General features: G+C 41.3%; 2 protein-coding genes and 1 long non-coding RNA gene across 3 annotated transcripts; 1 reads left to right on the top strand and 2 right to left on the bottom strand.

Annotated features, from left to right (window-relative positions):
* Window positions 1-52,722: 52,722 nt before the first annotated feature.
* On the bottom strand, window positions 52,723-75,559 carry LOC122689597 (heat shock transcription factor, Y-linked-like). The gene is made up of 2 exons (XM_043896185.1): window positions 75,047-75,559; window positions 52,723-53,409 (listed from the first exon to the last, which is right to left on the bottom strand). The coding sequence occupies exons 1-2, from the start codon at window positions 75,557-75,559 to the stop codon at window positions 52,723-52,725; spliced, it is 1,200 nt and encodes a 399-aa protein (XP_043752120.1).
* A 3,960-nt stretch (window positions 75,560-79,519) lies between these two features.
* Window positions 79,520-86,066, bottom strand: LOC122689598. Its single transcript, XR_006339858.1, has 3 exons — window positions 85,789-86,066; window positions 84,976-85,065; window positions 79,520-81,059 (listed from the first exon to the last, which is right to left on the bottom strand). It is a non-coding gene; the product is annotated as an uncharacterized LOC122689598 (long non-coding RNA).
* Window positions 86,067-92,119: 6,053 nt separating this feature from the next.
* On the top strand, window positions 92,120-104,001 carry LOC122690361 (PAX-interacting protein 1-like). The gene is given in 15 exon segments (XM_043897395.1): window positions 92,120-92,176; window positions 92,528-92,614; window positions 93,376-93,517; window positions 94,191-94,308; window positions 94,844-94,988; window positions 94,990-95,029; window positions 96,205-96,248; window positions 97,387-97,457; window positions 98,781-98,883; window positions 99,906-100,074; window positions 100,164-100,168; window positions 102,521-102,616; window positions 103,518-103,652; window positions 103,736-103,810; window positions 103,876-104,001. Coding segments are annotated over 15 exon segments (1,413 nt in total).
* The last annotated feature ends 40,178 nt before the right edge of the window (window positions 104,002-144,179 follow it).

Here is a 144,179-nt window from a genome sequence, read left to right as displayed (position 1 = left end):
TGCTTTCAGGGGAAGGATTTAACGACAGAGTCAGGGTAGGCCATGGGGTGTGTGATCAGTTTTAGGACATTCTACTATGGACTGTTACTGAGGATATTGGGAGACAACATCATTGACCGGCTAGTTCCATCTACTATGTGGTCTATGTACTTAAATTTCAGCCTGGTTAGGGCTTTAGCATCTCTAAAACTGTGCACAGGATATTGCTCAGAATATTATCTGTGGCCCTTGAGGAGGAACTAAAGATCCTTGACTTTGCTTAATGGATAAATCCTTATTATTTTATATTGCTTCATTATTTTCCATTGTTTCTGCCTTTTCTAACTTCTCTGATTAAAATTACTCTTGGAACATGAGGACGTCGACAATCCCCTATGTCTCTCTCTTTCTTTCATACTTTTCAATCTAAAGAAGAGACTGCTTAGAATAAGAAAAGAAATACAGTGTTGGACTTAGAGGTCGAATTTAAATGTGACAGAAAATCTCAGTTGCAGGTTCAATTTCTGTTTTCAGTGTCCTGCCCCTCACCACCAAATCACTGAGCAAGTGAAAATGAATAAGAGGCTCCCACACCCGTGTTCATGTTGAAAACCAGACATGGGAGAGGCTTTCAAATAGAAGAAGAAAATATTAGCAAAGAAGTGTAAACCAACCCAGAGGTGACAGGTTCAATGGAATAACAGTCTGTAGCTAATGCCGAGACTGTTCACTTGAGGGGCAACAGTAGCCTTTCACATATACAAGCTTCCAGAGACTATCTGACAATGTACTGACACCATAAAGCACAAAACGATCTATTTCTATAATTATGATTTCTTTAAATTTTAAAACTTTTAGTTCTTTGTTATTCCCTAAACTTTTATTTCTATTGACTATTATTACCTTTCTAAAAAATAAACATAAATCTAATTTTTAAACATTTTGTATATATATGAGAATGATTTTGACCTATTTTTTTACACTACTTAAACGAGTCTAAATTTTATTCTTGGTTATTTATTTCTGCTTTCTTAAAATGGCTATCAACTTTGTAACTTTAGAAACAACATCTTTAGGATCTGCTTTCACTTAGGGATTTGTTTCCTGAGTTGATTGCTCTCTCCCCTTTTGACTCTCCCTTTTCTCCCTCTAGGCACCTCTATCTTCCTCCTCCTTTTTCTCTGCTCTATGTAACTCTGTGAATCCTTTTGACTGTTTCTGGATGAGGAGAGTTGTGTCACCATTAACCTAGGGATTTTAACTTCTGTATTGTGTGGATGTGGATTTTTGATGCTACTGTAACTTGGGGACAGAAACCAGAGGCCAGGACGTTGATTCCAGAACTTTAGGTCACCATAGAACCCTTGACCTCAGGGAACATTAAAGGACAGGCATACACCCCAGAGTTTCCATGCCTACATGGAAAGCAAGCTCCAGGCTTGAGGCAGCAAGTCCAGTACAAGAGACCCCACACCTATTCTTCAGCAAAACAGAAACACAACAGTGAATATTATGAAAGTGGCTGCCTGAAACCATGCCAAACCCACAAACACCCTAAAGCACAATCCTGGAAAATTCACTGCACTCCAGAGAGAAGAGATCCAGATCCGCCTGGCAGTGCACACACACAAATTCCCCTAAGCCTTAAACCTTGACAAGTCACTGGTCCAATCCCACCCACAAAGGTCAGGTTCCACAATGAAGTGGAACCATAACACTTTATAAGCCTTCAGAAAGGGGACCCAAACCACGCAATCTAAAGAAACTGAAAAGGGAGAGAAACATTCAGCTGGTGAAGGTACATGATAAAAACCCACCAAAACAAACAAAAGAGGAGGAGATAGGAAGTCTTCCTGAAACGAATTCAGAATAATGAGAATAAAGATGACCAAAATCTTCAAAGCTAAGAGGAGTCACCAGTAAATACACTGGAGGCCCGGACTGAGAAGAAATAAACATATTTACCAGGGATGTAGAAGAAATAAAGAAGAGTCAAGCAGTAATAATCAACGCAGTAACTGAGATTAACAGCACTCTGGAAGGAACCAACAGTAGAGTAAATGAGACAGAGAAAGAATTAATTAGCTGGAGGTAGAAACGAGGAAATAGATGAAACACAGTGGAGTGTGCAGAAATAAAGAAAGAAAGAAAGACACACATAAAGCTCTGAGACATCTGGGGCAATGATCAATGCCCCACGATGAAAAACCAGATGGAGAAAATCAAATGGAGAAACCAGATGGGGAAACCAGACATCCTGAAGGAAAAAACTAAACAAAAAGGGGGGGGGGGGGGTACATGGAAAATTCTTGAGGAGGTAAAAGTTGAAACCACTCTTACATGAGTCAAGATGCAAGAAATGGAACCAGACATGGAACAATTAACCATTTCATAACTGGGAAAGGAGAGTGAAAAACCAGTTCATAACTCTGCTCATGTGAAACATATGTGGAGAATACTGTGAAAATACCAGGTGAGTGAATCACAAGCTCACATCAAGGTTGTTGGGAGAAACATCAACAACCTCAGATATACAGATGGTAAAACAGAAAAAAAAAAAATAGAAAGTGGAGAGGAAGTAAAGAGCCTCATGATGAGGGTGAAAGAGAAAAGTGAAAAATCTTGCTGAAAACTCAACGTTCATAAAAACAGAGATCAGGGCATCTGGTAACATCATTACTCAGCAAATAGAATGGGTAAATGTGTGGAAACAGTGACAAGCTTAATTTGCTTTGGCTCCAAAATCACTAAGAATGGTGACTGCAGTCATCAAATTAAATGTCACTTGCTTCTTGATGTGTGTGATCTATGACACACCTAGACATTGCATTAACAAGAAGAGACATCACTTTACTAAATTCTCAGTAAATAAGAAAGGTCAATTATGGTAATAGTGGAGGCTATGGGATGTTGTTGAGTAATGCATATAGCTTTTGATTGGTTATTACATCTCTTTATTGCTAATTCAGTAAGTATGTAAAATACATCATTTGGCAGGCACTAAGTCTTAACTGACGTGCAAGATACATAAGGAAACTTGGGTAGACACGAAACATAGAAGAATCTGATACATGTGAATAACTTGGTAGGTAGGCAAACAGGTTCTTTCCAATTCCATACGAGAGTTTAGGAAACATTGTGAAATGTGGCTTAGCATGACTGAAAATATTTAGCCTGATTGTAGCTCTAGAAGTTCAGTGAAACAGATAGATAATGAAGCTACTAAGGGAAACAGATGTCATGTCTTCCAAGAACTGGTTAACCATGATGAGATGCTGCATTCACCACAAGGATTTAAGTCTTTCTTTTAGGGACAGGAAAGCAACATCAAAATATACATTAGGAAATATAGGGTGGTGTCTTGGTGGGCTGAAATGAAGACATTATATAAGGAGAGCAGAACAAAAATGACCCTTTATAATCTCGCTGGTAAAATACCTATCTTTTGCTGACTGTGGTGCAATCTTTGACTATGTCATGTTATTGTTGGTATTCCAGTGATGGTATGATGGTGGTCATGGTTACTGAATATATCTCAGTATTTTCAAGTACGAAACAAATTTTTGTTTAATGAAGACAACCTGCTGTCTAACCTCTTAGCTTTCCTCCTGATAACTGACATGATATAATAAAACTGAGGAAGCAACAAAGTACATACTCTTCATTTGCCTTTTCTAAATTTGATTTGTATCTGTTCCTTCTCCCATACCATCCTAACTTAGACACCCAGTCAATTCAGCCTGGATGATTTCAAAATCATTTTATTTACATTTCATCTTTTCACTTTGTTCTAATTTTATATTTTTTAAACAATTCATTAGGTGTAATTTACATAGGATGCATATTGAATGATTCCGTGAATAGAAGAGTTTATATTAAAGCACAGTAAGATAGCCAGGTGCTGAAATAATACTCTCATTTTACTCTCAATTATTTCAAAATAGAAATTGACACTATGAAGATGAACATGTCACTTTAGTCTTCAAATAAGAGAATTGTAGGAATTTGTTGATCTCTCCCAACATTAATTCTAATCTTCATTATCCTGCATAATCTGACACCTGTTTGGTAGATCAGTTGTATTAGGATGATTTTCAAATAATGAAGATGGTTGATGAGTTGACCTTGAAAGAGAGGTAGCAGATGTATCAGGGATCTGTGGCACTGGGAAACATGAATTGCCTGCGTGTTGTAGTTTGGGAAAAGCACTGTCATGGGCTGCCATATTACCGTACAAATCTGGAAAGTGAGAAGTCTCCACCCTCAGTCCAAAATTACTGTTCTGTAATGGAGATAAGATGTGGTACTGAGAAACAGATGTAGACATAGCTGCAAAATTCTCATTTGGGCCATTTGATTTAGTGTAGCTGCTATGTGAAGTCCCATGAAAAATGCTCAACCTAGAGTGTGGGATAGGGAGGGAGATGGGAGGGAGTTTCAAAGGGGAGGAAATATATGTGTATCTATGGTTGATTCATTTTGAGGTCTGACAGAATACAGCAAAATTCTGTAAAGCAATCATCCTTCAATTAAAAACAACAACAACAGTTTCAGGTTGATGTATCACAATATGCTTCTGTGGTCTAACTGATTTTGATGATGGAGAAGAGAAAATATTTTGAGTTGGAGCAATTGTATCAGCAACTATCTGGATGGTAGAAGGCTTTCGTAGGAATGGTGTAGTTAAACTTGTGCAGGCTGAAAATACGTCCTCTCCTCTAGTTTCAAGACGAAAGTCAGAGTTATGATCATCCACATTACCTCTTGCTTAAAATGCTTCTTATAATCTTGAAATAATGAAGATAGTGTAGAGACATTTTTATTCCCAACTCTTCTTTCATTTTTGCCAAATTCGGGGATAAACTTGTTCAAAATTTGGATTATCATAGAGCTGCAACTGAAACCAAAGGAGAAAATTATTTAGTAACTTTTTAAACCCAGGTAAATCAGAAAAACAAAGCTAAACTATAAAAATTGATTCCTTTAACTCTTGGGGTCCTTTAATGGACCAGAACCTTGTGGTATGGAGTCGAGGATAAGAAAGTGAAAGAGAGAAAGAGGCTGATATCCCTTGGTTTATGCAGAGGACCAATAAAGTCCTTGACACAGGACTTACATCGCTCACGAAGGCACCAGGCGCCCTCTCGAAGGGGTGTTAGATGCCCGGACAGAAAAGTGAGCCCGACGGGTCTCCACGCTCCAGAGAGTCAGCCAGAAAAAGAGAGAGAGAGAAAGAGAGAGAGAGAGAGAGACAAAAACGGCCCAGGGACCTAAGCTCTGATGGAGCAAAGGTACTTTAATGATTTTTCTATGAGTATATATAGGCTTCAGTATAAGAAACTTCTTTCGGGAATGATAGAGATCAGAAAACCAAATGTACAGCAACCGTTACCAAGGGAACAAGGGGTAATGTTAGTCACAAGGTCAGGAGACAATCCATATCTCAAGAAAGGGGAAGGAGATTAAGCTGTTTTGTCCTAAGGAGAATGTTTACTAAAGGAGATTCATGCTTGCCTCACACAATGACCTCAGTCCCTGGGAGCAGCATGCTGTTCCGCTTGAAGAGGGACAAAGGACTCATGAGAGACAGCATGTAGGAATCCTCCCGTCAAACATTCCCTGACAATTCCCCCTTATTTATTTATAATATTTGTAAGAAGAGTTCTGACCATCAGAGTTTGTTTAGTTTTGACAATCTTTGCATGAAGGCAACGGTAGACAACAAATATAATTGTTAAGACAATCACCAAAATTATGGTTTCAGATCCAATGCTATGAGTAAGACTTTGAAACCATCTACGTGGGTCTAGCCCAGATAATTGATCAGCTAATTGTTTAGCTAAAGTTTCCATATCAATGGAAGAGGGCAGATTATTAGAAAGGGTGTCAAATATTTCTTTTTTGTAATAACTGTACATTCAGAAAGGCATTATCATATATGTTTTAAAAATGAAACTTGATTTGTTTCCAGTTGTAGCCACTATTATAGAAATGAACAGGAGTAACAGGAAATTGAGTAGAATTTCAATCACATTTTAGCATCATCTGTTTTTGGACATTTGTTCATTGATCTCCAACCCATTTGATGGCTGTTCTCAGTTCCTGTATTTCTTTTTGAATATCCTCATCTATTTGAGCCTGAGTGGCCCACATAATATGAGCATCTTTAGTCCAATTTTGGATAAAATTATGTGTTTGAATTGAGGTTTGTAAAGTAGCACTAGTGATGGCAGCAATGGTGCAAATAGTTATTAACCCTATAATGCCAAGAATCAGCCATCCAATGAATCGTTTACATTGCTAGAGCAATTTAGTAAATAACTGGGAAGCAAGTCGAGCCTTGGGACCTTCTTCCCAGGGCCATTGGGGATTTATTGGTAACCACAGATTATGTCGAGATCGAAGAATCAAAAGGGAGTCATTTTTTAAGGAAATAGAGGAGTTAAGACAAGTATATAATTTACAATTTATGCAAGTTACAGAATGTAAAGTCTTATTGAATTGTAAATTTCCTATAGCTACAACAAAAGGAAGTGGAACATAGGCTTGTATAAAATATGATTGATTATAGTGAAAGAAATAATTGCTATAGCTATGATTGGTCCCTGTGGAATGTCTGGTCCAAGTCCCAAGTCCTTTGGTGTTTGCAGCAAGTTTTCAGATGTCCCATTGTTTAGATGTCCCATCCTGTTTATCAAGGATGATTCGAGGACGAGGTGGGGGCCATTCCATCATCAAGCTAGCCAAGAAGTCCTCTGTCATGGTAATGTTCCATTGTAGTATTAGTAACCTTCCATGTTACTTGAGTAATATGATCATACATAGTATTGTTAATATCATCTGAGCAGTTCAATAACCACATACTATGGGGTCCCCAATTGACAATTGTATGACTAGCTATAAACATTAATTTTCCTGGTTTGGCCTGACATTTGTCCCAATGAACAAGTATATATTTAAAGTTCTTATTAGTAAACCCTTTGCATAGTGTTCTTTGTTTTTTCTTTAATTCTTTTCCTAAAGTTTTAGTAGTATAAACATGATTCATGGACAAAGAAAGGGCAATAAGTAATCCAAGAAGCATCAGAAAGTCCTCTTTTGGAGGCAGGGGAAGGCCTAAGTTTGTCGGCTAACGTTTATGCATAATTTTGTTGTGCCCATACACAAAGAAAGGATTTCATAACCTAGAAAGATATTAATTAGTTTTTCTTTTTCTTCAGGATGAGAGGGCCCCTCCAAGTTCTAAGGAGGAGGCATATGTGTTGACTCATTAGTGGATATGATTGGTCTTATATCTGTCCATTTTACAACCTACAATAAAAAAAGGGGGTTTAGGTATATAAGCCCAGTAAGTGTGATCAATCAAGTCAGCCTGAGCGGGGGAAGCAAAAGCAAGCAAAGCAAGCATAGCGAAGAAAAATATTTTTAGGATTCCGAGGCATTCCCTGTTGAAAAATCAGGTTTTCAGTTTGATTAGTAAGGGTTTTTATCTGTCCCCAAGTAGGGAGATCATAAGGTCGATGACGTCGAGTGCAGCGTTTTTTGGAAATTTTTAATGTCGCCATGGCTTATATTGGAATTCTTTCTTCCTGGGTTTTTTGCTGTTTCATCTCTAGTCTGAATGCTGGGGGCCCCCTTAGGTTGAATCTTCTGAAGAGGAAGTCATGTGAGCTCGTTGGATCCATCTGGAGAAATAGAAGCATATCCTTTCCCTGTAAGATTAGTTTTTTAGATTTCCATTGATTAGTTAACCTGTCTTGATATCAAATGGGCAAAGGAAAGGAGGTGTCCTATAATGTTTCAAAACTTCTTTTTTTGTGTGTTTGTTTTTTTGTTTTTTGCTTTTGTCAAAACATCTTTTGGTGGTAAGTTTAAAAACTTTAAAACAAATAAGGCTATATTAACAATAGTTATAAAAAGAGAGGAAAGCGATAATGATGAAAACATTCTTAGGAAATGTTTCAGTCCAAAAGAAAAAAATCATTCAGAAATCTGTTTGGGACTGGTATTTGGCTGTGGTTTGTGTTATTTGGGGCAAAGGATTAGGAGTAAGCATTCAAATATTTTTTCCTAAGTGAAATTATTGAAAAGGTCCAACAAGTTGCAGAACAACTTGACAAATGAAATGTTGCTCACATCCAAATATATTTGACCTTGTCCTTGAAAAAGAAATGCAGCTTAGCAACTGTTGAATCTCACTGTTTAGTGTGTTAAAGAGGATGACTACACTTCCAAGACAGACCTGAAAAGAAGGCAAACATTCCACATTTCTGATATTCTTAGGAACAAATAATCCATTCGGGAAATGGTGTCTTTTTTTTTTTTTTTTTTTTATGCAGTTTTTGCCCTGCTTTAAGAATCCTACAGATTGGGAACAGAAATAAAGTCACACCAACAATAGTTATAGGCTTAAAGACTATACTACACCAGAATCTAGTAAAGTTTGCTCTGGACAAGGAAGACAAAAGTGTTCCTGTGTATTTTCTCTTATTTAATTTTTTATTTGCAGTTACAGTGTGTAATGTGTTTGTCCAATCATGTCTTGTGTTTGTGGACTATAAGGAATGTCTGCAATCTGTTTAATAGAGAATGAATGTAAAAATTGTTTGAACTGCTTAGAAATATAGGCAGAGTCATTGTCTGTTTTTATAGAATTAGGTGTTCTCATTATCGTGAAGTAAGTTGATAGGTGGGTTATTACATATTGTGTAGTCTTACCTTAGAGAGGTGTTGCCCCTAGAAAAGAAGAATTTGTATTGATCGAGACATGTAAGAAGGAAGAGGAAGAAAGTTCAGGACAATGAGTTACATCAATTTGCCATAAAATTTTCCTTCATTTGTCACAAGCCTTTTTAAAATTCCAGCACTAAATATCTTTAAAAGTTAAAAGGCCAAAACAAAGTATGATAGCACAATAAACAAATGCAATGTTTATTTCAAATAAACATATCATACTTTGTGGTTTTCATTGTGATCCACCCAAGCATTTCAACTGCATTTTCTAATATATTTGCAGTCTGAATGTATCTGCTGAACAAAGTTAATTCTGTTAAATATTGTTTTCCCAGAATTTTTCTCTTGTTTCCAATTTGGTTTAATTTGGAGAAAGAACATTTGCTGTAGCTAGAACGACAATGAAAAACTAGTCTAGTAAAGCTTATGTAAATACCACTTTATTCTATAATAAATGTTTTAACAAAAAAAATATTTTTGTATTCATCATTTTATTTGCCATTTCTTATATCTTTCTATTAAAAGCATATATTTTACTTTTCTATAGCAACCATGAAATGTCTTGTATGTTAGCACTTTATAGACTGTTGAACATATTTCTCAAATCATATTATATATATATCCATTCCTATATAAATATATATTTATATTCTTTAACAGCTCAAAATCTCTTCAGCTCTTCTGCAAGAGAAACCCCTTTTAAGAGTAAGCCAATGTTCAGCAATTTTAACACTTCAAAATCCTACTTCATTTGGAAATGACCCAGCCATTCAACAAACTTCTACTACTTAGTTCAGCACAACTCCAGAAACCTAAGTCACTCCAATCCAAAGAGACGGCTCCAGATTAAAGATAATAGATCATTCTATCAAAAATACAATTATTTCTAATAGAGCTTATCTAAAAGTTTTCATCTCATCTATATATTTGTGTGTGTGTGTATATATATATATATATATAGAGAGAGAGAGAGAAAGAGAGAGAGTTACCTTTTTGTTGACAAACTTAGTTTACCTTAAACCAAGGCATAATAAAAGTATTATATAATGTTGATGACTCAAGACATGTCCCAACTAGATTAACAAATAATTATATTTAAGTCACATTCACATTTAAATAAACATTATACCCAACATTGAACACCCTTCAGTTCATGTAAAGCTGAATCCAAATAGAGCTCATTAACTCCACACTATCTAAAAACAAAGACGTACATTGAGACATAGATAATTTTAGATACATAGGCATAGTTCTCCGTTTGAAATTTAAAATATCCTTTTGTTTTATTTATTTATTTTGAGCTCCACCAATTTGTTAATGGCTGGAGTCCTAGATAGAGTGGGCTGTGTATCCCAAGGACATGATAAGAGTTAACTTAAGGTTTTTTCTTAGGCCTATTTTTGTTTCCCAGGCAGAACTGGAGCTCCAAAAAAAAAAAAAAAAAAAATATTTTAACAAGTTAACCTTTTCCTAACTGCATGTGCAAGAACCGGTTTCACAATTTCAAAAAAGATTTTATTTTCATCAGTTTTCTCTGGAGTCTAAAGAATATCATAGCCATTCAGTGTCAAAAATATAATTTCTCCTTTTTGTAGCTATGGTATATTATTAATGATATATGCATGAGGGAGTTGCTGTCACATAGGAAGTAAAGCCTTGGCTACAAAATTTTGACAAATACTAGGACTGTTATGGATACGGCATTGGCACCCTGTTTTAGTACTCTTGCCTGGAGAATCCCAGGGACGGGGGAGCCTGGCAGGCTGACATCCATGGGGTCGCATGGAGTAGGACACGACCAAAGTGACTTAGCAGCAGTAGTAGCAGGACTTTTACACATACCTTGAGGTAACATAGTCTATTGAAATCTTTTATGAGGCCTGATATGATTAGGATAAGGGAGAGAGAAAGTGAATCTCTCCCAGTCTAAAAGGTGTAAAGGTATATTTAAAAAGCAATCTTGTGAATCAGTAATAATAATGTGCCAATTTTGAGGAATAGTAATAGGTGATGGGATCTCTGGTTGCAATGTGCCCATAGGTTTCATAAAAGAATTAACTTTTCTAAACTCTGTTAAGAGACACCATTTGTTACGTTTCCTTTTTATAACAAAAATAGGAGAGTTCCAAAAAGAGCAAGATTCCTCAATATGTTTCAATTTTAATTGTGTGATTATATGTTCTTTAGTAGCTTGTAATTTTTCTTTCATAAGGGGCCATTGCTTTGTCCAAATAGGCTCATAATTTTTCTCAGTTATTTTAATAATTGTTTTGCTTGTTAAATGAGCAGTGGCCCCTAGGAAAAATGTGGAATGTATATCTGAGTTTGCCATTGCATAAGTAAGTCCCTTCCTATTAGATTAAAGGGTACATTTATCACATAAGATATTTTTAATGTTGCAGGTTGGCCTTCTGGTCCCTCACATGAGTATATTTGAACACTTTGATAAACTTCTTGTACTTTAGTTTGAGAAATTCTTGCGATTTGGCAAGAGACCTTTTGTACAGGCCAGGATTTGGGCCATAAATGTTTGGAAATAATAGTAATATCAGATCCAGTGTCGAGGAGACCAGAAGATCTTTTACAATTAATTTTGATATTTATATTTGGTCGGGCATACTCAGATACTAATGATGTCCACAAAGATTGTTTTTGATCTGTACTGCCAAACCCACCTGTCCGTACATTATTAGAGGAATTAATAGAAAAGTAAGGTAAAAGAAGTAATTGAGCAATTTTGTCCCCCTTATTGAACTGCAATAGAATCTGAGATGACATCAGAATTTGAATCTCTCCTTTATAATCTGAATCAATTATTCCAGGGTGAACAGTAATTCCTTTAGAAGTCAGACTAGATCGGCCAAGCAAAAGACCAAAAGTTTGTGGGGGCAGGGGTCCAAAAAGTCCGGTAGGCACTCTAGTAGGGACTGCTTGAGGGTAAAGGAAAAAATCATTTAGGGCTGGTATATCGACGGCAGCACTGCCAGATGTTGAGGGTTTGAGGGAAAAGATAGAATTTGCCCCTGGTTTTTGTTGTAGGGGACCTGGGGGGTCCCCTGTTTGGAGTTTCCTGGAATAGGTTTTCCATCAGTATCAAATTTAAATTTACAACTTTTGGCCCAGTGCATTCCTCTATGGCAGCGAGGGCAAATTTTTGGTATTTTATTAGCCTTCTTAGGGCAGTCCCTTTTTAAATGATTTTCATCTCCACAATTAAAGCATCCTTCATTTCCCTTTCTAAAGGTAGCAGCCATTGCTTCAACTAGCATTTGCATCTTTTGAGTTTCTGATCCTAGATTGCGACAAGCTTTCAAATAATCAATAATAATCTTAGTCTCACAAATTGCAGCTATAGCTCTTTGACATTTCTGATTTGCATTCTCATAAGCAAGTAATTTCTCTAGCTGTTTTTTGGTTTCTTCTCCGATTATAGTACAGGAAATAGCAGCTTCTAATCTAGTTTAAAAATTAGCAGAACTTTTCATTAGGTTCCAACAAATGAAAGACTTTTGGAGTTGCGACTGTTGGCAGAGGAGAAGCATTTGGAGCAGCCGGGGCAGGGCTAGTAAGAAAATTTTGAGATATGTTGTATTGTTTCAATTGGGCCTTTTGTAAAGTTTAATCATTTAATTTATATTTATGTAATAAGTGTTCTGTCTGTTGCTGAATATTGGAAGGGCTAGAATATACCTTGAAATGGCAGAATTACAGCTTTAATAAGAGCCCATAGGGGCTAGAGATCAATTGGAATATTTTTTCCTTGTTTGGCTGCTCATTTAGCATTTTCTTTGACCTGGAGCCAAGTTTCTAAATCAAAAGCGCATTTGTCAGGAAACTAAGGATTATGTTCAACTACTGTTTGAAGGCAAGCCTCTATTCATTGCTGTGAAGCCAGAAGTCCCTGAAATTTAAACAAAAGGTGAAGTAAAGTAGAAAAATAATGGGGCTGGCCAGCCATTTAACCCATGCCTTAGTACTTACCGACCTCAATAGGTCCCTGAGTCACTCTGCCCGATTGCCACGTATACCAGTGTCCCTGTTCCTTGGCGCCATTTGTTGGGGTCCTTTAATGGACCAGAACCTTGTGGTATGGAGTCGAGGATAAGAAAGTGAAAGAGAGAAAGAGGCTGATATCCCTTGGTTTACGCAGAGGACCAATAAAGTCCTCGACACAGGACCTACATCGCTCACGAAGGCACCAGGCGCCCTCTCGAGGGGGTCTTAGAAGCCCGGGCAGAAAAGTGAGCCCGACGGGTCTCCACACTCCAGAGAGTCAGCCAGAAAAAGAGAGAGAGAGAGAGACAAAAACGGCCCAGGGACCTAAGCTCTGATGGAGCAAAGGTACTTTAATGATTTTTCTATGAGTATATATAGGCTGCAGTACAAGAAACTTCTTTCGGGAATGATAGAGATCAGAAAACCAAATGTATAGCAACCGTTACCAAGGGAACAAGGGGTAATGTTAGTCACAAGGTCAGGAGACAATCCATATCTCAAGAAAGGGGAAGGAGATTAAGCTGTTTTGTCCTAAGGAGAATGTTTACTAAAGGAGATTCATGCTTGCCTCACACAATGACCTCAGTCCCTGGGAGCAGCATGCTGTTCCGCTTGAAGAGGGACAAAGGACTCATGAGAGACAGCATGTAGGAATCCTCCTGTCAAACATTCCCTGACATTTAATCATACAGTTAATATCATCAAATAAGCCCCCTCCATTCATAGTTTTAAAAACTTACATATTAGTAGGAATTATGCTCCTCAAATAAAATATTTTATAAATCTACAGTAAATGCCACGTTAAATGGCTTCAGGACTTGCATCTTGTTTCACGTTTTTTGTTTTTGTTTCTGTTTTAGTTTTTTGTCAAAATAATATTTACAGCATCTTCATTAAAGTGGCCAAACAATGGGCACTCCCAAGAGAGTAAATGAACTATTTGGGCAACCCAAGATTTGTTAATCACTTTCTGGCTGAACAATTTAGGTTCTTTTGCTGAAAGGCTATGCCATAATCTGGCTCATCTTGTGTTATTCTTTCTGTAATAAGAGACAATTCAGTTCAGTTCAGTTCAATCAATCAGTCGTGTCTGACTCTTTGTGACCCCATGTATCACAGCACGCCAGGCATCCCTGTCCGTCACCAACTCCCGGAGTTGACCCAAACTCATGCCCATCGAGTCCGTAATGCCATTCAACCATCTCATCCTCTGTTGGCCCCTTCTCCTCCTGCCCCCAACCACTCCCTGCATCAGGGTCCCAAATATTCATTGCAAGGACTTATGTTGAAGTGGAAACTCCAATACTTTGGCCACCTGATGTGAAGAACTGACACGTTGGAAAATACCCTGATGCTGGGAAAGATTGAAGGCGGGAGGAGAAGGGGATGGCAGAGGATGAGATGATTGGATGGCATCACCGACTCAATGGACATGAGTTTAAGTAAACTCCGGGAGTTGGTGAAGGACAGGGAAGCCTGGTGTGTTGTGGTCCATGGGAGGACAACTCAGCCACAGTTGTGAAACCTGACGATGCCTGACCCACGACCAGAGGGTCCCACCACTGTTCCCCGTCTCAGAGTGGACCCTGTGCATGAACACATGGAGGCATGGAGACTGCTCTTTACCACCACGTCATCTCAGCAACAGCTGCTAGGCTAGCCGTGGGGAGGGGAGGGACGCTGTGAACACAATCTATCCACCCAGTGGAAGACCGCAGTGTTCATGAGATGTGTAGGGGACACCTGTGCACACAGGCAAGTATGGAAAATGCCGTAAGCCCCTACATATGAACAAGTTACACTCTGAGAGCATGTCCATAAGTTCAGTTTGTTTGTAGGTCCAACAAAGTTAGCCGACACAGTTGGCTACATAATACTGTGTTGTAGTAGATTTATAATTCTTTTCACACAAACAATACATTAAAAAACAAAAAATAAAGAAAATACCTTTATTCTCACAGGACAGTACCATGAAGAGCACAGTAGTCCAGCACAACAGCTGGCACACAGGGGCTGGCATCCGTGAACAGGCAAGAATGACTGACTTGAGGAGAGAGGGGAGCAGTGGGAGATAGTGGATCTGAAGGCTGGTGAGCAATGGGAGATGGAGGACGAGCTGCAGGGTCACTCACACCTGACGCTGATGGAACACACATGTGCATCTTTGAAAGCTTGCAACTTGAAGGTTCATATGTAGGGGACTTACGGTACCGTGTTACATGAAAACATCAAGCTGCAGAATGGTAGATGCTGCAATACCACGATGATGGAAATAATTTCCCCAAGTGGTAAACCTTCAGTTTAAACAGATGTGTAGTATTCTGTTATGTGGACACCTCATATGCCTTTGGTCCACTCCCTACTGATGGATATTCACACTGATTCCTTCTGTTTCTGTTGTTGTTGCTAAAAACGCTGTCACAGAAATCCTCTAACATGTACCTTCACACACAGGTAAGGCTGTGCTGGTTAAGCTCATTAATGGCATTGCAATTGCTGTGTTAAAAAGGTGGTATAGCCAGCTTTTCACTACATAAGCTCGTGGTTTCAAACGCAAAACCCCCAAAGCTCGGTGCTTTAATACAACAGGAGTTCATCCCTTGCGGCTGTTACATCCTGGGGAACTGGTCAGCTATAGCCATGCTGGTCCTCCTCCGGGACCCAGGCTGAGAGGGCAGCCTTCACCTGGAAGGTACACACTCATGGCCACGAGAAACCAGAAGGGCACTGCAGAAAAAGGTCCAGAACCATCGTTCACACGCACTCTGGTGCCCTCGACAATGGAATTGGAAAACCTCTCCAGAGAAGGGGCCATGAATCACATGTGATGGGAGGGTGGTCCGGGGAGGGCAGACACTGGGACCAGGGCATTACCACACTGAGTGGAGACTGGGATGCCAGTGCATATCGTCTCATCAGCCTAGGACTAAAGGCGGATGGAGGTATATGCTATAACTTTAAAAAGGTATATGTGGGGTTTTTTGTTTGTTTGTTTGTTTTGCTTGCTTTTATGATCTGTACAGGCACGTATTTCTCTTGGTGTTGCTTTGATCTACCTTCTTCAATCTTGAATGGGTTGATGCTAGGCAACTGCCTGTGCAGTTCATGTGTGTGGACTGCAAACTGCCTGTCTCGTGCATGGTCCACTTCAATCACATTGTTGCTTGGGTTCACATTATTTATTAATTAGCTCTATTTTATAGGAATATCTGTAGCAACTTTATTTGTTACAGATATACACGATAAACAATACAGGTGAATGTAACTGTGAATGAACGTAACAGGTGAATGAACTGGTACGACGTTACCGAGCAGTGACGCCCAGATGCAAACAAAGGACCTCGCTCTTCACTGAGTGGCTGCAGATTCTCCTCCTGTGTCCTTTCCGATTTGTGCCTCAAAATGTGCCCTCGGTACCAACAGCAGCAACTGTCACGATGAATTCCACTTTCAAAAAACGTAACTGCTTCGATCAAGTTTCCATTAATATACATGCGCACACACACACAAACATAATTTCTCCTAGCAAGTTTCCACTACTCCCCAGACACACACACAGACAAACATACAGACAGACAGAGAGACAGACAGACAGACACACACACACACACACACACACACACACACACACAAATCTTCAGGCCGGGGATCTGAGTCATCCCAGAGCCTGTTCTGAATCTGGGAGTCAGTGTCATGAACAAAACATTTGCTGAGTGGATTAGCAGCTCGTGAAGGATGACTTCTTAAGCATATACTTGGCTTAATGTATCAAGGCAGCAAATTTAAAGTCAGCTAATGAAGGATCGCCTAAGACCACCCTCTGGGTCCTGTGTTTTATTCAGGTCATGGTTTCCTTCCTGATACTCAGCAACCCCTCTGCACCCAACCCTTTTCTCTAAGCACTGAGGGTAGCTATCCTTACTTACAGGATCTGAATTTTACTCTCTTTTATCTGAGAGCCACAACACAACCATGTCTTCTTTCCTGTCATTTTAATATAGATTTTTTTTAGAATGAGCTTCCCATGTAGCACAGTCATAAAGAATCTGCCTGTCAATGCAGGAGATGCAAGAGACCTGAGTTTAACCCCTGGATTGGAAGATCCCCTAGAGGAGGAAATGGCAACCCACTCCAGGTTTCTTGCCTGGAGAATCTCATGGACAGCAGAACCTGCTACAGCCAAAAGTTGGACATGACCAAGTACATGTCATGTCACATTCTTTAGAATAGCCAAACAGAAACAATACAAATAAAAACTACATCTAAACTGAAAGTTGCTCAGTCACGTCCAACTCTTTGAGGCCCCTTGAAACTACAGAGTCTACGAAATTCTCCAGGCCATAACACTGGAGTGGGTAGCTTTCCTTTCTCCAGGGGATCTTCCCAACTCAGGGATCGAACCCAGGTCTCCAGCATTGCAGGCGCGTTCTTTAGCAACTGAGCCACAGGGGAAGCCCAAGAGTATTGCAGTGTGTAGCCTATCCCTTCTCCAGCAGATCTTCCTAACCCAGGAATCAAACCTGGGTCTTCTGCATTGTGAGTGGACACCAAAGTTAAAAAGCAGCCTGTATGTATAATTTTAATGGATTGATTATAGCCTAATCTTATCCAACTACCCAGACCTCTTCTGGGAGGCCCTGCCCCCTGGATCCCTGGGTGTCCTGGTTGAAGTGCTGGGTCCTCCTCCTCTCATGCCATCACACACCCTCCTCTGGCTCAGGTGGCCTCAACCCACTGCTCTGTGTGAATTTTAAGATCACTCATTGTTTAGATTTCTATGATGAAATCTCTAAAATTTCTCCTGAAAATTGGCATATAATTTAGGAAGACACGTAACTCAAAACAAACTCACAAGAAATGGAGAAAAAGCAGGAGATTCCCAATTCAGAGTAAGATATTTGGGCTTTGTGATCCTTTGTCCACACCTGGGTTAGTGTTGCCAAGGATTTCTGTAAGAAGAGAAGAAACACCCTAATCCTAGGAGGCCCACACAAATGACTTTAGGGAGCTTGCAACACCTAAAGTGGAGCCCACTAAACTCATTTTAAACAATTAAGGACACTTTTACTAAAGAGCTTTCAGAGGTCTTCACCAGTGAAACTTTAAGTTGGTTTTCCTTACTTTTCTTCCTCTTCTTCCAAATGATCTCACTTGTATCCAGCCAAGAGCTACCTGATTAAATGCATTGTTTTGAAGAAGACATACAGATGGCTAACAAACACATGAAAAGATCCTCAACATCACTCATTATCAGAGAAATGCAAATCAAAACCACAATGAGGTACCATCACACGCCAGTCAGGATGGCTGCTATCCAAAAGTCTACAAGCAATAAATGCTGGAGAGGGTGTGGAGAAAAGGGAACCCTCTTATACTGTTGGTGGGAATGCAAACTAGTACAGCCGCTATGGAGAACAGTGTGGAGATTTCTTAAAAAACTGGAAATAGAACTGCCATTTGACGCAGCAATCCCACTTCTGGGCATACACACCGAGGAAACCAAATCTGAAAGAGACACGTGTACCCCTATGTTCATCGCAGCACTGTTTATAATAGCCAGGACATGGAAGCAACCGAGATGCCCATCAGCAGACGAATGGATAAGGAAGCTGTGGTACATATACACAATGGAATATTACTCAGCCATTAAAAAGAATTCATTTGAATCAGTTCTAATGAGATGGATGAAACTGGAGCCCATTTTACAGAGTGAAGTAAGCCAGAAAGATAAAGACCAATACAGTATACTAACGCATATATATTGAATTTAGAAAGATGGTAACAATAACCCTATATACAAAACAGAAAACAAGACACAGATGTACAGAACAGACTTTTGGACTCTGTGCGAGAAGGCGAAGGTGGGATGTTTTGAGAGAACAGCATCGAAACACGTATATTATCTATAGTGAAACAGATCACCAGCCCAGGTTGGATGCATGAGACAAGTGCTTGGGCCTGGTGCACTGGGAAGACCCAGAGGGATCAGCTAGAGAGGGAGGTGGGAGTGGGGATCGTGATGGGGAATACATGTAAATCCATGGCTGATTCATGTCAATGCTTGACAAAAACCACTACAATATTGTAATTAGCCTCCAACTAATAAAAATAAATGGAAAAAAAAGAAAAAAAAAAAGAACAGTAAGAAGCTTTCTTGTGTTCCTCACTGCTGCTTGCAATCCTTCCCTTCCACCTGTCCCTGCACAGACTACTGTGGCCCAAATCTCTCTAGATGGTCAGAATCTGACACCACTCTGTTTAACTGCTATCCTTCCAACAGCTCCTATTTTCAGTTTCTTCTAACTTTCCATGTGTTTCAACCTGACAAACATATACTGAGACTCTACCATGTTCAGGGAGCAGGGCCAGGTTCTGGGGGTACGGCCAGAAGAAGACAGAAGTATTTGCCACCAGGGAGCTCAGAAGCTGGTGGAGGAAGGCAGCTAGGCACAGAAACAGTCCCCAGAAGAAGGTGTACCATTCCGAGGTCTGCACACGGACCCAGGAGTTAGGATGTGGTCCCCAGCCCTGTCTGGGTCAGCTCAGCCACCAGCTACTTGTGGTTCCAACCAAGGGGTGTTTCTCACCTGGGCCCCGACTGTGAAATACAGGGTGGCTAAGGTCTAATCTTAATAAGAGGAGCAGCAAAAATGATGACACCACCACTCTGGGTGCCTGTCAGGTGCATGGCTGGGTGCTGCATAGATGCTGCCTCACCTCACTGGCTCCGGGAGTCGGAGGAAGCCTGTCTGCACAAACATTAGGATGCTGTGATCGACTGCAGCCTCCCCATAAGATACAAACATGGACCCTGGGGAAGGGAGTTGCTCCACACCTCGGCCCAGAAGGCGGCGCTGTTCTCAGCCTGACGTGGAAGGCGGGGAAGGGCAGGAAGGGGACGATGGAGAAGCAGGACCACCTGTCTGCTCCCTCTTAGCATCCCTTCCCTGTCATCCATTTTCTGTTAATCCTAGGACACAGGGCTTTTTCCACTGTAAATGCCTCTGTCAATCAGGTCATTCATTAAACACTGATTTTCCATGTGTTCACCTATGGACACACTCATGCACACATGCCTAGACTCAAGTGAGCAGCAGCTTGTGAACACACAGGTCCAGTCACAAATGTATTTATTAATATTTTGAGTCTCCTTGCCCCTCCCAGAGATTTCTTATGTCCTTGATAGGTTAAGTGTGTCTCAACTGTTGCCCCTTTGCTCAAACTGAAATTTCACAAAACCGGTTCTGTTTGCTCAGCCTTTGTTCACAAAGACACAACTGCCATAAAAACATTTGGTCTTTTAAAAACTCCGGGTAGCTGACAGAGACTATTTGGGCTCAAGTTAAAAAAATAGCTGAGTTCCAAGTTTATATTGTTTCTGAGTGTGAAAATAACCACACTGAAGCTAGCAAATTCACAACCAACCCATAAGGTAGTTCTGGTCAATAAAGATCCTGCTGCCAGATGGGCAGAAATTCAAATTCTAAACAGAAAAGCTTTGAAGTACATCACAGACTTGCAAACAGAAAATACTTATTTTTTTTTTCGGTCTCTGATTTTCAGTTCCATTCATTTTAGAGCGTGAGTTTATACCTTCTTGACTGGATGGAGAGATGCGACAATTACAGATGAGTATAAAGTGATGAAAAATGACACAGACTGGAAAGGAAAAAAGTCATCAGACTAAAAGGAAACCATAGAGACAGTGCTTGTCCTCATTGCTCTCATCTGTGTCCTCAGAGGAATTTGTGTGACATATAATTCCGACCAAGAGCTAAACTCATGGTATATAAACAACAGAGACTCAGGCAGTCTGAGTACCACTGCCCAAATATCTCTTGAACACGGATGAATGGTCCAAAGGCCAGCAGCCTGCTGGGTGAGGGGAGGAAGGCTCTGGCCAGCACAGAAGATGGGCCACGACCCTGCTGGGTGCAGCAGCCGGATCTCTTTATTTGCCAGTTCATAAATTATGTATGATTGATGCACAAGCTTCATATGTTGAGGTGATATTAAGCAGGGTGGTAGCCAAGCTTCACAGAACTACTGCAGAGAATGAAAATATTTGTTTCCAAAAATGTGACTTCCTTGTCAACACTGCAGATGGATATTGTTGTGTTTGACTTTGAAACCTTGTTAAAGCTGGTGTTGAGTGTGGGATTTGGGGGTTCCCCTGCCATGCTTCGCAGCACTGAGTTTTACTTCAATTCAGGTTCATGGGGTCACTTGAAAGCGACCAGATGCCCCATGCAGCTGGATAAGGAGCATCACTAAGAGGGCTTCAGAGAAATCAGTGGTGGTTTCACCTGCTCACAAACGGTGGTGAAAAGTGTCACATTAAACTTTCACAGTCACATGTAACCTCTTGCTTGAAAAATTACATGTCACACTTCAGGCACATGACAGGCTATTTAGTAGGAGAAACCATCACAATAATAAAGTGGGAGGGGCCTCTGTATGTTCCCCAAGTCAGCTAGGATCTTTGGGAAATTGATCCATAGAAGTGTTAGGTTTTAGGAACTATCTGCCTTTGGTGCTGTTCAGTTGCTCAGTCATGCCCAACTATTTGCAACCCCATGGACTGCAGCAAACCAGGGTTCCCTAACCTTCACCAACTCTTGGAGATTACTCAAACTCATGTCCATTGAATCGGTGATGCCATCCAAACATCTCACCTTGTGTCGACCCCTTTTCCTCCCGCTTTCTATCTTTCACAGCACCGGAGTCTTTTCTAATGTGTCGGCTCTTCACATCAGGTGGCCAAAGTTTAGGAGCTTCAGCATTGTCCTTCCAATGAATATTCAGGACTGATTTCCTTTAGGATGGACTGGTTTGATCTCCATGCTGGCCAAGGGACTCTCAAGGGTCTTCTCCAACACCACAGTTCAAAAACATCAGCTCTTTGGCGTGTAACCTTCTTTGTGGTCCAACTTTCACATCCATATATGACTATTGGAAAAATCAAAGTTTTGACTATGTGCAACTTTGTCGGCAAAGTAATGTCTCTGCTTTCTAATGCGCTGTCTAAGTTGGTCATAGCTTTCTTTCCAAGGAGCAAGCGTCTTTTAAATTCATGTCTGCATTCACCATCCACAGTGATTTGGAAGCCCAAGAAAATGAAGTCTGTCACTGCTTCCATTGTTTCCCCATCTATTTACCATGAAATGATGCGGCCAGATGCCATGATCTTCATTTTTTGAAAGCTGCGTTTTAAGCCAGCCTTTTCACTCTGCTCTTTTAGGGTCATCAAGAGGCTCTTTAGTTTCTCTTCGCTTTCTGCCAAAAGGGTGTTGTTATCTGCATATCTGAGGTTATTGGTATCTCTTCTGGCAATCTTGATTCCAGCTTGTGCTTCATCCAGCCCAGCATTTCTCATGATGCACTCTACATATAAGTCAAATAAACAAGGTGACAATATACAGCCTTGACGTACTCCTTTCCCAATTTGGAACCAGTCCATTGTTCCGTGCCTGGTTCTAACTGTTGGTTTTTGACCTGCATTCAGATTTCTCAGGAGGCAGGTCAGGTGGTCTGGTATCCCCATCTCTTGAAGAATTTTCCACAGTTTGTTGTAATCCACACAGTCAAAGGCTTGAGCATAGTCAATAAAACAGAAGTAGATATTTTTTCTGGAATTCTCTTGCTTTTTCGATGATCCAATGGATGTTGGCAATTTGATCTCTGATTCCCCTGCCTTTTCTAAATCCAGCTTGAATATCTGGACATTCTCAGTCCGGGTGCTGTTAAAGCCTAGCTTGGAGGATTTTGAGCATGACCTTGCTAGCATGTGAAATGCATGCAATTGTGTAGTAGTTTGAACATTCTTTTGTATTGCCTTGGGATTGGAGTGAAAACTGACCTTTTCCAGTCCTGTGGCCACTGCTGAGTTTTCCAAATTTGCTGGCATATTGAGTGCAGCACTTTTATAGCATCATCTTTTAGGATTTGACATAGCTCAGCTGGAATTCCATCACCTCCACTAGCGTAGTTCCTAGTGATGCTTCCTAAGGCCCACTGGACTTCACATTCCAGGATGTCTGGCTATAGGTGAGTGATCACACCATCGTGGTTATCTGGGTCATGAAGATCTTTTTTGTATAGTTCTTCTGTGTATTCTTGCCACCTCTTCTTAATGTTTTCTGCCTCTTTTATGTCCATAACATTTCTTTCCTTTATTGTGGCTATATTTGCATGAATTGTTCCCTTGGTAGCTCTAATTTTCATGCAAAGATCTCTGGTCTTTCCCATTCTATTATTTTCCTCTATTTCTTTGCATTGTTCTCCTAGGAATGTTTTCTTACATCTCCTTACTAGTTTTTGGAACTCTGCACTCAGATGACTACGTCTTTCCTTTTCTCCTTTGCCTTTCGCTTCTCTTCTGCCTTTGAGCTATAGCAAAATGTTTATGCCCCATATGTATCACCCTGGGTGAAGTTTTTAGTTGTTTAGCATAATCACAGAATACAAAGTATGAATGTGAAGGAAGGAGCTTAGTTTTATCAGTTTTGTGAGGTTAGGCAAACTACAAGGAAATAGTGAAACATACACTGGCTATTGCATTCATCACTGTGGGTGTTCAAGCTGGATCTGGATCAGGGTGGGGTCATGGCTCTTATGAGGACAACTCCCACAGTTCATGCATTATCCTGTCTCTCGCACTTGTGATAATACTTCTTATTATCTGCTGGTATTGTGATCTGATAGTTCTGTGATGGATTTTAACCAATGTGATTAAGTTCTGATTGGAGTTCTAATGATAAAATCATGTCTTATCTTTCCAACTATATGTGGAGCTTAGGAACCCATTTTATAGAACTGTGTATTCCTTAAAGGAAAATGTACAGTGTCTTATTCACATTAAGTGGTCAGTGGATATTTGCTGAATAAATGAAGGACAAAGTATTCATGGACAGGATGTATGCCTTGGGAAATTGTTTGGTTCAGATACTGCGGCCTGTTCTCTTGAATAACCTCAAAGTTGCCAATTACCTTTTTTAGATGTTAGCTCGGATTTTTAAAAAGTGCAAAAGATCACTTAGAGCTGCATTTTGTAACAAAGTTATGGTAAGTTTGGTGACTACAATAGCTGTCAACAATCAAGTCTATTATTAAGGGAAGAACTACAGATTCCTTGGGAGCCAGGTCCAAGAAAGTCATACTGCAAGGAATATCCTAAATTCTTCTGAGCAATGTCCTCTCATCAGAACAAGCTGTGCAGCTTCCTGAGAAGGATATTTATTTGGATGTACACATTACAGAATGCAAAGAAATGAGACTTTTATTATAATCCCAATGAGGACACGCTATACTTTAAGTCTTCTGTCTTTTTCAACTTGATCAAATCTTGACTCAGACTGGAAGACTCTGGCTGGTGGGAACCTAATGTGCCCTTCGGTCTGCCTGCTTCTACCCCCTGCTGACCACCAGTCTGTGTCACTTCCCCTCGCACCTCATGGTCAGTCCACTGAATGTAAGAAGGAGTGACTCGCCAAGTGTTGGGTGTGCTTCCCAAGGACCGAGGCTTCAGTTCCTGGTGCAGGATCTTTGAGGTAGGGGTGCCAGCTGATTGTGGGGTTCTGGGGTGACCAGGAGCTCATTCCTTATGGATCCTGACACTTGGGGGATACAGAGCTCCCTGCTTTTCCTTTTGGACTCAAGGATGTAGCACAAGCAGACCACTTCTTTTAAAGGGAAGTAATTCCACACTCATCTCTCTCAAACTGCCATATCTTATTCCCCAGCAGGTCTCCTCAACCGCACCTGCTGAAGCATCTCCCGCCACCACCGCCATGGTAACACTTTCAGCACTGCCCTCCTCACCTCCACCCAAGGATTCCCACACAGTCTTGACCTTGGCCTCTTCTGGTTAATACCCTCAATTCACTCTCCATTCCCCGCATGACAAAGTTGAAACCCTTGGCACGAAATCAAAGACCTGCTCAGACAGTCTCCTATCACCCAACACACACCTCCCAAACGCCTTGTTCTTTGGAAGAGAGCTGTGTTGTTTCACATCTTTGTGCCTGCTCACCCCTCATCCCCATTGATGCCCTGCCTACCTAGTCTCCTTTAAACCTCTGTATTGCCTGCAAGGCTCAGTTCCAGCATCTTCTCTATGATGATTTCTCTGACTATTCCCTCTTCGGTAGTACCAGTGTGATAATAATAATAATAATAGCAACAATGACATAATTACACCATGATCACCATGTCAGGCATTGTTCCATGTGTTTTACATGTGGTGACTCCTTTTGTCTTTAAAATAACCTTGTGAAGAAGTATTATATACCCATTTCACAGATGAGTAACTGAGGTACAGAATTGCCTATGGTATTGCCAGGACTGACAGCAGACAGAGTCCAGCTATGTGGCTGCTCGTGTACATATATTTCTTAGTTATAAAGGGCAGTGACATCTTAGCAGCAACACTGGCTAGCTGAGTGGAGTTCTGCAGGTTACTTTTATTAGCTGGTCATTGGCATCTTCCCCTTAAAGAGTTGTTCTGGAACCAAATGGTGATACAAACAAAAAGCCTAGAATATGCCATGTGCCTCATACATAGAGGCTTCCCAAGTGGTGCTAGTGGTAAAGAATCTGCCTGCAATGCAGGAGACTTAAGAAACATGGGTTCGATCCCTGGGTTTGGAAGATCCCCTGGAGGAGGGCATGGCAACTCACTCCAGTATTCTTGCCTGGAGAATTCCATGGACAGAGGAGCCTGGTGGGCTACAGTTCATAACCTTGCACAGAGTCAGGCACAACTGAACAACTGACACTTGACTTCATCCAGGTTTGAGGCTCCACAAATGATGATCTTTTCTCCAGTTAACAGATCAGATTTTACCTCTTAGCCCTGGACATCATGATCCCGTGTTCACAGCATAGACAGGAGGTCGTTAAGAGCATAGACTCAAGTCGTGTTGGAGCTCTCCCACCTACAGACAGGTGAACGTGGCGTCTGAAGGTCCAGACCACAGCCCAGATCATCCACACCCACTTCAGCCAGTCCTGAAGGCCACCTGGACTGTTATTGCACCCATAAAGTAAAGAAATGTCCTTTTCCCACAGGTATGTTCAGTGATAACCTTTGGTCATTTGAGCCTATTTGTTGCTTAGCTTGGAAACTTAACAGCCGTCATTAACTGACTACCATGTACACTGATGTTGCCAGTCATCAGAACCAAGAGTGCAGGCAGCCCACCTCCAGCAGAGGTGCTTGACAAGGGGTTCCCCTCCGTGCTCCTTTACCCCCTTGGCCAACTGGTAAATTGGAAGATGCTGGGCTACTTGAGGGCAGCCTTTGCCTTGCTCACATCTGCATGCCCAGTATTCAGCCCATGTCTGGCACTTAGCAGGCATCACAGAAAGACTTCTTGCCCACAGTGGATGGGTCAGTCCCCAGGGTCCACTGAATGGTCTGACATATTCAGATGAGGCAGTTTGGACACTGGTTTCAGAGGACACACCAGAATGCACACAGTGAATCACCAGAAATCTGACCCTGCAGGGCTTCTAGGAAGAGGAGCTAAAGTGCAGGGCTGCAGTGTCCTCTTGTGTCTGGGGCTTCACTGGGGCTCATTGAACTCAGGTCTGCAAAGGAAATTTTCGTGGGAAGTGATGAGCAATGAGATCAGTTTCCCCAGTGCACAAGAGGTGACAAATGCACTGTCACGGGCACCTGGACTTCGTGGGCGTGAATGAAAGACAGACTCTGGTCCTGGCTCTGCCCTATGGGCCACATGCTTGTGGGTGAAGGGATTGGGTGTCTGGGTGCCTTAGTCTGTCGCAGGGCTGGGGGCTTTGCTGGTGGGAAGGGAGAGGGTGACCAACTGACTTTTAGAGTAGTGTGCAGGTTTTGAATCCATGCATTTTGGCCAGGGGGAGCCTCCAGAGTCTGTAGCTTCCCCGAGGTCAGGGGCAGCATCTCATTCCAGCATTGGTTCCACCGACATCCCGGGCACAGAGTCGGGGAATCCCTCAGGCTTCTCCCGGCCCTGCACACAGGGTGGTATAGCTCTGACTCCAGGAGGGACCTTTCTGTTCAAAGTGTCTTCCTGCAGACACAAGCTCTGTAGGCAGGAACCCTCTCATGCTCTGAGTGTCCCTCGTAGCTGCTCTTAACTGAGCTGTGTGGACCCGTGAGGGCAAAGTCGAAACACATCTGCAAGGGGCTCGGTGTGCGGTGTGAGGGTGCTGTGACTCTCCTGGGAGGTAGCCCAGCCAGGTCTCGGATTTCTAGTCAGATGGATTGCATTCTATCTTGCAAGCCCTCAATTATCCCACAAGAGTTTAATTTGTGATAAAGGACAGACAAAATGTGTTCATATTTTTTTGTACAGAAATGCCAAAATCTGCCAGCAACTTATTTTGCATAGCTAATGCTATGGAGCTGGAAGGCAGGGGTCAGCTCCCTGAAGGCAGCTGCAGAGGGTGATGGAACCTAGCTGTGGGTTTGAACCTGCAGGGAAATGAGCTGCAGTGACAGCAGGCTCCCTGTCTCTACGAGCTTTCTTGTCGTGAAAAGGAAAACTGATAAAAAGAGCCCACTTGCACCAAGTGGGATAGTCTCAACTGAACCTGTGAGAAGCCTTATTTCAAGAGACTGTTTAGAAAGAGACATGTTTTGCAACTTTCTAAGCGACCACAACCTGCTGAAATGAGGAAAGACACTCAGCAGATTAACAGCGAAATGCAAAGATAACATTCAGAAGGAGTTTTCTTAAACAGAACCAACAGGCTTTTCATCTTGCTTTGTTCCTTCAAGAGAGTTTTTTCTTTTCTTTTTTTCCTTTTCCAACATCTACTCGACTCTGCCTGTGTTCTCAGTGACTAAATCAGGGTCATCTGGATTTCAGAGGTTTTATTCCAGACCATCAAGGCCTGTATGTCAACCAGTGATTGAAGAATGCTTCAAAGTTGTCGACAGAAACCACTCTGAGTCTAAGGGCACACTCTGGGCTGTGATGTGACAGCATGTGATCTGGAATCTTCAGGAACGTTCTCCTCAGTGCATGGCATGTCTTCCTCTCATTCTCGCTGTGTCCTTTTCTTTCTGGATGGAGAGTTCCATGGTCCCTGCTGTACGGTGAGGGTGAGGGGATCAGCAGCTTCCGAGCAGCGAGGGCAGTGCAGGAGCACTGACAGCCGGGAGTCCCCAGCGGGTCCAGGGCGGGAGGCATGGAGGGAAAGTCCTCCCACCATCCACCCTCTTACGACTCCAAGAGAGAGTGCCCCAGGGCCAGTGAGGCTGCTCACAAACGCGGGGCCTCCTACCCAAGCCAGGAACCGGTGCCGTGTGGTTTGCACATGTGTCTGAAACGTGCATCGTGCAGACACACAAGGGCAGAGGCCTCGCCTGGGCACCAAGGAGAACAAAACGTGACTATGTGTGAGTGCACAACCACGTGAAAGAGTGCTGCTGAGGGGGCGGAGAGAGGGGGCCCTCTTGCCCTGTGGGTGGGAATGGACGTTGGTGCAGCCCCAGTGGAGAACAGTCTGGAGGTTCCTCAGCAAACTGAAAACAGAGTTACCATGTGGATCCAGCAACCCCACTCCTGGTGTGTACCCAGAAAACACTTTACTTAGAAAAGATACACCCCCGTGTACACAGCAGCACTATTTACAACAATCTAGACATGGAAACAACCTAAGTGTCCATCCACAGATGAATGCTTAAGATGTTTTATATATACATATATATATATTACTGACCCATAAAGGTAATGAAATAATGCCATTTGCAGCAGCATGGATGGTCCCAGGGATTGTCCTACTAAGTGAAGTAAGTCAGAAAGATAGAAGTAAACATCATATGATATCACATATGTGGAACCTAAAATACAACCCAAATGAACCTATGTACAAAACAGAGACAGACTCAGAGAACAGACTTGCAGTTACCAAGGGAGAGAGGGTGGGGAAGGAAAGGGTTGGGAGGTCGAGATGAGCAGATGCAAACTATTATATACAGAATGGATAAACAACAAGGTCCCACTGTTATAGCACAGGGAACTATATGCAACATCCTGCAATAAACCATAAAGAATATGAAAACTAATATATATGAATGTAACTGAATCACTGTTCACTCAATAGCAGAAAGTAACACAACATTGTAAATCAACTATATTTCAATAAAAAATCACATGACTGGCTTTCCAAACTGGCACAGAGAAGTTTGGAGTTGATGAGAAATAGAACCCATCTAGATCAAGAATTTCTCTCTCTGTCTCTCTATTTTTGTCTAAGAAATGACTGGCTTGAGGTGAAACAAAAGATTACTTTTAACTGTGTGGAGCATCTCAAAGCTTCTGCTGGGACTATGAAGCTGGATGTTGGCTTAACTAATGGGCTAGACAAGCATGAAGGTGCTCCCTGAGGGCTTTGGAGGTTGGCATGACTGTGGTCACTTGTCCAAGAACTAATGGTGGTGAAACTGCACTTCATGGGCTGCAGGAGATGCTGCTTAAATATAAATACAACCCAGAAAACAAGCCATTTCATAGATGTGGAGACAGAGCTCAGAAAGGCTGGATGCCCGAGCTGTGAGGCATGGTGCTGGAGCTGTCCTCACGCATGTGGTGCTGTTCTTAAGCTGTGACAATAAGAACAGCCCAGGGGAAAGGGGGCATGTCCAAGTTCACCGTCATACACTCACCCCTGGCTGTTCTTTCCCTGAGTCATGCACCTGCTGAGGCCACCTCGTAACTGGCTCCCTGTTACACTAAGAGTGGGCTTTCAATTTCTCAGCAGTGGAACCCTGTTTAAAATAGAAGGCAACACTGAACTCCCATGAGTCAAATAGCCAATAGCTGTATTTTGTTTTTTTGGTTTTTGTTTTAATTTTTTTCATTTATTTTTATTAGTTGGAGGCTAATTACTTCACAATATTGTAGTGGTTTTTGTCATACATTGACATGAATCAGCCATGGATTTACATTTGTTCCCTGTCCCAATCCCCCCTCCCACCTCCCTCTCCACCCCATCCCTCTGGGTCTTCCCAGTGCACCAGTCCCGAGCACTTGTCTAATGCATCCAGCCTGGGCTGATGATCTGTTTCACCCTAGATAATATGCATGTTGCGAAGCTGTTTTCTTGAAACGTTGCACCCCTGCCTGCTCCCACAGAGTCCAAAAGTCTGTTCTGTACATCTGTGTCTGTTTTTCTGTCTTGCATATAGGGTTATCGTTACCATCTTTCTAAATTCCATATATATGCGTTAGTAAACTGTATTGGTCTTTATCTTTCTGGCTTACTTCACTCTGTATAACGGGCTCCAGTTTCATCCGTCTCATTAGAACTGATTCAAATGAATTCTTTTTAATGGCTGAGTAATATTCCATGGTGTATATGTACCACAGCTTCCTTATCCATTCGTCTGCTGATGGGTATCTAGGTTGCTTCCATGTCCTGGCTATTATAAACAGTGCTGTGATCAACATTGGGGTACACGTGTCTCTTTCAGATTTGGTTTCCACAGTGTGTATTCCTGGAAGTGGTATTGCTGGGTCATATGGCAGTTCTATTTCCAGTTTTTTGTTTTTGTTTTGTTTTTTTTTTTTTAAGAAATCTCCACACTGTTCTCCATAGCGGCTGTACTAGTTTGCATTCCCACCAACAGTGTAAGAGGGTTCCCTTTTCTCCACACCCTCTCCAGCATTCATTGCTTGTAGGCTTTTGGATAGCAGCCATCCTGACTGGTGTGCAATGGTACCTCATTGTGCTTTTGATTTGCATTTCTCTGATAATGAGTGATGTTGAGCATCTTTTCATGTGTTTGTTAGCCATCTGTATGTCTTCTTTGGAGAAATGTCTGTTTAGTTCTTTGACCCATATTTTGATTGGGTCATTTATTTTTCTGGAATTATTTGTTAGTATAAGCTCACTTTCTAAATTTAAAGTGTAGTTTATAACTTCCCAATATAAAGTCAGTCTATAAAAATCTAGACTCTAAATGAATGAGAGAGTAGAGTTAAAGGAGTTTATCTCAGTCTCAACACCATTTCTCTATTTTCATTTGCACAGCTGGAGATGGTGTAAACATCACCCACAGTCACATCACTGCAGCTGGATCAAGGTTTCACAGTGGCTTGGCCACCTGAGACCTGGCTCCGTTCACATGAAGCTTTCTCACTAGATACACGTGGTTACACACCAGAAACCTGCTTGTTATCTATCTTAAAATGTCTATGACACCATTACATGTTCTGTTAAGTGAGTTATGTGTGCATGCATGCTAACTCGCTTCAGTTGTGTCCAACTCTTTGTGACCCCATAGATTGTAGCCCACCAGGCTCCTCTTCGCATGGGATTCTACAGGCAAGAATACTGGAGTGGGTTTCCATTTCCTCCTCCAGGGGAACTTTTTGGCCCAGGGATCAACCCGGGTCTCCTGTGACTCCTGCATGCAGGCGATTTTTTACTACTGAGCCACCAGGGAAACCCATTAAGTGAGTTATATGAGCAATGAAGGTCAGTGCAAACATTAACCTACAGGCTGAAATCTAAATGCCTGAGCAGGGCATGTGAGGTTCCATAAACCTGGCCCTTCTCTGTCCTGCCTGGTGACACCCCCACCTTATATGCTGTCTCCCAAAATTGTATTTGCATGAAACTGTGAGTCTCTTTCATGCTTCTGATTCTTGGTTAGACTCTTTCCTTTGTTTGAAATGCTCTGGTTTTTCTCACAGCAAACTTCTTCCTCAAGACGCCTGTCGACAAATGTTCATCTAGTCAAGGCTATGGTTTTTCCAGTAGTCATGTATGGACATGAGAGTTGGACTATAAAGAAAGCTGAGTGCTGAAGAATTGGTGCTTTTGAACTCTGGTGCTGGAGAAGACTCCTGAGAGTCCCTTGGACTGCAAGGAGATCCAACCAGTCCATCCTAAAGGAAATCAGTCCTGAATATTCATTGGAAGCACTGATGTAGGAGCTGAAATTCCAATACTTTGGCCACCTGATGCAAAGAACTGACTCATATGAAAAGTCCCTGATGCTGGGAAAGATTCAAAGTGGGAGGAGAGGGAGATGACAGAGGATGAGATGGTTTAATGTCATCACTGACTCAGTGGGCATGAGTTTGAATAAATCCTGCAAGTTGGTGAAGAGCAGAGAGACCTGGTGTGTTGCAGTCCATGGGGTCATAAAGAGTCGGACATGACTGAGCAACTGAACAGAACTGAGCTGAGCTGTCCTTTTTGGTTCCCTTCTCCTCCTGCACTACATTTTCCCAGCTTCAGGGTCTTTCCCAGTGATTTGGCTCTTGGCCTCAGATGGCCAAACTATTGACTCTTCACGTTCAGCATCAGTCCCTCCATGAACAGTCCAAGTTGATTTCTTTCATGATTGAGTTGTTTGATACCTCTCCTGCCCACAGGACTCTCAAGAGTCTTCTCCAGCATCACAGTTGCAAAGCCTCAGTGATTTGGCACTCAGTTCTTGTGTTTTCCATCTCTCAGCTCCATAAATGACTCCTCGAAAAACCATAGCTTTGACTATTTGGATCTTTACCAGTAATGACTCTGCTTTTTAACTTGTGTCCACATTGGTCATAGTTTTTCGTCCAAGGGCCAAGTGTCTTTCACGTTCATGGCTTCAATCATTGCCCACAGTGATGTTGGAAGTCAAGAAAATTAAAGCTGTCCCGGATTCTGTTGTATCTCCATCGATATGACTTGAAATGTGGGACCAAATGGGATGACTTTATTTCTTGAATATTGAGTTTTAATATAGCTTTTTCACTCTTCTTTCACCTTCATCACAAAACTCTTTAGTTACTATTGCCTTTCTGCCATTTGGGTTGTGTCATCTGTAGAACTAAGGTTACTTCAAAATTCTTACAGAAATTTGTTTCCAGCTTGAGACTCATTCAGCATGTTAGTTTCCATGATGTACTCTGCACAGAAGTTAAATAAGCTGGGTGACAATATATAGCATTGATGCATGTCTTTTCTAATTTTGAACCAGTTCATTTTTCCTTGTTCGAATGTAATTGTTATGTCTTGACCTGAATACTCGTTTCACAGGAGACAGGTATGGTGGACTGGTATTCCTGTGTCTTTTAGAATTTTCCAAATTTTGTAGTGAACCACACTTTCCAAACCATTATCAGTGACAAAGAAGCAGATGTACATGATTTTATTGATTTCCCATGCTTTTTCTACAGTTGAAATACCAACTAAGTTTTATCAAGTACACAAGCCTTTTTTTTGTTTTGTTTTGTTTTGGTTGGTTGTTTGTTTCTCTATCTTTTTCAAGTAATCAACTACTAAACGGTGGTTTCCTGAGCAATTGCCATTTATTTCTACAACAGTTAAATTATGCCCATGCCAGTCTTTGACATTTGACTTCGCAGAGAAAACAGTTAAGTTTTGTGAGCAGAAATGAGCAGTTAAGTTTTGTGAGCAGGACCTTAGTGCTGAGTCAGACACAGCATGTGGAGACACCATTGTATCCCCCTTGTTCCCACATTCTCAGACTTACTAGCAGGGATAGAGAAAGACTAGCCAGAACTACCACTCACACTCATGCCTCCAGAGGCTAGAAAAGAATCCCATTATGCTTATGGTTGCTGGTTCCTCTGTACAACTGGTAGCACCAGGAATCCTGCTGTCCAAGTAGATGTACCACCTCCACCTGTGCTCACCAAGGCAGATACAAGTGTTCCATAAGAGTCTTGGGAAGACTCCTTTAGTGACCACATATAGAGGTAGTGATAAAATTACATCTGAGACCCAGGGGCAGCGTCACTAAGAAAGAGGATTGAAACTTTTCGCACCAGCTGAACAAGCTACAGATTAAATCCACATGATCAACTACACAGACTCTTTATCTATGGAATACCTATAAGGACAGTTGGAGTTCCCACAACAGAAAATACCCAGGCTCTGGCTGCTTTAAAAACACATAGTAGTTAAACCAGATTAGAGTGTGAGCCATCCCTATAGCATATCCAGTGTCTAGATCTCCTCAACATAGGAGAGCTTCCTGGAGACACAAGCTTTGTTGTGGTTTATCTTGAGGACCAGTAGTACAATGACAGCTGAGACCTTAGGTAGCATTTATTATAATTAAAACGTTTTAATTTGTTCTGTTGTCAGTTCGCTCTTTTCTCAGTTGTAGTCTTTCTTGTTATCATTCCTATTTATTTGGTCTTTTAAGACTGTTTAAATCATATTTTTACTTTTGTATATATACATTTTGAATTTACCTTGTTTTCCTACTTTCTGTGTATTTTTGTTGATGCTTTTCTCTTTCTTTAATAGATATATATTTCTCTATTAACTGTGATTTGATGTTGTTCTGTGAGGAGGCTCTTATCATTTTTGTCAGATTGGTCTTCTTTATCTTTCAGGTGGTGCTCTGTTCTGTTGATGTTATTTGGAATTTGATTTATTTGATTAGTTCTCTTGTTTCTGTCTTTTTCACTATTCTAACTAATGGTTGTGTTATTTTTCTTGATTTTGTTTTCTTACCAATTGTGTTTCTCCCCCTCCTCAATCTCTTACTCTGGGATCTTGTTTCTTTGACCAGAAGTTGGGCCTGATCTTCTAGGGTGTCAGCACTGAGTCCAGGATCATAGACGACCAGAGAATACCTGGCTCCAGTAAATATTATTTGATGTGAGTCCCCATGAAGGTCTGAACCTGAATCTAAGACCCAATTTTTCCCAATTGACTGCACTACCCAGAGTGGGTGCCTCACGCCACACAACAAGCAAGACAGAAACACAAACTGAATCATTAGCAGACAGGCTGCCCAAAGTCAGACTAAACCTGTACACACCTGCAAAAGAAACCAACTGACATGGTTCTGCCATTACAGAAAGAAGCCTCAGCTGTGGCCACAATAACATAGCTTCCATTCCCTCTCATTCGAAGGCCACACAAGCCACTCAACCAGACTTATCCACTTGGGGTACAGATAGGAAGTAAGAACTACAGCCCTATGCAAAAGAAACTAAAGAGACCATAGCAAAAATCAACAAAGCTAAAAGCTGGTTTTTTTTTTACAAAATAAACAAAATTGACAAACCATTAGCAAGACTCATTAAGAAACAAATGGAGAAGAACCTATTTAACAAAATTAGAAACGAAAATGGAGAGATCACAACAGACAACACTGAAATACAAAGGATCATAAGAGACTACCACCAGCAGCTCTATGCCAATAAAATGGACAACTTGGATGAAATGGACAAATTCTTAGAAAAAAGTATAACTTTCCAAAACTGAACCAGGAAGAAATAGAAGATCTTAACAGACCCATCACAAGCAAGGAAATCGAAACTGTAATCAGAAATCTTCCAGCAAACAAAAACCCAGGACCCGATGGCTTCACAGCTGAATTCTACCAAAAATTGAGAGAAGAGCTAACACCTATCTTACTCAAACTCTTCCAGAAAATTGCAGAAGAAGGTAAACTTCCAAACTCATTCTATGAGGCCATCATCACCCTAATTCCAAAACCAGACAAAGATGCCACAAAAAAAGAAAACTACAGGCCAATATCACTGATGAATTTAGATGCAAAAATCCTTAACAAAATACTAGCAAACATAATCTAACAACATATTAAAAACATCATACACCATGTCCAAGTGGGCTTTATCCCAGGAATGCAAGGATTCTTTAACATCCACAAATCAATCAATGTAATGCACCACATTAACAAATTGAAAGATAAAAACCATATGATTATCTCAATAGATGCAGAGAAAGCCTTTGACAAAATTCAACACCCATTTACAATTATAACTCTCCAGAAAGCAAGAATAGAAGGAACATACCTCAACATAATAAAAGCTATATATGACAAACCACAGCAAGCATCACCCTCAGTGGTGAAAAATTGAAAGCATTTCCCCTAAAATCAGGAACAAGACAAGGGTGCCCACTCTCACCACTACTATGCAACATAGTTTAGGAAGTTTTGGCCACAGCAATCAGAGCAGAAAAAGAAGTAAAAGGAATCCAGATAGGAAAAGAAGAAGTGAAACTCTCACTGTTTGCAGATGACATGATCCTCTACATAGAAAACCCTAAAGACTCTACCAGAAAATTACTAGAGATAATCACTGAATATAGTAAAGTTGCAGGATATAAAATTAACACACAGAAATCCCTTGCATTCCTATATACTAACAATGAAAAAACAGAAAGAGAACTTAAGGAAACAATACCATTCACCATTGCAACAAAAAGAATAAAATACTTAGGAGTATATCTACCTAAAGAAACAAAAGACCTATACATAGAAAACTATAAAACACTGATGAAAGAAATCAAAGAGGACACAAACAGATGGAGAAACATACCGTGTTCATGGATTGGAAGAATCAATATTGTCAAAATGGCTATTCTACCCAAAGCAATCTATAGGTTCAATGCAATCCCTATCAAGCTACCAACGGAATTTTTCACAGAACTAGAACAAATAATTTCACAATTTGTATGGAAATACAAAAAACCTCGAATAGCCAAAGTAATCTTGAGAAAGAAGAATGGAACTGGAGGAATCAACCTGCCTGACTTCAGACTCTACTACAAAGGCACAGTCATCAAGACAGTATGGTACAGGCACAAAGACAAATATAGATCAATGGAACAGAATAGAAAGCCCAGAGATAAATCCACGAACCTATGGACACCTTATCTTTGACAAAGGAGGCAAGGATATACAATGGAAAAAAGACAACCTCTTTAACAAGTGGTGCTGGGAAAACTGGTCAACCACTTGTAAAAGAATGAAACGAGACCACTTTCTAACACCATACACAAAAATAAACTCAAAATGGATTAAAGATCTAAATGTAAGACCAGAAAGTATAAAACTCCTAGAGAACATAGGCAAAACATTCTCTGACATAAATCACAGCAAGATCCTCTATGACCCACCTCCCAGAATATTGGAAATAAAAGCAAAACTAAACAAATGGGACCTAATGAAACTTAAAAGCTTTTGCACAACAAAGGAAACTATAAGTAAGGTGAAAAGACAGCCCTCAGATTGGGAGAAAATAATAGCAAATGAAGAAACAGACAAAGGATTAATCTCAAAAATATACAAGCAACTCCTGCAGCTCAATTCCAGAAAAATAAATGACCCAATCAAAAAATGGGCCAAAGAACTAAACAGACATTTCTCCAAAGAAGACATACAGATGGCTAACAAACACATGAAAAGATGCTCAACATCACTCATTATTAGAGAAATGCAAATCAAAACCACAATGAAGTACCATTATACGCAAGTCAGGATGGCTGCTATCCAAAAGTCTAATAAGCAATAAATGCTGGAGAGGGTGTGGAGAAAAGGGAACCCTCTTACACTGTTGATGGGAATGCAAACTAGTACAGCCGCTATGGAGAACAGTGTGGAGATATCTTTAAAAAAAAAAACTGGAAATAGAACTGCCATGTGACCCAGCAATACCACTTCTGGGCATACACACGAAGGAAACCAGATCTGAATGAGACACATGCACCCCAATGTTCATGGCAGCACTATTTATAATAGCCAAGACATGGAAGCAACCAAGATGTCCATCAACAGACGAATGGATAAGAAAGCTGTGGTACACATACACCATGGAATATTACTCAGCCATTAAAAAGAATTCATTTGAATCAGTTCTAATGAGATGGATGAAACTGGAGCCCATTATACAGAGTGAAGTAAGACAGAAAGATAAAGACCATTACAGTACACTAACACATATATATGGAATTTAGAAAGATGGTAAATGATAACCCTATATGCAAAAGAGAAAAAGAGACACAGATGTACAGAACAGACTTTTGGACTCTGTGGGAGAAGGCAAGGGTGGGATGTTTCGAGAGAACAGCATCGAAACATGTATATTATCTATAGTGAAACAGATCACCAGCCCAGGTTGGATGCATGAGACAAGTGCTCGGGCCTGGTGCACTGGGAAGACCCAGAGGGATCGGGTAGAGAGGGAGGTGGGAGCAGGGAACATGATAGGGAATACATGTAAATCCATGGCTGATTCATGTCAATGTATGACAAAAACCACTACAATATTGTGAAGTAATTAGCCTCCAACTAATAAAAATAAATGAAAAAAAAAAAAACTACAGCCCTGCACCCTGTGAAGAAAGGACAATTAACATAGTAAGATAAAGAAATGTGAAAACAGAGAAATATTTTGCAGGCAAAGGAAAAAGTTAAAAGCCCACACTTCAGTTCAGTCTCTCAGTCATATGCCTGAACTGGACTCTTTGTGACCCCATAGAATGCAGCATGTCAGGCCTCCCTGTCCATAAGCAACTCCCGGAGTTTACTCAAACTCAAGTCCAGTGAGTCACTGATACCATTTAACCATCTAATCCTCAATCATCCCCTTCTCCTCTCGGTCATGGTGGAGAGTTCTGATGAAATGTGGTCCACTGGAGAAGGGAATGGCAAACCACCTCAGTATTCCTGCCTTGAGAACCACATGAAGAGTATGAAAAGAAAAAAATAAAATATATGACACTGAAAGATGAACTCCCCAGGTTGGTAGTTGTCCAAAATGCTACTGGTGATCAGTGTTGAAATAACTCCAGAAAGAATGAAGAGAAGGAGTCAAAGCAAAAACAACACAGCAAAAACAACAGCTGTGGATGTGACTGACGATGGAAGAAAGTTCCAATACTATACAGAGCAGTATTGCATAGGAACCTGGAATGTTAGGTCCATGAATCAAGGCAAATTGGAAGTGGTCAAACAGGAGATGGCAAAAGTGACCATTGACATTCTAGGAATCAGCAAACTAAGATGGACTGGAATGGGTGAATTTGACTCAGATGATCATTATATCTACTACTGTGAGCAGGAATGCCTTAGAAGAAATGGAGTAGCCATCATAGTCAACAAAAGAGTCTGAAATGTAGTACTTGGATACTGTCTCAAAAATGACAGAATGACCTCCATTCATTTCCAAGGCAAACCATTCAATATCATGGTATTCCAAGTCTATATCCAGACCAGTAATGCTGAAGAAGCTGAAGTTGAATGGTTCTATGCACACGTACAAGACCTAGTAGAATTAACACCCAGAAAAGATGTCATTTTCATTACAGGGGACGTGAATACAAAAGCAGGAAGTCAAGAAACACCTGGAGTAACAGAGAAATTTGGCCTTGGAGTACAGAATGGAACAGGGCAAAGGCCAATAGAATTCTGCCAAGAGAATTCACTGGTTATAGCAAACACCCTCTTCCAACAACACGAGATAAGACTCTACAGGTGGACATCACCAGATGGTCCATAGCAAAAGTAGACTGATTACATTTTATGCAGCCAAAGATGGAGAAGCTCTATACAGTCAGCAAAAACAAGATGGGGGCCGTACTGTGGCTCAGATCATGAACTCCTTACTCCCAAATAGAGACTTAAGTTGAAATGTATGGAAAACCACAAGACAATTCAGGTATCAGTTCAGTTCAGTTCAGTTCAGTCCCTCAGTCGTGTCCAATTCTTTTTGACCCCATGAACTCAAGCACGCCAGGCCTCCCTGTCCATCACCAACTCCGAGAGCCTACCTAAACTCATGTCCCTTGAGTCGATGATGCGATCCAACCATTTCATCCTCTGTTATCCACTTCTCCTCATTCCCTCAATTTGTCCCAGGATCAGGATCTTTTCAAATGAGTCAGCTCTTCAAATCAGGTGGCCAAAGTATTGGAGTTTCAGCTGCAACATCAGTCCTTCCAATGAACGCCCAGAATTGATCACCTTTAGGATGAACTAGTTGGATCTCCTTGAAGTCCAAGGGACTCTAAAGAGTCTTCTCCAACACCCCAGTTCAAAATCATCAATTCTTCGGTGCTAAGCTTTATAGTCCATCTCTCACATCCATACGTGACTACTGGAAAAACCATAGCCTTGATTAGATGGACATTTATTGGCAAGGTAATGTCTCTGCTTTTTAATATGCTGTCAAGGTTGGTCATAACTTTCCTTCCAAGGAGCAACTGTCTTTTGATTTCATAGCTGCAATCAGCATTTGCAGTGATTGTGGAGCCCCCCCCCCTAAAATGAAGCCAGCCACTGTTTCCACACTTTCCCCATCTATTGGCCATGAAGTGATGGCCGGATGCCATAATGTTAGCTTTCTGAATGTCGAGCTTTAAGCCAAGTTTTTTCACTCTCCTCTTTCACTTTCATCAAGAGGCTCTTTAGTACTTCACTTTCTGCCATACGGTTGATTTCATCCACCTATCTGAGGTTATTGATATTTCTCCCGGCAATCTTGACTCCAGCTTGTGCTTCTTCCAGCTCAGCATTTCTCGTGATGTACTCTGCATATAAGTTAAATAAGCAGGGTGAAAATATACAGTCTTTACAAACTCCTTTTCCTAATTGGAACCAGCCTGTTGTTCCATGTCCAGTTCTAACTGTTGCTTCCTGACCTGCATTCTGTTTTCTCAAGAGGCAGGTCAGGTGGTCTGGTATTCCCACCTCTTTCAGAATTTTCCACGGTTTATTGTGATCCACACAGTCAAAGGCTTTGGCATAGTCAATAAAGCAGAAATAGATGTTTTCTGGAACTCTCTTGCTTTTCCGATGATCAAGCAGATGTTGGCAATTTGATATCTGGTTCCTCTGCCTTTCTATAACCAGCTTGAACATCTGGAAGTTCACGGTTCACATATTGCCAAAGCCTGGCTTGGAGAAATTTGAACATTACTTTACTACCATGTGACATGAGTGCAATTGTGCAGTAGTTTTAGCATTCTTTGGTGTTGCCTTTCTTTGGGATTGGAAGGAAAACTGACCTTTTCCAGTCTTGTGACCACTGCTGAGTTTTCCGAATTTGCTGGCATATTGAGTCTATCACTTTCGAAAACAGCATCATCTTTTAGGATTTGAAATAGCTCAACTGGAATTCAATCACCTCCACTAGCTTTGTTCATAGTGATGCTTCCTAAGGCCTATTTGACTTCACATTCCAGGATGTCTGGCACTAGGAGAGTGATCTCACAATTGTGGTTATCTGGGTCATGAAGATCGTTTTTGTACAGTTCTTCTGTGTATTCTGCCACCACTTTTTATTATCTTCTGCTTCTATCAGGTCCATACCACGTCTGTCCTTTATTGAGCCCATCTTTGCATGAAATGTTCCCTTGGTATCTCTAATTTTCCTGAAGAGATCTCTAGTCTTTCCCATTCTATTGTTTTCCTCTATTTCTTTGCATTGCTCACTGAGGAAGGCTTTCTCATCTCTCCTTGCTATTTTTTGGAACTCTGCATTCCAATGGGTATATCTTTCCTTTTGTTTCCTTTGCTTTTTGCTTTTCTTCTTTTAACAGTTATTTGTAAGGCCTCCTCAGACAACCATTTTGCTTTTTCACATTTCTTTTTCTTGGATATTGTCTTGATCACTTTGTCCTGTACAATGTCATGAACCTCGTCCATAGTTCTTCAGGCACTCTGTCTATGAGATCTAGTCCCTTAAATCTATTTCTCACTTCCACTGCATAATCAAAAGATATTTGATTTAGGTCATACCTGAATGGTCTAGTGGTTATCCTTACTTTCTTCAGATTATGTCTGAATTTGGCAATAAGGAGTTCGTGATCTGAGCCACAGTCAGCTCCCGGTCTTGTTTTTGCTGACTGTATGGAGCTTCTCCATCTTTGGCTGCAAAGAATATAATCAGTCTGATTCTCGTATTGACCATCTAGTGATGTCCATGTGTAGAGTCTTCTCTTGTGTTGTTGGAAGAGGGTGTTTTCTTTGACCAGTGCATTCTCTTGGCAAAACTCTATTAGACTTTGCCCTGCTTCACTCTGTATTCCAAGGCCAAATTTGCCTGTTATTCCAGGTGTTTCTTGATTCCTACTTTTGCATTCCAGTCCCCATGATGAAAAGGACATCTTTTTTGGGCGTTAGTTCCAGTAGGTCTTGTAGGTTTTCATAGAACCATTCAACTTCAGCTTCTTCAAGAACACTGGTCAGGGCATTGACTTGAATTACCGTGATATTGAATGGTTTGCCTTGGAAACGAACAGAGATCATTCTGTCGTTTTTGAGATTGCATCCAAGTACTACCTACCTTTCAGACTGTTTTGTTGACTATGATGGCTACTCCATTTCTTCTAAGGGATTCCTGCCCACAGTAGTAAATATAATGTTCATTGGAGTTAAGTTCACACATTCCAGTCCATCTTCTTTTGCTGATTCCTAGAATGTCTATGTTCACTCTTGCCATCTCCTGCTTGACCACTTCCAATTTGCCTTGATTCATGGACCTAACATTCCAGGTTCCCTTGCAATATTGCTCTTTACAGCACCAGACCTTGCTTCCATCACCGGTCACATCCACAGCTGGTTGTTGGTTTTGCTTTGGCTCCATCCCTTCATTCTTTCTGGAGTTATTTCTCCACACACCTACCAACCTGGGGAATTCATCTTTCATCTTTTTGCTTTTTCACACTGTTCACGGGGTTCTCAAGGCAAGAATACTGAAGTGGTTTGACATTCCCTTATCCAGGGGACCACATTCTGTCAGATATCTGCACCATGACCGATCTGTCTTGGGTGGCCCACACATTATGGCTTAGTTTCATTGAGTTAGACAAGGCTGTGGTCCATGTTATCAGATTGGCTAGTTTTCTGTGATTGTGGTTTCAGTCTGTCTGCCCTCTGATGCCCTCTCTCACTGCCTACCATCTTACATGGGTTTCTCTTACCTTGGATGTGCAGTATCTCTTCACAGCCTCTCCGGAAAAGTGCAGCTGCTTCTCCTTACCTTGGATATGGGGTATCTCCACACGGCCACTGCTCCTGTCCTTGGACCTAGGGTATCTCCTCACAGCCGCCATTCCTGACGTTGGACGTGGGGTAGCTCCTCTGGGCCACCGCTCTTCACCTTGGACGTGGGGTCTCTCCTCTTGGCTGTTCCTGCGTGTGTGCCGCTCCTGTGCTATGGTCACCACTCTTGCATACACAGATATTGGTCTGTAATTTTCCTTTTCTGTGTTATCTTTAACTTTGATATCAGGGTGATGCTGTACTCATATGATAAGTTTGCAGGTTTTCCTACTACTGTAGTATTTTGGAAGATTTTCAGAAGTGTGTGTGTTAACATTTCTCTTAATGGTTCATAAAACTTACCTTTGAGGCTATCCTGACCTTGAATTTTGTTAATGGGAAAATTTTTCATTACAGTTTCAATATTAGTGCTTGTTATTGTGTGTCCATATTTTCTCTTTCCTCTTAGTTGAGTTTCCAGGAATTTGTCTGTGACTTCCAGGTTCTACATTTTATTGACTTAAAGATGCTTGTTTAAGTCTCTTATGATCCTGTGATATTCCTGTGGTGTCACTTATAACGTCTCCTTTCTCATATCTATCTATTGATTTGAGTGTTCTCCCTTTTTGGTTGATGAGTCTGGCTCATGATTTATGTATTTTCTTTATGCTCTCCTAGCGCCCCCTTTTAGTAATATTGATTGTTGCTATCGTTTTCATCTTTCTTCTTCTGTCCTATTCTCTAAAATCTTTTCCCCGAAAACTAATTTTGCATTTTGTATGTTTTTTGTGTTTGTCTAATAGCTTTAGTTGTAAGGTTAGGTTGATTATTTGAGACATTCCTTTGTTATAATCTTTACTCTTAGTGTTTTTCCCTGTTTCATAAGCTTTATGCAATCACATTTTATTGTCATTTGTTTGTATGAACATAAACACACACACACACACACATATATATATATATGGATATATATATATATGTATATTCTCTCTGATTTCTTCATTGATTTCTTGGCCATGTAGGGGTGTATACATAAGCCTCAATGTATTGGTGTGTTTTAGTTTTTTGTTTGTTATTTTTGTTTCTTGTTTGTTTGTTTTTGTTTTGCTCCTCACATAACTGACATTTAAAGCATAACATTATGGTAAGCAAAATGCTTGATATAATTTTGATTATTTTAAATTTACAGAGGATTGATTTGTGATCCAATTTGTGATTTGTTCTGGACATATTTCATTTGCCCATGATAAGAAACTGCATTTTGCTGTTTTGGATGAAATCTACTTAAGTATCAATTAAAATCTCAGGTCTGCTGTGGTATTTAAAGCTTGTGTTTCTTTTAATACTTCATTTTTAAATTGGAAGATAATTATTTTCCAATGTTGTTCTGGCTTCTTCTGTACAAAAGCATGGATCAGCCTACAGTATACCTATGCCAGTTATTGTGCAGTTAATCATTTGTTGTTGTTGTTTCATTGTTCCATGCCCTTCTAAATGTTTCATGCATGATCTCCATTTATTTTCTGAGATGTTTGATCATCTTTACTATTGTTACTCTCAATTCTTTTTCAGTGACACTTTCTATTTCCTCTTTAATTATGTCTTGTGGGTTTTTACCTTGTTTCGTGGCCTGCAACATCCTTTACTGTCTTCACATTTTTTTTAATCTTTCTATGTTAACGGTCTTTACTTCCCAGGGTACAGGGTTGTAGTTCTTGTTTCTGGTCTGTGCCCTGAGTAGATAAGTGTGGTCCAGTGGTTGTGTGTCCTTGGAGGTTTAGGACCTGGCAACTATATTCTTGTGGCCACAACTGAGGCTTCTCTCTCTCATGGCAGGACCATGTCAGTGGTGTCTTTTGCAGGTATATACAGGTTTAACCTGACTTCAGGCAGCCCGTCTGAGGATGATTTGGCTTGTGTTTCTGTCTTGCTTTTTGCATGGTGTGTGGCATGAGGTCTGGATAGTATAGGCTTTTGGGGGGAATTGGTTCTTAGTTTCAGATGGAGGCCTTCAGAGGGACTCTCACCAATTAATATTCACGGGAGCCAGGAATTCTCTGGTGGTCTATGATCCTCAATACAGTGCTGAAACCCTAGATGATCAGGCCCAACTTCTGGTCAGAGAACCATGATCACATAGGAAGAGATTAGACAGATGATTAAAAGAAACAGAATAATGGTAAGAAACCAAAATCAAACAACTAGTAAAATAACACAAGCAATAATCACAATAGGGAAGAACACAGAATCAACAATAGAACTAAGCAAATAACTTGCAAGACATGAAACAACAACAGAGCAGAGTGCCACCTGAAGAATAAAGAAAACAAATCTAACAAAAATGACAACAGCTTTCCCACAGAACAACAGAAAATCATGGTTAATGTAGAAAGATATATCTATTAAAAAAAATGACAAGAAACAACATCAACAAAAGGCACAGATAGCAGGAAAACAAATACACAATATATACATACAAAAAATAAATATATGATTTAAACAATCTTAGAACACTAAATAAGCAAGAATAATAAGAAAACCTATAACTGACAAAAAGAGTGAGCTGACCACACAGCATAGCAAACCATCATAAATATGATGAATGTTACCTAGGGTCCCTGCTGTCAGTGTTCTGGTCTCATGAGCCACAGCACAGTTCCAAATCTCCAGAAAGCTCTCCCAAATCTGGGGAGAACTGAACTCTGGATCTGAAGTAGGGACAGGTCAGACTCTAATCTGGGATAACTCCTGTTTGTTCTTAGAGTTGCCAGAGCCTGGACATTTTCATTCATTGGAAATCTATTGTCCTTTTATGTATCCCATAGACAAAAAGTCTGCACAATTGATCATGTGGATTTAATCTGCAGCTTGCTCAGCTGGTGGGAAAGTTTTCAATCCTTTTTTTGTTAGTTTCCCTGACCCTGGGTCTCAGATGTAGTTTTATGAAAACCTCTCCATATGGCCACCAGAGGAGCCTACCCCAAGACTCTTGTGGAACACTTGGGTCTGCCTTGTTGAACACTGGAGGAAGTGGTACAGCTTCTTGGACTGTAGGAGCCCTGGTGGTGTCAGTTTTGCAGAGGACCCATCAGCCATGGGCAGAAAAGTTATGGCCCTAATGAGATCATTTTCTAGCCTGTGGTGGCAGCAGCATGAGTGGTAGTCTGGCTAGTCTTTCTCTATTTCCTGATAGTAGGTCTTAGCATGTGGGAAGAGGGGGGATTCAAAGGTGTCACCATCTCCTCCGTGTGACTGAGCCCTAAGGTCCTGCTTCTTAGTCAGTTTGGGATTTCTCAAAAGGCATTCCTTCTACACACTTTGTTGTCCCAGATCCATCATGTCATCTCCACATAGTTATAAGCAGTTTCCTCCCAGGTCGGCTTTCTAACACCATGTTTCATCTTCCAGGCCCTATGCACACTGGTTGACCTGCATTGCAGTTTCGGGCATGTAGGACCACACCACACATTGTCTGTTTGATTCTCACTTTAGACAAACTACATTTCATCAGCTTCTTCACCTTGCTTCCTTTTAATAGAAAGCAATTTAAGGCATAGTGAGACGACTTGCCTGAGTCCTCAAACTATTCCATGCTTCTCAGTCTCCCACTGCAAGACACAGGTTTGATCCTATTCCTCTCATGCTCCTTCTACCATCTTCCCTCAATTCTTCCCAGTTGTGTCTAGATACCATGTAGTCCTCTGTTGAGCAAGGTCTTCTGCTAAGAAACTTTTGCCTTTATAGAAGTATTAATTGTGATGCTTCCATGGAGAGAGTTGCACTCAACATCCTGTTACTTTTCTGCCAACTTGGAACTTCTGATTTTCTTTCTAGGCAAGCTCTTTAATTCCTTTCCACATGTCAGTAAAACAACAAACTTTAGTTGACATGAATTAATCTGTTTGATTGGAGGTTACACATATACACACATAACTGATACATCTTTGACTTTGAACATGCAGACAAGCACATTTATTTTTCCTGAAATTTCTGCTGATGAGGAATTTTCATCAGCTTCAGGAAACGTATTTCTTTTCCAGATAAGAGATGATACAGGAATTGGGCTCAAAAGTCATTTCCTGAAAAAATCCAGCTATTTGTCAAACGGTCCTGACATTTCCCCAGAGCACAGATTCCTTATTTCTACTCTGGAAACTTAACTGTTTAAGTGGGTGTCAAAGGTCAGAGACTGGCATGGACATAATTTAATTCTTGTATAAGAAGATGGCAAGTGCCCAGGAATGTAACAATTGGTAGATGATAGCATGAAAAAGAGAGAAAGAAAAATAATACAAAAAGAGGAATGTGTATTTAGTCATTTAGTTTTAATAGGTAAACCTTAATTGGTGTTTGGATCACAGAAAAAGCAAGGAGATTCCATAAAGTCATCTACATCTGCTTTATTGTCTCTGCTTATGGCTTAGCCTGTGTGTAAACATGAGGTCATTCATTCATGTCTGACTCTCTGTGACCCCATGGACCGTAGCCTGCCATTTCTTTATCCAGGAGATGTTCCATTCCCTGGGAATCTGGATCTCCTGCATTGCAGGCAGATGCTTTACCATCTGAACCACCAGGGAAGCCTTTAGACTGTGCAGATCACAACAAACTGGGAAATTCTAAAAGACATATGAATACGAGACCACCATACCTGTTTCCTGGGAAATGTGCATACAGGTCAAGGCACAACAGTTGCAACTGGACAAGGAAAAATGAACTGGTTAAAAATTGGGAAGGAGATCCATCAAGGCTATATACTGTCATCCAGCTTATTTGACTTCTGTGCAGAATATATCATGTAATGTAACTTACTGAAAGAATCTGAAGCTGGAAATAAAATTACTGTGTGAGAAATATGAATAACCTCAACCACTGCATCCTAAAGGAGATCAGTCCTGGGTGTTCATTGGAAGGACTGATGCTGAAGCTGAAACTCCAATACTTTGGCCACCTCATGCAAAGAGTTGACTCATTGGAAAAGACACTGATTCTGGGAGGGATTGGGGGCAGGAGAAGGGGATGACAGAGAATGAGATGGCTGGATGGCATCAGCGACTTGAAGGACTTGAGTTTGAGTAAACTCCAGGAGTTGGTGATGGACAGGGAAGCCTGGTGTGCTGCGATTCATGGGGTTGCAAAGAGTTGGACACGACTGAGCGACTGAACTGAACTGAACTGAATTATAAGATGACACCACACAAATGGCTGAAAACCACTAGGAACTAAAGAGCCTTCTGACGAAGATGAAAGGGGAGAGCAGAAAAGTTGGATTGAAAATCAGTATGAAAACAGACAGATACAAAAAATAAGATCATGGAATTTGGTCCAACCAGTTTGAGATATCTCGATGGGATACAATTGAATAAGTGACAGGTTTTACTTTCTTGACCTCTGATAATACTGCTGAAGTGACTGCAGCCATGAAACTAAAAGTCACTTGCCCCTTGGACAAAAACCTATGACCAATCTAGACACCATATTAAAAGGCAGAGTGATTGATTACTGAAAAAGATCCAAACAGTTAAAGTTAATTTTCAGGTGTACCGTAGGGAGGAGAGAGCAGGACCACAAGAACTGAGCGCGAAAACATTGATGCTTTGCTACGGTGGGGCTGGAGAAGAGGTGTAAGAGTTCTGTGGTGAGCATGGAGCTCAAACTAGTAAAGCATGAAGGAAATCAACTCTGACTATTCATTGAAGGGCTGATGTTGAATCTGAAGAGCCAGTATATTGACCACCTGAGGCCAAGAGTAGAATCACTGGTAAGAAACTAATGCAGGGAAAGATTGAGGGCAGGAAGAGAAGGGAACGACAGAGCACAAGATGGCTGCAAAGCATCACTGACTCAAAGGTCATGGGTTTGAGGAAACTGTGGGCAATTTGAAGGGCAGCAAAGCCCAGGGTTCTTGCTGTACATGGAGTCACAAAGAGTCAGACAAGACTGAGTGACTGAACAGCATCAAAAAATTGGTATTGGCAGTGCTTGAGAGATGGTTCAGATAGCATGTTAACTCTGTCGTTGTACCCGGGATGACAAGTGAGATTGAGACAATTAGAAAGAGCACAGCTCAGGTCAGATTCCTTCTTTTCCTCCCTCAAAATGTACTTCTCACAATGCCTTTTGAGAGCTTTCCAGAGAAGAACTCCTGTGGAGTCATGTGGAATCCTGAGATGGAAACCTTAGCCCACATGCCCCTTGGACCAAAAACCTTGGTCTTAGACAGAAATAGGCACAGTCTCTGAATGTCTGCTAGAGCTGCCCATCTTCTGATGTATTAACATGCATGGTATGTGATCTTAGAAATGGGGTGAGAGGTCAACAAATTTATAGCTTCTCAGTCAAACTCTGTAATCCAGTGAGCAGCATCTTTGATTTGTGCATCCTAGTCGCCCTTAGGAATGCTTACAAAGGGTTACATTACTGAGCATGGAAGCTGGTAGGCGACTGGATCCATTTTGACTTTGCCACTCGCCTTCTCTTTGAGCAGACCATTCCTCTCCTCTTAAAGTCACAGCTTGTGTCTTCAGATGAAGGTTGAGGATTGTGGAAGTGAGAGAATGCATGTGAAAGCCCCATAAAACTGATGACAGGGAGTACACAGTTTTCCTCTTTGAATCAGATCTCAAGACTTTTGGCTTTACAGATTTGCACTATCAATACATCTCAAATAGTCATAACATTTTGATTTGATGGTTGCCACACAGAGTTGAAGCCCAGAAGTCCTGTATAGTCAGCATCTTAGCAGTGTGGTGGGGCTTGGACATTTAAGCTATTAGGTAAGAAGAATGTGGACCATGTTATATGTTATTCCTTCTATTTTAACTGTCTGTCTGATACACTTGGGAAGGGGGAAGGCAACTCCCACCATGTGGGAACAGAATTCCAGATTTCATCCTTAGTGTCATTTGATTCCTAAGAGTGTTCTTCATTATTGGTGAGTGTGCAGCCTCCATGCTCCCCATTAATTCTTCACAGTACATTCCTGGCTAAGAAGGAAGGTAGTATCCTCTTACAGGAAGGACTTGGTTGAAACCCCAGGCATCTACTAAGCCTTCTCTGGTACTGCCATATTAGAAGGTGGGTGTTTTGTTATTGCCAGACATAATAGACCTCTAAGGTCCCACTTAACTTTTGCTGGGCTGATTGGGAGAGTACCACAGTTTTCAACTATGTTTGGATGGAGTAGCTTGGTTATTATCGAAATGCTTTCAACCTTTGAAACTCACCCGTTTGTCTTGCACTTTGAAAAGAGAAAGTAGACTTTTGAATGGACATTTTAATTTGTGCCTCTTGTATTTTTGAATTAACCATCTCTTCAGCCAAAATCTCTAACATAAAAGTCAAAAAGAAAACCCAGACATACACTCACAAACATGTTCTTACTCTGATGGACACACACAAGCACAGTCACCATCTTATATGCTCGAAACACAATTAACAAAAGGAAAAGAAAACCCAAGGACTCACTGAAGGACATCTGTGAACTGCACACAAGTTCTCTGTAACTTGCTTGTAGGCTTAATGTTGGAAGTTATTTTGTAGTTGAATGATTTCACTCTAGTGACATTTTAAATCAGAATGTTTTAAAAGATATACCTTTGTTCTGCACTCCAGGGGATCTTAGGATATTTTGTTTGTAAGACTATTCTGTGATTTGCTAAAATGAAAATAATGTTGTAGGGTAACAATAGTGAAGACATATTGACCTCTTCAGGCCCTGCAGTTACACATTTACTTGTTACACTTTAAGCATCTGATTCCATCCTCTGACCTTCTCCTATCAATTTGTCTACTTTTTGCCCCAATCTTCTGCATTTACTTCACCTAAATTTTCAATTTCACTTTTGCTATTTTAGGCACCAATTATAAAATAAATTAAAAAAATAAAGGAAATTAAACTGAATTCATGTACAATGTTTACCTAATGTACTGAGCTATAGTCTCTATAAGCTTTTGAGAATTAAAGGTACTGATATGCTAAAGCCATATGGAAATTGATCACCAAGGTAATGTATCATGCAACCAGGCTTCCTTTGGCAGGGCAATTGAGGTAAAATTTAATAATGTTTTCAGGAGGGAACAAAAACAGTAGTTTTTAAACACAATATATTGGATGTCCTTATCCATGCCTTGTCCAAGTTATCACAGAGGACTAAGTGGATTAATCCTGTTTTTTTTTGAGAAGGACCTGCCACTCAACCAGAACATGAAAAGAAGTTAAAAAGGAGTGAGAAGGAATAATCAGTATATGGTAATGAAATAGAAGATATAATCACATTTAAGGTGATATTTCTCAATACAAGCAAATTTGACTACGTACTAAGATGCCTGAAATCTAAAACAAGGCCATTGGACTTTGTGCTTGAAGTGATAACTAAGGACACCAATTTCAATAGCTCTTACAGTTGCTGTAAAATACTTACCTCTCTAAAGCATGGTATTCTCACCTACATTTAATGAAAGTTTTCAGTGAAAGATAAAGTGTGTGCTGTGTGGACAACTCCCTTATTTATGCAAATATTCCACAGATTTCACTGTCTGTTGGCTGCAAGAATGAGAACGGTGAACTTAACATTGTGCTGTCCTATGCGGATTAGCATAATAAAACAGGGACATGATTTGATGTTGCCACCACTGTCTAAAGGAATGGCCACAAGTTTGAGATTACCAAGATTTCTAGTCAGTGTTCATGACAATCTGGATAGTCCAACAAGCACAGTCTGCTCAGAGTATTTCATTGTGAAATATATTAAGGATTACCATTTATTTTGATTCCTGCTTATTCCATGACTTTTCTAGACGATTAAATTGAATGATTCCCCTTTTAAAAAAAAAAAAATACATATCTCTATTAACTACTACTGAATTTTAGGGAACTGGGGCCTGAAGCAACGTGCTTAGAATGGGTTCATATAGACTGTAAACTTCATGAGAGCAGCAATCATTTTGTAATTTGAATTACCACATGTGATATTCATTTAAATATAATAAATATTTATCAACTCGGAAATTTTTTTTCAGTAAATAGGAAAAGTCAATTATGATGCTAGTGTAGGTTATGGGATGTTGTTGAGTAATGTATATAGCATTTGATTGGTTATTGCATTTCTTTATTATAATTCAGTAAGTACTTTAAATGTGTCATTTTCAGGCTCTATGTTTTAGCTGATGTGAAAGATACATAAAGAAAGGAGGGTAGGCCCAGAACACGTTGAAGACCTGTTATCTGTGCTTACCTTGATAGGAGGGCAAACAGAGGTTCCTTCCAACGCTAAGAAACAGTTGAGGCAAAGTTGTGAGGTGGGGCTTAGCATGACTGAAAGTAGTTTGTGTGATTGTAACTCCAGAATCCCAGTGTAACAGAAAGATAATGAAACAACAAAGGAAACAGATATCATGTCTTCAAAGAATTTGTTAACCATACTGAGGTGCTGCAATCACCACAAGGAATTTATTCTGTCTCTGTGGGAAGAGATAAGCAACATCTAAATATGCACTAGGAAATATAGGGTGGGATCTTGGTGGGAGGAAATAAAGGCATGCCTTAAGGAGAGCAGAGCAAAAATGATCCTATATAATGCCTTGTATTATAAGGTAAAATACCTATCTTGTAAAGTGCCAATCTTGTGCTGACCATGGGCCAATCATTGACTAGGTCATGTTATCTTTGGTATCCCAGTGATGGTATGATGGCGATCATGATTTTGGATATGCTACAACATCTATATTTTCATAGGTGAAATGAATTTCTATAATGAGGACAATCTGTCTAACCTCTTAAGACTCTATCCAGTAACTCATAGAGTATGATGTAACTCAGAATACTCCAAGGTATGTACTGTGTATTTGCATTTTTTTATTTTATTTGTATCCCTTCCTTCTCCCATACCATCATAATGTAGACACCCATTCACTTCAGCAGGGATGATTTCAGAAATCACTTTTACATTCTTTACCTCTCTTCCCTTTGTTCTCATTTTCTTGCTTAGAAACAACTGATTAGCTATCATTTACCTAGGATGCATAAAGAATGCTTCCTTGAACTAAAGAGTGTATAAAACAACACATTAATATAGCCAGACAATGAAATAAGGCCCCATTTACTCGTTTCAAAATAGAAAATGAAACTATGAAGATGAACATGTAACTTTATTGTTCAAATATGAGAATTGTAGGAATTTGTTGACGTCTCCCACCATAAATTTTCATCTTCATTATGCTGCATAATCTGGCACATATTTGATAGATCAGTTTTAATTAGGATGGTTTTCATATAATGAAGATTTTTGATGAGTTGACTTTGAAAGAGAGGAGGCAGATATATCACAGATCCTTGGCACTGGGGACCATGAATTGCCACTCTGTTGCAGGTTAGGAAAAGGACTGTCATAGGCTGACATATTGCTGTACCTAACTGGAAATTTAGAAGGCTCTACCATCAGTCCAAAATAACTGCTCTGTAATGGAGATACGATGTGGTTCTGAGAAATAGAAGTAATTGTAGTAGTAATGTTGTCAATGAGGCCATTTGCTTGAGTGTAGCTGCTATGTGAGTGCCAATTTAAAATGCTCAACTGATTTAAAACAGCAGGCTGATCTATCACAATCTGTTCTGTTTGTCTAACTGATATTGATGATGGGGAAGGAAAATCACACGGAACTAGGGCACTTCTATTAGCGACTGTCTGCCTGGTATAAGGGTTTTGTATGAAAGGCACACTTAAACTTGTCGAGGCTGAAAATGCACTCTCCCCACAAGTTTCAGGAAGGAAATTAGAGTTACGATCATCTATGTTGCCCCATGCTTTAACATGCTTCTTCTTGTAATCTGGAACTAATGAAGATATTGGAGAGACATTTTTAATCCCAACTCTTCTTTTCAGTCTTAGTAAAAGTTGGGGATAGCCTCTTTTGAAATTTGGATTATGATAGATCTGTAACTAAAATCAAAGGAGAAAATTATTTAGTTTCTTTATAAACCAAGGTAAAACTCACAAGCAAAACTAAACTATAAGCATTTATTTTTTTAATGATACAAATGAAATAACATCAAATAAAATACCTCCATTAGTAGTTTTAACATCTTACATGTTAGAGAGAGGCGTTCTGAAGATGGCAGAAGAATAAGACAGGGAGACTACTTTTTCCCCCACGAATTCTTTGAAAAAACATTTGAAAGCTGAGCAAATTCCACAAAACATCTTCTGAATGCTGGCAGAGGACATCAAGCCCCCAGAATGGCAACCCATTGTCTTTGAAAGAAGGTAGGACAAAATATAAAAGATAAAAAGAGACACAAAAGACGTAGGGATGGAGATCTGTCCCAGGAAGGGAGTTTTAAAAGAGGAGAAGTTCCCAAACATTAGGAAACACTCTCACCAGTGGGTCTGTGGAGAGTGTCGGAACCACAGAGGGCTACAAACCTAGGAGAAAATCAAATAAATAAATAAAACCCACAGATTACATGCTTAACGGCAACTCCCAGTGCTCGCATTCGCCACCAGCAAGTGGAGGCTGAACGAGAAGAGCAGGCGGTATTGCTTAGGGTAGGGACCGGGCCTGAATGCCCTGAGGGCAATTGGAGGGAGCTAATGTGAGACAGCAACTTAAACTGTGGGATAGCAAGAGAGAGAGAGAAAATTAACCAGCAAAAAGCACGCTAATGGAACACACTGCCAGCCGTTCGCAGAACAAAAGAAAGACTGAACAAATCCAGAGAAGAGCTAGCCAGCTGTGGACTAGCCAATCCCCTGCTGGAGGCAGGGGGCAGGAGGGAGGGGAAAGGGGCAAACTCGGCCCCAGAGACGGCATCCCCTACCAAACTGCAAACAGGCTTCCAGTTTCTAACCAAGGACTTCCTGAGATTCTAGATGGTTGACATCTACCAGGAGGGTTGCGGCTAGAGACCAACTCCCCAGAGCAGATACAAGGCGCACCAAACCGGTGCGCGTGGAAACTGAGGTTGTGACCACTGAGGGGATAAGGCGCACTGCACCCAGGGAGAGTGTGCTTGTCAAGCTCCTGGCCTCCTGAGCTGCTCAGGCCGGGGAAGGCACAAAACGAAGGCCCAACCGAGTCTGTGCTTTTGTGCAGAACCCGAAAACTGGAACCACACGCAACTCAGGACCCACTCCCTATAGAGCAGCCTGGAGCCTGAGCAGTGTAGACGGGGAAAGCACACACGCTGAGAGAGGGGGCAAACCCAGTGTGGCTGGAATACTGCGACTGCTCCCAACACAGGCCAGTGACATTTCTGTGCAGTGCCCCTCCCTCCCCACAACACGACTGAACAAGCAAACCAAAACAAGAGACAACCTCCACCTGCTTGTGTCAGGGCGGAAGTTAGACACAGAAGAGACCTGCAAACAGAGGCCAAAGAAACAAAGGGAACCGCTTCAGAAGTGACCAGTGCAACAGATTAAAATCCCTGTGGTCAACACCAACTAAACTGGAAGGGGCCTATAGATATCGAGAAGTGTAAGCTGGAACAAGGAGCTGTCTGAAACTGAACTGAACCCACTGTGCACGCAACAGCTCCAGAGAAATTTCTAGATATATTTTTACTATTTTTTTAAATAAAAATTTTTTTATCTTTTCTTTTTTTTTAATTTTCTCTTTTATTTTCTTTTAAAATTCCTTATTACTCCTCTATTACTCCTTAACTGTCGTTTTCTTTTATTTTTTTAAAGTCCTCTATTACTCCTCCATTACTCCTTAATTTTCAGTTTCATATATTTTTATTATTTTTTAATTAATTTTTTCCTGATTTTTCTTTTCTTCTATTATTTTCTTTCAGTGTCCTCTATTACTCCTTAACTTTCATTTTCATTCTCATATAATTTTACTATTTTTTAAATTAAATATTTTTATTTTCTTTTAAAGTCCTCTATTACTCCTTAATTTTCATTTTCATTTCACTCTAACTTTGCAAAAAAAAAGAAGACCCTATTTTTAAAGTGACCTTCATATATATTTCTTAAATTTTTGTGTTTTTGTTCTTAATATTGTATTTTTAAGAGTCTAACCTCTACTCTAGATTTTTCATCTTTGTTTTTCAGTATTTGATATCAATTTTGGACATTAAGAATCCAATATTCAGTACCCATTTTTACTTAGGAGTGTGATGATGACTCTCTCCCCCTTTTGACTCTCCTTTTTCTCCCCTAGATCACCTCTATTTCCACCCTCCCCCTTCTCTTCTCAATCCAATTCTGTGAATCTCTGTGGGTGTTCTGGACCCACTTAGGGAACACTTAGGGAAGAGAGAACTGCATAGATCTCCCTCTCTCTCCTCTTGAGTCCACCCTTTTCTCCTCCTGCTCATCTCTATCTCCTTCCTCCCTCTCCTCTTCTTCATGTAACTTTGTGAACCTCTCTGGGTGTCCCTCACTGTGGAGAATCTTTTCACCATTAACCGAGAAGTTTTATTATCAATGCTGTATAGTTAGAGAAGCCTTGAGGCTACTGGAAGAATAAGATTGAAATCCAGAGGCAGGAGACTTAAGCCCAAAACCTGAGAACACCAAAGACCTCCTGACTACAGGGAACATTAAGTAATAAGAGATCACCCAAAAGCCTCCATACCTACACTGAAACCAACCACCACCCAAGAGCCAATAAGTTCCAGAGCAAGACATACCATGCAAATTCTCCAGCAACGCAGGCACATAGCCCTGAGCGTCAACATACAGGCTACCCAACGTCACACCAAACACATAGACACATCTCAAAACTCACTACTGGACACTCCATTGCATTCCAGAGAGAGGAAATCCAGTTCCACGCACCAGAACATTGACACAAGTTTCCCTAACCAAGAAACCTTGACAAGCCAATCATCCAACCCCACCCACTGGGAGAAACCTCCACAATAAAAAGGAACCACAGAACACCAGAACACAAAAAGGTCACTCCAAATACAGCAATCTAAACTGATGAAAAGGCAGAGAAATACCCAACAAGTAAAGGAACATGAAAAATGCCCACCAAGCCAAACAAAAGAGGAGGAGATAGGGAATCTACCTGAAAAAGAATTTAGAATAATGATAATAACAATGATCCAAAATCTTGAAAACAAAATGGAGTTACAGATAAATAGGCTGGAGACTAGGATTGAGAGGATACAAGAAATGCTTAACAAGGACCTAGAAGAAATAAAAAAGAGTCAGTATATAATGAATAATGCAATAAATGAGATCCAAAACACTCTGGAGGGAACCAACAGTAGAATAACGGAGACAGAAGATAGGATAAGTGAGGTAGAAGATAAAGTGGTGGAAATGAATGAAGCAGAGAGTAAAAAAGAAAAAAGAATCAAAAGAAATGAGGACAACCTCAGGGAACTCTGGGAAATGTGAAATGCCCCAACATATGAATCATAGGAGTCCCAGAAGAAGAAGACAAGAAGAAAGGCCATGAGAAAATACTTGAGGAGATAATACCTGAAAGCTTCTCTAAAATGGGGAATGAAATAGTTACACAAGTCCTAGAAACCCAGAGAGTCCCAAACATGATAAACCCAAGGTGAAACACCTCAAGACACTTATTAATCAAATTAACAAAGATCAAACACAAAGAGCAAATATTAAAAGCAGCAAGGGAGAAACAACAAATAACACACAAAGGGATTCCCATAAGGATAAGAGCTGATTTATCAATAAAACTCTTCAGGCCAGAAGGGAATGGCAGGACATACTTAAAGTAGTGAAAGAGAATAATCTACAAACCAGATTACTGTACCCAGCAAGGATCTCATTCATATAGGAAGGAGAATTCAAAAGCTTTACAGATAAGCAAAAGCTGAGAGAATTCAGCACCACCAAACCAGCTCTTCAACAAATGCTAAAGGATCTACTCTAGACAGGAAACACAGAAAGCGTGTATAAAAGCAAACCCAAAACAACAAAGTAAATGACAATGGGACCATACCTATCAATAATTACCTTTGATGTAAATGGGCTGAATGCCCCAACCAAAAGACAAAGACTGGCTGAATGGATACAAAAACAAGACCCCTATATATGCTGTCTACAAGAGACTCACCTCAAAACAAGGGACACATACAGACTGAAAGTGAAGGGATAGAAAAAATAATTTCATGCAAATGGAGACCAAACGAAAGCAGGAGTCACAATACTCATATCAGATAAAATAGACTTTAAAATAAAGACTGTGAGCCACTATGGAGAACACTGTGGAGATTTCTTAAAAAACTGGAAATTGAACTGTCATATGGCCCAGCAATCCCACTCCTGAGCATACACACCAAGGAAACCAGATCTGAAAGAGACACATGCACCCCTATGTTCATCACAGCACTGTTTATAATAGCAAGGACATGGAAAGAACCTAGATGCCCATCAGTAGACGAATGAAGGAATAAGGAAGCTGTGGTACATATACACCATGGAATATTACTCAGCCATTAAAAAGAATTCATTTGAATCGGTTCTAATGAGATGGGTGAAACTGGAGCCAATTATACAGAGTGAAGTAAGCCAGAAAGATAAAGACCAATACAGTATACTAACATATATATATATATATATGGAATTTTAGAAGATGATAACAATAACCCTCTATGCAAAACAGAAAAAGAGACACAGATGTATAGAACAGACTTTTAGACTTTGTGGGAGAAGGCAAGGGTGGGATGTTTAGAGAGAACATCATTGAAACAAGTATACTATCAAGGGTGAAACAGATCACCAGCCCAGGTTGGATGCATGAGACAGGTGCTCAGGGCTGGTGCACTGGAAAGACCCAGAGGGATGGGATGTAGAGGGAGGCGGGAGAGGAGATCGGAATGGGGAAGACATAAATCCGTGGCTGATTCATGTCAATGTATGGCAAAAACCACTGCAATATTGTAAAGTAATTAACCTCCAATGAATAAAAATAAATGGAAAAAAATTAAATAAATAAAGGCTGTGAAAAGAGACAAAGAAAGACACTACATAATGATCAAAGGATGAATCCAAGAAGAAGATATAACAATTATATATATACATATATATATATGCACCCAACATAGGAGGACCACAATATGTAAGGCAAATGCTAATGAGTATAAAAGGGAAAATTAACAATAACACAATAATAGTGGGAGACTTTACTACCCTACTCACACCTATGGATAGATATATTAAATAGAAAATTAACAAGGAAACACAAACTTTAAATGACACAATGGACCAGCTAGACCTAATTGATATCTATAGGACATTGCACCCAAAACAATCAATTTCACCTTTTTCTCAAGTGCACACGGAACCTTCTCCAGAATACATCACATCCTGGGCCATAAATCTAGCCTTGGGAAATTCAAAAAAATTGAAATCATTCAAGCCATCATTTCTGACCACAATGCAGTGAGACTCGATCTCAATTACAGGAAGAAAACTATTAAAAATTCAAACATATGGAGGCTAAATAACACGCTTATGAATAACCAACAAATCATAGAGGAAATAAAAAAAGAAATCAAAATATGCATAAAAACAAATGAAAATGAGAACACAACAACCCCAAACCTATGGGACACTGTAAAAGCAGTGATTGGGGGAAGGTTCATAGCAATACAGGCTTACCTCAAGAAACAAGAAAAAAGTCAAATAAATACCTAGCTCTACACCTAAAGCAACTAGAGAAGGAAGAAATGAAGAACCCCAGGGTTAGTAGAAGGAAAGAAATCTTAAAAATAAGGGTAGAAATAAATGCAAAAAAAAAAAAAGAGAGAGAGAGAGAGAGAGAGATACCATAGCAAAAATCAACAAAGCTAAAAGCTGGGTCTTTGAGTAGATATACAAAATTGACAAACCATTAGCAAGACTCATTAAGAATCGAAGGGAGAAGAACCAAATCAACAAAATTAGAAATGAAAATGGAGAGATCACAACAGACAACACTGAAATACAAAGGGTCATAAGATATTACTACCAGCAATGCTATGCCAATAAAATGGAAAACTTGGAAGAAATGGACAAATTCCTAGAAAAGCATAACTTTCCAAAACTGAACCAGGAAGAAACAGAAGATCTTAACAGACACATCACAAGCATGGAAATCGAAATTGTAATCAGAAATTTTCCAGCAAACAAAAGCCCAGGAACAGATGGCTTCACAGCTGAATTCTACCAAAAATTGAGAGAAGAGCTAACACCTATCTTACTCAAACTCTTCCAGAAAATTGCAGAAGAAGGTAAACTTCCAAACTCATTCTATGAGGTCACCATCACCCTAATCTAAAACCAGACAAAGATGCCATGAAAAAAGGAAAACTACAGGCCAATATCACTGATGAACATAGATGCAAAAATCCTTCACAAAATTCTAGCAAACAGAATCCAACAACATATGAAAAAGATCATACATCATCACCAAGTAGGCTTTATCCCAGGAATGCAAGGAGTCTTTAATATCCACAAATCAATCAATGTCATACACCATATTAACAAATTGAAAGATAAAATCCATATGATTATCTCAATAGATGCAGAAAAAGCCTTTGACAAAATTCAACATCCATTTATGATAAAAACTCTCCAGAAAGCAGGAATAGAAGGAACATGCTGCTACTGCTAAGTCACTTCAGTCGTGTCTGACTCTGTGTGACCCCATCCCTGGGATTCTCCAGGCAAGAACACTGGAGTAGGTTGCCATTTCCTTCTCCAATGCATAAAGGTGAAAAGTGAAAGTGAAGTCGCTCAGTCATGTCTGACTCTTCACGAGCCCATGGGCTGCAGCATACCAGGCTCCAACATCCATGAGATTTTCCAGGCAAGAGTACTGGAGTCGAGTGCCATTGCCTTCTCTGAGAAGGTACATACTGAAACACAATAAAAGCTATATATGACAACCCCACAGTAAACATTATCCTCAATGGTGAAAACTTGAAAGCATTTGAAGGCATTCCCCTAAAATCAGGAACAAGACAAGTGTACCCATTTTCACCACTACTACTCAACATAGATTTGGAAGTTTTGCCCACAGCAATCAGAGCAGAAAAAGAAATCAAAGGAATCCAGATAGGAAAAGAAGAAGTGAAACTCTCACTGTTTGCAGATGACATGATCCTCTACATAGAAAACCCTAAAGATTCTACGAGAATTACTAGAGCTAATCAATGAATATAGTAAAGTTGCAAGAATAAAATTAACACACAGAAATCCCTTGCATTCCTATACATTAACAATGAGAAAACAAAAAGAGAAATTAAGGAAACAATACCATTCACCATTGCAACAAAAAGAATAAAATACTTAGGAGTATATCTACCAAAAGAAACAAAAGACCTATACATAGAAAACTATAAAACACTGATGAAAGAAATCAAAGAGGACACAAACAGATGGAGAAACATACCGTGTTCATGGATTGGAAGAATCAATACTGTCAAAATGGCTATTCTACCCAAAGCAATCTATAGATTCAATGCAATCCTTATCAAGCTACCAACGGTATTCTTCACAGAACTAGAACAAATAATTTCACAATTTGTATGGAAATACAAAAAACCTCGAATAGCCAAAGCAATCTTGAGAAAGAAGAATGGAACTGGAAGAATCAACCTGCCTGACTTCAGGCTCTACTACAAAGCCACAGTCATCAAGAGAGTATGGTACTGGCACAAAGACAGAAATATAGATCAATGGAACAAAATAGAAAGCCCAGAGATAAATCCACGTACCTGTGGACACCTTATCTTTGACAACGGAGGCAAGAATATACAACGGAAAAAAGACAACCTCTTCAACAAGTGGTGCTGGGAAAACTGGTCAACCATTTGTAAAACAATGAAACTAGGACACTTTTTAACACCATACACAAAAATAAGAGAGGAGGAGCCAAGATGGCGGAGGAGTAGGACTGGGAGACCACTTTCTCTCTTACAAATTCATCGAAAGAATAACTGAACGCAGAGCAAACTTCACAGAACAACTTCTGATCGCTAGCTGAGGTCATCAGGCGCCCAGAAAAGCAGCCCATTGTCATCGAAAGGAGGTAAGACAAAATATAAAAGATAAAAAGTGAGACAAAAGAGCTGAGGACGGAGATTCGTCCCGGGAAGGGAGTCTTGGGCGGCATTGCTTGGGGTAGGGTCCTGGCCTGAGTTCCCTGAGGACAATCGGAGGGAGCTTCTGTGAGGTGCCAACTTGAACTGTGGGAGACCAAAAGAGAGAGAGTACATTAACCGGCCCGAACACACTGCCGGCCGTTCGCAGAACAAAGAGACCGAGAAAGTCCAGAGAAGAGCTCGCAGGCTGCGGACCGGCCCAGCCCCGCCGGAGGCAGGAGGCAGGGGGGAGGGGAAGGTCGCGGCGAGACACAGGGCGCAGGCACCCGACCGGCGTGGGCGAGGACTGGGGCTGGGGACGCAGAGGGCAGAGGGTGCGCGCACCCGACTGGTGCCAGAGGAAACTGAAACTGGGTCCGTGGAAGGGAGTGGGTGCGCCACACCTGGGGAGAGTGCGCCCACCAAGCCCCTGGCTGCCTGGACCGCTCTGACGGGGAAGGCACAGAGAGCAGGCGGAGCTTTTCGTTCCGCGCTTTTGTGTAACACCCGAGGGCTGGAACCTCGCGCAGCGCGGGGCGCGCTCCATATAGAACAGCCAGGAGCCTGAGCAGCCCAGACGGAGAAAGCAGCGTCAGCCCCTCCCGGCAGCGCCAGCCCGTCCCGAGGCACAAGCCCACCCCCACAGTGCCAGCCCCTCCCTGCAGCGCCAGCCTGTCCCCGCGGAGCCAGCCCCTCCCCGCAGAGCGACGGAACTAGCTACCTGAATAAGAGTCCACCTCCGCCCGCCTGTGTCAGGGTGGAAATAAGGCTCTGAAGAGACCGGCAAACAGAAGCCAAATAAACAAAGGGAACCACTTCAGAAGGGACTGGTGCAACAGATTAAAATCCCTCTAGAAAACACCAACTACACCGTAAGGGGCCTGTAGATACCGAGAAGTGTAAGCTGGAACGAGGAGCTATCTGAAACTGAGCCGAACCCACACTGACTGCAACAGCTTTAGAGAAACTCCTAGATATAATTTTACTTTTTTCTCTTTTTTTTATTTTTTTTATTTTTTATTTTTTCTCTTTTATTTTCTTTAAAATCCCCTATTACTCCCCCATTACTCCTTAACTTTCATTTCCATAGATTTTTATGATTTTTTTAATTAGGAGAAAAAAAAATTTTTTTTTCCTTTCTTTTTTTTTTCTTTTTCTTTTTTTTTTCTTTTTTCTTCTTTTTTTTTCTTTTTCTTTCCTTTTTCTCTTCTATTTTCTATTTTTCTTTTCCTCTTATTTCTTTTAAAGTCCTCTAGTACTCCTCTACTACTCCTTAATTTTCATTTTCAACACACTATAACCTTACAAAAAAAAAAAAAAAGAAGAGAAGCCCTATTTTTAAACCGAAGATTATTCTCTCCCAATCTTGACTCTCTGTTTTCTACCTCAGAACACCTCTATTTCCTCCTTTCCCCTTCTCTTCCCAATCCAATTCTGTGAATCTTTGTAGGTGACTGGCCTACGGAGAACACTCTGGGAACAGACAGCTGCGTAGATCTGTCTCTCTCCTCTTGAGTCCCCCTTTTTCTCCTCCTGCTCATCTCTATCTCCCTCCTCCCTCTCCTCTTCTTCGTGTAACTCTGTGAACCTCTCTGGGTGTCCCTAATGGGGGAGAATCTTTTCGCCATTAACCTAGAAGTTTTATTATCAGTGCTGTATAGTTGGAGAAGTCCTGAGACTACAGGAAGAATAAAACTGAAATCCAGAGGCAGGAGACTTAAGCCCAAAACCTGAGAACACCAGAAAACTCCTGCCTACATGGAACTTTAAGTAATAAGTGACCGTCCAAAAGCCTCCATACCTACACTGAAACCAACCACCACCCAAGAGCCAATAAGTTTTAGAGCAAGACATACCACGCAAATTCTCCAGCAACGCAGGAACATAGCCCTGAACGTCAACATACAGGCTGCCCAAGGTCACACCTAACACATAGACCCATCTCAAAACTCATTACTGGGCACTCCATTGCTCTCCAAAGAGAAGAAATCAAGTTCCACGCACCAGAACACTGACGCAAGCTGCCCTAACCAGGAAACCTTGACAAGCCAATCATCTAACCCCACCCACTGGGTAAATCCGCCACAATAAAAAGGAACCACAGACCTCCAGAATACAGAAAGTCCACTCCAGACACAGCAATCTAAACAAGATGAAAAGGCAGAGAAACACCCAACAAGTAAAGGAACATGAAAAATGCCCACCAAGTCAAACAAAAGAGGAGGAGATAGGGAATCTACCTGAAAAAGAATTTAGAATAATGATAATAAAAATGATCCAAAATCTTGAAAACAAAATGGAGTTACAGATAAATAGCCTGGAAACAAAAATTGAAAAGATACAAGAAATGTTTAATAAAGACCTAGAAGAAATAAAAAAGAATCAATTAAAAATGAATAATGCAATGAATGAGATCAAAAACACTTTGGAGGGAACCAAGAGTAGAATAATTGAGGCAGAAGATAGGATAAGTGAGGTAGAAGATAAAATGGTGGAAATAAATGAAGCAGAGAGGAAAAAAGAAAAAAGGATCAAAAGAAATGAGGACAACCTCAGGGACCTCTGGGACAATGTGAAATGCCCCAACATTCGAATCATAGGAGTTCCAGAAGAAGAAGACAAAAAGAAAGGCCATAAGAAAATACTCGAGGAGATAATAGCTGAAAACTTCCCCAAAATGGGGAAGGAAATAGCCACCCAAGTCCAAGAAACCCAGAGAGTCCCAAACAGGGTAAACCCAACGCGAAACACCCCAAGACACATATTAATCAAATTAACAAAGATCAAACACAAAGAACAAATATTAAAAGCAGCAAGGGAGAAACAACAAATAACACACAAAGGGATTCCCATAAGGATAACAGCTGATCTATCAATAGAAACCCTCCAGGCCAGAAGGGAATGGCAGGACGTACTGAAAGTAATGAAAGAGAATAACCTACAACCTAGATTACTGTATCCAGCAAGGATCTCATTCAGATATGAAGGAGAATTTATAAGCTTTACAGATAAGCAAAAGCTGAGAGAATTCAGCACCACCAAACCAGCTCTTCAACAAATGCTAAAGGATCTTGTCTAGACAGGAAACACAGAAAGGTTGTATAAATGTGAACCCAAAACAACAAAGTAAATGGCAACGGGACCACACCTATCAATAATTACCCTAAATGTAAATGGGTTGAATGCCCCAATCAAAAGACAAAGATTGGCTGAATGGATACAAAAACAAGACCCCTATATATGCTGTCTACAAGAGACCCACCTCAAAACAAGAGACACATACAGACTGAAAGTGAAGGGCTGGAAAAAAATATTTCATGCAAACGGAGACCAAAAGAAAGCAGGAGTCGCAATACTCATATCAGATAAAATAGACTTTCAAATAAAGGATGTGAAAAGAGACAAAGAAGGACACTACATAATGATCAAAGGATCAATCCAAGAAGAAGATATAACAATTATAAATATATATGCACCCAACATAGGAGCACCGCAATATGTACGGCAAACACTAACGAGTATGAAAGAGGAAATTACTAGTAACACAATAATAGTGGGAGACTTTAATACCCCACTCACAACTATGGATAGATCAACTAAACAGAAAATTAACAAGGAAACACAAACCTTAAATGACACAATGGACCAGCTAGACCTAATTGATATCTATAGGACATTTCACCCCAAAACAATCAACTTCACCTTTTTCTCAAGTGCACACGGAACCTTCTCCAGAATAGATCACATCCTGGGCCATAAATCTGGTCTTGGAAAATTCAAAAAAATTGAAATCATTCCAGTCATCTTTTCTGACCACAGTGCAGTAAGATTAGATCTCAATTACAGGAAAAAAATTGTTAAAACTTGAAACATATGGAGGCTAAATAACACGCTTCTGAATAACCAACAAATCATAGAAGAAATCAAAAAAGAAATCAAAATATGTATAGAAATGAATGAAAATGAAAACACAACAACCCAAAACCTATGGGACACTGTAAAAGCAGTGCTAAGGGGAAGGTTCATAGCATTACTGGCTTACATCAAGAAACAAGAAAAAAGCCAAATAAATAACCTAACTCTACACCTAAAGCAATTAGAGAAGGAAGAAATGAAGAACCCCAGGGTTAGCAGAAGGAAAGAAATCTTAAAAATCAGGGCAGAAATAAATGCAAAAGAAACTAAAGAGACCATAGCAAAAATCAACAAAGCTAAAAGCTGGTTTTTTTTACAAAATAAACAAAATTGACAAACCATTAGCAAGACTCATTAAGAAGCAAAGAGAAAAGAACCAAATTAACAAAATTAGAAATGAAAATGGAGAGATCACAACAGACAACACTGAAATACAAAGGATCATAAGAGACTACTACCAGCAGCTCTATGCCAATAAAATGGACAACTTGGATGAAATGGACAAATTCTTAGAAAAGTATAACCTTCCAAAACTGAACCAGGAAGAAATAGAAGATCTTAACAGACCCATCACAAGCAAGGAAATCGAAACTGTAATCAAAAATCTTCCAGCAAACAAAAGCCCAGGACCAGATGGCTTCACAGCTGAATTCTACCAAAAATTTAGAGAAGAGCTAACACCTATCTTACTCAAACTCTTCCAGAAAATTGCAGATGAAGGTAAGCTTCCAAACTCATTCTATGAGGCCACCATCACCCTTATTCCAAAACCAGACAAAGATGCCACAAAAAAAGAAAACTACAGACCAATATAACTGATGAACATAGATGCAAAAATCCTTAACAAAATTCTAGCAAACAGAATCCAACAACATATTAAAAAAATCATACACCACGACCAAGTGGGCTTTATCCCAGGAATGCAAGGATTCTTTAATATCCGCAAATCAATCAATGTAATACACCACATTAACAAATTGAAAGATAAAAACCATATGATTATCTCAATAGATGCAGAGAAAGCCTTTGACAAAATTCAACACTCATTTATGATTAAAACACTCCAAAAAGCAAGAATAGAAGGAACATACCTCAACATAATAAAAGCTATATATGACAAACCCACAGCAAGCATCACCCTCAGTGGTGAAAAATTGAAAGCATTTCCCCTGAAATCAGGACCAAGACAAGGGTGCCCACTCTCACCACTACTATTCAACATAGTGTTGGAAGTTTTGGCCACAGCAATCAGAGCAGAAAAAGAAATCAAAGGAATCCAGATAGGAAAAGAAGAAGTGAAACTCTCACTGTTTGCAGATGACATGATCCTCTACATAGAAAACCCTAAAGACTCTACCAGAAAATTACTAGAACTAATCAATGAATATAGCAAAGTTGCAGGATATAAAATTAACACACAGAAATCCCTTGCATTCCTATATACTAACAATGAAAAAACAGAAAGAGAAATTAAGGAAACAATACCATTCACCATTGCAACAAAAAGAATAAAATACTTAGGAGTATATCTATCTAAAGAAACAAAAGACCTATACATAGAAAACTATAAAACACTGATGAAAGAAATCAAAGAGGACACAAACAGATGGAGAAACATACCGTGTTCATGGATTGGAAGAATCAATATTGTGAAAATGGCTATTCTACCCAAAGCTATCTATAGATTCAATGCAATCCCTATCAAGCTACCAACGGTATTTTTCACAGAACTAGAACAAATAATTTCACAATCTGTATGGAAATACAAAAAACCTCGAATAGCCAAAATAATTCTGAGAAAGAAGAATGGAACTGGAGGAATCAACATGCCTGACTTCAGACTCTACTATAAAGCCACAGTCATCAAGAGAGTATGGTACTGGCACAAAGACAGAAATATAGATCAATGGAACAGAATAGAAAGCCCAGAGATAAATCCACGGACCTATGGACACCTTATCTTTGACAAAGGAGGCAAGGATATACAATGGAAAAAAGACAACCTCTTTAACAAGTGGTGCTGGGAAAACTGGTCAACCACTTGCAAAAGAATGAAACTAGAACACTTTCTAACACCATACACAAAAATAAACTCAAAATGGATTAAAGATCTAAATGTAAGACCAGAAACTATAAAACTCCTAGAGGAGAACATAGGCAAAACACTCTCCGACATAAATCACAGCAAGATCCTCTATGACCCACCTCCCAGAATATTGGAAATAAAAGCAAAACTAAACAAATGGGACCTAATGAAACTTAAAAGCTTTTGCACAACAAAGGAAACTATAAGTAAGGTGAAAAGACAGCCCTCAGATTGGGAGAAAATAATAGCAAATGAAGAAACAGACAAAGGATTAATCTCAAAAATATACAAACAACTCCTGCAGCTCAATTCCAGAAAAATAAATGACCCAATTCAAAAATGGGCCAAAGAACTAAACAGACATTTCTCCAAAGAAGACATACAGATGGCTAACAAACACATGAAAAGATGCTCAACATCACTCATTATTAGAGAAATGCAAATCAAAACCACAATGAGGTTCCATTACACGCCAGTCAGGATGGCAGCTATCCAAAAGTCTACAAGCAATAAATGCTGGAGAGGGTGTGGAGAAAAGGGAACCCTCTTAAACTGTTGGTGGGAATGCAAGCTAGTACAGCCGCTATGGAGAACAGTGTGGAGATTTCTTAAAAAACTGGAAATAAAACTGCCATATGACCCAGCAATCCCACTTCTGGGCATACACACTGAGGAAACCAGATCTGAAAGAGGCACGTGCACCCCAATGTTCATTGCAGCACTGTTTATAATAGCCAGGACATGGAAGCAACCTAGATGCCCATCAACAGATGAATGGATAAGGAAGCTGTGGTACATATACACCATGGAATATTACTCAGCCATTAAAAAGAATTCATTTGAACCAGTCCTAATGAGATGGATGAAACTGGAGCCCATTATACAGAGTGAAGTAAGCCAGAAAGATAAAGAACATTACAGCATACTAACGCATATATATGGAATTTAGAAAGATGGTAACAATAACCCTATATGCAAAACAGAAAAAGAGACACAGAAATACAGAACAGACTTTTGAACTCTGTGGGAGAATGTGAGGGTGGGATATTTCAAAAGAACAGCATGTATACTATCTATGGTGAAACAGATCCCCGGCCGAGGTGGGATGCATGAGACAAGTGCTCGAGCCTGGTGCACTGGGAAGACCCAGAGGAATCAGGTGGAGAGGGAGGTGGGAGGGGGAATCGGGATGGGGAATACGTGTAAATCTATGGCTGATTCATATAAATGTATGACAAAATCCACTGAAATGTTGTGAAGTAATTAGCCTCCAACTAATAAAAAATTTAAAAAAATAAAAAATAAAAATAAAAAAAATAAAAATAACCTGCAAAATTAAGAAAAAAAAAAAACAAAAACAAAAATAAACTCAAAATGGATTAAAGATCTGAATGTAAGACCAGAAACTATAAAACTCCTAGAGGAGAACATAGGCAAAACACTCTCCGACATAAATCACAGCAAGATCCTCTATGACCCACCTCCCAGAATATTGGAAATAAAAGCAAAAATAAACAAATGGGACCTAATTAAATTTAAAAGCGCTTGCACAACAAAGGAAACTATAAGCAAGGTGAAAACACAGCCTTCAGATTGGGAGAAAATAACAGCAAATGAAGAGACAGACAAAGGATTAATCTCAAACATATACAAGCAACTCCTGCAGCTCAATTCCAGAAAAATAAATGACCCAATCAAAAAATGGGCCAAAGATCTAAACAGACATTTGTCCAAAGAAGACATATAGATGGCTCACAAACACATGAAAAGATGCTCAACATCACTCATTATCAGAGAAACGCAAATCAAAACCTCAATGAGGTACAATTACACACCAGTCAGAATGGTTGCTATCCAAAAGTCTACAAGCAATAAATGCTGGAGAGGGTGTGGAGAAAAAGAAATCCTCTTAAACTATTGGTGGGAATGCAAACTGGTACAGCCACTCTGGAGAACAGTGTGGATATTCCTTAAAAACCTGGAAATAGAACTTCCATATGACCCAGCAGTCCCACTCCTGGGCATACACACCAAGGAAACCAGATCTAAAAGAGACACGTGTACCCCTACGTTCATCCTAGCACAGTTTATAATAGCAAGGACATGGAACCAACCTAGATGCCCATCAGCAGACAAATGGATAAGGAAGCTGTGGTACATATACACCATGGAATATTACTCAGCCATTAAAAAGAATTCATTTGCATCAGTTCTAATGAGATGGATGAAACTGGAGCCCATTATACAGAGTGAAGTAAGCCAGGAAGATAAAGACCAATACAGTATACTAATGCATATATATGGAATTTTAAAAGATGGTAATGATAACCCTATATCCAAAACAGAAAAAGAGACACAGATGTACAGAACAAAATTTTGGACTCTGTGGGAGAAGGCGAGGGTGGGATGTTCTGAGAGAATAACATTGAAACAAGTATACTATCAAGGGTGAAACAGGTCACCAGCCCAGGTTGGATGCATGAGACAAGTGCTCAGAGCTGGTGCACTGGAAAGACCCAGAGGGATGGGATGGAGAGGGAGGCAGGAGGCGGGATCGGGATGGGGAACACATGTAAGTCCGTGGCTGATTCATGTCAGTGTATGGCAAGAACCACTACAGTATTGTAAAGTAATTAGACTCCAACTAATAAAAATAAATGGAAGAAATAAAAGCAGCAAGAGAGAAACAACAAAGGGACAAGTGGATTCCCATAAGGATAGCAGCTGATCTTTCAATAGAAATTCTTCAGGCCAGAAAGGAATGGCAGGACACACTGAAAGTAATGAAAGAGAAAAACCAACAACCCAGATTATTATACCCAGAAGGATCTCACTCAAATATGAAGGAGAAATCAGAAGCTTTACAGACAAGCAAAAGCTGAGAGAATTCAGCACCATCAAACCAGCTCTCCAACAAATGCTAAAGGATCTTCTCTAGACAGGAAACACAGAAAGGATATATAAACTCAAACTCAAAATAACAAAGTAAATGGCAATGGGATCTTACTTATCAATAATTACCTTCAATGTAAATGGGTTGAATGCCCCAACCAAAAGACAAAGACTGGCTGAATGGATACAAAAACAAGACCCTTATATATCTTGTCTACAAGAGATCCACCTCAAAACAAGGGACACATACAGACTGAAAGCGAAGGGTTGGAAAAAGATATTCCATGAAAATACAGACAAAAAGAAAGCAGGAGTAGCAATACTCATATCAAATAAAATAGACTTTAAAATAAAGGCTGTGAAAAGAGACAAAGAAGGACACTACATAATGCTCAAAGCATCAATCCAAGAAGAAGACATAAAAATTATAAATATATATGCACCCAACAAAGGGGCACCACAATATGTAAGGCAAATGCTAACAAGTATGAAAGGGGAAATTAACAATAACACAATAATAGTGGGAGACCTTGACATCCCACTCACACCTATGGATATGTCAGCTAAACAGAAAATTAACAAGGAAAGACAAACTTTAAATGATACAATGGACCAGTTAGACTTAATTGATATCTGTAAGACATTTCACCACAAAACAATGAATTCCACCTTTTTTCTCAAGTGCACATGGACCCTTCTCCAGGATAGATCACATCCTGGGCCAGAAACCTAGCCTTGGTAAATTCAAAAAAATTGAGCTCATTCCAAGCATCTCCAGACCACAATGCAGTAAGATTAAATGTCAATTACAGGAGAAAAACTATTAAAAATTCCAACATATGGACGCTGAACAACACGCTTCTGATTAACCAACAAATCACAGAAGAAATAAAAAAAGAAATCAAAATATGCATACAAAGGAATGAAAATGAAAACACAACAACCCCAAACCTACGGGACACTGTAAAAGCAGTGCTTAGGGGAAGGTTCATAGCAATACAGGCTTACCTCAAGAAAGGGGAAAAAAGTCAGATCAATAACCTAACTCTACACCTAAAGTAACTAGAAACGGAGGAAATGAAGAACTCCAGAGTAAGTAGAAGGAAAGAAATAATAAAATGAGCAGAAATAAATGCAAAAGAAACAAAACAGACTATAGCAAAAATCAACAAAGCTGAAAGCTGGTTCTTTGAGGAGATAAATAAAATTGACAAACCACTGGCCAGACTCATCAAGTTAAAAAGGGGAAGAATCAAATTTAAAAACATTAAAAATGAAAATGGAGAAATCACAAGACACTATACAGTAATGAAGGACCATAAGAAACTACTGTCAGCAACTATAGGCCAATAAAATGGACAACTTGAAGAAATGGAAAAATTCTTAGAAAAGTACAACTTTCCAAAACTGAATGAGGAAGAAATGGAAAATGTAACAGACCCATCACAAGCACGGATATCTAAAACGTAGTCAGAAGCCTTTCAGTAAACAAAAGCCCAGGACCAGATGGCTTCACAGCTGAAAAATTTTAGAGAAGAGCTAACACCTATCCTACTCAAACTCTTCCAGAAAATTGCAGAGGAATGTAAACTTCCAAACTCATTCTATTAGGCCACCAGCACCCTAATATCAATACCAGACAAAGATGCCATAAAAAAAGAAAACTACAGACCAATATGACTGAGAAACATAGATGCAAAAATGTTTAACAAAATCTTATCAAGCAGAATCCAGCAACATGTTGAAAAATAATACATCATGACTAACTGGGCTTTATACCAGGGATGAAATTATTCTTTAATACTCACAAATTAATTAATGCAATACACCACATTAACAAATTGAAAAATAAAAACCATATGATTATCTCAATAGATGCAGAGAATTCCTTTGACAAAATTCAACATCCATTTATGATAAAAACACTCCAGAAAGCAGGAATAGGAGGAACATACCTCAACATAATAAAAGCTATATATGACAAACCCACAGCAAACATTATCCTCAATGGTGAAAAATTGAAAGCATTTCCCCTAAAGGAAATGTTCCTAAAGGAACAAGACATGGGTGCCCACTCTGGCCACTACTATACAACATAGTTTTGTAAGTTTTGGCTACAGCAATCAGAGCAGAAAAAGAAATAAAAGGATTCCAGATTGGAAAAGAAGAAGTAAAACTCTGTGTGCAGATGGCATGATCCACTGCATAGAAAACCCTAAAGACTCCACCAGAAAATTACCAGATCTAATCAATGAATATAGTAAAGTTGCAAGGTATATAATTAACACACAGAAATCCCTTGCATTCCTATACACTAACAATGAGAAAACAGAAAGAGAATTTAAGGAAACAATTCCATCCACCATTACAAGGAAAAGAACAAAATACTTAGGAATACATCTACCTAGGGAAACAAAAGACATATATATATATATATAGAAACTATTAACCACTGATGAAAGAAATCATAGAGGACACAAATAGATGGCAAAATATACCATGTTCATGGATTCAAAGAACCAATATAGTGAAAATGAGTTTACTACCCAAAGATATCTATAGATTCAATGCAATCCCTATCAAGTTAACAATGGTATTTGTCACAGAAATAGAACAAATAATTTCACAATTTGTATGGAAACACAAAAAACCTCGAATAGTCAAAGCAATCTTGAGAAAGAAATGGAATTGGAGGAATCAACCTGCCTGACTTCAGGTTACACTACAAAGCTGCAGTCATCAAGACAGTATGGTACTGGCACAAAGACACAAATATAGAACAATGGAACATAATGGAAAACCCAGAGATAAATCCACGCACCTATGGACACCTTATCTTTGACAAAGGAGGCAAGGATATACAGTGGAGAAAAGACAATCTCTTTAACAAGTGGTGCTGGTAAAACTGATCAACCACTTGTAAAAGAATGAAACTAAAACACTTCCTAACACCATACACAAAAAATAAGCTCAAAATGTATGAAAGATTTAAACGTTAGACCAGAAACTACAAAACTGCTAGAGGAAAACATAGGCAAATCACTCTCTGACAAAAATCACAGCAGGACCCTCGATGACCCACCTCCAATAGTAATGGATATAGAAGCAAAAATAAACAAATAGGACCTAATTAAACAGAAAAGCTTTTGCACAACGAAGGATACTATAAGCAAGGTGAAAAGACATCCTTCAGAATGGAAGGAAATAATAGCAAACGAAGCAACTGACAAAATATTAATCTCAAAAATATGCAAGCAACTCTTGCAGCTCAATTCCAGATATGATACATAAATGACCCAATTAAAAAGGGAATAAAGAACTAAACAGACACTTCTCCAAAGAAGACATACAGATGGCTAAAAAACACATGAAAAGATGCTCAACATCACACTTTATCAGAGAAATGCAAATCAAAACCACAATGAGGTAGCATCTTACGTCAATCAGAATCACTGCTATCCAAAAGTCTACAAACAATAAATGCTGGAGAGGCTGTGGAGAAAAGGGTACCCTCTCACACTGTTGGTGGAAATGCAAACTAGTACAGCCACTCTGGAGAACAGTGTGGAGATTCCTTTAAAAACTGGAAATAGAACTGCCATATGACCCAGCAATCCCACTGCTGGGCATACACACTGAGAAAACCAGAACCGAAAGAGACACTTGTACGCAAATGTTCATCACAGGACTGTTTATAATAGCCAGGGCATGGAAGCAACCTAGATTTCCATCAGCAGACGAATGGATAAGAAAACGGTGGTACATGTACACAATGGAATATTACTCAGCCATTATAAAGAATACATTTGAATCAGTTCTAATGAGGTGGATGAAACTGGAGCCTTAGAGTGAATTAAGCCAGAAAGAAAAACACCAATACAGTATACCAAAGCATATATGTGCAATTTAGAAAGATGGTAATGATAACCTTATATGTGAGACAGCAAAAGAGACACACACGTAAAGAACAGTCTTTTCGACTCTGTGGGAGAAGGCAAGGGTGGGATGAATTGAGAGAATAGCATCAAAATATGTATATTAACATATATGAAACAGATTGCTAGTCTAGGTTCAATGCATGATCACGGTGCTCATTGCTGGTGCACTGGGATGACCCAGAGGGATTGGATGGGGAGGGAGGTGGGAGAGGGGTTCAGGATGGGGAACACATGTACATTCATGGCTGATTCGTGTCATGTATGGCAAAACCACTACAATATTCTAATGTAACTAGCCTCCAATTAAAATTTAAAATATAATTTAAAAAACCATGAAAGCATAAGCACTATAAAAAAAAAAACCTTACATGTTAGAAGCAATTATGATCCTCAAGTAAAAATATGTTGTAAACATATACAGTAAATACCAAGTAAAAATATGTTGTAAACATATATAGTCAATCCCACTTTAATTAGCTTCAGGACTTGTATCCGGGTTCAAGTTGCTAGGAATGTTTGTTAAATATCAAATATTTTAACCTCTAGCTGTTCTCAACTTCAAAAAACAAAGCTTTTCAACAGTTTGTTATCTCAATTTTAAATTCAGTTTTAGCTACATATGTGAACATGCTTTCTAGGTTACATGATTTAATCTTACATATTGCCAATAATAAGTGAAAAGTTTGGAATACCTTGCTCAAAACAGAGACATTGTTTTCTTCTTCCAGAAAGTCAGCTAGTGAAGCAGATCTTTGAAAAGTTTGTTGCTTTTTTCTAAACCCATAAAGGTTAAGCTGTCGAACTATACTTTTCACACTACGAGTTTCAAATATTCTGAAAGGGGCCTTTCTTTCTAAGACTTCTTTCTTGAAGACTTCTTCATTGATCACTATAGAAGTGCCACTCTCGTCCCACCGAATAGATTTAAACTGATCACTTTCAACTATCTTCCAAAGTTTTTGAGGAAAATTGAGTGAAAGAAAATCGTTCAATTCATCTGTTTCAGAGACAGAAAATGTGTAACGTGGCATTTTTAACACTACTTCCTCAAACAAAGCCTGAAAGGCTGCTTCTTCAATGATAGATCTCAAAACTGAGTCCTCAGTATGTGTGTAATCACACAAAGGGGATCTAATGGTGGTTTCTGAACCAGTTGATTCATCTCTAGGAAGCACATCTTGAATTTCTGAAGAAAAATGTGCCATCTCAAAGAAATATTTCCTCAGATACTTTTCTTATCTGTCTGATTTTACACTCCGCAACTTCAAATGCTGCCTGGCTGGCCTACAGAGATAAACTTTCTAGACCATCACAGTGGTTCTCAAAGTCAAAAATCTGTGACATCACAAAGTCACTGGTCTCCTAGCAATTGAAGGGTAGCTGTGACATCACAAAGTCACTGGTCTCCTAGCAATTGAAGGGTAGCTGTGACATCACAAAGTCACTGGTTTTAGCAATTGAAGGGTAATGTTCAACCAGTGTCTACTTCTGTATCAACTTAAATACAGGCTGCTTACATAAATAGTAACCAAAAATGTGAAACCTGCAAAATCTCATTCCTAAAGAATATTTACACAGAAAAATCACATCAATAAATCTACTTGGTTCCTGAAACAAAAGTGATTTATCACTCTTCTATACACACATTCTTAGCATTCAGTACTGTTACCAAACCAAACTTGGGTCTGCTCGCTTCTGTGCAATAAAGTCAGTCAACTGACTGTGCCTTGGAGTGAAAGCAAGTGGAATGTTTATTGTAGGACCAAGTAAGGCGTCCTAGCAGCTGGTGATTAAAAGACCCACACTCCCCAAATGCTTTCAGGGGAAGGATTTAACGACAGAGTAAGAGTAGGCCATGGGGTGTGTGATCAGTTTTAGGACATTCTACTATGGACTGTTACTGAGGATATTGGGAGACAACATCATTGACCGGCTAGTTCCATCTACTATGTGGTCTATGTACTTAAATTTCAGCCTGGTTGGGGCTTTAGCATCTCTAAAACTGTGCACAGGATATTGCTCAGAATATTATCTATGGCCCTTGAGGAGGAACTAAAGATCCTTGACTTTGCTTAATGGATAAATCCTTATTATTTTATATTGCTTCATGATTTTCCTTTGTTTCTGCCTTTTCTAACTTCTCTGATTAAAATTACTCTTGGAACATGAGGAGGTCTACGATCCCCTATGTCTCTCTCTTTCTTTCACGCTTTTCAATCTAAAGAAGAGACTGCTTAGAACAAGAAAAGAAATACAGTGTTGGACTTAGAGGTTGATCTTAAATGTGACAGAAAATCTCAGTTGCAGGTTCAATTTCTGTTTTCAGTGTCCTGCCCCTCACCACCAAATCACTGAGCAAGTGAAAATGAATAAGAGGCTCCCACACCCGTGTTCATGTTGAAAACCAGACATGGGAGAGGCTTTCAAATAGAAGAAGAAAATATTAGCAAAGAAGTGTAAACCAACCCAGAGGTGACAGGTTCAACGGAATAACAGTCTGTAGTTAATGCTGAGCCTGTTCACTTGAGGGGCAACAGTAGCCTTTCACATATACAAGCTTCCAGAGACTATCTAACAATGTACTGACACCATAAAGCACAAAACAACTTCTTAGAAATTCTGAGACTATTTCTATAATTATGATTTCTTTAAATTTTAAAACTTTTAGTTCTTTATTATTCCCTAAACTTTTATTTCTATTGACTATTATTACCTTTCTAAAAAATAAACATAAATCTAATTTTTAAACATTTTATATATATATGAGAATGATTTTGACCTCTTTTTTTACACTACTTACACTAGTCTACGTTTTATTCTTGGTTGTTTATTTCTGCTTTCTTAAAATGGTTATCAACTTTGTAGCTTTAGAAACAACATCTTTAGGATCTGCTTTCACTTAGGGATTTGTTTCCTGAGTTGATTGCTCTCTCCCCTTTTGACTCTCCCTTTTCTCCCCCTAGGCACCTCTATCTTCCTCCTCCTTTTTCTCTGCTCTTTGTAACTCTGTGAATGCCTTTGACTGTTTCTGGATGAGGAGAGTTGTGTCACCATTAACCTAGGGATTTTAACTTCTGTATTGTGTGGATGTGGATTTTTGATGCTACTGTAACTTGGGGACAGAAACCAGAGGCCAGGACGTTGATTCCAGAACTTTAGATCACCATAGAACCCTTGACCTCAGGGAACATTAAAGGACAGGCACACACCCCAGAGTTTCCATGCCTACATGGAAAGCAAGCTCCAGGCTTGAGGCAGCAAGTCCAGTACAAGAGACCCCACACCTATTCTTCAGCAAAAAATAAACACGGCAGTGAATATTATGAAAGTGGCTGCCTGAAACCATGCCAAACCCACAAACACCCTAAAGCACAATCCTGGAAAATTCACTGCACTCCAGAGAGAAGAGATCCAGATCCGCCTGGCAGTGCACACACACAAATTCCCCTAAGCCTTAAACCTTGACAAGTCACTGGTCCAATCCCACCCACAAAGGTCAGGTTCCACAATGAAGTGGAACCATACCCCTTTATAAGCCTTCAGAAAGGGGACCCAAACCACGCAAGCTAAAGAAAATGAAAATGGAGAGAAACATTCAGCTGGTGAAGGTACATGATAAAAACCAACCAAAACAAACAAAAGAAGAGGAGATAGGAAGTCTTCCTGAAACGAATTCAGAATAATGAGAATAAAGATGACCAAAATCTTCAAAGCTAAGAGGAGTCACCAGTAAATACACTGGAGGCCCGGACTGAGAAGAAATAAACATGTTTACCAGGGATCTAGAAGAAATAAAGAAGAGTCAAGCAGTAATAATCAATGCAGTATCTGAGATTAACAGCACTCTGGAAGGAACCAACAGTAGAGTAAATGAGATAGAGAAAGAATTAATTAGCTGGAGGTAGAAACAAGGAAATAGATGAAACACAGTAGAGTGTGCAAAAATAAAGAAAGAAAGAAAGACACACATAAAGCTCTGAGACATCCGGGGCAATGATCAATGCCCCACGATGAGAAAACAGATGGAGAAAACCAAATGGAGAAACCAGATGGAGAAACCAGAAGTCCTGAAGGAAAAAATTGCAAAAAAAAAGGGGGAGGGGGGTACATGGAAAATTCTTGAGGAGGTAAAATTTGAAACCACTCTTACATGAGTCAAGATGCAAGAAATGGAACCAGACATGGAACAATTAACCATTTCATAACTGGAAAAGGAGAGTGACAAACCAGTTCATAACTCTGCTTATGTGAAACATATGTGGAGAATACTATGAAAATACGAGGCGAATAAATCACAAACTGACATCAAGTTTGTTGGGAGAAACATCAACAACCTCAGATATACAGATGGTAAGACAGAAAAAAAAAATAGAAAGTGGAGAGGAAGTAAAGAGCCTTATGATGAGGGTGAAAGAGAAGAGTGAAAAATCTTGCTGAAAACTCAACATTCATAAAAACAGAGATCAGTGCATCCAGTAACATCATTACTCAGCAAATAGAAGGGGTAAATGTGTGGAAACTGTCACAAGCTTAATTTGCTTTGGCTCCAAAATCACTAAGAATGGTGACTGCAGTCATCAAATTAAATGTCACTTGCTTCTTGATGTGTGTGATCTATGACACACCTAGACATTGCATTAACAAGAAGAGACATCACCTTACTAAATTCTCAGTAAATAAGAAAGGTCAATTATGGTAATAGTGGAAGCTATGGGATGTTGTTGAGTAATGCATATAGCTTTTGATTGGTTATTACATCTCTTTATTGCTAATTCAGTAAGTATGTAAAATACATCATTTGGCAGGCACTAAGTCTTAACTGACGTGCAAGATACATAAGGAAACTTCGGTAGACACGAAACATAGAAGAATCTGATATATGTGAATAACTTGGTAGGTAGGCAAACAGGTTCTTTCCAATTCCATACAAGAGTTTAGGAAACACTGTGAAATGTGGCTAAGCATGACTGAAAATATTTAGCCTGATTGTAGGTCTAGAAGTTCAATGAAACAGATAGATAATGAAGCTACTAAGGGGAACAGATGCCATGTCTTCCAAGAACTGGTTAACCATGATGAGATGCTGCATTCACCACAAGGATTTAAGTCTTTCTTTTAGGGACAGGAAAGCAACATCAAAATATACGTTAGGAAATATAGGGTGGTGTCTTGGTGGGCTGAAATGAAGACATTATATAAGGAGAGCAGAACAAAAATGACCCTTTATAATCTCGCTGGTAAAATACCTATCTTTTGCTGACTGTGGTGCAATCTTTGACTATGTCATGTTATTGTTGGTATTCCAGTGATGGTATGATGGTGGTCATGGTTGCTGAGTACATCTCAGTATTTTCAAGTACGAAATAAATTTTTGTTTAATGAAGACAACCTGCTGTCTAACCTCTTAGCTTTCTTCCTGATAACTGACATGATATAATAAAACTGAGGAAGCAGCAAAGTACATACTCTTTATTTGCTTTTTCTAAATTTGATGTGTATCTGTTCCTTCTCCCATACCATCCTAACTTAGACACCCAGTCACTTAAGCCTGGATGATTTCAAAATCATTTTATTTACATTTCATCTTTTCACTTTGTTCTAATTTTATATTTTTTAAACAATTCATTAGGTGTAATTTACATAGGATGCATATTGCATGATTCCTTGAATAGAAGAGTTTATACTAAAGCACAGTAAAATAGCCAGGTGCTGAAATAATACTCTCATTTTACTCTCAATTATTTAAAAATAGAAACTGACACTATGAAGATGAACATGTCACTTTAGTCTTCAAATAAGAGAATTGTAGGAATTTGTTCATCTCTCCCACCATTAATTCTAATCTTCATTATCCTGCATAATCTGACACCTGTTTGGTAGATCAGTTGTATTAGGATGATTTTCAAATAATGAAGATGGTTGATGAGTTGACCTTGAAAGAGAGGTAGCAGATGTATCAGGGATCTGTGGCACTGGGAAACATGAATTGCCTGCGTGTTGTAGTTTGGGAAAAGCACTGTCATGGGCTGCCATATTACCATACAAATTTGGAAAGTGAGAAGTCTCCACCGTCAGTCCAAAATAACTGTTCTGTAATGGAGATAAGATGTGGTACTGAGAAATAGATGTAGACATAGCTGCAAAATTCTCATTTGGGCCATTTGATTTAGTGTAGCTGCTATGTGAAGTCCCATGAAAAATGCTCAACCTAGAGTGTGGGATAGGGAGGGAGATGGGAGGGAGTTTCAAAAGGGAGGAAATATATGTATATCTATGGTTGATTCATTTTGAGGTCTGACAGAATACAGCAAAATTCTGTAAAGCAATCATCCTTCAATTAAAAACAACAACAACAGTTTCAGGTTGATGTATCACAATATGCTTCTGTGGTCTAACTGATTTTGATGATGGAGAAGAGAAAACATTATGAGTTGGAGCAATTGTATCAGCAACTATCTGGATGGTAGAAGGCTTTCGTAGGAATGGCATACTTAAACTTCTGCAGGCTGAAAATACGTCCTCTCCGCTAGTTTCAAGATGAAAGTCAGAGTTATGATCATCCACATTACCTCTGGCTTACAATGCTTCTTATAATCTCAGACTAATGAAGATAGTGTAGAGACGTTTTTATTCCCAACTCTTCTTTCATTTTTACCAAATTTGGGGATAACCTCATTCAAAATTTGCATTATCATAGTGCTGCAACTGAAACCAAAGGAGAAAATTATTTAGTAACTTTTAAAACCCAGGTAAATCAGAGAAACAAAGCTCAACTATAAACAAATTGATTCCTTTAATCATACAATGTTAATAGCATCAAATAAGCCCCCTCCATTCATAGTTTTAAAAACTTACATATTAGTAGAAATTATGCTCCTCAAATAAAATATTTTATAAATCACAGTAAACACCACTTTACATGGCTTCAGGACTTGCATCTTGTTCCAAGTTTTTTGTTTTTGTTTTGTCAAAATAATACTTACAGCATCTTCATTAAAGTGGCCAAACAATGCACACTCCCAAGAGAGTAAATGAACTATTTGGGCAACCCAAGATTTGTTAATCACTTTCTGGCTGAACAATTTAGGTCCTCTTGCTGAAAGGCTATGCCATAATCTGGCTCATCTTATGCTATTCTTTCTGTAATAAGAGATGGGTTTCATACAACTGATGAGACCTTGAACCCATAAAATTGCAACTGTCAGGTGCTTAAAGATATTGTACTAAGAAAGCAGCTGCTATTCTTACATTGGATAAAATTTTAAAGATTCAGGTTCCAGTAACACAGGAACATATCTGAACAAAATTCCCAGTGGTCAACTAGTTGCATTTGGGACAAGAGATATCCCACTTTTTAAAAATGTATTTCCCTTTAATGGGTAAAACAGATGTAGAGTGCACAGTTCATAGGTCATAATCAGGCTATTCTGAGTAGCCTAACATTGAAATTAAATGATGTATAAATCAGAATCTCTTTTCCATATCTCAGTAGGTAAAATTTCCCTTCATCACTAACTTTTTGTTCCAAATATTACAATAGAAAGCACTGATGAACCAAACTTCTGTCCCTTCATGCCACGGTGGTTCAGCTGCCTGCCCCCTCTCCATATCATATCTTCTTGGTATTGTCATCCTTTGTATTTGCCTAGTTTCCATATTAGAGAAAAACTAACTAGTTACCTTGAACAGGCTCAAGACATTATGTTAATGTGGAAATATTTTATAGGCTGGGTATTTTATCAACATTTCACCCAGTTGTCACAGAGGCATAGCACACATGCTTCCAGCAAGAAAATTAAAACCATCAGTATTATATAAAATGAGTAGCTATAGTCTTAGAAAACACTTCGAGAAGAGTTTCTTATTCTAAAACCTGAGGTAAAACAAAGTTACAAGAAAACAATAATTGTCACTGTTTATAGGGAAACATTTGCTAAACAGTACATTTGAATACTCAATATTACAAGAAGTAAGATCATGGCATCTGTTCCCACCAGTTCAAGGCAAATGCAAGGGGGAAATGCAGAAAGAGTGACAGATTTCATTTTTTGTGGCTCTAAATTCATTCATTAGAAAAGACCATGATCTTTAGGAAATGTTGAAAGCAGAAGGAGCAGTGAGTGAGAGAGGATGAAAAATTTGGATAGCATCAGCGATTCAAAGGATATGATCTCAGGGAAAATATGGGAGATGGTGAGGGTCAGAGAGGCCTGATGTGCTACAGTCCAAGGGGGCACAAAGAGCCAAATATGGCTTAGTGGCTGAAGAACAACAACATTTCAGTTGATGAAATGTGTCTTGTAGGTTGATGGTTGGTCCCAAGATGTCAGAGGAATAGGAGGCAAAGACCACGCTCTCCCACACAAATTCATCTAAGGATCGACTGCACATGAAAGAACTTCCAGAAAACAAATTGTGGACACTGTGGACTGGCCCTATTTACCTAGAAAGTCAGACAAGTCTCTTCAAGCGGAGTTAGGACAAAATAAAAGAGACATAAAGAGAGATAAAGTATTTAGGGGTTGAGACCTGTCTTGAAGAAGAAGTTGTAAAGGAGGAGAAGATTGCAAACAATAGCAAACCCTCTCAGATCGGTGACAGTGGCGAAATCTGGGATTGCATAGAGCGACATATGCAGGGGGAAGAAAAACAAAAACACATGTCCCTAACTGCAATTACCAGCAGAGAAGAAGCTCAGATGACCCCATGCACCATCATTGAGGTGGCCCTGGGAGGGTTGCCTGGACTGTATCATCTGCCCTGTGGTAAGGATCCCAGTTTTAATGCTCTGAGGACAATCTGACAGAGCTATGGTTATGCAGCATCCTAAATTTGGGGAATACCAAAGACAAAAATGCAAAAAAGGACCTTTCTTGAGAGAAGTCTCTAAGATCACATAGTGAAAACTGGCACACTCACAGAACAAAAGATTGCACATTACAAAATATCAAAGCTGTGCAAGCGAGCTGCCATTTCTGGCCCTTTCCTCCATGAAGGCAGAAAAGAATGTTTGCATCATCCAGAGGCAGAAGGCAAGAAGCTGCTGTTATATCAGCCCCAGAGAGGACATCTCCCACCAAACTCTGAGCAGGCTGCCAGTTGCTAATCATATCTTCCTGGGTTCATGGACAGTTCGCATAGGCCATGAAGGTCAAAGCCTGAGTTCAGCACCCCTCCAGACACAGCACTCTTGCAAATCGCCCTTCTAGCAAAGCCAAAAAACCGAGTGGCTGGGACCTGTCTGGTACATAAGATCCACAGCCTACCTGGGACAGTGCCTTGCCTGCCACCCTGTCGCCTGAGCAGCTTGGACCTGGGAATGGACCAAAGCAGCCTGAGTGGTTTAGACTTGGGAAGTGCGTGAAACACAAGACCCATTTTGGACAGTGCCCTCGTGGATCAGCCGGGAACCTGAGCCAGGTGCATTGAGAAAGTACATGTCACCTACAGCAGTGGCAAGCCCACTGTGGTCCATCCACCTCAAGCACCCCACCTATCCCAGTGGTATTGGTTTTCAGTGTTCCCCCCCTCACCACTACACCACTGAGCAAGTGAGGTCGAATAAGGTCCCACTGCCCCCTCGTGTTATGGTGCAAACTAGTCAGGTGTGAACTAGTCACGAAAGAAAACTGCAACCTGAGGAAGTAAAAATAAGCAAAGAAGGGCGCACTGACCCAGAAGTGACAGGTGCAACAAACTGAAACTGAAGTTAATGCAGAAACTGTGCAATTCAGGGACAATAGCCTTGGACAAAAGAGACTATCTGACACTGATCTGACACCACTAAGCTCACAGCAACTCTAGAGAAATTGTTAGATTATTCTGTATTATTTTCATGTTAAAAAACATTAATCAGTTTTCTTGTTTATCATTCCCTTTACTTTCATTTCTATATCTACATTATAATTTTGAGAGTTATTTTGACTTCTATCTTCTTTCCAGTGTTTATAGTAGTTTAAATTCGATTCTAGCTTCTTAAACTTTGCTTTTTGAAACTCGTTTTACCAATGTATTTACCTTTAAGGATTCAATGTTTAGGAAATATTTTCACTTACGGATTTATTTCCTGAGTTAACTGTGCTCTCCCCTTTTGACTCTCCCTTTTCTCCTCCTAGAAACCTCTATCTCCCTCCTCACTTTTCTCTTCTCTGTATAACTCTGTGAACCCTTTGGCTGTTTCTGGCCATGGAGCATTGCTTCACCATTAACCTTGGGTTTAATCTTCTGTTCTGTGGATGCAGAATTCTTGATGCTACTGTCACTCTGGGACCGAAACCCAGAGGCCACGAGGTCAATTCCAGATCTTTAAATCATTGCTGAACTCCTGGCACCAGTGAACATTAAAAGAGAAACACAAAAGTTTCCATGCCTACATGGAAATCAAGCCCCAAGCTGAAGCCAGCAATTTCAGCCAATGCAAGACAACCAACACCTATTCTCCAGCAAAGATGGAAATCAAAAATTAATATTGTAAAAGGTGCTGCCCAAAGCCATACCAAGCTCACAGAAACCACAAAGTGCATTACAGGACAATTCATTACACTTCATAGAGAAGTGATCCAGTTCCACCCGACAGAGCACAAGCACAAGATACCCCAAGAATTAAACCTTGACAGCTTACCGGTCCAGTGCCACACACAAAGATCAGGTTCCACAGCTGATGGATCCATAACCCTCCAGCCTACAGAAAGCAGACCCAGGCCACGGCAATCTAAACAAAATGAAAAGGGAGAGAAATATGCATCTGGTGAAGGTACATGAAACAAACAATCCACCAAAACAAACAATAGAAGAGGAGATGGGAAGTCTTCCTGAAAAAGAAATTAAGAATAATGATAGTAAAGATGACCAAAATCTTGAAAGCCAGGAGGAGTCACCAGTAAATACACTGGAGCCCCAGACTGAAAAGAAATAAACATGTTTACCATGGATCTAGAAGAAATAAAGAACAGTCAAGCAGTAATAATCAATTCAATAACTGAGATTAACAACACTCTGGAAGGAACCAACAGTAGAATTACTGAGACAGAGAAAGAACTACTTAGGTGGAGGTGGAAAGGAGGAAATAAATGAAACACAGAGGGGTATGCAAAAAAAAAAAAAAAGGAAAACAGTTAAGAAAATCTCTGAGAATTCTGGGACAATATTAAATTCCCTACCATGAGAATCATAGGTGTCCAAATGGAGAAGACTAAAAATGAAAAAAAAAAAAACAAAACGACGGGCCATGGGAGCATTCTTGAAGAAATAAAAGTTGAGAACCTCCATTAAATGGGGAAGGAAATAGCTCCCTGAATCCCAACACATTAGAGAGTCCCAAACAGGATGAACCCAAAATGAAATACCCCCAAAACACATATTAATCAAACACTGAAAATTTAATCACAAAAAGCAAACATTAAATGCAGCAAGAGGAAAGACATAAGTAACATACATTTGGATCCCCGGATAGCAGTTGGTTTTTCAATAGAAACTCTTCAGGCCAGTAGAGGATGGTAGAACATTCACAAAATGATGAATGAGCCAGACCTAAAGCCAAAAAGGATCTCATTCAGATATGAAGGAGAAAGCAAATGGTTTAGGCAAAAACTGTGAGCATTCATTAACATGAAACTGCTAAACTGTTAATGATGCTGTTAAACTGGGGCACTGAGTTCATATGTCATCAGATTTGGAAAACTCATCAGCAGCTATGAGATTGGAAAAGGTCAGTTTTCATTCCAACACCAAAGGAGGGTAATGCCAAAGAATGTACAAACAAGCATGCACTTTGGCTCCTTTCACATGCTAGCTAGGAAATACTCAAAATTCTTCAGCAGTACATAAACCAAGAATTTTCAGATGTGAAAGCTACACTGGAAACAACAGAGGAACCAGAGAACAATTTGGAAATATTCATTGGATTGTAGAGGAAACAAGGGAATTCCAGAGAAGAATTTACTTCTGCTTCAGTGACTCCACTAAAGACATTGGCTATTTGTATCACAGCAAACCATGGACAGCTTGATAGAGACAGGAGTAACAGAACTTCTTACCTGTCACCTGAGAAATGTGTATGCAGGTCAAGATGCAAGAGTTGGAACAATTTACCAGTTCAAAACTGGGAAAAGAGAGTGACAAGACTGCATATTATCATTCTGCTTATATGAAATATATGTAGAGTATACTATTCAAAATGCCACATTGGCTGTAATAAGCTGAAATCAAGGTTTCTGGGAGAATCTTCAACAACCTTAGATATGCAGCTGGCAACACTGTAAAAAGAGAAAGTGAAGAGGAACTAAAGAGTGTCTTGATGAGGATGAATGAGGAGAGTGAAAAGCCTTGCTGAGAACTCAATATTAAAAAAAAAAAAAAAAAAAAAAAAAAACAAGCCCAGGGCATCTGGTCCCATAACTACTTGTCAAATAGAAGGGGAAAGTGTGGAATCAGTGACAGACTTAATTTCCTTGAGCTCAAAAATTACTGTGAATAGTGACTGCAGTCATCATATTAAAAGACACTTGCTTCTTGGAGGAAAAACTATGACAAACCTAGACCTTGTATTAAAAAGAAGAGACATCAGCTTATTAACAAAGGTCCCCTCAGTCACAAACCCCTATGGTTTATCCAGTAGTCATGTATAGATGTGAAAATTGGAACATAAATAAGGCTGAGAGCTTAAGAACTGATGCCTTCAAAATGTGATGCTGGAGAAAACTCTTAGGGGTCCCTTGGACTGCAAGGAGATCAAGCCAATCAATCCTCAAGGAAATCAACTCTGAATATACTTTTGAAGCATTAATGCTGAAGCTGAAATTCCAGGATTTTGCCAACCTGATGCAAAGAGCCAACTCTTTGGAAAATACCAGGATGCTGGGAAAGATTGAGGATAGGAGGGGAAGAGGGTGACAGAGGATGAGATGGTTGGATGGCATCACCAATTCAATGGACATGTGTTTGAGCAAACTATGGGAGACAAGGAAAGAGAAGGACGCCTGTTGTGCTGCAGTCCAGGGAGTCACAAAAGAGTTGGACATGACTGAACGACTGAACAACAGCAATCAAAATATCTAGAGCTACTTCTTAAAATCACTCTGAAATCTATTTAGTAAAATAAATAGCAACAACAACAAAAAAATCCAACACATTAAGGTGGTATACTAGAAGATGGGACAATGGATTTTTTTTTTACTATGGAAACTATAGACTGTCAAAGAGACTAATCTTCTAATTGAATAGATTTTTGACATTACGTTTCAAGAAAAATTTTATGCAAGCAATAAGCAATAAAGAGCCATAGTTACTATACTAGTAGTAGAGAAAACAGACTTTAAATAAAAAATGATATGAAACAAGTAACTTTAAATATATTCAGCTCACTCACACATTCATATCTGATTCTCTGCCATCCCATGGACTGCAGCATGCCAGGCCTCCCTGTCCATCACCAACTCCCAGAGTTTACTCAAACTCCTGTCCATTCAGTCGGTGATGCCATCAAACCATCCATCCTCTGTTGTCCCCTTCTCCTCTTGCCTTCAATCTTTCCCAGCAAAAGAGTCATCCCAGATGAGTCAGTTCTTCACATCAGGTGGCCAAAATATTGGAGTTGCAGCTTCAGCATCAGTGATTCAAATGATTATATCAATTATATATTTTGTCATAGCATCTTTATATTAATGATATATGGGTATATCACACACACACGCAACTTCACATCATCAAAGAAGAGTTAGCGTTACCTAATATTTGAATACATGAACCGTGAACTTACAGATGTTCAAGCTGGTATAAGAAAAGGGAGAGGAACCAGAGGTCAGATTGCCAACATCCGCTGGATCATTGAAAAAGCAAGAGAGTTCCAGACAAACATCTATTTCTGCTTTATTGACTATGCCAAAGCCTTTGACTGTGTATATCACAATGAACTGTGGAAAATTCTGAAAGAGATGGGCATACCAAACCACCTGACCTGCCTCTTGAGAAACCTGTATGAGGTCAGGAAGCAACAGTTAGAACTGGACATGGAACAACAGGCTGGTTCCAAATAGGAAAAGGAGTACATCAAGGCTGTAAACTGTCACCCTGCTTTTTTAACTTATATGCAGAGCACATCATGAGAAATGCTGGGCTGAAGGAAGCACAAGCTGGAATGAAGATTGCCGGGAGAAATATCAATCGCCTCATATATGCAGATGACACCACACTTATGGCAGAAATTGAAGAACTAAAGAGCCTTTTGATGAAAGTGAAAGAGGAGAGTGAAAAAGTTTCCTTAAAGCTCAACATTCAGAAAACTAAAATCATGGCATCTGGTCCCATCACTTCATGGGAAATAGATGGGGAAACAGTGGAAACAGTGTCAGTCGTTATTTTTGTGGGCTCCAAAATCACTGCAGATGGTGATTGCAGCCATGAAATTAAGAGACGCTTACTCCTTGGAAGGAAATTATGACCAACCTAGATAGCATATTAAAAAGCAGAGACATTACTTTGCCAACAAAGGTCCGTCTAGTCAAGGCTATGGTTTTTCCAGTGGTCATATATGGATGTAAGAGTTGGACTGTGAAGAGAACCGAAAAATTGATGCTTTTGAACTGTGGTGTTGGAGAAGACACTTGAGAATCCCTTGGACTGCAAGGAGATCCAACCAGTCCATCCTAAAGGAGATCAGTCCTGGGTGTTCATTGGAAGGACTGACGCTGAAGCTGAAACTCCAATACTTTGGACACCTCATGTGAAGAGTTGACTCACTGGAAAAGACCCTGATGCTGGGAGGGATTGAGGGCAGGAGGAGAAGGGGACGGCAGAGGATGAGATGGCTGGATGGCATCACCGACTCGATAGACGTGAGTTTGAGTAAACTCTGGGAGTTGGTGATGGACAGGGAGTCCTGGCGTGCTGCAATTCATGGGGTCGCAAAGAGTCAGACACGACTGATCAACTGAACTGAACTGAATATTTGAATTTTTTTCTCTGCCTTTAGACTAACATGATGTGTAAAAACTGCAAAACATGAGCAAGAACTATAGTCCAACAAGAAATATCCAAATAATTCAAGAAGAAGATAAGACCACTGAGAGAAGAGAGAACCTACATGACAATACAAACCAGTGGACCAAACACAGGTGTGCAGTACATTCCACCCAAAAAGAACAGGAGAATACACATCTGCCTCAACTGCACAGAGAATATTCTCCAGAATATTCTTGAGAATTGGGTTTATATTAAGCCATGAGACAACCATTAATAATTTCAATCATACCAAAAAAATAAAATTTCAATCATACCAAATATGGTCTCTGGCATGCAAAATATGTAAATTGAAATCAACAGTGGGAGGACAATTTGAAAAATGTAATGTGTGGAAATTTAAACAACACATTCTGAAGGGCCCAATGAGCCAAAGAGTAACTCACAGGGGAAATGAGAACATATTCTGAGGTGAATCAAAATGAAAACACAATGTAGCAGGTCACCAGATACAGCAAAAGAAGAACTCATATATATTTAAGCTTACAAAAAGAGAAAGCTCTCCAATCCCACAAAGAAGCTAATTGAGATTGAGTCCAAGTACTGCGTTTCGGACTCTTTCGTTGACTATGATGGCTACTCCATTTCTTCTAAGGGATTCCTGCCCACAGTAGTAGATATAATGGTCATCTGAGTTAAATTCATCCATTCCAGTCCATTTTAGTTCGCTGATTCCCAGAATGTCAACGTTTACTCTTGCCATCTACTGTTTGACTGCTTCCAATTTGCCTTGATTCATGGACCTAACATTCCAGGTTCCTATGCACTCTTACAGCATTGGACCTTGCTTCTGTCACCAGTCACATCCACAATTGGGTGTTGTTTTTGCTTTGGCTCCATCCCTTCATTCTTTCTGGAGTTATTTCTCCTCTGATGTCCAGTAGCACATCGGGCTCCGACCGACCTGGTGAGTTCATCTTTCAGTGTCCTATCTTTTTGCCTTTTCATACTGTTCATGGGGTTCTCAAGGTAAGAATACTGAAGTGGTTTGCCATTCCTTTCTCCAGTGGACCACATTCTGTCAGACCTCTCCACCATGATCCATCTGTCTTGGGTGACCCCACATGGCATAGCTTAGTTTCACTGAGTTAGACAAGCTGTGGTCTGTGTGATCATATTGGCTAGTTGTCTGTGATTGTGGTTTCAGTCTGTCCGCCCTCTGATGCCCTCTCTCAGTGCCTACCATCTTACATGGGTTTCTCTTACCTTGGATGTGGAGTATCTCTGCTCCAGCAAAGCTCAGCCACTGCTTTTTAGAAAAGGCAGAGGAAGCAGAGATCAAATTGCCAACATTCACTGGATCATCAAAAAGGCAAGAGAGTTCCAGAAAAGGATCTATTTCCGCTTTATTGACTATGCCAAAGCATTTAACTGTGTGGATCACAATAAACTGGAAAATTCAGAAAACGATGGGAATACCAGACCACCTGGCCTGCCTCTTGAGAAACCTGTATGCAGGTCAGGAAACAACAGTTACAACTGGACATGGAACAACAGACTGGTTCCAAATTGGAAAAGGAGTATGTCAAGGCTGTATATTGTCACCCTGCTTATTTAAATTATATGCAGAGTACATAATGAGAAATGCTGGGCTGGAGGAAGCACAAGCTGGAATCAAAATTGCCAGGAGACATATCAACAACCCTAGATATGCAGATGACACCACCCTTATGGCAGAAAGCGAAGAAGAACTAAAGAGCCTCTTGATGAAAGTGCAAGAGGAGAGTGAAAATTTGGCTTAAAGCTCAACGTTCAGAAAATTAAGACCATGGCATCTGGTCCCATCACTTTATGACAAGTAGATAGGGAAACATTGGGAACAGTGGCTGACTTTATTTTTGGGGGCTCCAAAATCACTGCAGATGGTGATGGCAGCCATGAAATTAAAAGATGCTTACTCCTTGGAAGGAGAGTTATGACCAACCTAGACAACATATTAAAAAGCAGAGACATTACTTTGTCAACAAAGATCCATCTAGTCAAGGCTATGGTTTTTCCAGTGGTCATGTATGGATGTGAGGGTTGGACTATAAACAGGGCTGAGCACCAAAGAATTGATGCTTTTGAACTGTGGTGTTGGAGAAGACTCTTGAGAGTCCCTTGGTCTGCAAGGAGATCCAACCCGTCCATCCTAAGAGAAATCAGTCCTGAGTGTTCATTGCAAGGACTGATGTTAAAGCTGAAACTCCAATATTTTGGCCACCTGATGCGAAGAGCTGACTCATCTGAAAAGACCCTGATGTTGGGGAAGATTGAAGGCAGAAGGAGAAGGGGATGACAGAGGATGAGATGGTTCGGTGGCACCACCGACTCAGTGGACATGAGTTTGGGTAAACTCTGGGAGTTGGTGTTGGACAGCGAGGACTGGCATGCTGCAGTTCATGGAGTTGCAGAGTCGGACACGATTGACTGACTGAACTGAACTGAACTGAAAAATGGCAGAAGGTAGTGCAACAAAATGATGAATATGCTGTTCAGTCAAGTTTGGGGGGGAGATAAAAAATATCTCTTTTAGTTAAAAAATCAAAGGAACTTTTTGGCCAACCCAAGAAAGTTCTTGCCCTTTTGGTAACAGTGTCCCCCTCAGTGTCACACAACTGTGGATCCACTGCAGTTGGGATACAGGATGGTATCAAAAAATTCAGGATATCAGAAACTGAATTTAACTTCATCTTGCTTTGCTTTCTTTTTTCTTTTTAGAATAAAGTTTCTTAAAGGCAATGCTTTCTGGTCCCAAGGACCAGTTGGCGATGTCTGAAACCTTTCTCACTGTCCCAGCGGAGGAAGTGCTCTTTGCCACAGCTGGGGTGGGGGTCAGGGTGCAGCCAGCCCCCTGTAATGTGGGATGCCCCACAGCACAGAACAGCTGGTTTATCTAAAATGTCCACATTGCCCTGTCTTAGAAAGAGAGCATCTCACTCTTCCTCCACAAGTTCAGATGAAACAGGGCTTAGAGTTCATTTTTGCTGTGTAGTGCTGGGTGGGAAAGCCCGTAGACATAACATAGTTTGTTCACACTTTGGGAAACTTTGGGAAATACACTGTGTACGTATGTGGTGGATCTCGTGAATTGCTGTCCGATTGGAGATCACAAGTCCCTCTTCCCCAGGCATGGGAGCTGACTGACAGTGGGTGTCGTGTATGTGCAGATCAACTAGGTGCATGGAGGAGCTGTGGACCCCACGTTCATGAGCCGCTGCACCCACCTGCTCTGTAGGAGTCAGGTCAGTGGGCTGTTTGCACAGGTGAGGGCTCAGTTCTGCTGTGACCAGGAGAGCTCTGAGCAATGCTGGGATGGTCATGCTTGGAAAGGACTTTCCCCCACCTCACTGATTTCCATCCACCTTTGACATGTGGACACTTCTGTGGCTCCTTGCTTCTCTGTCTGTGAGGACCAGGAAAGAAAGGCAGGTTCCCTGTGAGGGGGAGGTGGACACCGTCTGCCCTGGCAGGGCCACCTGAGCATGGAGCAGCGGGAGCAGGGTCGCTCGCAGCTGCTGACTGGCAGCTCCCCCTCAGTGCTGCTTGTGCTCATCCCCTCAGGTTTCATTTCTCCTCTTCTCTGATGGGTTTTTGTTCATAGGCTGACTGCTGTTAGTGTGTATGTGGTACATGGCCTCTGAGAAACGCCTGGTGAAGAGCACATAGGGGTCGTCCCACAGTTAATTCCAGAGGCAGTTACGTTTTCATAACTCATTGTGTTCTCATGGGCAATTCGAAATCTGATGATTGGAAGTGTCATCTCTTTCCATGACTAAAATCATTTCCTGGGCTGTCAGCTTTCCTCCCCATGGTCAGCTCTTGTTCCTGTGTTTCGGATTGTGTTCTAGTTGACCTGTGACACTGCTGTAGTTTATTAGTTTAGTAAATTGAGTCGTAAGCTCCTGGAATTCCTCTATTTATAGGACTTCCAATAAAAGTGACCTTGTAGTTACACACCCTTACAGTTCTGTATGTCACCTGCAGTAAAGCCTCCAATGACTGGCCTGTACTGTTGTGTTCACAGGCCATAAAGGAGAGGAAGAGGTGCATCATGGCACACTGGCTGAACATGATCCTGAAGAAAAATAAGCTGGTGCCACCCCATCCGGCCCTGCGCTTTACAGTGGCCTTCCCCCCGGGGGGCAAGCTGTGCTCCCAGCACATAAGGCTCCCCCTGTACTCCTGAATGAAATAAGCATCTTGTTTCCTTCTCTGTCCCCCTGTAACAATCACAGCTTACTGACATTTAGTGGATTCTCCCAAGTCTTTGACACTGTTTAATAAATGCCTATTCCCTGGTGGCTCAGACAGTAAAGTGTCTGTCTGCAATGCAGGAGACCTGGGTTCAATTCCTGGGTTGGGAAGATCTACTGGCGAAGTAAATGGCAACCCACTCCACTATTCTTTTCTGGAAGATCCCATGGACAGAGGAGCCTGGAGGGCTACAGTTCATGGGGTGGCAAAGAGTCAGACATGACTCTCAGACATCATCTCCTGTCAGTTCTCCCTATCAGATGAGCCCAAAACCAGGATCAGTAAGAAGAACTGACCAATATTCATAGGCTTAATAAAGTAACTTCGTTAACATGACCTGAACCCTGTCATGCTAACACAGGAAAGCGTTCCCCATTTGGTATATTTTGTTTCCGTCCCCCCTTGCTGGATCATGTGCAGTACTGTCACCAGTAACAGCATTCTCAGAGGTGTCCCTCAATGCCAGAGGAGGAATGGAAATACGTGGGTCTGTATCACAACTAACAGGGAGAAGAAAGAGTTGTATTAACTGGGTTAAACTGTCATTACCTCTTGACCTTACTGGACCTTTTCTCCCCCAGATTCTCTCTGTGACTGGGTTTGTTGACAGCGACAGGGGCGACCTGAAGCTAATGGTGTACCTGGCAGGTGCCAAGTACATGGGCTACCTGTGCCACAGCAACACCGTCCTCATCTGCAGAGAGTAAACGCGGCCACCTCCACGTCTGCCCTTGGCCTGCTCGGCAGTGCTCTGGGTCCCTCAGTCAGCCGGCATTCTGCCCTCGACCCACACAGGGCATCTCAGGCTCCCTCTGTCAGCCAGGGTTCTATCTCAGCCCACACAGTGCAGCTCCGGGTCCCTCAGTTGACCAGGGTTCTGTCTCAGCCCTCATGGGCCTGCTCTGGGTCTCTCAGTCTGTCCAAGTTCCATGGTGGATGTCAGAGTCTGCTTAAAGAATGGCGGTGATATTCGTAGTAATGGTAGCAGAAGAATGAAATTAGATGATTAAGAGGGTGCAGTCAAATTAGGTGACAGTAGTGAGGTGAAAGCACACTGGCCAATGACCTCGCGATCACGTGGACACCTTCTTACAGCCTGATCAGCTCTGTAGAACAGTCCCTGCCACCTCCATTGCGAGCAAGTGTGGGCTGGCTTGTGTTAACAGAAGTACAAATTTGAACTCCGGTAACTCTAATGAATGTGTTTTCTCTCTCCCACCCCAACCCCACCAAAAAAGACTGACTTGTTTAAAGCATGAGAAAGCCAAAGAACAGCAGATCCCGTGCCTGAATGCCCAGTGGCTGGGGGACATCCTGCTGGGGAACTTCGAGGCCCTGTGGCAGATGCAGTATGGCTGCTACACTGCCTTCAGCATGCAGGACGCCCTTTACCCCAACCCCGCACCTGGTGTTGAACCTTCTGGGTAAGCAGGCTGGCTCCCTGTGGCCATGGGCTGGTGCTCCAGATGCCGCTGTTGGCTTTGGGGTTGCGTCCTTTTTATCTCATCTCTTGTTTCCTCTCCACACTGTCTCCCTCTATACTGGACCCAGGAGTTTTATTGGCTTGTATTTTAGTTTGCTTTTTTTAATGGACTCTCAGAAGTGGAAGGAACACTCAAAAGCTTTTTGATCTTGTCTTTCAAGCCAGCTCTCGTTTAACTTGCTCTGTAAGACGTGGCATCCCCCGCGCCCCCCACTTTCTGCTGCACAGATCCCGAGGAAGGCCCACTGCCCTGACTACACCAGATGGTGCTTAACCCCATTTACCCACCTGAGCGTCACTCCAGGAAGTGGTTACTCAAATGCTGCTTTAACATGCACTCCCTTGAAGGAGCCTGTCCAGTTCTGGTCCTAACAGCCTCAGTCACAAGAAAGCCCTTTCTGGTTTTCAGCCACAGCCTGCCTGCTTCCCTGGGACAGACCTGGGTGTAACATCTGCTCTGAAGCCGTGGTGCAGACGCCAGGCCCTTCCTCGGTTAACACGTGTCCTCAAGGGCCCAGCCGGGCTGCCACCCCCATGTGCTGTGCTCATCACAGACAGTTCCTCGGATGCCAGAGTGCAGGGCTCCCAGAACTGTCCAGGGTTCAGCACACACGAGCAAGTGGTGCCTGCATTGGGCCACAGGCTGCTGGTTTGCTCAGCTTTGTCTCATACACAACACTCAGCCCCTGCCAGGCTTCCCTGTAAACTTAGGAAAAGTCCTCATGGTTTTCTTACTGGAGGCCATCACCTGAGCAACTGCATGTTCAAGATGACCTGCACCTGGAGAGGTGTCTCATTTCTGTTATTACTGATACACTTTCATTTTAATTGATTTTTTCTTGGAAGTTGGTTGATTTACAATGTCGTGCTAGTTTCAGGTGTGCAAAAAAAGTGAATAAGTCATACTTGTACATACATCTACTTTTGTTAAAGATTTTTTTTCCCATGTAGCTATTAAAAAGTATTGAGTAGAGTTCCCTGAGATATATAGCAGGTCGTTATTGTTAACCTGTTTTATATATAATAGTGTGTATGTGTCCTGAAAGGGCTTTTACATTGATAAGGGCTCCTTTATGTACATAGTGTTTCTGAAAAGTAACCTGTTTCTCTCTTCAGATGCTTGGAGAGTTCCGTTGAAAGTGTCAGCAGAGTTGCTGATGGTATGTCACCTTAGTCATCTTACTGTGGCTGTTACTGTGTTACAAAGAAGTAGGGATATGTTTGTATCTGTAACTAATTCTTTTAGTAATTGTCCGTCATGACCAATGAGGGCTGAATCTTCTCGCCTGTCATAAGCTGTTCAGTGCACCCTGTGTCTTTATCCTCTTTGTTGATGATATCGGGAGTTACTCATTCACATGACACACATTAGCTCCATGACTTCTTCAGAGAGCTACATGACTGCTTACAGAGGTGCAGAGCAGAATACAGGGAGACCGTGTGTTTCCGTGGGGTTCAGGAGGTGGGAACTGGGGCCCCAGAGTGTCAGCCCTGACCTCAGCACTTCACTGTGGCAGTGGACTTCCAGGCCACTGGCTGGGGTCTCTGATGGGATGCCTTCAGGGTGGGTTGTTCTGCACTGGAGTGCCAGGGGTTGGTTGGTAGGAAATGAGTAAGGACTGCCTTTCCCTTGATGGGGAGGGTCATCTCCACCATCATCCCAGATGGAGAGGTGGTTGCTTCCAACAGTATAACATAAATGAGTGTGCTTGTGGAAGAAAGTCTGGGTTAGAGGCAAGGAAGGGGTGAGGGGGCAGCAGCCACAGTGTGAGGCTGGCTGTGGGGGACTGCAGGGGCACTGGCTCCCCAACGGGTTCCACATCTCTGCAGGTCAGGGCCTCCAGCTGGTTTTAGGAGCATGGGCGCTGTGCCCAGGGCACAGAGTGGCCATCAGAGGCCTGCCTTCCCCTCCAGTGTCCTGTGACCCAACAGTCCTGCACCCTCATAGGGGAACCTCCATCTTTCTGGAGGGGTGAAATTGCAATCATTATGTTTTCCAAATTCCATTGGGACACAAAATGTTTGAAGTAAAATGTGTTTTGAAAAGTTCACGGTTGAGGATTAAATCTATCTCAAGAGCTGAGGTAGGGGTGAAGACATCTTAAAGAACTGTTGGGTCTGGTGAATAGAGAGGGTGGCCAGCACCAGGGCCTCCCGGGACAGCTCGCAGGTGCCCGTGGTCTCTGCCAGTTGTGCCTTGGGGAGTGTTTCTTGTGTGTGGTGAGATGGGTAGAAAGTGCTCAGAAGCTGCTGTGTTACTGGGGTGGTTGACTAAGGTAAATCATACTTTAATTACAGGGTGTAAGACTACCTCCCAAACCGAAGCAGAATGAAGTAACTAATATCCAGCCTTCTTCCAAAAGTGCCAGGTAGGAAGAATCACCTTGTTTTTTTTTTTTTTTTAATGGTTGATGATCTTTTACAGTCTGTTCTAGGAACTGGTGGCAGTTGGGGAAATTCCTAAGATTTTCACTTGGAAGGGCTTTCCAGGTGACACTAGTGGTAAGGAACCCGCCTGCTAATTCAGGTGACATGAGACATGGGTTCAGTCCCTGGGTCAGGAAGATCCCCTGGAAGAAGGCATGGCTGCTCACTCCAGTATTCTCGCCTGGAGAATCCCCATGGACAGAGGAGTCGGGTGGGCTACAGTCCATGGGGTCACAAAGAGTTGGGCACGACTGAGCGACTAAACCACCAGGACTTGGAAGGATGTGCTGCTTGCATTGCAGCTGTATCATGACATCTCTCGTTTCATCACTGGAGATAAATGGGGATTAGCCAGTGTCTTTACCTTTCTTATTAAAAAAAGTCCAATCTTCTGTTTCATCTTTTTTCTATCTTGCCATTGTGTGAAACGAGCTGCTGTGGTGGGACGGGGGCAGGGGGACTGGAACCCGGCTCCAGGCATCCTCAGTGTGTGCCCGGGAGCCCACGTCCGACCCCTGACCCAGGTCAGGATGGGGGATGGAGCCCCCTCTGTGGGGCTGGGGCGAGGGTGTTGTCAGACTTGTTCTGGTCTCACCTGGTGGAGGTAAGCCGGTGGTTTAACTGGAACCAAGAGACCCTCTGAACTGCATTTAGTGAGGGTCTTTGTCTCTTCCCTACTCCTCAGTCCCCTCCTTCCAGTCCCCACAGCCACCCAATCTGGGGATTGTTGGATTCTTTAGTAAAAGCATAATTATGTGATTATATACGTCATTAAAACACTACAGATTTTTTTAACTTAATACACTGTCTCAAATATAAGCTAAAAATAGGGTTTGAAAAAAATTTAAGCAAAGAAGTTTAATATGAAGTGTGTACTTCAGTCAACCAGCTTTGTTCTGTGTCAGAGCTTCTGGGGTGAGAGGGGTCCTGTGGGATATGGTGGGGGACTGGGGACCACAGCGGGCCCTGGAAGCCCTCCCTTCCACCCTCACAGACCCCCAGGGACAGTGCAGGCTGGGGGGTCGGGGGTGGTGCCTGATCAGCCCTTCCCCTGGGGGTGCCAGGTTAGAGTCCTTTGGGGTGACTTTGTGTAAATGGTGGGAAAGAAAGAGCAGGTGAATCACTGCACTTTCCCTTTAAGAACAGAAAACCACACACAGGTAAAGCTCTCAGAGCTTCTTAACACTGTTAAAATTAAACTCTCTTGTTTGGTAAAGAACATATTAGGGAAGTAATAGCCGTTCTCTTTTATGTGTGTTTCATAGAATCAAAGATATTCTGCCTCCCACCAAGAAGTTACTACCGGAACTGACCCCTTTTGTGCTTTTCATTGGATTTGAGTCTATTCAAGTTCAAGAGTACTTAATGGTGACATTTCCTTCTATTTCGCATAAGGATTTTTAGGAATGTTCCTTTCTGTTTATATTTGCTTTAGGTGAGCAGTTTTATTAAGTTAACATGTAATCAGGAATACCATGTTGTAGCGGTGTTCATCATGTGTATTCATAAACTCTGTCATCATTACATCATTGCCTTCCCACCTTATTCTTGCTGCTACTTCCTCCTTTGACACTTGCTTTCTTAGGACGACTCAGGTGAGGAGACCAAGAGCAGTCTTGTAATCACACATTAGCAAAGCTGTGCAAATACCATTTTCGTAAGGACATTAGCTTACGAGAGTAGCTGTGCCCCCTCAGGTTTCCTAAATGAACCCATCATCTTCTCAAGATTTGTTCTCTCTGGTGGGGCGGGCCTAGGGGTCACAGGTGTTTTTGTATTTATTTACATAAATGCACTTCTGGAAGTAACACTAGGAGGGACTGTGGGCTTGTGTCTGGGGATGGGATGGTTAAAGTAGAGTTGACCTGTGTCACAGGGATTCAAATATTTCCCTTTATTTTTTAAGGAAAAGAAACAATTATAAATACTACTATAAAATTCTTTTTTTAACTTTTAAAACTGGGTATAAAGAGATCATCTTTTACATGTCTATGTCTTAGGTTGATTTTTATGTCATCATTTCTTAGAGACTGTGTCTCAACGTGCCTTATCAATACTTCGGCATAGACAGCCTGTGAGGTTCACTCCTTATGTAGCAAGCTGCCTTGTTCTCAGAGCTTTCTACTTGTTCAAAGGGGTGTCCTCCTGGTGTCCAGTGGAGGTCCTGCTTTAATCTTGACTTGTGTGGCACGGATTAGGGAAATGTACATTGTCACTTCCAGTTTCCACTTTGCTCGCATGGTGGTGTAGGTCTGGCTTCACCGCTTTCACCATTTTGGGCGGCCGAGAGCCCCATTCATGATCTAGACAAGTCCCAGGCTGTGGGTGGGCAGGCGGGCGGCTCTGCAGACCAGATGGTCTCACCTCTGCTCTGTATTCCCGGCCCTCAGAAGCTCCACATCCTGGGTGGGGAGGTCGCCGAGTCTGCACAGAAGTGCACCCACCTCATCGCCAGCAAGGTGAAGCGGATCATCAAGTTCCTGATGGCCATTTCCGTGGTGAAGCACATCATCACCCCAGAGTGGCTGTAGGAGTGCTTCAAGTGCCAGAAGTTCATCGGTAAGTGGCCGAGCCGCACCTTGTGAACTGGATGCCCAGTTAGGAGGGTTTTTGCCTTCAAATTTGTCCCCATTTTCATCCCAGCAAAGATCAAGTTCATTTTTTAACTCTGTGAATTTAAATGAATAAATAACAAATTATTTCATGTCCCAGTGAGGCATTTGATATCTGTGCATTTTACTGTGAAATAGGAAGGTTGTGGTAATTGGGGAAGTACTGGGGAAGAGCTCTGTAGCCTTGCCCTGTTCTCCTGATGATACATCCTGTATGTCATGCTGGCTGTCCGATGGGGTTCCAGGTGTGGGACAGTGAATGCAACAGGGCCAGGGAGCCCAGGAGTGTCCTGGGAACATGGGGCAATTGGCCTGGGGAGACAGTGTGGGTCACCAACCCCCAGGACAGGCACGGGCATCTGTGGTGGGACCTTCATTCCATTGCTCTGCGCCCCCCTCCCACACGCCTCCTGCTGGGGGCTGCATAGGTGGTCCTTGGGTGGTGTCCACGGTGGTCCCTTCTCCGCTCTGCCTGCTCTCACCTGGTGCTGCTCTCGAGTCATCTGTGGGAAGCACTCTGAAGTCTGTAGTTGCTGTTGCTCCTCGACCAACTCTCATTTATCCCCTATTTCCTCACATGTCTCCTTTCTTTCTCGACCATGGGGCTGTCACTGTTTCCATGTCGCCCCGCTGTGACCAGTGACTGCTGGTCTCCTCTCCATTCTTCCCATCAGTTGTGACCACCTGGTAGCTTTTGGCAAAACAAGAGCATCCTAGACTTGTCTTAGGCTTTTCTGTCCTTGTACTGGCATCATCATGTCCCAGGGACCCCCCACCCCACCCCCAGTTCCAATCTCAGGGCAGACCTGGGGAGCTGATGGCACTCAGGCCCATGGGGTCTGCCTATGCCAAGCTGACTCACACAGTGCTTCTCGTGTCTGTCTGTTCGTTTCCAGTCCCACACCACAGGGCTCACGCTCATCTCTCCCTTCCTGTGTCTGTCCTCCAGCAGTGCGATGCCTGCTCCCAATGTCCTAAATACATTAGCTTCCTGGATGAGTCCCATATAGTCAGCCCACATCAGCCATCCCTGCGCCCCCACCCCTGCAGCACACCGCCCCTGCCTGGGCTCTGACAGCTTTAAGACTAGACGCTTCCTATCATGGGGGAGGGGTATTTTGACATTTTGTATTTATATCTATATAGTTTGGGACACTAATTATGTAGGTTATTTCTTTCTGGAATACACATGCCCTTTGCACTGCTGTGGAAAGTTTGACTCTTGCCACAGCTCCGTCCAAGTTAATATAACTCGTCTTCTTCTCTTGGAAACCCAGGGTTGTTGTAGCTACTGTGTTCATTTCAGTGTCATCTCTCACCTTAAACACGGACTGCTTTCTGTCCTCCCTCACGGCTCTTCAGCAGGCACAGCAACCTTCATCATGCTATAGAAACTAGCATTTCAAATACATCACTTCATTCAACTATATCACTTCATGCATGAAAGTACTTCTTTGCTCATTTTTTAACTTCATTTTTTAGACATTATTGTCTTCTTTCACCTAGTGTGGTGCTTTCTTTTTCTGCTGGTGGCTGATGGACTTGCATTTTTAGCAGTCATTAAATCTCAGTGTCTCCTGGGTGACCTGATGGAGGCAGCAACTATGTTGTCTAAGCTGAGAATGGTTTTCTCATTTTTAACATGTTGTTTTAAAAAGAGAAGGGCAAGTGACAGACCCACCGTGTGGCCCGTCAGCCCTACAGCGTGTCATCTGACTCAGCCTGTCCCTGGACTGTTAGTTTGGTTACAATGATGAAATGAAAAGCTTTTCTGAATAAGATATATTCATAAGAAGATTAAAATATTTTGTGATCTTTACTTTTTGACAAATTAGGTATTATTTAAATATTCTTAGATCGTCAAAATCTGGTAAAACCATTCTTTATAAATTGATGTACATATTCATGTATAAAAGGAACTTGTTTTTGGTACATCTGTAAAATGTGGCTAATTGACTCTCAGTTGGAGTCCAGTGGCTCTGAAGTCACTGGTCCCTGTGAGCACAAGCTGGCCGTGAACCTGGTTCCCAGCCTGTCCCTCCACATGGGCACTCTTCACCTGGGTTTGGGTTGGGGTGCTGTGGCCCCCCAACAGTGTGAAGTTACAGCTGAGGGGGAGGTGGGGGGCTGCCCAGGGATGAGAGGAGGGTTCACGGCTTTCAGGACATTAGTTCCTGAGAGCTGAGAAACACTGATCTATGAGGAAGAGTGTCTTTGGCCTGGCTGTTTTCAGGAAGAAGGTAAATGAAATATAATCGGGGAGACTTACTCACTCACAGGTTTCACAGGTGGATGCCAGCACCTGGCTCACTGGGGCACCTGGAGCCAGTCACACACAGTGCACCCCAGTGCCAGGCACTTTCTGAGGCTGTGCCGTCTTCCTTTTCAGACAGCAGAACTACCTTTTCCAAGATGTGGAGGCCGAAGTGCTTTTCTCCTTTAGTTTGGAGGAGTCCTTGAGGAGGGCACATGTTTCTCTGCTCTTCAAGGTACACCTGGACTGGAGCTCAGATCAGCTGCTCAAGCTGGGCGACTGTGATGGGCCAGGCAGCTTGCACCCAGAGAGCCGGGCTCTCCCCACTTCCCCTGCACAGTCAGGCCTCCTCTAGGGTCTGTTCGGGTTGAAGAGATGCGTTACAAATAACCTGGGTTCAGAGAGCATGTTATGAATAATTTATAAGATATTTTTTTTTTTGCTTTAACAACTCACATTAATACTATTCTCATAAAATGTATATTCAGCTGGAAAATGGAGAACATTCTTGAGAAAATATTAACTGAATATGTGTCTAATAATTCTAGAGTACAGTGTTTAAATGTTTCTAAGAGAGAAGATTTTGGAAAATGTTTGTATAGAACAGTGGCTTAGTAGATTAATAGAGATAATCAGTTTTTTTTTTTTTTAACTCTTAAGGAGCCAACTTAGGAATCAAAAAGAGATTGGCAGTACTGAGTTAAGAGTACATTACCTAAAATAGTCTGTTTTTGCTAAATGTTTGAGGAGTTTAAACAAAATGGTACTTCTGGTACATTTAAGAGTAAGGAAATTAGAAAAGTTTAATCATCAAAATCATTTTGTACTCCATTTGAGCTTTAGGAATTGTGAAAAATGTTCTTATTCTTACTCTTATCACAGAATACTTCATGTCTTACAGGAATTAAAGTTCTAGTCACTTTTTAATAATTATAGGTCACACCTAGCATATGAGAGTGTTATTTCTGAAATTTCATGTCTGTGTTTGCCAGGCCCACTTCGGGTTGGGGACCAGGGGAATCTAGTACCATGTAGCTCCATGAAATTAGGCATTTTGTCAAATTTCTTGGGTAGGATGAGAAATTACACACACTGAAATTTCAGTTTGAAACCAGTACACATATTTTCATTTTTAGGCGAAATACTTTTACATCACTGCTGGGATCTGCCCATGTCTGTCAACCATGAAAGTGATTATGGAATGTGCAGGAGGCAAAGTGTTGTCTAAACAGCCATCTTTCCAGAAATTCATGGAATATAAGCAGGATAATGTGCACAGAAGTGACACATTGTTGAATGCATCAATGTCATATATGAGGCTCAGTAACCAAGAAGCTGCTTTTCTTTTCCTTAGAGTATGTCAGAAATGATTTTAATATCCTGTGAAAATAACCTTCACTTGTCTCAAAAGTATTCTGCCAGAGGATTAGTTATGTTCATTGCTCTGCTGCGTGTTGGTGTGCATGGGTACGGGCAGGTGCGTCTGTTTGACAGGTTTTGTCTTTGTTCCTTGCAGATGTTCACAATGCAGAGTTTGTTCTCACTGGAGTGCTCACTCAGACACTGGATTATGAGTCATATCCTTTGGGAAGGCGGTGGGTGGGCCCCTCTCATCATTAGTGTCAGAGCTGCATGCGCTCCGTGACCCCACAGGTTAGTGCACTACTGCCAGGGTTAGTGATAGAACCGCTGAGAGGCCCATTGAATTTCATAGACTGTTCTTCTAGAGCAGACGCTCTTACATCTTTCCAGGCTCTTTCCCGCCCTCCGTGTTGAGATCCGAATGCCTGTTCTGCACTGCCTTTCCTTGTGGAAGGAAGACTTGGTATAAAGCTTACCTGAGCCATCTGTGGGTGACCTCTCGGGGCTCTCCTCACGTCTGCAACCTGAGAGCAGCCGCGTCGTCCTGCCACAGGCAGTTGCCTGGGCTGCAGGGCCTGGCGCATGCCCTGTAGGAGAAGGGAGTGGCTGGTTTTCTGTGGCGTGGCTTCGGGCACCTAGGGCTCTTTTTCTTAATGTGGGGCCCTTGCTGGGTGTCGGCACTGGTCCGCAGTGCTGTGGGAAGCTGTTTTCCTCAACACGCCTACATATAAATTTAACTGACGCACCTGCGCTGGTGCCAGGAGCCGCGCGGACCTGCCCTCGGCCCTGTTCCCTTAGACTCTCTTGTTTTAGAGCTGCTGTCTTTGAGACAAGCGTTTTTAAGCAGGAAGACAAATATATTAAATATGTTGCATCTTATTAGGGTGTGTAATTTTATTCTGAGGAAACAAATTATATTTTATATTATATGACTTTTGAGAGCCCACATTAAGTTTTATGATTCATTTGCCAGGTTTGTAAATGTTTTCACAACACTGTTACTGGAACTTTAGCTGCAAATAAAATGATGCAAATAAAGACCTTGCTATCTCTAAATTATGGATGTTAAATATTTGAAAAGTTTTGTAAATTTATTTTTATTTCTTATACTCTTTTCTTTTATATTGAAATCTTGCCCACATTCTAAATAAATGTACTTTTGAACTTTAGTTAGAATTGAGTGATCCTTTATTGTGACACACTTTTTTGGTATGGTTTATAGGGTTTGCATTATTCTTGAACACATTTTAAGTAATTTCAAGGCAAAATATTTTCTAGAAGAATTTTCTCCTGTGGAAGTAATTTCTGGAAAGTAGCTACTTTCTATCAAGGTGACACATAAACTCCTGAGCAGAGCTATGTTCAGAACATTAGCAGTTATTACAGCACAGGCACCAACTGGCCACAGTCATTAATACCACAGAAACCCACATCTCTCCTGCTTCTGTTCCAGATACGGTTCTAATACACTTCCTGTCAGGTTGTAGGTACAAAAATGTAAGTGGAGACCATCGTCTTACCAGTAGCTCCTGACATATGAGTATGTTTAATATACTACAGGTATCAGTGTACTCAAGACCAGTGCTGTCACAGAGGTTCAGCCCTGCCCCGACATTACCACCCATCAGTGTGCCCCTCAGACACTGAATTTGCCTCCACAGCAGTTGCTGAGGTGTCTTCCTAGAAGGAGCTGTAACTGGCTCCAGTCTGTTCTCCAGTGGTACAATCTGTACAGTTTAATTCCTGAACAGAGTTTAGGTGGAACACGTGCATTAAACACGTCAGGACTTCCCCATCACAGGAGTTGTTAGCATTGCCATAAGGGTTGGGTGTCACTTAGTTACGTGGGATGTCCTCCTGTCTTTGATGTGGAGCCACGTGGAGTTAGTCCTGCAAATCACCACTTGGTGTCACAGTTGTGAAGTGAGGCTCCATACCTGTGACCTCACCTGTGCCCTAGGCCCTGACCTGTGTCAACTTTCCCGTGACATGTCTCTTACCATGTGGCCCTTGTTAAGTCTCTCAGCATGCGTGGATGACAAGATGATGGTCTCCTGCACACATTAATCTATCAAGCTCTTTAAAACACACCCAGTTGGCACTTACTTGCATCTTTAACAGACTATCTCTCAATGTATGGCCTTTTTAGTTCCTACTTTTGTACCTAATCAAACACACTTACCTATAAAACTGACTGTCTTCTCACAAACCACAGGTGGAATGAATGTTGACGTCAGAGAATTTAGAATCTGTAAGGTCCTGGAAGTACAGAGGAGTTTCATGAGTTGGCACAAAATGTTGATTGCACAGTATTCTGAGTATGGGCCTGCTTCTTATACCCTTGAAGAAAATCGAACATGATAATGGCATAAAAGCCTCTGGGTAGAGTCAATGCATCTGTTCAGTCTTCAGTGAAGAGGGGGATTTGTTTGAACAACATACAAGTCTGCCTGATTTGATTAACCTTTCAGTGAGTGTTTTTCCAAAAGCTGCCAAGAAATACTTAAAAACGCCAGGAGCTGTCTACAACCAACTGGCCTGCATAGTTGCTGAGCACTGACTTGAAGGCTCAAAGGAAATTACATATGAAGATTTAATGAAAAGATAAAGTAAATCAACTTCTTAGGTTGATTAGGTTATAAAATTATTTCTCATAAGAAAGGAAGTCTCAGTCCTGTTGTTTGGTCTGACTCAAGATTTAGTAGAAGTATAATGCAGACCACATATGTAATTTTATGTTTCTAGTAGCCACAATAAGAAAGCTCTTAGATTTTAGTTTCTACAGTTTAATGTCTCTGAAGTGTTATTTCATTTATAAGTAATATTTTTAAAAATTTAAAAATACTTTAGATTTCACACCAATTACAGTTCAAAAAGTACATTTGCATACACAAGTTATTTTAAGTGTAGGTTGTTTTTTTAAGTTAATGTTAACTATGATTGACAGTTGAGCCCTTCTTCCACACCAGGCATATTTCCACTGCATGGTGAGCTGCTGTGGCTGGTCTCCACTCTCTCACTTTGTAAACGGGTGGGAGAAACATGGATGCCACTAAAGACGGCACACTTGGTATCAGAACAAGCCCAGGATCATATCATACCTCTGTGTAGACAAGTACGAGACTTGGAATCCAGATGGCAGAACAGAAGAACATGGAACTCACCTCCTCCCACAAATATATCTACACATGGACCAGTTCTCACAATACCTCCTGGTGGGAAAGCTCCCAAGGAGCACAAGAAAGATGATGTAGCACAGTAGGATGAAAGGGGGAATATAAAGGGGAGAAGGACGGGCCTGGTGCCACTGTGAAGAAGCTCTGATTGAGGACAGGTTCCGGCTCCCTGGAAAGGCCCTCTCCCAAGAGGAGACCACCCAGGACAGAGAGGGGGTCTTCAGAGACTCAGAGGACCACGTAGCAGGCAGAGCAGAGAGCCCAGGAGAGAGGCTGTGTGCTACCTGTACATGGTCTCCAGCCTGAGATGCATGCCTGCTGGTTTGTGCAGGACAGGTCCCGGGGAGAGGACTGCGGTTGGCTGTGTGAAGAGCCTGAAAGGCTGGAGTGGGGCATGGCCACAACTTGGGTGGCATGGAAGATGACTTGGCCATCATAGAAGCAAAGCACCAATGTTAACGGGTATGTGAAGGGCAGAGCGGGACCCCCATCAGCCTCTTCCTCATTCACCCAGCACAGCACCAGCTCCACGAGACTTGGAGCACTCTGGCACCAGCAGGGCCCCCACCCACTGAGGCAAAGCTGAAATCATCCTCCCCATGGCTGTGCCATGAACCGATCTCTACCACTGCCTCTAGCTCTGTCCACTTGGTGCCTGCAGGACACACGAGCAGACAGCGGGGGCTCCCTGGCTGGGACAGGTTGGGCCCGGGCAGCTGTGGGCTTTGTGGGTGTACACGGGGGCCGGGCCAGGCCTGAGCTGCTCCCCGCTTCCATGGCAGGTCCAGGTGCACAACTACTGATTTCAGAGGATCTGCATTGGTGACTTTGTGAGCACAGCACCTGACGGCCACCAAGGCTGCCTGCCTGCACCCCCACAAAGGATGGGGTCCCAAGCAGACCTACACCAAGACAGAGGGTCATAAAAATGTCAGAAGTGAAAGAGATGTCTAAAGGAAGTAAGAGGAAAACAAAGGATTCATTACAAGAGAACCTGCACAAGGCTGCCAGCGGATTCCTCTCCAAAATCATTGCAAGTTAGAAGGGAGTGGCAAGATAAATTTGAAGTCCTGATAGGGAAAACCCTGCAGCCTACGACACTCTACCGAGGAGGACTATCATTTAGAAGAAAAAGAGAGGAAATTTCTCAGATATGATGCCAGAAGATGAGCCCCCCAGGTCGGAATGGTATCCAATATGCCACTGGGGAAGAATAAAGGGCAATTACTAATAACTCCAGAAAAATGAAGACTGGGCCAAAGCAGAAATGACACTCCATTGACGATGTGTCTGGTGGTGAAAGTAAAGTCTTATGCTGTATAGAACAATACTGCATAGGATTCTTAGATGTTAGATTTTAGATCCATGAATCAAGGAAAATTGGAAGTGGTCAAGCAGGAGATGGAAACATTGAACATTAACATCTTAGGAATCAGTGAACTAAAATAGACTGAAATGGGTGAAGTTTAATTCAGATGACCATTATATCTATTACTGCGGGCAAGAATCCCTTAGAAAAAGTGGAGTAGCCCTCATAGTCAACAAAAGAATCTGAAATGCAGTACGTGGATGAAATCTCAAAAACGAAAGAATGATCTCTGTTTGTTTCCAAGTCAAACCATTCAGTACCACAGTAATCCAAGTCTGTGCCCCAATCACTAACACTGAAGAAGCTGAAGCTTCTATGAAGACCTACAAGACCTTCTAGAACTAACACCCAAAAGAGATGTCATTTTCATCTTAGGGGACTGGAATGCAAAAGTAGGAAGTCAAAAGATACCTGGAGTAACAGGCAAGTTTGGCCTTGGAGTACACAATGAAGCAGGGCAAAGGCTAGCAGAGTTTTGCCAAGAGAGCACACCTATCATAGCAAACATGCTCTTCCAACAACACGAGACGATTTACATGGACATCACCAGATGGTCAATATCAAAATCATATTGATTATATATATTCTTTGCAGCCAAAGATGGAGAAGCTCGATACAGTCAGCAAAAACAATGGTGGCTCATTTCTTGAACTCCTCATTGCCAAATTCAGACTTCACTTGAATATAGTAACGAAAAACGACTAGACCATTCATGTATGACCTTAATCAAATCCCTTATGATTATACAGTGGAAGTGACAAATAGATTCAAGGGACTAGATCTAATAGACAGAGTGCCTGAAGATCTGTGGACAGAGGTTCGTGACACTGTACAGGAGGTGTTTATCAAAGTGATCCCCAAGGAAAAGGAACATAAAAAGGTAAAATGGTTGTCTGAAGAGGCCTTACAAATAGCAGAGAAAAGAGAAACAAAAGGCAAAGGAGAAAAGGAAAGATATACCCATCTGGATGCAGAGTTCAAAAGAATAGCAAGGAGAGATAAGAAAGCCTTCCTCAGTGATCAATGCTAAGAAATAGAGGAGAACAGTAGAATAGGACAGACTAGAGAGCTCTTCAAGAAAATTAGATATACCAAGGGAACATTTCATGCAAAGATGGCACAGTAAAAAACAGAAACGTTGTGGACCTTAAAGAAGCAGAAGATATTAAGAAGAGGTGGCAAGAATACACTGAAGAACTATACAAAGAAGATCTTCATGACCCAGATAACCACGATGCTGTGATCACTCACCTAAAGCCAGACATCCTGGAATGGGAAGTCAAGTGGGCCTTAGGAAGCATCACTACAAACAAAGCTAGTAGAGGTGATGGAATTCCAGCTGAGCTATTTCCAGTCTTAAAAGATGATGTTGTGAAAGTGCATCACTCAATATGCCAACAAATTTGGAAAGCTCAGCAGTGGCCATAGGACTGGAAAAGGTCAGTTTTCATTCCAACCCCAAATAAAGGCAATGACAAAAAATGCTCAAACTACTGCACAATTACACTCATATCACACACTAGTAAAGTAATGCTCAAAAATCTCCAGACCAGCCTTCAACACTACGTGAACCATGAAATTCCAGATGTTCAGTCTGAATTTAGAAATGGCAGAGGAACCAGAGATCAAATTGCCAACATCCACTGGATTGTAGAAAATGCAGAGTTCCAGAAGAACGTGTGCTTCTGCTTTATTGACTACACCAAACCCTTTGACTCTGTGGGTCACAACAAACTGTGGAAAATTCTTAAGGTGATGGGAATAGCAGACCACATTACCTGCCTCCTGAGAAGTTTTGATGCAGGTCAAGAGGCAATAGTTAGAACCTAACATGGAACAACTGACATGTTCCAAATTGGGAAAGTAGTACACCAAGGCTGTATATCGTCACCCTCTTCATTTAACTTATATGAAGATTACGTCATCCAAAATGCTGAGCTGCATGAAGCACAAGCTAGAATCAAGATTACTGGGAGAAATGTCAATGCTTCAGATATTCAGATGGCACCACCTTTATGGCAGAAAGTGAAAAGGAACTAAAGACCCTCTCTCTTGATGAAAGTGAAAGAGGAGAGTGAAAAAGCTGTCTTAAAACTCAGCATTAAAGAACTGAGATCATGGCATCTGGTCCAATCACTTCATGGCAAATAGATGGGAAAACAATGGAAACAGGGAGAGACTTTATTTTTTAGGCTCCAAAATCACTGCAGATGGTGACTGCAGCCATGAAATTAAAAGACGCTTGCTCCTTGGAAGAAAAGCTATGAGCAACCTAGACAGCATATTAAAAAGCAGACATTGCCTTGCCAACAAAGGTCCATCTAGTCAAAGCTATGGTTTTTCAAGTAGTCATGTATGGATGTGAGAGTTGGGCCATAAAGAAAGATGAAAGCCAACGTATTGATGCTTTTTATCTGGGGTGTTGGGGAAGACTCTTGAGTCCTTTGTACAGCAAGGAGATCCAACCAGTCTATCTTAAAGGAAATCAGTCCTGAACATTCATTGGAAGGGCTGATGCTGAAGCTCTAATACTTAGGCCACCGGATGGGAAGAACTGACTCATTGGAAAAGACCCTGATGCTGGGAAAAATAAAAGGCAGGAGGAGAAGGGGATGACAGAGAATGAAATGGTTGGATGGCATCACCAACTTGATGGACATGAATTTGAGCAAGCTCTGGGAGTAGTTGATGAACAAGGAAGCCTGATGTGCTGCAGTCTATGGAGTCACAAAGAGTCAGACTTGACTGAGCAGCTGAACTGATCTGACAAGTGAACTGTGTCTGTGTGCTCAGTTGCTCAGTCTTCTCCAACTCTCTGCGGCCCCATGGACTGCCGCCCACCAGGCTCCTCTGTTCATGGGATTTCCCAGGCAAGAATACTGGAGTGGGGTGCCATTTCCTACTCCAGGGCATCTTTCTGAACCAGGGATGATACCCACGTCTCTTGTCTCTCTTGCATTCGCAAGCAGATTCTTTACCACTGAACCACCTTGGAAGCCCAAAAGTGAAATAGAATCTGCAAATTAAAAAAACAAAAGACTCCCTACAAACCAAAGCCCGGGACATGATGGCTTCACATGGGAATTCTACCAAGCATACAAAGAAATACCAATTCTACTGAAACTCTTCCAAAAGACTGAAGTGGAGGGAACACTCCTAAAGACACTCTATGAAGCCACCATCACCCTGATACCAAAATCAAAGACACTACAAAGAAAATTATAGGCCAATATCTTTGATGAATATGTTCTTGTTGTTTGATTCATCTTTGACAAAAATAGATGCAAAAATTCTCAACAAGTTAGCAAACCAGATCCAACAAGACATAAAAGGGATCCTACACAATGACCAATTCAGATAAATCCCAGGATTGCAAGGATGGTTCAACATATGCAAAATTAATGTCATATACCACATCAACAAAATAAAAGATAAAAACCAAGATCATGTGATCTCTCAGTAGCTTAAAAAAATGCCTTTGCAAAAAGTCAGCATCCATTCATGATTAAAAAATTTAAAAAACTTACAAATGTGGGTATAGAGGGACTGTATCTAAACATAATAAAAACTTTTTATGGCAAATCCACAACTAGTATAATACTCAACAGGGAAAAGCTTAAAGTCTTCCCCCTAAAATCTGTAACAGAGATAGAACTCCCACCACTTCTATTCAACAGAGTATTGCAAGTCCTAGCCACAGTAATAATGCAAGAAATAAGGGTATCTAAATTGGAGGGAAGTGGTGAAACTGTCATGATATGCAGAGGACATGATACTATATATAGAAAACCCTAAAGACTTCACACAAAAACTACTAGAATGGAGAAATGGATTCAGTAAGGTAGCAGGATACAAGTTTAACATACAGACATTGGTTGCATTTCTTACACTAAAAATGAAATGTGCAAAAGGGAGTGTTTAAGAAAAAACAACTCATTTTTAAAAATTGCATCCATCACCCAAAATAAAAGACTTAGGAATAAAGCTGATAAAGGAAGTGAAAGAATTATACACTGAGAAATATAAAATATTAATAAAGGATCTCTTTGTTGTTCAGTTCAAATTATCACCAACATTGTTAATTGGCTATATCCCAATACAAAATAAAGGTTTACAAAAATAAAAGGACTAAAAAAATATTAATAAAGGAAACTGAAGATGGCTAAAAGAAAGTGGAAAGATATCCCATGCTCTTGGACTGAAAGATCAAGTGTTAAAATGGCCATACTACTCAAAGCAAGTGATAGATTTAATGCAATCCATAACAAATTATGCATGACATTTTTCACAGCTAGAATAATCCTAAAATCTACATAGAGACTTAAAAACCCAGAAGTGTCAAAACAATCTTGAAGAAAAATAACAAAGTAGGAGACTTAACCCTCCCAGACTTCAGATAATAATACAAGGCTACAGTAATCAAAATAACTTGGTATTGGCACAAAAACAGACATACAGATCAATGGAATAGAACAGAGAGCCCAGAAGTAAACCCACATACCTACAATCTACAAAAAAAAACAATGAGAAGAAATCAGTTTCTTCATCAAGTGGTTCTGGGAAATCTGGACAGCTGCATATAAATCAGTCAAATTGAAACAAACCCTCTCACTGAACACAAAGTCAGTCTCAAAATGCCTTAAAGACTTAACATGTGACACCATGAAACTCTTGGAGGAGAACACTGGTCAAACAGTCTCTGACATCAATCATACCAGTTTTTTCAGGTCAGTCTCCCAAGACAGTAGAAATAAAAACAAAAATAAACAAATGGGACCCATTCAAACTTGTGCACTGTTAGTGGAAATGTAAAGGAGGTTTAAGAGGGAGGGAACATGTGCATACTTATGGCTGATTCGTGTTGATGTGTGGCAGAAACCAACACAATATTGCAAAGTAATTATCCTACAATTTAAAAAATAAAAGAAAAAATGGTACAAACACTGTAGAAAACATTAAAACACTTCCTAAAAATTTTTAAACTAGAATTATCATGAATTATCCAGATTCAAAGATCTGGAAGCAAGGTCTCCATGAGACATGTATGCACCCCTGTCTGTAGAGTCATTATTCACAATAAATAAAATAAATAATAATAAATAATAAATATAATAAATAAATAAATAAAATAATAAATAAAATAAATAAAAATTTTTAAACTAGAATTGTCATGAATTATCCAGATCCAAAGATCTGGAAGCAAGGTCTCCATGAGACTTGTATGCACCCCTGTCTGTAGAGTCATTATTCACATTAAATAAAAATTGGAAGCAAAGCAAGTGTACACCCACTGATAGACAATCAAAAGTGGTCCATACATACACCAGAATATGATTCAGCCTTAAAAAGGAAGGAAATTCTGACACCTGTTATGTTGTGGGTGAACCTCCAGAATGTAAGGCTAAGTGAAATACACCAGTCACAGGAGGGCAAATGCTGTAAGACTCTGCTAATGTAAGAGGCCTGGAGTGGTCAGTTCCACAGAGGCAGAAAGTGTATGATGAAACCAGGGGCTGGGGAGGACGAAGGGGAACCAGTGTTTAATGGGGGCAGACTTTGGAAAAATGGAAAGTCCTGGAGATGGGTGATGGGTAAGACCACACAACAACCTGAAAGGACCTAATGCCACTTAAGCACACACTTAAAAGTGGTTAATGTGGGAAGCTGTATGTGTGTTTCACGACTTTTAACAAAAGAGATGAAGGAGACAATGCTAGTTAAGCCAGCAAGTGGGGAAGAGATTGGGACGGAAGATACTATCGTGAGTTTCTTCTTCCTCAAGATGGTCATTGAGTGCTCTTAAACCAAGTTTTCGAAACCTCAAATTCACACATAATTAAATTATAACCAAGTGTGTCTAATCAAAGTTACGGTTTTTCCAGTAGTCATGTATGGATGTGAGAGTTGGACCATAAAGAAAGCTGAGCACTAAAGAATTGATGCTTTTGAACTTGGGTGTCGGAGAAGACTCTTGAGAGTCCCTCTGACTGCAAGGAGATCCAACCAGTCTATCCTAAAGGAAATCAGTCCCAAATGTTCATTGCAAGGACTTACATCGAAGCTGAAACTCCAATACTTTGGCCACCTGATGTGAAGAACTGACACATTGGAAAATACCCTGATGCTGGGAAAGATTGAAGGCGGGAGGAGAAGGGGATGGCAGAGGATGAGATGATTGGATGGCATCACCGACTCAATGGACATGAGTTTAAGTAAACTCCAGGAGTTGGTGAAGGACAGGGAAGCCTGGTGTGTTGTGGTCCATGGGAGGACAACTCAGCCACAGTTGTGAAACCTGATGACGCCTGACCCATGACCAGAGGGTCCCACCACTGTGACCCATCTCAGAGCGGGCCCTGTGCATGAATACATGGAGGCATGGAGACTGCTCTTTACCACCACTTCATCTCAGCAACAGTTGCTAGGCTAGCTGTGGGCAGGGGAGGGACGCCATGAACTCAATCTGTCCACTCAGTGGAAGACCATGGAGTGCATGAGATGAGTAGGGGACACCTGTGCACACAGGCAAGTATGGAAAATGCCTTAAGCCCCCTTCATACAAAAAGTTACACTCTGAGAGCATGTCCATAAGTCCAGTTTGTTTGTAGGTCCAACAAAGTTAGCCGACACAGTTGGCTACATAATACTGTGTTGTAATAGGTTTATAATTCTTTTCACACAAACAATACATAAAAAACAAACAAAAAAAAAAAGAAAATATATTTAATCTAACAGGACAGTACAATGAAGAGTACAGTAGTCCAGCACAACATTGGCACACAGGGGCTGGTATCCGTGAACAGGCAAAAATGACTCACTGGAGGAGAGAGGGGAGCAGTGGGAGAAGGTGGATCTGAAGGATGGTGAGCAATGGGAGATGGAGGACGAGCTGCAGGGTCACTCACACCTGACGCTGATGGAACACACGTGTGCATCTTTCAAAGCTTGCAAGTTGAAGGTTCGTATGGAGGGGACTTACTGTACCGTGTTACATGAAAACATCAAGCTGCAGAATGGTAGATGCTTCAATACCACGATGACGGAAATAATTTCCCCAAGTGGTAAGCCTTCATTTTAAAAAGATGTATAGTATTCTGTTATGTGGACACATCGAATGCCTTTGGTCCACTCCCTACTGATGGATATTCACACTGATTCCTTCTGTTTCTGTTGTTGTTGCTAAAAACGCTGTCACAGAAATCCTCTAACATGTACCTTTACACACAGGTAAGGCTGTGCTGGTTAAGCTCATTAATGACATTGCAATTGCTGTGTTAAAAAAGGCTGTATAGCCAGTTTTTCACTAAATAAGCTCGTGGTTTTGAACGCAAAACCCCCAAAGCTCGGTGCTTTAATACAACAGGAGTTCATCCCTTGCGGCTGTTACTTGCTGGGGAACTGGTCAGCTATAGCCATGCTGGTCCTCCTCCGGGACCCAGGCTGAGGGCAGCCTTCATCTGGAAGGAACAAACTCATGGCCACGAAAAACCAGAAGGGCACTGCAGAAAAAGGTCCAGAGCCATCATTCACACGCACTCTGGTGCCCTCGACAATGGAATTGGAAAACCTCTCCAGAGAAGGGGCCGTGGATCACATGCGATGGGAGGGTGGTCCGGGGAGGGTAGACACTGGGACCAGGGTATTACCACACTGAGCGTAGACCGGGATGCCAGTGCATATCGTCTCATCAACCTAAGACTAAATGCGGATGGAGGTATATGCTATAACTTTAAAAAGGTATTTGTGGGTTTCTTTGTTTGTTTTGTTTGATTTTACCATCTTTACAGGCACGTATTTCTCTTGGTGTTGCTTTGATCTACCTTCTTCAAATCTTGAATGGGTTGATGCTAGGCAACTGCCTGTGCAGTTCATGTGTGTGGACTGCAAACTGCCTGTCTTGTGCATGGTCCACTTCACACTGCTCCTTGGGTTCACATTATTTATTAATTAGCTCTATTTTATAGGAATATCTGTAGCAGCTTTATTTGTTACAGATATACACGATAAACAATACAGGTGAATGTAACTGTGAATGAACGTAACAGGTGAATGAACTGGTACGACGTTACCAAGCAGTGACACGCAGATGCAAACAAAGGACCTCGCTCTTCACTGAGTGGCTGCAGATTCTCCTCCTGTGTCCTTTCCGATTTGTGCCTCAAAGGGTGCCCTCGGTACCAACAGCAGCAACTGTCACGATGAATTCCACTTTCAAAAAACATAACTTCTCCGATCAAGTTTCCATTACTATACGCATGCGCGCGCGCACACACACACAGACACACACACACACACACAAACACACACACACACACAAATCTTCAGGCCGGGGATCTGAGTCATCCCAGAGCCTGTTCTGAATCTGGGAGTCAGTGTTGTGAACAAAACATTTGCTGAGTGGATTAGCAGCTCGTGAAGGATGACTTCTTAAGCATATACTTGGCTTAATGTATCAAGGCAGCAAATTTAAAGTCAGCTAATGAAGGATCGCCTAAGACCACCCTCTGGGTCCTGTGTTTTATTCAGGTCATGGTTTCCTTCCTGATACTCAGCAACCCCTCTGCACCCAACCCTTTTCTCTAAGCACTGAGGGTAGCTATCCTTACTTACAGGATCACAATTGTATTCTCTTTTTTCTGAGAGCCACAACACAACCATGTCTTCTTTCCTGTCATTTTAATACAGATTTTTTTTTTTTTAGAATGGGCTTCCCATGTAGCACAGTCATAAAGAATCTGCCTGCCAATGCAGGAGATGCAAGAGACCTGGGTTTAACCCCTGGATTGGAAGATCCCCTAGAGGAGGAAATGGCAACCCACTCCAGGATTCTTGCCTGGAGAATCTCATGGACAGCGGAACCTGCTACAGTCAAAAGTTGGACATGACCAACTACATGTCAGGTCACATTCTTTAGAATAGCCAAACAGAAACAATACAAATAAAAACTACATCTAAACTGAAAGTTGCTCAGTCACGTCCAACTCTTTGAGGCCCCTTGAAACTACAGAGTCCACGAAATTCTCCAGGCCAGAACACTGGAGTGGGTAGCTTTCCTTTCTCCAGGGGATCTTCCCAACTCAGGGATCGAACCCAGGTCTCCAGCACTGCAGGCGGGTTCTTTACCATCTGAGCCACAGGGGAAGCCCAAGAGTATTGGAGTGTGTAGCCTATCCCTTCTTCAGCAGATCTTCCTAACCCAGGAATCAAACCTGGGTCTTCTGCATTGTGGGTGGACACCAAAGTTAAAAAGCAGCCTGTATGTATAATTTTAATGGATTGATTATAACCTAATCCTATCCAACTACCCAGACCTCCTCTGGGAGGCCTTCCCCCCTGGATCCCTGGGTGTCCTGGTCGAAGTGCTGGGTCCTCCTCCTCTCATGCCATCACACACCCTCCTCTGGCTCAGGTGGCCTCAACCCACTGCTCTGTGTGGATTTTAAGATCACTCATTGTTTAGATTTCTATGATGAAATCTCTAAAATTTCTCCTGAAAATTGGCATATAATTTAGGAAGACACGTAACTCAAAACAAACTCACAAGAAATGGAGAAAAATCAGGAGATTCCCAATTCAGAGTAAGATATTTGGGCTTTGTGATCCTTTGTCCACACCTGGGTTAGTGTTGCCAAGGATTTCTGTAAGAAGAGAAGAAACACCCTAAACCCAGGAGGCCCACACAAATGACTTTAGGGAGCTTGCAACACCTAAAGTGGAGCCTGTTAAACTCATTTTAAACAATTAAGAACACTTTTACTAAAGAGCTTTCAGAGGTCTTCACCAGTGAAGCTTTAAGTTGGTTTTCCTTACTTTTCTTCCTCTTCTTCCAAATGATCTCACTTGTATCCAGCCAAGAGCTACCTGATTAAATGCACTGTTTTGAAGAAGACATACAGATGGCTAACAAATACATGAAAAGATCCTCAGCATCACTCATTATCAGAGAAATGCAAATCAAAACCACAATGAGGTAGCATCTTACATCAATCAGAATGACTGCTATCCAAAAGTCTACAAGCAATAAATGCTGGAGAGGGTGTGGAGAAAAGGGAACCCTCTTACACTGTTGGTGGGAATGCAAACTAGTACAGCCACTATGGAAAACATTGTGGAGATTTCTTAAAAAACTGGAAATAGAACTGCCATATGACCCAGCAATCCCACTTCTGGGCATACACACCGAGGAAACCAAATCTGAAAGAGACACGAGCACCCCAATGTTCATCGCAGCACTCTTTATAATAGCCAGGACATGGAAGCAACCGAGATGCCCATCAGCAGACAAATGGATAAGGAAGCTGTGGTACAGATACAGCATGGACTATTACTCAGCCATTAAAAAGAATTCATTTGAATCAGTTCTAATGAGATGGATGAAACTGGAGCCCATTATACAGAGTGAAGTAAGCCAGAAAGATAAAGAACAATACAGTGTACTAACGCATATATATGGAATTTAGAAAGATGGTAACGATAACCCTATAAGCAAAACAGAAAATGAGACACAGATGTACAGAACAGACTTTTGGACTCTGTGGGTGAAGGCGAGGGTGGGATGTTTTGAGAGAACAGCATCGAAACATGTATATTATCTATGGTGAAACAGATCACCAGCCCAGGTTGGATGCATGAGGCAAGTGCTCAGGCCTGGTGCACTGGGAAGACCCAGAGGGATCGGGTAGAGAGGGAGGTGGGAGGGGGGATCGTGATGGGGAATACATGTAAATCCATGGCTGATTCATGTCAATGTATGACAAAAACCACTACAATATTGTAAAGAAATTAGCCTCCAACTGATAAAAATAAATGGAAAAAAAAGAAAAAAAATGCACAGTGGGAAGCTTTCTTGTGTTCCTCACTGCTGCCTGCAGTCCCTCCCTTCCGCCTGTCTCTGCACAGTCTACTGTGGCCCAAATCTCTCTAGATGGCCAGAATCCCACAGCACTCTGTTTATCTGTTATCCTTCCAACAGCTCCTATTTTCAGTTTCTTCTAACTTTGCATGTGATTCAACCTGACAAACATATATTGAGACTCTACCATGTTCAGGGAGCAGGGCCAGGTTCTGGGGGTACGGCCAGAAGAAGACAGAAGTATTTGCCACCAGGGAGCTCAGAGGCTAGTGGAGGAAGGCAGCCAGGTACAGAAACAGTCCCCGGAAGAAGGTGAACCATTCCGAGGTCTGCACACGGACCCAGGAGTTAGGATGTGGTCCCCAGTCCTGTCTGGGTCAGCTCAGCCACCAGCTACTTGTGGTTCCAACCAAGGGGTGTTTCTCACCTGGGTCCCAACTGTGGAATACAGGGTGGCTAAGGTCTATTCTTAATAAGAGGAACAGCAAAAATGATGACACCACCATTCTGGGTGCCTGTCAGGTGCATGGCTGGGTGCTGCATAGATGCTGCCTCACCTCACTGGCTCCGGGAGTCGGAGGAAGCCTGTCTGCACAAACATTAGGATGCTGTGATCGACTGCAGCCTCCCCATAAGATACAAACATGGACCCTGGGGAAGGGAGTTGCTCCACACCTCGGCCCAGAAGGCGGCGCTGTTCTCAGCCTGACCTGGAAGGCGGGGAAGGGCAGGAAGGGGACGATGGAGAAGCAGGACCACCTGTCTGCTCCCTCTTAGCATCCCTTCCCTGTCATCCCTTTTCTGTTAATCCTAGGACACAGGACGTGTTCCACTGTAAATGGCTCTGTTAATCAGGTCATTCATTAAACACTTGATTCTCCATGTGTTCACCTATGGACACACTCAGGTACACATTCCTAGGCTCAAGTGAGCAGCAGCTTGTGAACACACACATGCAGTCACAAAAGTATTTATTAATATTTTGAGTCTCTTTGCTCCTCCCTGAGATTTCTTACATCCTTGGTAGGTTAAGTGTGTCTCAACTGTTGCCCCTTTGTTCAAACTGAAATTTCACAAAACCGATTCTGTTTGCTCAGCATTTGTTCACAAAGACGCAACTGCCATAAAAACATTTGGTCTTTTAAAAGTTCTGGGAAGCTGACAGAGATTATTTTGGCTCAAGGTAAAAAAAAAAAAATCTGTGTTCCAAGTTTATTTGTTTCCGAGTATGAAAATAACCACACTGAAGCTAGCAAATTCACAACCAACCAATAGGTAGTCCTGGTCAATAAAGATCCTGCTGCCAGATGGGCAGAAATTCAAATTATAAACAGAAAAGCTTTGAAGTACATCACAGACTTGCAAACAGAAAATACTTATTTTTCTTCTCTCTCTGGTTTCCAGGCCCAATCATTTCAGAATGTGAGTTTATACCTTCTCAACTGGATGGAGAGATGCGACAATTACAGATGAGTATAAAGCGATGAAAAATGACACAGACTGGAAAGGAAAAAAGTCATCAGACTAAAAGGAAACCATAGAGACAATGCTTGTCCTCATTGCTCTCATCTGTGTCCTCATAAGAATTTGTGTAACAATAATTCCCACCAGAAGTTAAACTCGTGGTATACAAAAAACAGAGACTCAGGCAGTCTGAGTATCACTGCCCAAATGTCTCTTGAACACAGATGAATCGTCCAAAGGCCAGCAGCCTGCTGGGTGAGGGGAGGAAGGCTCTGGCCAGCACAAAAGATGGGCCATGACCCTGCTGGGTGCAGCAGCCGGATCTCTTTATTTGCCAGTTCATAAATTATGTATGATTGATGCACAAGGTTCATATGTTGAGGTGATATTAAGCAGGGTGGTAGCCAAGCTTCACAGAACTACTGCAGAGAATGAAAATATTTGTTTCCAAAAATGTGACTTCCTTGTCAACACTGCAGAAGGATATTGTTGTGTTTGACTTTGAAACCCTGTTAAAGCTGATGTTGAGTGTGGGATTTGGGGGTTCCCCTGCCATGCTTCGCAGCACTGAGTTTTACTTCAATTCAGGTTCATGGGGTCACTTGAAAGTGACCAGATGCCCCATGCAGCCGGGTAAGGAGCATCACTAAGAGGGCTTCAGAGAAATCAGTGGTGGTTTCACCTGCTCACAAACGGTGGTGAAAAGTGTCACATTAAACTTTCACAGTCACATGTAACCTCTTGCTTGAAAAATTACATGTCACACTTCAGGCACATGACAGGCATATTTAGTAGGAGAAACCATCCCAATAATAAAGTGGGAGGGGCCTCTGTATGCTCCCCAAGTCAGCTAGGATCTTTGGGAAATTGATCCATAGAAGTGTTAGGTTTTAGGAACTATCTGCCTTTGGTGCTATTCAGTTGCTCAGTCATGTCCACCTCTTTGCAACCCCATGGACTGCAGCAAACCAGGTTTCCCTAACCTTCACGAACTCCCGGAGCTTACTCAAACTCATGTCCTCTGAGTAGGAGATGCCATCCAACTGTCTCACCCTCTGTCGATCACTTCTCCTCCTGCCTTCTATCTTTCCCAGAATCGGAGTCTTTTCCAATGAGTCAGCTCTTCACATCAGGTGGCCAAAGTTTAGGAGCTTCAGCATTGGTCCTTCCAATGAATATTCAGGACTGATTTCCTTTAGGATGGACTGGTTTGATCTCCATGAAGGCCAAGGGACTCTCAAGGGTCTTCTCCAACACCACAGTTGAAAACATCAATTCTTTGGCATGTAACCTTCTTTATGGTCCAAATTTCACATCCGTATATGACTATTGGAAAAATCAAAGCTTTGACTATGTTCAACTTTGTCGGCAAAGAAATATCTCTGCTTTTTAATATGCTGTCTGGGTGGGTCATAGCTTTTCTTCCAAGGAGCAAGCGTCTTTTAATTTCATATCTGCAGTCAGTGTCCACAGGGATTTTGAAGCCCAAGAAAATGAAGTCTGTCACTGCTTCCATTGTTTCCCCATCTATTTGCCATGATGATGGGACCAGACACCATGATCTGGCAGTTGAGTTTTAAGCCAGGTTTTTCACTTTCCTCTTCCACGTTCATCAAGAGGCTCTTTAGTTTCTCTCTGCTTTCTGCCGAAAGAGTGGTGTCATCTGCATATCTAAGGTTATTGGTATCTCTCCCGGCAATCTTAATTCTAGCTTGTGCTTCATCCAGCTCAGCATTTCTCATGATGCACTCTATATATAAGTTAAATAAACAGAGTGACAATATACAGCCTTGACGTACTCCTTTCCCAATTTGGAACCAGTCCATTGTTCCATGCCTGGTTATAACTGTTGGTTTTTGACCTGCATTCAGATTACACAGGAGGCAGGTAAGGTGGTCTGGTATTCCCATCTCTTTCAGAATTTTCCAGTTTGTTGTGATCCACACAGTCAAAGGCTTGGGCATAGTCAATAAAGCACAAGTAGATGTTTCTCTGGAATTCTCTTGCTTTTTTGATGATCCAGTGGATGTTGGCAATTTGATCTCTGATTCCTCTGCCTTTTCTAAATCCAGCTTGGACATCTGGATGTTCTCAGTTTGGGTACTGTTAAAGCCTAGCTTGGAGGATTTTGAGCATGACCTTGCTAGCATGTGAAATGCATGCAATTGTGTAGTATTTTAAACATTCTTCTGCATTGTCTTGGGATTGGAGTGAAAACTGAACTTTTCCAGTCCTGTGGCCACTGCTGAGTTTTCCAAATTTGCTGGCATATTGAGTGCAGCACTTTTACAGCATCATCTTTTAGGATTTGACATAGCTCAGCTGGAATTCCATCACCTCCACTAGCTTAGTTCCTAGTGATGCTTCCTAAGGCCCACTGGACTTCACATTCCAGGATGTCTGGCCATAGGTGAGTGATCACACCATCGTGGTTATCCGGGTCATGAAGATCTTTTTTGTATAGTTCTTCTGTGTATTCTTGCCACCTCTTCTTAATATCTTCTGCCTCTTTTATATCCATACCATGTCTTTCCTTTATTGTGGCTATATTTGCATGAATTGTTCCCTTGGTAGCTCTAATTTTCATGCAAAGATCTCTGGTCTTTCCCATTCTATTATTTTCCTCTGTTTCTTTGCATTGTACTCCTAGGAAGGTTTTCTTACCTCTCTTTGCTAGTCTCTGGAACTCTGCACTCAGATGGGTATATCTTTCCTTTCCTCCTTTGCCTTTCACTTCTCTTCTGCCTTTGAGCTATAGCAAAATGTTTATGCCCCATATGTATCACCCTGGGTGAAGTTTTTAGATGTTTAGCATAATCACAGAATACAAAGTAGGAATGTGAAGAAAGGAGCTTAGTTTTATCAGTTTTGTGAGGTTAGGCAAACTACAAGGAAATAGTGAAACATACACTGGCTGTTGCATTCATCACTGTGGGTGTTCAAGCTGGATCTGGATCAGGGTGGGTCATGGCTCTTATGAGGACAACTCCCACAGTTCCTGTATTGTCCTGTCTCTCACAGTTGTGATAATACTTCTTATTATCTGCTGGTATTGTGATCTGATAATTCTGTGATGAATTTTAACCAAGGTCATAAAGTTCTGATTGGAATTCTAATGATACACTCATGTCTTATCTTTCCAACTATATGTGGAGCTTAGGAACCCATTTTATGCAACTCTATTTCATAAAGGAAAATGTACAGTGTCTTATTCACAGTAAGTGGTCAGTGGATATTTGCTGAATAAATGAAGGACAAAATATTCATGGAGAGGATGTATGCCTTGGGAAATTGTGAGGTTCAGAGGCTGCGGCCTGTTCTCTTGAATAACCTCAAAGTTGCCAATTACCTTTTTTAGATGTTAGCCCTGAGTTTTAAAAAGTGCAAAAGATCACTTAGAGCTACATTTTTTTTTTAATTTTTTTATTAGTTGGAGGCTAATTACTTCACAACATTTCAGTGGGTTTTGTCATACATTGATATGAATCAGCCATAGATTTACACTTATTCCCCATCCCGATCCCCCCTCCCACCTCCCTCTCCACCCGATTCCTCTGGGTCTTCCCAGTGCACCAGGCCCGAGCACTTGTCTCATGCATCCCACCTGGGCTGGTGATCTGTTTCACCATAGATAGTATACATGCTGTTCTTTTGAAACATCCCACCCTCACCTTCTCCCACAGAGTTCAAAAGTCTGTTCTGTATTTCTGTGTCTCTTTTTCTGTTTTGCATATAGGGTTATCGTTACCATCTTTCTAAATTCCATATATATGTGTTAGTATGCTGTAATGTTCTTTATCTTTCTGGCTTACTTCACTCTGTATAAGGGGCTCCAGTTTCATCCATCTCATTAGGACTGGTTCAAATGAATTCTTTTTGACGGCTGAGTAAAATTCCATGGTGTATATGTACCACAGCTTCCTTATCCATTCATCTGCTGAGAGCTACATTTTGTAACAAAGTTATGGTAAGTTTGGTGACTACAATAGCTGTCAACAATCAAGTCTATTATTAAGGGAAGAACTACAGATTCCTTGGGAGCCAGGTCCAAGAAAGTCATACTGCAAGGAATATCCTAAATTCTTCTGAGCAATGTCCTCTCATCAGAACAAGCTGTGCAGCTTCCTGAGAAGGATATTTATTTGGATGTACACATTACAGAATGCAAAGAAATGAGACTTTTATTATAATCCCAATGAGGACACGCTATACTTTAAGTCTTCTGTCTTTTTCAACTTGATCAAATCTTGACTCAGACTGGAGGACTCTGGCTGGTGGGAACCTAATGTGCCCTTCGGTCTGCTTGCTTCTGCCCCCTGCTGATCACCAGTCTGTGTCACTTCTCCTCGCCCCTCATGGTCAGTCCACTGAATGTAAGCAGGAATGACTCGCCAAGTGTTGGGTGTGCATCCCGAGGACCAAGGCCTCAGTTCCTGGTGCAGGATCTTTGAGGTAGGGGTGCCACCTGACTGTGGGGTACTGGGATGACCAGGAGCTCATCCCCTATGGATCCTGACACTTGGGGGATACAGAGCTCCCTGCTTTTCCTTTTGGACTCAAGGATGTAGCACAAGCAGACCACTTCTTTTAAAGGGAAGTAATTCCACACTCAACTCTCTCAAACTGCCATATCTGATTCCTCAGCAGGTCTCCTCAACTGCACCTGCTGAAGCATCTCCCGCCACCTCCCATTGCCATGGTAACACTTTCAGCACTGCCCTCCTCACCTCCGCCCAAGGATTCCCACACAGTTTTGACCTTGGCCCTGTTCTGGTTAATACCCTCAAGTCGCTCTCCATTCCCCGCATGACAAAGTTGAAACCCTTGGCACAAAATTAAAGACCTGTTCAGACAGTCTCCTGTCACCCAACACACACCTCCCAAACACCTTGTTCTTTAGAAGAGAAGCTGTGTTGTTCCACATCTTTGTGCCTGCTCACCCCTCCTCCCCCTCGATGCCCTGCCTACCTAGTCTCCTTTAAACCTCTGTATTGCCTGCAAGGCTCAGTTCCAGCATCTTCTCTATGATCATTTCCCTGACTATTCCCTCTTCAGTAGTCCTAGTGTGATAATAATAATAAGAATAGCAACAATGACATAATTACACCATGATCACCATGTCAGGCATTGTTCTATGTGTTTTACATGTGGTGACTCCTTTTGTCTTTAAAATAACCCTGTGAAGAAGGTATCATATACCCATTTCACAGATGAGTAACTGAGGTACAGAATTGCCTATGGTATTGCCAGGACTGACAGCAGACACAGTCCATCGTTGTGGCTGCTCATATACATATATTTCTTAGTTATAAAGGGCAGTGAACCTTAGCATTCATCTTAGCAGCAACACTGGCTAGCTGAGTTTAGATCTGCAGGTTATCTTTATTAGCTCGTCATTGGCATCTTCCCCTTAAAGAGTTGTTCTGGAACCAAATGGTGATATGAACAAAAACCCTAGAATATGCCATGTGCCTCATACATAGGGGCTTCCCAAGTGATGCTAGTGGTAATGAATACACCTGCTATGCAGGAAACTTAAGAAACATGGGTTCGATCCCTGGGTTGGGAAGATCCCCTAGAGGAGGACATGGCAACTCACTCCCGTATTCTTGCCTGGAGAATTCCATGGACAGAGAAGCCTGGTGGGCTACAGTCCATTTGTCACAAAGAGTCGGACACAAGTGAGCAATTGACACTTGACTTCATCCAGGTTTGAGGCTCCACAAATGATGATCTTTTTTCCAGTTAACAGATCAGATTTTATCTCTTAGCCCTGGACATCATGATCCCATGTTCACAGCATAGACAAGACTTCATTAAGAGCATAGAATCAAGTCTTGTTGGAGCTCTCCCACCTACAGACAGGTGAATTTGGCTTTTGAAGTTTGAAACCCCATCCCAGATCATCCACACCCATTTCAGCCAGTCCTGAAGGCAACCTGGACTGTTATTGCACCCACAAAGTAAAGAAATGTTCTTTTCCCACAGGTATGTTCAGTGATAACCTTTGGTCATTTGAGCCTATTTGTTGCTTAGCTTGGAAACTTAACAGCCATTATTAACTGACTACCATGTACACCAATGTTGCCAGTCATCAGAACCAAGCGTGCAGGCAGGCCACCTCCAGCAGAGGTGCTTGACAAGGGGTTCCCCTCCATGCTCCTTTACCCCCGTGGCCAGCTGGTAAATTGGAAGACGCTGGGCTACTTGAGGGCAGCCTTTGCCTTGCTCACATCTGCATGCCCAGTATTCAGCCCATGTCTGGCACTTAGCAGGAATCACAGAAAGACTTCTTGCCCACAGTGGATGGGTCAGTCCCCAGGGTCCACTGGATGGTCTGACATATTCAGATGAGGCAGTTTGGACACTGGTTTCAGAGGACACACCAGAATGCACACAGTGAATCACCAGAAATCTGACCCTGCAGGGCTTCTAGGAAGAGGAGCTAAAGTGCAGGGCTGCAGTGTCCTCTTGTGTCTGGGGCTTCACTGGGGCTCATTGAACTCAGGTCTGCAAAGGAGATTTTTGTGGGAAGTGATGAGCAATGAGATCAGTTTCCCCAGTGCACAAGAGGTGACAAACGCACTGTCACAGGCACCTGGACTTCGCGGGCGTGAATGAAAGACAGACTCTGGTCCTGGCTCTGCCCTATGGGCCACATGCTTGTGGGTGAAGGGATTGGGTGTCTGGGTGCCTTAGTCTGTCGCAGGGCTGGGGGCTTTGCTGGTGGGAAAGGAGAGGGTGACCAACTGACTTTTAGAGTAGTGTGCAGGTTTTGAATCCATGCATTTTGGCCAGGGGGAGCCTCCAGAGTCTGTAGCTTCCCCGAGGTCAGGGGCAGCATCTCATTCCAGCATTGGTTCCACCGACATCCCGGGCACAGTGTTGGGGAATCCCTCAGGCTTCTCCCGGCCCTGCACACAGGGTGGTATAGCTCTGACTCCAGGAGGGACCTTTCTGTTCAAAGTGTCTTCCTGCAGACACAAGCTCTGTAGGCAGGAACCCTCTCATGCTCTGAGTGTCCCTCGTAGCTGCTCTTAACTGAGCTGTGTGGACCCGTGAGGGCAAGGTCGAAACACATCTGCAGGGGCTCGGTGTGGGGTGTGAGGGTGCTGTGACTCTCCGGGGAGGCAGCCCAGCCAGGTCTCGGGTTTCTAGTCAGATGGATTGCATTCTATCTTGCAAGCCCTCAATTATCCCACAAGAGTTTAATTTGTGATAAAGGACAGACAAAATGTGTTCATATTTTTTTGTACAGAAATGCCAAAATCTGCCAGCAACTTATTTTGCATAGCTAATGCTATGGAGCTGGAAGGCAGGGGTCAGCTCCCTGAAGGCAGCTGCAGAGGGTGATGGAACCTAGCTGTGGGTTCGAACCTGCAGGGAAATGAGCTGCAGTGACAGCAGGCTCCCTGTCTCTACGAGCTTTCTTGCCGTGAAAAGGAAAACTGATAAAAAGTGCCCACTTGGCGCCCACTTTGTTCCTTCAAGAGAGTTTTTTCTCTTTTTTTCCTTTTACAACATCTACTCAACTCTGCCTGTGTTCTCAGTGACTAAATCAGGGTCATCTGGATTTCAGAGGTTTTATTCCAGATCATCAAGGCCTGTATGTCAACCAGTGATTGAAGAATGCTTCAAAGTTGTCGACAGAAACCACTCTGAGTCTAAGGGCACACTCTGGGCTGTGATGTGACAGCATGTGATCTGGAATCTTCAGGAACGTTCTCCTCAGTGCATGGCATGTCTTCCTCTCATTCTCGCTGTGTCCTTTTCTTTCTGGATGGAGAGTTCCATGGTCCCTGCTGTACGGTGAGGGTGAGGGGATCAGCAGCTTCTGAGCAGCGAGGGCAGTGCAGGAGCACTGACAGCCGGGAGTCCCCAGCGGGTCCAGGGCGGGAGGCATGGAGGGAAAGTCCTCCCACCATCCACCCTCTTACAGCGCCCAGAGCGAGTGCCCCAGGGCCAGTGAGGCTGCTCACAAACGCGGGGCCTCCTGCCCAAGCCAGGAACCGGTGCCGTGTGATTTGCACATGCGTCTGAAACGTGCATCGTGCAGACACACAAGGGCAGAGGCCTCGCCTGGGCACCAAGGAGAACAAAACGTGACTATGTTTGAGTGCACAACCACGTGAAAGAGTGCTGCTGAGGGGGCGGAGAGAGGGGGCCCTCCTGCCCTGTGGGTGGGAATGGACGTTGGTGCAGCCCCAGTGGAGAACACTCTGGAGGTTCCTCAGCAAACTGAAAACAGAGTTACCACATGGATCCAGCAACCCCACTCCTGGTGTGTACCCAGAAAACACTTTACTTAGAAAAGATACACCCCCGTGTACACAGCAGCACTATTTACAACAATCTAGACATGGAAACAACCTAAGTGTCCATCCACAGATGAATGCTTAAGATGTTTTATATATACATATATATATATATATATATATATATATACATATAGTAGTGAAATATTACTCACCCATAAAGGTAATGAAATAATGCCATTTGCAGCAGCATGGATAGTCCCAGGGATTGTCCTACTAAGTGAAGTAAGTCAGAAAGATAGAAGTAAACATCATATGATATCACATATGTGGAACCTAAAATACAACCCAAATGAACCTATGTACAAAACAGAGACAGACTCAGAGAACAGACTTGCAGTTACCAAGGGAGAGAGGGTGGGGAAGGAAAGGGTTGGGAGGTCGAGATGAGCAAATGCAAACTATTATATATAGAATGGATAAACACCAAGGTCCCACTGTTATAGCACAGGGAACTATATGCAATATCCTGCAATAAACTATAAAGAATATGAAAACTAATATATATGAGTGTAACTGAATCACTGTTCACTCAATAGCAGAAAGTAACACAACATTGTAAATCAACTATATTTCAATAAAAAAAAAATCACATGACTGGCTTTCCAAACTGGCACAGAGAAGTTTTGAGTTGATGAGAAATAGAACCCATCTAGATCAAGAATTTCTCTCTCTGTCTCTCTGTTTTTGTCTAAGAAATGACTGGCTTGAGGTGAAACAAAAGATTACTTTTAACTTTTTGGAGCATCTCAAAGCTTCTGCTGGGACTGTGAAGCTGGATGTTGGTTTAACTAATGGGCTAGACAAGCATAAAGGTGCTCCCTGAGGGCTTTAGACGTTGGCATGGCTGTGGTCACTTGTCCAAGAACTAATGGTGGTGAAACTGCACTTCATGGGCTGCAGGAGATGCTGCTTAAATATAAATACAACCCAGAAAACAAGCCGTTTCACAAATGTGGAGACAGAGGCTCAGAAAGGCTGGATGCCCTAGCTGTGGGGCATGGTGCTTGAGCTGTCCTCATGCATGTGGTGCTGTTCTTATGCTGTGACCACAAGAACAGCCCAGGGGAAAGGGGGCATGTCCAGGTCCACCCTCACACACTCACCCCTGGCTGTTCTTTCCCTGAGTCATGCACTTGCTGAGGCGACCTCCTAACTGGATTCCTGGTAACTGGCTCCCTGCTACACTAAGAGTGGGCTTTCAATTTCTCAGCAAGGGAGCCCTATTTAAAATAGAAGGCAACATTGAACTCCCATGAGTTGAATAGACAATAGCTGTATTTTGTTAGTATAATCTCACTTTCTAAATTTAAAGTGTAGTTTATAACTTCCCAATATAAAGTCAGTCTATAAAAATCTAGACTCTAAATGAATGAGAGAGTAGAGTTAAAGGAGTTTTCTTTCAGTCTTAACACCATTTCTCTATTTTCATCTGCACAGTTGGAGACTCTGTAAATACCACCCACAGTCACATCCCTGCAGCTGGATCAAGGTTTCACAGTGGCTTGGCCACCTCAGACCTCGCTCCATTCACATGAGGCTTTCTCACTAGATACGTGGTTACACACCAGAAACCTGCTTGGTATCTATCTTAAAATGTTTATGACACCATTACACGTTCTCTTAAGTGTTATGTGTGCATGCATGCTAACTCGCTTCAGTTGTGTCCAACTCTTTGTGGCCCCATAGATTGCAGCCTGCCAGGCTCCTCTGCCCATGGGATTCTACAGGCAAGAGTACTGGAGTGGGTTTCCATTTCCTCCTCCTGGGGATCTTTCTGAACCAGGGATCAACCTGGGTCTCCTGTGGCTCCTGCGTGCAGGTGATTTTTTACTGCTGAACCAACAGGGAAGCCCATTAAGGGATTTATATGAGAAATGAAGGTCAGTGCAAGCATTAACCTACAGGCTGAAATCTAAATACCTGACCAGGGCATGTGAGGTTCCAGAAACCTGGCCCTTCCTTGTCCTGCCTGGTTGCACCCCCACCTTATATGCTGTTTCCCCACCTTGTATTTGCATGAACCTGTGAGTCTATTTCATGCTTCTGATTCTTGGTTAAACTCTTTCCTTTGTTCAGAATGCTATGTTTTTTCTCACGGCAAACTTCTTCCTCAAGTCAGCCAACAAATATTCATTTAGTCAAGGCTATGGTTTTTCCAGTAGTCATGTATGGACATGAGAGTTGGACTACAAAGAGAGCTGAGTGCTGAAGAATTGATGCTTTTGAACGGTGGTGTTGGAGAAGACTCTTGAGAGTCCCTTGGAGTGCAAGGAGATCCAACCAGTCCATACTAAAGGAAACCAGTCCTGAGTGTTCATTGGAAGGACTGATGTAGGAACTGAAACTCCAATACTTTGGCCACCTGATGCAAAGAATTGACTCATATGAAAACACCCTGATGCTGGGAAAGATTCAAGGTGGGAGGAGAAGGGGATGACAGAGGATGAGATCATTTTTGTGGCATCACTGACTCAGTGGGCATGAGTTTGAATAAATTCTGCAAGTTGGTGAAGGGCAGGGAGGCCTGGCGTGTTGCTGTCCATGGGGTCGCAAAGAGTCGGACATGACTGAGCGACTGAACTGAACTGAACTGAACTGTCCTCTTTGGTTCCCTTCTCCTCCTGCACTAAATCTTTCCCAGCTTCAGGGTCTTTCCAAGTGATTTGGCTCTTGGATTCAGATGGCCAAACTATTGGCTCTTCAAGTTCAGCATCAGTCCCTCTGCAAAGAGTCCCAGTTGATTTCATTCTTGATTGAGTTGTTTAATACCTCTGCTGTCCACAGGACTCTCAAGAGTCTTCTCCAGCCTCAGAGTTGCAAAACCTCAATGATTTGGCACTCAGTTCTTGTGGTCCATCCTTCAGCTCCATACATGACTTCTCGAAAAACCATAGCTTTGACTATTTGGATCTTTATCAGTGATGACTCTGCTTTTTAACTTGTGTCCTCATTGGTCATAGCTTTTCATCCAAGGGGCAAGTGTCTTTCTGCCATTTGGGTTGTGTCATCTGTAGAACTAAGGTTACTTCAAATTTCTTACAGAAATTTTGTTTCCAGCTTGAGACTCATCCAGCATGTTAGTTTCCTTGATGTACTCTGCACAGAAGTTAAATAAGCTGGGTGACAGTATATAGCATTGATGCATGTCTTTTTAAATTTTGAACAAGTTCATTTTTCCATATTCGAATGTAATTCTTATGTCTTGACCTGAATACTCGTTTCACAGGAGACAGGTATGGTGGAATGGCATTCCTGTGTCTTTTAGAATTTTCCACAATTTGTAGTGAACCACACTTTCCAAACCATTAGCAGTGACAATGAAGCAAATGGAGATGATTTTATTGATTTTCCATGCTTTTTCTATAGTTGAAATACCAACTAAGTTTTACCAAGTACATAAGCCTTCTTTTTCTTTCTGTTTTGCTTTGTTTTGGTTGGTTGGTTGTTTGTTTCTCTATCTTTTTCAAGTAATCAACTACTAAATTGGGGTTTCCTGAGCAATTGCCATCTATCTCTACAACAATTAAATTATGTCCATGCTAGTCTTTGACATTTGATTTCCCAGTGAAAACAGTTAAGTTTTGTGAGCAAAAATGAGGGAGCTGAACTGTCAGGACAGTTCTGCAAATAGCTAGATACTTTCAGGAACTGTCCTTTGGGGCCAGATTTTTATATCATCTCTAAACTGGGAAAAAACTATATTTTTTCATGCTGAGGACAATTCCTCATTAGCAGAAATTTCGGGGGAAAATATGCTTGATTGCATGTTGGAAGTCAAAGAATTACCAGTTATGTGTGTATGCATGTAACCTACCATCAAACATATTAATTGATGTCAACTTAAGTTTGCTGTTTTACTGTCATTCAATAAAGGATTACAGAACTTGCCTGGAAAAAATCAGAAGTTCCAAATTGGCAGAATGGTAGGAGGATGTTGACTGCATCTCTTTCCATGAATGAATCACAAATAATACTTCTACAGAGGCAACAGTTCAGCAAAAGCATCAGCTGAATACAAGAGAAAACCTTGGTCAACATAGAGGCCCGTGTGGCTATTAGACATAGCTGGGAAGAACTGAGTTAAGATGGGAAAATGAGGACAAGAGGAAACAGGACCAAACGTGTGCCATGGGGTGGGAGATGGAGAAGCAGGGAAGAGATTTAGGATCCAGGCAAGCCAACTAAAGGTAAATTACTAAAGGCAAATTACTTTGGACTTAAAGGAAACCAGGTGAAGAGGCAGATGAAACATAGTTAGTATACAGTGAGAATCACACTGAGAATGTGTGGTGTGGCCCTACATGTCCCTAACTGCAATGCAGGTCAACCAGTGTGCATGGGGCCTGGAAGCTGGAATATGGGATTTAGAGAATCATCCTGGGAGAGAACTGCAGTTGACTATGTGGAGATGTCCTGATGGAGCAGGGAGGAGGACATGTGTTGCAGGGAATGCCTTTCAAGGAATCCCAAACGACCAAAGAAGCAGGACCTTAGTGCTGAGTCAGACACAGCATGTGGAGACACCATTGTATCCCCCTTGTTCCCACATTCTCAGACTTACTAGCAGGGATAGAGAAAGACTAGCCAGAACTACAACTCACACTCATGCCTCCAGAGGCTAGAAAAGGATCCCATTTTGCCCATGGCTGCTGGCTCCTCTGTACAACTGGTAGCACCAGGAATCCTGCTGTCCAAGTAGATGTACCACCTCCGCTTGTGCTCACCAAGGCAGATACAAGTGTTCCATAAGAGTCTTGGGAAGACTCCTTTAGTGACTACATATAGAGGTAGTGATAAAATTACATTTGAGACCCAGGGGCAGGGTCACTAAGGAAGAGGACTGAAACTTTTCCCACCAGCTGAACAAGCTACAGATTAAATCCACACAATCAACTACACAGACTCTATCTATGGAATACCTATAAGGACAGTTGGAGTTCCCACAACAGAAAATGCCCAGGCTCTGGCTGCTCTAAAAACACGTAGTGCTTCAACCAGATTAGAGTCTGAGCTATCCCTATAGCATATCCAGTGTTCAGATCTTCCCAACATAGGAGAGCTTCCTGGAGACGTGAAGCTTCGCTGTGGTTTATCTTGAGGACCAGTAGTACACTGAGAGCTGAGTCCCTAGGTAGCATTTATTATAATTAAAATGTTTTGATGTGTTCTGTTGTCGAATCACTCTTTTTCTCAGTTGTAGTCTTTCTTGTTATCATTCCTATTTATTTGGTCTTTTAAGACTTTAAATCATATTTTTACTTTTGTATATATACATTTTGAATTTACCTTGTTTTCCTACTTTCTGTGCCTTTTTGTTGATGCTTTTCTCTTCCTTTAATAGATATATATTTCTATATTAACTGTGATTTGATGTTGTTCTGTGAGGAGGCTCTTATCATTTTTGACAGATTGGTCTTCTTTATCTTTCAGGTGACGCTCTGTACTGTTGATATTATTTGGACTTTTGACTTATTTGGTAAGTTCTCTTGTTGATTCTGTCTTCTTCACTATTGTAAATATTGTTTGTCTTATTTTTCCTGATTTTGTTTTCTTACGAACTGTGTTTTCCTTTTTTTTCCCTTCTCTCTCTAATCTCTTACTCTGGGATCTTGTTTCTTTGACCAGAAGTGGGCCTGATCTTCTAGGGTGTCAGCACTGAGTCCAGGATGATGGACCACCAGAGAATACCTGGCTCTAGTGAATATTATATGATCAGAGTCCCCATAAAGGTCTGAACCTGAATCTAAGATGCAATTTTTCCCAATTGTCTGCCCTACCCAGAGTGAATGCCTCACGCCACACAACAAGCAAGATAGAAACATAAGCTGAATCATTAGCAGACAGGCTGCCTAATGTCAGACTAATCCCATACACACCTGCAAAAGAAACCAGCTGACATGGTTCTGCAAATATGGAGAGAAGCCTCAGCTGTGGCCACAATAACATAGCTTCCATTCCCTCTCCCTTCAAAGCCACACAAGCCACTGAACCACAACTTATTCACTTGGCATACAGACCGGAAGTAAGAACTACAGCCCTGCACCCTGGGGAGAAAGGACAATTACATTGTAAGATAAAGAAATGTGAAACCAGAGAAATACTTTGCAGGCAAAGGAAAAAGATAAGAACCCACAGTTCAGTTCAGTTCAGTTCGGTCACTCAGTCGTGTGACTGAATGGGACTCTTTGTGACCCCATACAATGCAGCACATCAGGCCTCCCTGTCCATGAGCAACTCCCGTAGCTTGCTCAAACTCACATCCATTGAGTCGCTGATGCCATTCAACCATCTTATCCTCTATCGTCCCCTTCTCCTCTCAGTCATGGTGGAGAGTTCTGACAAAATGTGGTCCACTGGAGAAGGGAATGACAAACCAGTTCAGTATTCCTGCCTTGAGAAGCCCATGAATAACATTAAAAGAAAAAAATATAGGACACTGAAAGATGTACTCCCCAGGTCGGTAGGTGTCCAAAATGCTACTGGAGATGAGTGTTGAAATAACTCCAGAAAGAATGAAGAGAAGGAGTCAAAGCAAAAACAACACCCAGCTGTGGATGTGACTGATGATGGAAGCAAGTTCCAATACTATAAAGAGCAATATTGCATAGGAACCTGGAATGTTAGGCCCATGTATCAAGGCAAATTGGAAGTGGCCAAACAGGAGATAGCAAAACTGACCATCAACATTCTAGGAGTCAGCAAACTAAGATGGACTAGAATGGGTGAATTTAACTCAGATGACCATTATATCTACTACTGTGAGCAGGAATACCTTAGAAGAGATGGAGTATCCATCATAGTCAACAAAAGAGTCTGAAATGCAGTCCTTGGATACTATCTCAAAAACGACAGAATGATCTCCATTCATTTCCAAGGCCAACCGTTCAATATCATGGTATTCCAAGTCTATACCCAGACCAGTAATGCTGAAGAAGCTGAAGGTGAATGGTTTATGCAGACGTACAAGACCTAGTAGAATTAACACCCAGAAAAGATGTCATTTTCATTACAGGGGACGTGAATACAAAAGTAGAAAGTCAAGAAACACTTAGAGTAACAGGGAAATTTGTCCTTGGAGTACAGAATGAAGCAGGGCAAAAGCCAATATAGTAGTTCTGCCAAGAGAATTCACTGGTTATAGCAAACACCCTCTTCCAACAACACAAGAGAAGACTCTACAGGTGGACATCACCAGACGGTCCACAGCAAAAGTAGACTGATTATATTTCATGCAGCCAAAGATGGAGAAGCTCTATACAGTCAGCAAAAACAAGATGGGGGCCATACTGTGGCTCAGATCATAAACTCCTTACTGCCAAATTCAGACTTAAATTGAAGAAAGTAGGGAAAACCACAAGACAATTCCAGTATCAGTTCAGTTCAGTCCCTCAGTCGTGTCCAATGCTTTTTGACTCCATGAACTCAAGAACGCCAGGCCACCCTGTCCATCATCAACTCCCTGAGCCTACCCAAACTCATGTCCATTGAGTAGGTGATGCCATCCAACCATTTCATCTTCTGTTATCCACTTCTGCCCCTAACCTCAATTTTTCCCAGGATCAGGATCTTTTCAAATGAGTCAGCCCTTCAAATCAGGTAGCCAAAGTACTGGAGTTTCAGCTACAAAATCAGTCCTTCCAATGAACACCCAGAATTGATCACCTTTAGGATGACTAGCTGGATCTCCTTGCAGTCCAAGGGACTCTCAAGAGTCTTCTCCAACACCACAGTTTAAAAGCATCAATTGTTCAGTGCTAAGTTTATAGGGCAACTCTCACACCCATACATGACTATTGGAAAAACCATAGCCTTGACTAGACGGAAACTGATTGGCAAAGTAATGTCTCTGCTTTTTAATTTTTTTCCATTTATTTTTATTAGTTGGAGGCTAATTACTTTACAATATTGTAGTGGTTTTGTCATACATTGACTTGAATCAGCCATGGATTTACATGTGTTCCCCATCCCGATCCTGCCTCCCCTCCCTCTCCAACCCATCTCTCTGGGTCTTCCCGGTGCACCAGCTCTGAGCACTTGTCTCATGCATCCAACCTGGGCTGGTGATCGTTTCACCCTTGATAGTATACTTGTTTCAATGCTATTCTCTCAGAACATCCCACCCTCGCCTTCTCCCACAGAGTCCAAAAGTCTGTTCTGTATATCTGTGTCTCTTTTTCTGTTTTGCATATAGGGTTATCGTTACCATTTTTCTAAATTCCATATATATGCATTAGTATACTATATTGGTCTTTATCTTTCTGGCTTACTTCACTCTGTATAATGGGCTCCAGTTTCATCCATCTCATTAGGACTGATTCAAATGAATTCTTTTTAATGGCTGAGTAATATTCCATGGTGTATATGTACCACAGCTTCCTTATCCATTTGTCTGCTGATGGGCATCTAGGTTGCTTCCATGTCATGGCTATTATAAACAGTGCTGCCATGAACATTGGGGTGCACGTGTCTCTTTCAGATCTGGTTTCCTCAGTGTGTATGCCCAGCAGTGGGATTGCTGGGTCATATGGCAGTTCTATTTCCAGCTTTTTAAGAAATCTCCACACTGTTCTCCATAATGGCTGTACTAGTTTGCATTCCCACCAACAGTGAAAGAGGGTTCCCTTTTCTCCACACCCTCTCCAGCATTTATTGCTTGTAGACTTTTGGATAGCAGCCATTCTGACTGGCATGTAATGGTACCTCATTGTGGTTTTGATTTGCATTTCTCTGATAATGAGTGATGTTGAGCATCTTTTCATGTGTTTGTTAGACATCTCTATGTCTTCTTTGGAGAAATGTCTCTTTAGATCTTTGGCCCATTTTTTGATTGGGTCATTTTTTTTCTGGAATTGAGCTGCAGGAGTTGCTTGTATATTTTTGAGATTAATTCTTTGTCTGTTTCTTCATTTGTTATTATCTTCTCCCATTCTGAAGGCTGTGTTTTCACCGTGCTTATAGTTTCCTTTGTTGTGCATAAGCTTTTAAGTTTAATTAAGTCCCATTTGTTTATTTTTTATTTTATTTCCAATATTCTGGGAGGTGGGTCATAGAGGATCTTGCTGTGATTTATGTCAGACAGTGTTTTGCCTATGTTCTCCTTTAGGAGTTTTATAGTTTCTTGTCTTACATTTATATCTTTAATCCAGTTTGAGTATATACTGTGGTCATGCATTGGAAGATTCAATATTGTGAAAATGAGTGTACTACCCAAAGCAATCTATAGATTCAATGCAATCCCTATCAAGCTACCAACGGTATTCTTTGCAGAACTAGAACAAATAATTTCACAATTTGTATGGAAATACAAAAAACCTCGAATAGCCAAAGCAATCTTGAGAAAGAAGAATGGAACTGGAGGAATCAACCTGCCTGACCTCAGGCTCTACTACAAAGCCACAGTCCTCAAGACACTATGGTACTGGCACAAAGACAGAAATATAGATCAATGGAACAAAATAGAAAGCCCAGAAATAAATCCACGTACCTACGGACACCTTATCTTTGAGAAAGGAGGCAAGAATATACAATGGAAAAAAGGCAACCTCTTTAACAAGTGGTGCTGGGAAAACTGGTCAACCACTTGTAAAAGAATGAAACTAGAACACTTTCTAACACCATACACAAAAATAATCTCTGTTTTTTAATATGCTGTCTAGGTTGGTCATAACTTTCCTTCCAAGGTGTAACGGTCTTTTAATTTCATGGCTGCAACCACCATCTGTAGTGATTGTGGAGCCCCAACGAATAAAGCCAGCTACTGTTTCCACTCTTTCCCCATCTATTGGCCATGAAGTGATGGCCAGATGCCATGATGTTAGTTTTCTGAATGTCGAGCTTTAAGCCAATTTTTTCACTCTCCTCGTTCACTTTCATCAAGAGGTTCTTTAGTTCTTCTTCACTTTCTGCCGTAAGGTTGGTGTCATCTGCCTATCTGAGGTTATTGATATTTCTCCCGGCAATCTTGATTCCAGCTTGTGCTTCTTCCAGCCCAGCCTTTCTCGTGATGTATTCTGCATTAAAGTTAAATAAGCAGGGTGAAAATATACTGCCTTGACAAACTCCTTTTCCTATTTAGAACCAGCCTGTTGTTCCATGACCAGCTCTAACTGTTGCTTCCTGACCTGCATTCTGGTATCTCAAGAGGCAGGTCAGGTGGTCTGGTATTCCCACCTCTTTCAGAATTTTCCACAGTTTTTATGATCCACATAATCAAAGGCTTTGGCATAGTCAATAAAGCAGAAATAGATGTTTTCTGGAACTCTCTTGCTTTTCCGATGATCCAGCAGATGTCGGCAATTTGATATCTGGTTCCTCTGCCTTTTCTATAACCAGCTTGAACATCTGGAAGTTCACGGTTCACATATTGCTGAAGCCTGGCTTGGAGAAATTTGAGCTTTACTTTACTATTGTGTCCGACAAGTGCAATTTTGCAGTAGTTTGAGCATTCTTTGGTGTTGCCTTTCTTTGGGAATGGACAGAAAACACGTTTTCCAGTCTTGTGGCCACTGCTGAGTTTTCCAAATTTGCTGTCATATTGAGTGCAGCACTTTCACAGCACCATCTTTTAGGATTTGAAATAGCTCGACTGGAATTCCACCACCTCCACTAGCTTTGTTCACAGTTATGCTTTCTAAGGCCCACTTGACTTCACATTCCAGGATGTCTGGCACTAGGTGAGTGATCACACAATTGTGATTATCTGGGTCATGAAGATCTTTTTTGTACAGTTCTTCTGTGTATTCTTGCCACCTCTCCTTAATATCTTCTGCTTCTGTCGGGTCCATACCATTTCTGTCCTTTATCGAACCCATCTTTGCATGAAGTGTTCCCTTGGTATCTCTAATTTTCTTGAAGAGATCTCTAGTCTTTCCCATTCTATTGTTTTCCTCTATTTGTTTGCATTGATCACTGAGGAAGGCTTTCTTATGTCTCCTTGCTATTCTTTGGAACTCTGCATTCAAATAGGTATATCTTTACTTTTTCCCTTTGCTTCTCACTTCTCTTCTTTTCACAGTTATTTGTAAAGCCTCCTCAGGCAGCCATTTTGCTTTTTCACATTTCTTTTTCTTGGATATGGTCTTGATCCCTGTCTCCTGTAAGATGTCATGATCCTCATACATAGTTCTTCAGGCACTCTGTCCATCATATCTAGTCCCTTAAATCTATTTCTCACTTCCACTGCATAATCAAAAGGTATTTGATTTAGGTCATACCTGAATGGTCTAGTGGTTTTCCCCACTTTCTCCAATTTCCTTCTCAATTTGGCAATGAGGAGTTCATGATCTGAGCCACAGTCAGCTCCCAGTTTATTTTGCTGACTGTATAGAGCTTCTCCATCTTGGATGCAAAGAATATAATAAGTCCGATTCTAGTATTGACCATCTTCTGATGTCCATGTGTAGAGTTTCTCTTGTGTTGTTGGAAGAGGGTGTTTGCTATGACCAGTGCATTCTCCTGGCAAAACTCTATTAGCCTTTGCCCTGCTTCAGTCTGAACTCCACGGCCAAATTTGCCTGTTATTCCAGGTGTTTCTTGACTTCCTACTTTTGCATTCCAGTCCCCTATAATGAAAAGGACATCTTTTTTGGGTGTTAGTTGTAGAAGGCTACTCCATTTCTTCTAAGGGATTCCTGCCCACAGTAGTAGATATAATGGTCATCTAAGTTAAACTCACCCATTCCAGTCCATTTTAATTCGATGATTCCTAGAATGTCGACATTCACTCTTGCCATCTCCTGTTTGACCACTTCCAATTTGCCTTGATTCATGGACCTAACTTTCCAGGTTCCTATGCAATATTGCTCTTTACAGCATCAGATCTTGCTTCCATCACCAGTCATATCCACAGCTGGGTGTTGATTTTGCTTTCGTTCTGTCCCTTCATTCTTTCTGGAGTTATTTCTCCACACACCTACCAACCTGGGGAGTTCATCTTTCAGTGTCCTATCTTTTTGCTTTTTCATACTGTTCATGTGGTTCTCAAGGTAAGAATACTGAAGTGGTTTGCCGTTCCCTTCTCCAGCGGACCACATTCTGTCAGACTTCTCCACCATGACCCATCTGTCTTGGGTGGCCCCACACATCATGGTTTCACTGAGTTAGACAAGGCTGTGGCCCTTGTAATCAGATTGGCTAGTTTTCTGTGATTGTGGTTTCAGTCTGTCTGCCCTCTGATGCCCTCTCTCAGTGCCTACCGTCTTACTTGGGTTTCTCTTACCTTGGATGTGGGGTATCTCTTCCTGGCCACTTCTCCTGTCCTTGTATGTAGAGTATCTCCTCACAGCCACCTTTTCTGACTTTGGACATGGGGTAGCACCTCTCACCCACCAATCTTCACCTTGGATATGGGGTAAGCCACAGCTCCTCACGTTGGACTTGGGGTCTCTCCTATTAGCTGTTACTGAGTGTGTGCCGCTCGTGTGCCATGCCATCACCACTCTTGCATGCACAGACATTGGTCTATAATTTTCCTTTTCTGTGTTTTCTTTAACTTTGATATCAGGTTGATGCTGTACTCATAGGATGAGTTTGCAGGTTTGCCTACTACTGTAGTATTTTGAAAGATTTTCAGAAGTGTGTGTGTTAACATTTCTCTTAATGGCTCATAAAACTTATCTGTGAGGCCATCCTGACCTTGAATTTTGTTAATGGGAAAATTTTTCATTAAACTTTCAATATTAGTGCTTGTAAAGCTATGTTCATATTTTCTCTTTCCTCTAGTTGAGTTTCCAAGAATTTGTCTGTGGCTCCCAGATTCTACATTTATTGGCTTAAAGATGTTTGTTGTAGTCTCTTATGATCCTGTGATATTCCTGTGGTGTCACTTATGACGTCTCCTTTCTCATGTCTAACATTACTGATTTGAGTGTTCTCCCTTCTTTGTTGATGAGTCTGGCTCATGATTTATGTATTTTCTTTATGCTCTCCTAGCACACTCTTTTAGTATTATTGATCTTTGCTATTGTTTTCATCTTTTTTTGTTTCTGTTCTATTCTCTATGATTTTTTTTTTTTTTTTTTTTTTTTACCAAACCTGATTTTCGGTTTGTATGGTTTTTGTCATTGTCTAATTGCTTTAGTTGTAAGGTTAGGTTGATTATTTAAGACATTCCTTTTTATAATCTTAGCTTTCAATGTTTATTCCTGTTTCATAAGTTTTATGCAATCACATTATATTGTCATTTGTTTGTATGAATATAAACACACACACACATATATTTTTCTTCTCTCTGATTTCTTCATTGATTTTTTAGCCATGTAGAGGTGTATACATGAGCCTCAATGTATTGGTGCTTTTTGGTTTTTTGCTTGATATTTCTGTTTGTTTGTTTTTGTTTTGCTCCCCACATAACTGACATGTAAATCATAACATTGTGGTAAAAAAAAAAGATGCTTGATACAATTTTGATTATCTTTAATTTACTGAGGATTGATTTGTGATCCAGTTTGTGATTTATCCTGGACCTATTTCATTTGCCCTTGAGAAGAAACTGCATTCTGCTGGTTTTGGATGAAATCTACTTAAGTATCAATTAAAATGTCAGGTCTGTTATGGTATTTAAAGCTTGTGTTTCTTTTAATACTTCATTTTTAAATTGGAAGATAATTATTTTCCAACGTTGTTCTGGCTTCTTCTGTACAAAAGCATAGATCAGCCCACAGTATACCTATGCCAGTTATTGTGCAGCTAATCATTTGTTGTTGCTGTTTCATTGTTCCACACCCTTCTTAAATGTTCCATGCATGATCTCCATTTATTTTCTGAGATGTTTGATCATCTTTACTATTGTTACTCTCACTTCTTTTTCAGTGACACTTTCTATTTCCTCTTTAATCATGTCTTGTGTTATTTTACCTTGTTTGTTTCTCTGCCTGAAACATGTTTATTACTGTCTTCACATTTGTTTATCTTACTATGTTAACAATCTTTACTTCCCAGGGTACAGGGTTGTAGTTCTTGTTTCTGGTCTGTGCCCTGAGTAGATAAGTGTGGTCCAGTGGTTGTGTGTCCTTGGAGGTTTAGGACCTGGCAACTATACTCTTGTGGCCAAAGCTGAGGCCTCTCTCTCTCATGGTAGGACCATGTCAGTGGTGTCTTTTGCAGGTATGCACAGGTTTAGTCTGGCTTCAGGCAGCCCATCTGAGGATGATTTGGCTTGTGTTTCTGTCTTGCTTTTTGAGTGGTGTGAGGCATCAGCTCTGGATAGTATTGGCTTTTGGGTGGAATTGTTAGTTTCAGATGGAGGCCTTCAGAGGGACTCTCACCAATTAATATTCACTGGAGCCAGGAATTCTCTGGTGGTCTATGATCCTCGATACAGTGCTGAAACCCTAGATGATCAGGCCCAACTTCTGGTCAGAGAACCAAGATTACATAGGAAGAGATTAGACAGATGATTAAAAGAAACAGAATAACGGTAAGAAACCAAAATAAAACAAGTAAAATAACACAAGCAATAATCACAATAGGGAAGAACACAGAATCAACAATAGAACTAAGCAAATAACTTGCAATACATAAAACAACACCAGAGCAGAGTGCCACCTGAAGAATAAAGAAAACAAATCTAACAAAAATGACAAGAGCTTTCCACAGAACAACAGAAAATCATGGTTAATATAGAAACATATAGCTATTAAAACAAAAAGGACAAGAAACATCAACAAAAGGCACAGATAGCAGGAAAACAAATACACAATATATACATACAAAAAATAAATATATGATTTAAACAAACTTAGAACACCACATAAGCAAGAATAATAACAAGAAAGCCCACAACTGACAAAAAGAGTGAACCAACCTCACAGCATAGCAAAACATCATAAATATAATGAATGTTACCTAGGGTCCCTGCTGTCAGTGTTCTGGTCTCAACATGAGCCACAGCACAGTTCCAAATCTCCAGAAAGCTCTCCCAAATCTGGGGAGAACTGAACTCTGGATCTGAAGTAGGGACAGGTCAGACTCTAATCTGGGATAACTCCTGTTTGTTCTTAGAGTTGCCAGAGCCTGGACATTTTCATTCATTGGAAATCTATTGTCCTTTTATGTATCCCATAGACAAAAGTCTGCACAATTGATCATGTGGATTTAATCTGCAGCTTGCTCAGCTGGTGGGAAAGTTTTCAATCCTTTTTTTGTTAGTTTCCCTGACCCTGGGTCTCAGATGTAGTTTTATGAAAACCTCTCCATATGGCCACCAGAGGAGCCTACCCCAAGACTCTTGTGGAACACTTGGGTCTGCCTTGTTGAAC

The sequence above is a fragment of the Cervus elaphus genome, chromosome X (genome assembly GCF_910594005.1).
Source record: "Cervus elaphus chromosome X, mCerEla1.1, whole genome shotgun sequence".
In the NCBI taxonomy this organism is placed as follows: Eukaryota; Metazoa; Chordata; class Mammalia; order Artiodactyla; family Cervidae; genus Cervus; species Cervus elaphus.
Note: the sequence above shows the minus strand (reverse complement) of the source record. Positions and strands in the feature narration are given on the sequence as shown.

What these genes read in the sequence shown, in the direction of transcription:
- LOC122689597 (XM_043896185.1), bottom strand. Translation starts at nt 75,559, where the DNA reads ATGGCACATTTTTCTTCAGAAATTCAAGATGTGCTTCCTAGAGATGAA. An exon ending in ATGTCTCTGTTTTGAGCAAG is followed by an intron (nt 53,410 to 75,046) that starts GTATTCCAAACT and finishes CTTTGATTTTAG; the next exon opens with TTACAGATCTATCATAATCC.